Source organism: Lithobates pipiens, unplaced genomic scaffold (genome assembly GCF_037356315.1).
Source record: "Lithobates pipiens isolate NorthernLeopardFrog02 unplaced genomic scaffold, aLitPip1_a1.2 Scaffold_18, whole genome shotgun sequence".
NCBI lineage: Eukaryota > Metazoa > Chordata > Amphibia > Anura > Ranidae > Lithobates > Lithobates pipiens.
The window spans coordinates 531,023,723-531,167,901 of record NW_027507758.1 but is presented as its reverse complement, the minus strand read 5'-3'; positions in this window follow the sequence as shown (position 1 = coordinate 531,167,901).

The window sequence follows — 144,179 nt, the reverse complement described above, 5'->3', positions numbered from 1 at the left end:
TTATTGCCACACCTGTTCACAATCAAGGCATCACTTAAATAGGAGCTGCTTGACACAGTAAGGTCCACCAGAAGATCCTTAAAAGCTACACATCATGCCGAGACCCAAAGAAATTCAGGAACAATTGAGAAAGAAAGTAATTGAGATCTATCAGTCTGGAAAGGGTTATAAAGCCATTTACAAAGCTTTGGGAATCCAGCGAACCACAGTGAGAGCCATTATCCACAAATGGCGAAGACATGGAACAGTGGTGAACCTTCCCAGGAGTGGCCGGCCGCCCAAAATTACCCCAAGAGCGCAGCGACGACTCATCCAAGAGGTCACAAAAGACCCCACAACAACGTCCAAGGAACTGCAGGCCTCACTTGCCTCAGTTAAGGTCAGCGTTCATGCCTCCACCATCAGGAAAAGACTGGGCAAAAATGGCATGCATGGCAGAGTTCCAAGGAGAAAACCACTGCTGAGCAAAAAGAACATCAAAGCTCGTCTCAATTTCTCCACAACACATCTTGATGATCCCCAAGACTTTTGGGACAACATTCTGTGGACCGATGAGACAAAAGTGGAACTCTTTGGAAGGTGTGTGTCCAAGTATATCTGGCGTAGAAGGAACACTGCATTTCATAAAAAGAACATTATACCAACCGTAAAATATGGTGGTGTTAGTGTGATGGTCTGGGGCTGTTTTGCTGCTTCAGGACCTGGAAGACTTGCCGTGATAAAAGGAACTATGAATTCTGCTGTCTACCAAGAGATCCTGAAGGAGAATGTCCGACCATCTGTTCGTGTACTCAAGCTGAAACGAACTTGGGTTCTGCAGCAGGACAATGATCCTAAACACACCAGCAAGTCCACCACCGAATGGCTGAAGAAAAACAAAATGAAGACTTTGGAGTGGCCTAGCCAAAGTCCTGACCTGAATCCTATTGAGATGTTGTGGTATGACCTTAAAAAAGCCGTTCATGCTCGAAAACCCTCTAATGTAACTGAATTAGGACAATTCTGCAAAGATGAGTGGGCCAAAATTCCTCCAGGACGCTGTAAAAGCCTCATTGCACGTTATCACAAACGCTTGGTTGCAGTTGTTGCTGCTAAGGGTGGCCCAACCAGTTATTAGGTTTAGGGGGCAATCACTTTTTCACACAGGGCCATGATGGTTTGGATTTTTTTTCACCTTTAATAATAAACACCTTCATTTACAAATTGCATTTTGTGTTTACTTGTGTTGTCCTTGACTATTGTTTAAATTGGTTTGATGTTCTGAAACACTTAAGTGTGACAAACATGCAAAGGAACAGGAAATGAGGAAGGGGGCAAACACTTTTTCACACCACTGTACTTCATAATGCCCCGGTGTGGATACCCAAAAAATGGTTTAATAAAATAGAAGGGTTATTTAGGGAATTAATATGGAGGGGGGGTCATGCTAGGATAAGATTGCGAACATTTCAACTCCCAACAGGGGAAGGGGGGGTCTCACTGCCCAATCCTGAGTATTATTACATCACCTCACAACTGCAACCCCTAATGGAAAAATTCTATTAACAGGAGCATTGTATGATACAATAGTAGAGACATTGGAGGCTGACTCCGTTTGTTATAGGAATCCAACAATTATAATGGTCACCAAAATATGGAAAACAGTTAAAAAGCTGATGAAATATAATGGTTGTAACATATATACCCCTATTTGGAACAATGGTAGTTTGCAGGAAATCCTCCCGATAGGAAAAAAAGAAGAATGGAAAAAACAGGGAATAAAAAGATTGAAGCAACTGTATGTGGGAAATACCCTTAAAAAGTTTGATGGGTTGAAAAGAGAATTTAACATATCACAGAACTCATATTGGGAAGGGGTAATTAAAACCCTGCAAGAAACGTTTGGTATTAGGCTGAAAAAAGAAGCGGTGGTACGCCTATTGGGTTACAGGCAGGAGCAAGGGGAAAATAGGAGCACAAAGGTAGCAATCTAGAGGAGTATGTTTCAAGCTAGGAAAATTATAGCAATAAGATGGCAATCTAGGGTGCCGCCTACAGTTAAAAATTGGATTGATGCTATGAATGAAACACTCCCTAAGGAGAGAGCAGCCTATGTAAGGAGACGCAACCTCAAGGAGTATATTAGAATGTGGGACCCCTGGTTGAAAGGAAAATATAGTAACCCACTAAGTAATTAACACTCTGTAGGGAGAGCCAATGGGGGGGGGGGGGGTGATGGACTATAAGCCATAAAAGGTAGGAGGAGTGGGGGGAGGAGTGCCAACCCTGTGGTTCTCCTGCTAAGATATATAGATGGGCCCCTTTACCCTGAGTTTGATAGTCCTCGGCCAAGTGCAGCCCTTACTGGCTGCTCTCTTCTGGTGAGTCCTTTTGGGAATTAAATAAAAAGGGTGTTTTGTACTTTATAATAGATATATTTATTAAGATTGTATGCTGTTATAATTATTAAGAGGAATGTTTTATATATGGGGGGGGGGGGAATGGATGTGAAAAAAATTAATAAAGATTAACTTAAAAAAAAAAAATGCAAGCCACTAGATTTTAGCAAACTTCAGTGTGTTCCATTTACTTCCACCTTCCTGTGAGCTAAGTAAGGCAGATTTCCTCTGCTGTCTGAACATCCTATCCCCCTGCAGCGCTACTGTCTTCACTCCTCTACTGCCAGATGCTGCTGTAGGCACACAGGGGGATGTTGGACAACTTTACTTAGGGGTGTACTCATTTTTGTTGCCATCAGTTTAGACATTAATGGCTGTGCGTTTCGTTATTTTGAGGGGACAGCAATTTTACACTGTTATACAAGCTTTATATGTACTACTTTACATTGTAGCAAAGTGTCATTTCTTTAGTGTTGTCACATGAAAATATATAATAAAATATTTACAAAAATGTGAGAGGTGTACTCACTTTTGTGAGATACTGTAAGTGCTGACCTCTCCTCAGATTTTGCACCTGCTGGCAAGTGGAGGTAAATTCCCCCTGTTCTCCTATGTCCTGGGTGATGGGACAAAAATGCAATCCATTCCCCTGTTCACACACACCGTCGTCTCAGTGTCTGGGACTGAATTTGAACACAGAACCTATGCTGCTGTGTCAGGGAATGTCTCTTCTTGTTGAACCACCTGGAATGCTGGACAGTTCCCTGAACAATTCTTTGGATGAACCTGCCTTGAACCTTGTTTGTCTTGAACCTTGAACTCTTTGCTCCTCTTATGAACTTCCTGATTTAGGCCATTAGGCCATACCTCTGGACTTCCTGTTTGTTAGATTATTGTGCTCTCCTCAGCCAATATCTCACTCTTGTCTTCCTGGCTGCTGTCCATATTTTTCTACCACTTGTTTGCTTGTTCGTTGACTATGCTTCTGCCTGATCCCAACCTGCAACTATGCATTACTGACCTTTGGCTTGTTTACTGACTATGCTTTTGTTTGATCCTAACCTGCCTATATACTACTGGACCCCAGCTGGCTCATCTCTTGGTGGAGCGATCCTGAGGACCACAACCTGGTACTAACATCCAGCAAAATCCATCTCCACCATTACGAGCTTGTCAGAAACCATGAATCAGACTGAGACAGAAGTGCAGCTAAATCACACTTTTTTTAATAATAATAAAATAAGGTACACAGAGTAAATGTAGTCAAAATGTAGCCAGAGTTCAGGAACCGGAATGGATAGTTTGACAAGCCAAAACGTCAGGGAGCTAAAGAACAGCATAGTAGAACAGCAAGCAGGATCAGGAGCCAGAAGGAATGTCAGCCAAGCAAGTCTTTAAGAGCAACACAGGAGAGCGTCTCTAGAGATGTGACCAAGGTGAAGGCAGAGATCATCTAGACTGGATGGCTGAAGTAGGCAAGACCGACGGGCAGGATCATCAACAGGTGAGTCACTGCGGAGAGAGATAGGAGCTGGCGATTAGCCGACAGCTGAGCGGCCAGCTCAGAGAAGGAGGGGTTGAGCCCAGCAGTGACAGAGCTCTGGCGAACAGATGCATAGTCTCCACACCTCAGATGAGTTTGCGTCATCCGCCAAGGTGTACATACCTGTGTACCTATCCTGCTTGTCAGGGGAAGTTCCACTACTACAATAGCAAGTGGTCTTCGAGCGTGACCTCTGATCATGACAATCACTCTGTATGCCTGGGTTTGCCCCACATAATGCAGCAGGTTCTGCTTAGACGTCACATCATGGCAATAAATAACATGCTGATAGGAATGGGGTTTCTCCTTAAAAGTGAACCTGTGTTACATTTTATAGTTTTAAATGTAAACATCCTGAATGAAAGCAAACACTAAAAGATGTCTGTTATTATTGAATCAAGATTTCCTACATTTGTGTAAAAATATATGTTTATTTTCACAAAATAAATGTTGTTTTTAGTCCAAGATCTTAAACTTTCAAAGCTTAGTATACCAAATGTTTTATCATTTTAGGGAGAAAATATAGTTTTTCAATCTTGCTGTTGTAATCTCAGGAACTGACTATCTATTCAAATTTTCTAGGTCTACAAATTCAGGGGCTGGAGTTTCTCTGGTTGAGTTTTTGGTGTAAATCCTGGAAATTGCTGGAAGATTCAATATATTTCTTTTCTTGCTCATCTCAAGTTATAAGGAAATGACATTTACATTTTGTGTCTGTTTTAGAAAATTGTAGCTGACTGCAAATTGAAAATAGAAAGGTTATTTGTAATAACAATACATTTCAAAATGGCTCAAGTAACAATTTTATGCTGTACAAAGATTTTTTTTAACCACTTCAATGCCAAGCACTTTTTACCCTCTTTCTGCCAGGCCAGTGAAAATAACTCAAATCATTTTTATGATTTAGACTGTAGAAAAGTTATAGAGTCCACAAACTATGATATATATCTGAAAATTGATCAAGCCTGATGTACTTATTTCTTGAGGCCCAAAAATGTCAGGACAGTACAGATATCCCCCAAATGACCTCTTTTTGGAAAATAGACAGTCTGAGGCAAGCAATATAATGTTACCATTGTACTAGTCTGGGGAAGTGATCAGTTTTTTTTTTTTTTACACATTATGATTGCTTATATCAGTGAATTTCATTGTTATAAGCCAGCATTTTACTGAATTAAATTGATTCATTTAGTTTGTTTTGTTGTGATTAGCCATAGCTAATCACATGGTACAGATGGGATGTGATTGACCCTGTCTGTACCATGAGATCACTGTAGCCAATCACAACTAACAACACAATTGTAACAATGAATGGCATGAAAGGAAGCCATTCATTGTTTGCAACTGTCATGTGATCTGCTGTTATTGGTCACAGCGATCACATGGTACCAGCACCGGGCTGGTATGTACCCTGATTAGTCATTGGCTGGGTCAGGTGGACACATCGAGTGACAGGTCATGGGTGACATCCACCCAAAATGACGAAAGTCCTACTTGGCTGTCAAATGGCTCTTGGCTGGGCGGGTACTAATAAAAGTGGAGTAACCATTACAAATAGAGGATAAATTAGTTAACATGTTGTTTTCTTTGTGCGCTACACGTCATGCAAAGTTGCAATTTTTTTTTCAAAAATACTTGTTTTACATTTTTTCCTCTTTCTTTTTTTAGCATTGCATTACAGCTAATCTCTTGGGTCCTCTTTTAGCCACTTCCTCTCTACATGCACTTGCTTCAACCAAATGAGGAATAATCCTCTTATATTTTGGGATATTTAATATAATGAGGCATTAATTGTCTTACATTCTACGGAGGTTGTACTGTGCTAGACAAGGAGTTGATTTACTAACAGCAAATAGGCTGTTCATTTTCCAAGGGAAAGTTTTACTTGCAGGGGAATTTCACCCAGAGCTTAGTGAATGTGTTTAAGTTTCACTTCACGAAGAATACCCAATCATGTGCATGAAAAGTAAAAAAAAAAAGCATTTTTGCTTGCATATGATTGGGTGATGGAAGTCAACAGAGCTTCACCTCATTTACTGATCTCTTGGGTTAATTCCCTTTGCAAAGTGCAAAATCACTTGTAAAAAGCAGAGCCTATTTGTCTTTAGTAAACCGACCATAAAATCCCATTCTAACAGCAGCATTTAACCTATTTTATCCATCTCCCTTTCTATCCAATACTTTTTTTTGTGGGAAAGCTGTATTGTAGGTCAGAAGAGGTGCTTGGGATTATAGAAGACTTTCCTGTACAAGCATGTAAAAGTCCTCCTGACAGGTACTCACAACAAATATACTATATATATATATATTTTTTTTTTCTACTGAATGTGGTCCTGCATGCACACTTGTTGGGACTTTAAATAGGAGAAATGCTGGAAGGAATGGTGAGTGAAAATGTTGTGGAGTGTATATATAAGGTCATGGGGTTATCATATTTAGCTTAAGACTATGGGGTTTATTTACGAAAGGCAAATCCACTTGGCACTGAAAGTGCACTTGGAAGTGCAGTCGCTCTAAATCTAAGGGGTAGATCTGAAATGAGTGGAAGCTCTGCTGATTTTATCACCCAATAATGTGCAAGCTAAAATGCTGTTTTTTATTTGTCTTGCATATCCCCCTCGGGTCTACACTTTACTTCCAAGTGCACTTTCAGTGTCCATTCAAGTGCACTTGCAGTGCAAAGTGTATTTTCCTTTAGTAAATAACCCCCTATGTATAGAAATTATACAGTGCATGTAGACATAGAGACATTTTGGACATAGGATGTTAACTGAAAAAGCTGGGCTCCTACTGGGGCAGCTACCGCAATCAAAAAAATGCAAAGTGGCACAGGGTCCAGAGACATGGGGGCAGTAGGGAGAACCATATTTTAAAACTCTATGTCTAGCATGGGATGACGCACATCACAACACATGTGTTTTATCTTTCCCACTTTACAAGATACAGTAGTAGTGGTTGAGTGACTGAATTGAAAAGCAGATGAACTCTACAGGGAGCATTTACAAATTTGTATATGCAACAGATTTTGGAAATATGGCACTCTGAAAATTGTAAAGCCGTAAAAAGTTACATTAAAATTACTTTACAATAAAATTATAATATGCATTTACTAAGTATGCACTAGACATTCTGTTTAAGCTATTTAAGTTTGATTTAAGATAGCTCAGTTTTTATTGTACAAATATTATCTAATCAGCTATAATTTTCTTTCTGCTATTTTCCTTTTTTTAAATTTATATTTCTAAATCAGAAAAAAACATTTTATTACAAATTTTATAAGGGTTATTTGTTCCATAGATAAATTCAACTATAATTATACATAGAAAAGTACATTAAATCGGCAGTAAATTACAAAAGTTCGGTAAGGTCTATTTAAGTTATTATGTACTTTGAACATTGTTCCATTCTCTGTAATCTAAAGCATTAACCAAGTATTCACTCTGACTCATTGAATGCCACTGCCACTGTTAAAAGAGATAAAGGGAAATTAATTAAATAATGTCCCTGAAATGCCCATTCAGATAATAGCTATTTAAAGGAGAACTCCAATAGACAATTTTCAGTAACTTTACAAAATGTACTTTATGTGTCCTTGCCACTTTTTAAGCCATTTTCAAGGTATAAAAGACATACATTTATACAGTTGTGTATAATGTATTTTTGCCAAAGACACAAATTGATGCAACCTATTTTTATTTATATCAATAAATGTATTTTTGTGAATGCAAACAGTGTAAGTAGCTGAATGTGACTTGATATCAGCCTCTTGCAATCCCTGTACAACAGATCGGAATTCTCGTCGGAAAAAGCTCTGATGGTTTTCCTGACGGAATTCCGATGGAATTCGGCTCAAGCTGTCTTGACTACACACAGTCACTTCAAATTCCGATAATTTATAACATGGTGACATACAACACTTTTCTTGACTAGAAAAAGGAAGTTCAGTAGCCAATAGCTTCTGTCTCGTAGTTGAATCTGAGCATGCGTGATTTTTGGCGTGTCGGAATTGCATACACACGATTGGAATTACCGATAGAAGGTTTTTCCGTTGGGAAAATTGAGAACATGCTATCAATTTTTGGCTGGCGGAAATTCGGACAGCTAAATTCCAATGGAGCATACACACGGTCGCATTTTCCTATGAAAAGCTCTCATCGGTCTTTTTCTGGCCGGAATTCCGATCGTGTGTACGAGGCATTAGACTTAGGGAGGGAGAACAGGCACAAGGAGCCAAATGGCTGTGCTGTGGTGAAAAAATAAAGGAATATCCTGATAGGAGTAAAGAGCAGAGTGATAAGAAAGGTGAGCTAATCCATCTGCTGCTTGTTCTTTCACCAAATAGTCACAGACTGGAGGAGGGGCAAGACTTATAAGTGATCCTGAACAGCAGTAGAACAAAATCAGGTCTCCTGCCCTACCACATGGGGTTGAGCTGTGTGACAGAATTGTGTACCTCGCCAGAATTGAATTATACAAAATATTTTGCAGGTGAAACAGCTCCTACATATGTTTTTAGCTGTTTGCCTAGAGTTCAACTTTTACACGATCAACAGTTTAGGTACAATAGATGTGAGAGCATTGCCGGTTGGCTTATAATTTTAAATGGTGTAAAATAACTTCTTTTTTCTACAGCTGTCGTAGGAAGCCTGAAATCTCCCAGAAGGTTTTGCTGCTTTTGTAGAGCAAAAATTATGATTGCACTTAATATTGTCACCTAATCACACCTAATACTGCCAAGTAATATATTTAAAGACTACTGGTAGAAATGAATAGTTCTCACATTGGAGAGTTATTTTTCTTTAACTGATGGTTTACTTTGAAAGATTTCAATTTTCCCAACAATTTATTATGTTTCTAAAAAGCTAAAACACTCACTGCTGTGTTTTGCATATGGTTTTAAATTTGATAAACCATGTGATTACAATATATTTGTTAAAATGTTAATGATTAGACAAAAATTGTAAACTGCAAATATCTCTCTAATTGATAACAACGGCATTCTAGTAACAGGATCCAATATAGCGTATAACCCAGGTTTACTGGCTCTTTTTTTTATCCCTTACTGGTTGTACGATCTTTAGAGTTGATCTCTGCTTACAGTTAGGTCCCATTAGAGGTGGGCGGAAATTGACTAAACAAAAATATAGACAATATCTTCTTGTTGTTGTTTATTGTATGTTTAAATCTCAGACCTCACAATGTTACAATGTGTTATTGAAATACCATACGCTATAATTGTTGCAATGTATCAACATTTAAAACAATGTAAAAAAATGTAAAGTTTAAAAAAAATGTTAATGATAAAATGAAAAAGCTGAAGGATTCTTAAACACATCCAAATTCCCCATTGGTACACTTCCTCTGGTACAGAACCATTGTGTTGGAATCTGTTAAAGTGCATGTGAACTCTAATGATGAACTTCTCTCATTTGTTTCCTTTTTGGTCTGTGAAATATACAATTGAGAGAATAATCTGTATTTACTCATTAATAATTCCAATTTTTTTTTGATATTTTCTGATTGATTGTTGGTCCATGGGATCCACTGATATACACGATATTTCCAAAAGTATTGGGACAACTGCCTTACAAGCAAGTGAAATTTAATGACATCCCAGTCTTATGCTGCGTACACACGGTCGGAGAATCCGTCGGAATGCGTCTTATCGGACCGTGTCGTCAGATAATCCGACTGTGTGTGGTATGCATCGGACTGATTCCGTCCGAATCTCCGTCGGACCCAATTTTCCAACATGTTGGAAATATTTTCCGACCAACTGGGCCGGTCGGACGTAATCCGATCATATGTAGAGAATTTTGATCGGACCAAGTGCCACGCATGCTCAGATTAAATTCCTACATCAAAGCTATTGGCTACTAGCCTGAATCTAGTCCCATCCAACGGATTTGGTTGGCAGAATCTCCAACCGTGTGTACAGGGGCTTAGTCCGTATGGTTCAATATTGAGCTGGCCCACCCTTTGGAAGCTACAACAGCTTTAACTCGTCTGGGGAGGCTGGTTTAGGAGTGTGTCTATGGGAATATTTGACCATTCTTCCAGAAGAGCAGTGGTGAGGTCAGGCCCTGATATAGATGGGAAGGCCTGGCTCACAGTCTCCACTCTAATTCACCCCCAAGGTGTTCTATCAGGTTGAGATCAGGACTCAGTCATGTCTTTATGGACCTTGTTTGTGCACTGGTGTTGGAACAGGAAGGAGCCATCTCAAAACTGTTCCCACAAAGTTGGGAGCATGGAATTGTCTTGGCCTTGGTATATATATATATATATATATAATGTCTTGGTATATTGACCCCTTAAGAGTTCCTTTCACTGGAACTAAGGGGCCAATCCCAACCCCTGAAAAACAACCCCACACCATAATCCCCCTCCATCAAATGATTTTGACCAGTGCACAAAGCAAGGTCCATAAAGACATGGATGAGCGAGTTTGGGGTGAAGGAACTTAACTTGCCTGCACAGAGTCCTAACCTCAACCTGATAAAACACTTTTGGGATGAATTAGAGCAGTGACCGCAAGTCAGGCCTTCTCGTGCACTTCTGGGAGAGTTGTCAAACATTCTCATAGATACACTCCTAAACCTTGTGGGCAGCCTTCCCAGAATAGTTGAAGCTGTTATATCTGCAAAAGGTGGGCCAACTTAATATTGAACCCTACGGACTAAGACGTGGATACCATAAAAGTTCATGTGTGTGTGTAAAGGCAGGGGTCCCAATACTAAAGCAATATAGTGTAAACAGGACTTAGAAGCTGAGTGTGTTTTATCTACTATTCATCCTGCTAGATGGTCTTTAAATTTTGGCTACTGTGGATTATACAGATCAAAAATACATAAAGATCAATAATAATACTATCAGTCCTTCTCCTCATGCCAGGGTGTTAGGTGTAGTGCAGGACTCTGACCTGTCCTTTCAGCTCCAAATCGAATCACTATACAAATCTTGTAGCCTTCACTTCTGAAACATCTTTCAAATATTTCACTTTTTAACCAATGAAACCACCAAACTACTCATTCACTCACTTGTTATCTCTCACCTCAACTTTTGCAGCTCCCTCTTTACAGGCTTACATCTATATAGGCTATGTCCCCTTCAGTCAATCATGAACACTACTTATTAGCTTACCAACCACACAGTGCCTGCTACTACTCTCTGCCAATCCCTTTACTGGCTTCCAATTGCCCAATAAATACAATTCTAAATACTAACAACATACAAAGCCATTTACATCTGTGCCCCAGCTATATCACCAACCTTGTCTCCATATATCATTTAAACTGCCCTCTCTGCTTCTCCCAAATCCTCCTTCTCCATTGTCTCCTCTTCCCATACTCATCTCTAGGACTTCTCCAGAGCCCCTCCCACCCTTTGAAAACCTTTACCCCAATCAGATCGACTATCTCCTACTCTGTCCACTTTTAGATGATTCATGAAAACACATCTCTTCAGTTATGCAAATTCGGCCTTTACCCAACAACTGAATCTTTAAATTCTCCTATCAGTTCATCCCTCACAGCTATTACCTTTTGTTTCACTTGCCCCGCCCTAGTAGAGTGTACTTTATCCCTTTTATATTGTAAATTGCTGCACAAACTGGAGGCAAAGTTTAGCTTCCTCATGACAGACCTGCATCCCATGATGAATGCTAGAGATGAGCCAAACACCCCCGCAGCAGAACATGCAAAAAGTTTGTTCAAACAAGCAAACGCCATTAAAGTCTATGGTACGTGAACATGAAAAGTCAAAAGTGCTAATTAAAAAGGCTTATATGCAAGTTATTGCCATAAAAATTGTTTGGGGACTCGGGTCTGCCCCAGGGGACATGTATCAATCCAAAAAAAGTTTTAAAAAAACTAAAGTTTTTTTCCGGGAGCACTGATTTGAATAATGCTTAAAGTTAAACAATAAAAATGAAATATTCCTTTAAATATCATGCCTGAGGGGTGTCTATAGTATGCCTGTAAAGTGGCACAGTTTTCCCATGTTTAGAACAATACCACAGTAAAACTACATTTATAAAAGAAAAAAAGTAATTTAAAACTGCTTGCAGCTGTAATGTATTGTTGGGTCTCGGCAATATAGATTAAAATCATTGAGAAAAATGGCATGGGTCCCCCCACTCCCCCAGCCCATTACCAGGCTATTTGGGTCTGGTATGGATATTAAGGGGAACCCTGCATCCAAATTTTTTTTTAAATGGCCCTAGACACTATATACTCTGAACAGAAGTATATATACTATACGGTCTGCCCTATATACTATATGGCCTGCCCTGCAGAAAATAAGACCTTAGGTGTTGGTGGTACCAGAACCCTGTAAGCCCCCACAGTTACCCTTGGTGAGTGCAGGAACAGGCCCTGCTGTGAAATACTATAGCAAAAATTGTACTTACAGGGGCAGAAAAATTGGGCCTTTGGTGGTGGTGCCACAACATTATAAGCCCTCACAGTTACTCAATGGGCACAGGAACGGCCCCTGCTGTGAAATATTAGGTCAAACATTTTAATTACATGCCCCTGTTAAACAGGTGTTGAAAAATTGGGCTTTTGGTGGTGGTGGTGCCACAACACTGTAAGCTCTCACAGTTACTCTTGGTGGGTGCAGGAATGGGCCCAGCTGGGAAATATTAGATCAACAATTGTAATTACATACCCCTGTTAAACAGGGGCAGAAAAATTGGACCTTAGGCAGTATTGGTGGTGCCCTAAACCAAAAATATATTTGGAACCTAGCATCATCAAGATTGAGGAGGAATAGGATAGTCACTCAGCATAGGTAGTATTCAAGGGATCTCATACCTATACACAAAGCAATCAGTTACATCAGCATCAGGTGCTCAATAGCTGCTGCTGATCCAAGACTGATTGATTTTTATGAATGTGAGCCTATCAAGGAGTCTGTGGACAGGCACACTCTATGAGCCATTACAAACCCTCCAGCAGCACTGAATGTGCGTTCAGAAAGAACACTGGATGCTGGACAGGCCAGTAGCTCAGTTGCATATTGAGCAAGTTCTGGCCAGTGATCCATCCTCAAGACCCAGTAACCCAATGGCTGGTCTGTTGGAAAGGTCTCCAAGTCTGCTCTTGCCCCTAGATATTCCTACACCATGTAATGCAGATATTGGCAATGGATTGTTGAACCAATCAGACCTTGGTGCTGAGGACTGAAAAATTTCCAAAGGCATTGGCCACCTTCTCCACCGCTCTTCCTCTGACTAAATGAAGCCTCAGCAACACGTTGTCCAGCACCAGAAAATTGTCACCTCCCAGGGTCTGGAACTTTTCATCAAGGCCTCCTGAAGATGCTTCATCCTCTGTGAAGGCAGGATGAGTTCTGAAACCATTTCCTTGTAACGTTGATCAAGAAAGGTTGCCAGCCAGTAATGATCCCTCTCCTTGATACCATGAATCCTACGGTCCTTTAGCAGGCTTAGCAGAATCCGGGAGGCCATGCAGCATAAGTTTGCAGAGGCATTCCATTCTGAGTCTTCTGGGTCACTAAAGATCACATGATCCGTAACAACCTCCTCCCAGCCATGTACAACTCCTTGGGTTTCTGGGGACTGAAAACCATCCCTTGAAGACTGCTGACGAGTGTTATCCTCCATGTCCATGCTGACACAATCCTCCTCCTCCTCTAAATCCTGTGTGTTTGTCAGGCCCGCAGGAATACTATCTGGATAAAGGGGGCTTTGAGAGATAAGGAAGTCATCCTCTTCCTCCCGCTGTTCTGCCTCAAGTGCCCTGTACATTATTCCCCAAAGCATGTGCTCCAACAGGAAGACAAGAGGGACAGTATCACTAATGCATGCATTATCACTGCCCACCATCCTTGCGGCTAACTCAAATGATGACAGGACAGTGCATGCATCCATGATCAGTAGCCACTGGCGTGGCGAAAAGAAGCTAAGCTCCCCTGACTCTGTCCTGGTGCCATACTCACACAGGGACTCATTTCCAACGTTGAGTTCCACCTGGTGGGCATGTTACAAATGAGGCGGTTGGTGGGCAGGTTGCATTCCCTTTGAATGTCAGCCAGCCGAGCACTGGCATTGTATGACTGGCAGAAATGACCACAGACTTTTCTGGCTGGCTCAGGAGATCCTGCAAGCCCAGGTACCTGCTCAAGAATGACTGCACCACCAAATTCAGGATGTGTGCCAAACATGGGTCATGGGTCAGGTGTCCCTGTCAGAGGGCGACGAGAAAGTTGGTGCCATTGTCGCGTATAACCATTCCTGGCTGAAGCTGGTGTGGCGTCATCCACCTCTAAGCCTGCCCCTGCAGAGCTGACAGAATCTCTGCCCAGTGTGGCTCCTGTCCCCCAAGCAGACCAACTCAAGCACCGCATGACATCTTTTTGCCTGAGTGCTTGCGTAGGCCCTTGAATGCTTATGAAGCACCACTGGTTCAGAAGACGAATCTGCAGAAGAGGCCATAAAGGAAGAAGAGGAGGAGGAGTGGAGGAAAGAACTGTGGCAGAATCACCACTAACATTTTGGAAGTGTGGTGGTGGAACAAGCTCCAACAATACTTAACCCTGTCCTGCATCCTTCCCAGCTACCAGCAGAGTTACTCAGTGCGCTGCTAAGGAAAGGTAACATCCCTGCCCATGCCTGCTAGACCATGAGTCAGTGGTTATATGCACCTTCCTGCTGACCGCCGTGTTCAACGAGACCAAGACTTTGCCTTCCACATGCCAGTAGAGAGCAAGAATGGCATTCCATGAAAAGAAATGGCGTTTTGGAATCTGCCACTGAGGTACAGCACATTCCACAAATTCACAAAAGGGGGCAGAGTCTACCAGCTAAAAAGGCAGCAGTGGCAGTTCTAGCAATTTGGCCAAGCTAGCATTCAGACGCTGAGTATGTGGATGGCTGGGACCACATTTCTTTTTGCGGTTTAGTAACTGGGGTAGGGAAATTTGCCTGTTAAAATCAGATGGAGTTGTACTGATAGCAGATTGGCTGCAAGTACTTGGGACACCTATTGCTATACCTTCATTCCTCTCAGTGCAGTTTTTTGAGAGGAATGGAGGTATACGGGATTTGGAGATCCCAGATGAGGAGCAAGGAGAAGTCCGCCTTTTTCTTTGATGTGGATCTTTCAAGTGCCAACGGACTGCATGGGAAGTCATCATATGTCTGGTCAAGCATGTGGTGCCCAAGTGGCTGCTGTTCTGGCCATGCTTGATCCGCTTCAGACATAGGTTGCAAACAGCAATGGTGCGATCTGCTGCACATGTGTCAAAAAAGACCCACACCAAGGAACTTTTGAAAACCAGTGGGGATTCATCAGTGTCCTGCACCTACGGAGCTCTGTGGTGTGATGCAGTAGGGTGGCTGCCCTTAAGCTGCCCCCTAGAGGACATCCTGCCTCATTGGAGTTGTACCGCCTCCTCCTTCTCCTTTCTTCTATCAGGCACTCAAGTAGAGTCAGTGACCTCATTATCCCATCCATCCTCATCACTCGAGCAAACTTGGCAGCATACTGCAGTTGAGGGAACACGACTGCCAGTTTCTTGTCCTTCTTGGGCACCCCCCCCTCTCTAGGCTCACGTTACTCGCGCCCTCAACCTGGGAACCAGCATCAGAGCCTTCCAAATGCTGCGCATCCTCCAGCAGCATGTACCGGACACTGTGGTCGAATAGTTAAGGGGACTCCTCTGTGCATGATGGTGGGGCTATGGAAGGAGTGACTAGACAAGGAGCCGGTGGAATAGGCCGCTTTGGCAGCTGCATTGGAAGGCAAACTACTCTGAGCCTGGGCGACGGAGGATGAGGAGGATGAGGTTGGCTTTGTGTATAACTCCAACAACTCTTCTGCATGTTCTGACTCAATAACACAACAGAAAACAATACTATGGCTGCACGGTATTGTGTACTGTGTACACCACCAGAAAAGTAGTAGCAACTGTACTAAGGCTGCACTGTATTGTGTACTGTGTACAGCACCAGAAAAGTAGCAACTGCACTGCAGCTGCACTGTATTGTGTACTGTGTACACCACCAGAAAGGTAGTAGCAACTGTACTACGGTTGCACTGTATTGTGTAAATTTTTAATGGATATTTACTTTTCTTTTTTTAGGGGTTGACGGGTGCACGCTCATTTTGCATGTAGGATTAGCCACCTCAGTTTCCATGTCAGGCTTATATAGCAGTTCCCATTCTATCACACTTCATATCCCTTCTCAACTGCATGTCATGTAAGTGACTGGGATGGGTTACTTTTTCTACTGTGTTGCTTTTATGCCATATACCTGACTTGCTATTATGTTCTTTTTAGACATAAAATAGGCACCCGCTCCTGATGAGTGATTTCAATCATGAAACGCGTCGAGCTATATAGGATGCCAACACACACATCATTACATGCTACCAATGTTGGACAGGACACAAACTTACTGATTGGTATTATAACTGCCCAACCAGGAGTCAACGAATTGCATTGTTTCAATGTTTATGTATGTATCACTCAAGACAGGTGTTCATATATGAAATTAATTTTTACTAATATATTTACATTTCATGTAATGTGAATGTTTACAATTTGAATACATGTACTCTGTATTTGATTGATTAAATCTACTTGTATCTCAGTATTGATCATCTGCCTCATTTAAAGTCCCAAACTGTTTGTCTAAATGTATTGTGTACTGTATACACCACCAGAAAGGTAGTAGCAACTATACTACGGCTGCACTGTATTGTGTACTGTGTACACCACCAGAAAAGTAGTAGCAACAGTACACCACAGAATGCACTGTAGATATAGACTACATTGGATGCAGAATATATATATATATAATACATATATATATCGCTTGAAGTATATATATAAAATATACTGGCACTAACTGAATAACCTGCCTGCTTCATCTAAATCAAGCTATCTCTACTTCCATGCCAACAACACTACACAGGGCTGCCATGTAGGCAGCCTTTTATAGTGTAGAGTGTCCCCCTGATCCATGATTGACCAAAGGCACCCTGCCTTTGGCCAATTATGGCTCTCTTAGCAGAGGGCGCTGGGATTGGCCAATGCATGCAGGTCAGGTGCATGCTTTGGACAATCATCACACAGCATCTCGCAGTGCATTATGGGACGTTCTGTGGGAGCTCAAATTTCCCGCTAGCGCCCCCCTCATTTTTTTTCCAGCGAACACCCAATGTTCGAGTCGAACTTATGTTCGACCCGAACATCAAGCTCATCCCTAATGAATGGTAATCCGATGCTGTATCAAGCACTGAACTACAGAATAAATGACGTATAAGCAGGGAGATTTTTGCACTTCAGGACCTCAGGTAAAGCTTCCTTTCCAGAAAGGAGAACATTGAACAGTACAGTAGTGATTTCTCAAAATCACTGCAAATCCTGTGAGTGCTTATACAGCAGATAAACTGCATAGGCAAAGGGGAGCCCAGGCTAACTCGCATACCAGAAAATGCACTGCTATTTTTCAAGAAAAACTGTAAAAAATTATATTGTTCAGGGCACTACTTAAGCACAATAACGATTTCTAAATGATCCCTGTAAAATGGGAAATCTAACCTGCCACAAATAATCAAGGTCTGTTACATTTGCGATTCAGCGCAAGATATCATGTGCATTATGTGACATGATCAGCATCTGAAAATGTTAACTTTAGCAAGCAAGATGACATGTCTTAAGCCCTAAATTTTTTGGAGCACTGTTCCTGAACTGATCACCAATGCTATAATGAGCTAAACTACTTGTCACAACATTCTGTGAAGGCCAGAGAATTGCTACAGGCAAAGACTTTAGTTTGGACAAAGATCTATTTAAAAGTGAAATTCTTGCTTGTAACCCGCGAACATTGCAGAATTATGTACAGTATTATAAATATAATTATTCTAGGTTCATTTTTTGTCATTCTTAATATAATTTTGTCTTCATAATTGTCACATAATATGGTGCTATGTGAGCTAAAGACTAAAGAAAATGTAAAGCGTTTCTTCCTTTCTCCTGGCCTGCTCTGATTTTCAATTTTTTTTAGATGGTTCAAACTTGGGGCTTTTCCATTGCACCGTTTATATGGAGCTTATGTAATTGATTTTCCTGGACTTTGGAGATAGCTTCCGATCATAATTTCCTCCCCCCAGTATGTGATTTGCATATAATACCTGCCTCAAACAGCATGGTTCTTCCAATTTCACATATTCACATATTCACATTATTCTTTTTTTTTTGCAAATATTTTTATTGGGTTTTTCAAAAGTATAAACATGCATCATCCATTGTAGAGGGAGAGAAACATTATAGACAATAATATAACATGTGTTAATCAAATTAGACCATAAAATAAAAAGAAAAAAAAAGGTGGACGAATTTTGCATACACTCTAGTACAGAGTCAACAACTATACTCTTTACATATCATTGTATCAAGTGCTATCAAATCAAGATAATCTTCAAAAGCTTTCCATCAATTGAGTTAGAGGGATAACAAGAAGAGAAAGGAAGATAAAGAGAAAGGAAGGAATGATGAGTTAGGTAGTAACCACTGAACTTAAACATTCTGTGATATACATGAGGAGAAAGAAATTAAAGAAAGAAGCTAGTCTACAGACGGGGTAGAAAAGAGATAGGAAAGGAAAGAGGGGGGAAAGGGAGGTTGAGGAGAAGAGGATTCTGGAGAATGAGATGGACCTGGACGACAAAATCTGTTATGGACATTAAGGCATGTTAATGGAATTGGACTTTCCACGCTTTCCAGACGTTAGCTCGTTTCATACCATTATTTGACCTTTGAAGCAATTGGGTTTCAAATACACAATTGGTTTTTACGTTTGCAATTACTTCCGAGAGATTTGGCACTTCCATTTTTTAGTTATTAGTGATCTGGCAGCTAGGAGAATGTGCGTAACAATTGTACGATATTGGGGAGGGAAGAGTTCTATTCCCAGGTTTAGCAGGCCCAGTCCAGGCTCAGAAGATGATATAATACCCGTAATAGAGGAGATCAATCTGAATACACTATTCCAGAAACTAGTCAAGTGTCTGCAAGACCAAAATATGTGTTTGAGGGTACCCACTCCTCCACAACCCCTCCAGCACAGATTAGAGCGCTCACCGGAGAATTTAGACAGCCGGTATGGCGTGAGATACCATCTCAAGGCTATTTTTTGATACAACTCCCAATGATTAACGCATTTAGAGGCCTTGTAAATTGAGTTAACAGCTAGTTGCCAATGTTTCATTGAGTATAACTTCCCCAGGTCTCCTTCCCACTTCAAATATGGGGAGGATCTAATGAACACATTCTTGTGCTGGAGGAGGCCATAGAAGAAAGAGACACCCCTTACATTTGCATTCTTATTCATATAGAATTTCCAAACATCTTCATTCAGATATATCTGATGCACAGGCAGTGAGCGCAGGAGATGGGATATTTGACCAAATTTATAGATCTCACTCCGCTCAAGGTCATATTCAGCTTGAAGTACCTTGAAGTCTTTAATCTGTCCCTCAGAGAGTAAGTCAGGTATTAGGGTGATGCCCTTAAGTTGCCAACTTTGGAGAGTGAGGTTAGGGATCGCTTTAGTGAGCAGCTCAATACCCAGAGGGACCGCAATCACCCCCGATTCCAGTGTGTCGATCTGCGGGAGGCTCCTCCGTGCCCAAAGAGAGGCTTGTAGTGTGAGAGGTAGTTGTCGTAGAGGGAAGGGCCTCCAGCGGTCGAGCCACAAAAGAGCAGGAAGGTCTTTGGTCGTAGACATGGACTGTTCAATGTCTCGCCAAGGGGAAGATGACTGCACATCGAACCAAGTCTTGAGCTGAGTAAGTATACCCGCCCTAAAGTAATCCTGTAGCTCGATGTGTCCCATACCTCCCGCTTCCCTGTTTTTGATTAAGAGAGTTTTAGAGCACCTTGGTTTTTGTGTTTGCCATATGTAACCATGGAGAAGGGTGTTGAGTGACTTGAGATGAATGGCTTTAAGTGGTATGGGGAGGGTGCGAAACACATACAGAATCTGCGGGAGCAGGAGCATTTTACAAGAGGCCAGGTGTCCCCACCAGGTCAATTCATATTTAGCGATACGTTTAGTCTCAGAGGTTAATTTTTGGAGTAGCAAGGAGTAATTTATATCTGCTAATCTATTAGGGTCAGCTGTTATCTGAAGTCCCAAGTAAGTTATGCTATCTGATTTCCACGAGTATGGGGAGAGCTGTTGCAGGTTAAGTTGAAGCTCCTGTGGGATAACTAAAGGGAGTATAAGGGATTTGGAATCATTAACTTTGTAGTATGAAATATTACTAAATTGATCGAATAGAGATTGGGTATGACGTAAAGATGTTGCGGGGGAAGTAATGAACAGGATGATATCGTCTGCGAAGAGGTTTATTTTATGATGTTTGTCTCGGAAGGAAAACCCCTGAATGTCTGGGTGGGCCCTAATCCTCTCAGCCAAAGGTTCGATTAGCAAATTAAAAATAGAGGGAGATAGGGGGCACCCCAGTCTTGTACCATTAGTTATATTGAAGGACTCGGAGAGAATATTAGATGTATATACTTTCGCTGAAGGAGTTGAGTATAGGGATAGTATAGCAGAGAGGATAGGGCCCCCGAATCCAAACCTAGCGAGAGTGGACCGCATGTAGCCCCAGTGTATTCTGTTGAACGCCTTCTCCGTGTCCAAAGAGAGCAGCAGAGAAGGCGTTCGACAGATCCTCGCATGACACACAATATCTATCACCCTTCTAGTGGCATCAGATGCCTGCCGTCCCAGGGTGAACCCCGACTGGTCCGGGTTTATAAGTGTGGGGAGTATAGGAAGTAGTCTTTGGGCTAAAATTTTTGCATATATTTTCACATCAGTATTTAAAAGTGAGATTGGGTGAAAATTAGGTGGGGTATCTGGGGATTTGCCCGGCTTAGGAATAGTGACAACATAGGCACTAAGCATCTCAGGGGGAAATGAGGATGAGGCAGTTGCCTGGGCATAAATGGCTTGTAAAGTTGGGGACAAAACTTCAGCAAACTTACGGTAATATTCACTTGGAAGACCATCAGGACCTGGAGATTTGCCTAGTGGTAGGGATCCAACGACTCTCTGAATCTCTGTCTGTGATATTGGGGCATTGAGACTGAGAAGTTGGTCTTCGGATAGTTTTGGAAGTGAAACACTATCTAAGAAGGTTTGAATATCATCTGTGGTGGGCTGTGAGATTGTGGGGTCTAAGTTAATGTTGTATAGGGAGGAATAATATTGGGCGAAAGAGTCCGCTATATCTTTAGGGTTATATATCTTACTTTTGTTTGCAGGATTGAGTAAATAAGGGATGGTGGTTCGAGCTCTATGTTCCTTCAAGCGGCGTGCTAGATGCTTACCTGCCCTATTACCCGCTGAATAGTGCGTCAGCTTAAAATAAGCAAGAGTCTTATTGTGATTTTCTAACAATAAAAGTCTTAGTTCGGATCGAAGTGCGTATATTTTGTGCGCCACTATAGGGCAGGGGGTTATTTTATTTTGCGAATCTAATAAGTTGATATCCCTTAGGAGACAATCAAGTTTTAAAGATCTTGCTTTTCTGAGTCTAACACTAGCCTGTAGTAACAAACCCCTCATAAAGGCCTTGTGTGCACACCAGAGAACCATAGGATCACCCACCGAATTAGTGTTAAATAGAAAAAACTCTTTAAGGCTATTAGTGATTTCCCCCATAAGGGTTGGGGACCCAAACACCTCGGTGTTCGTCCTCCAGACACCAGATACAGGACGGTTGTTCCCCTCCGCTACCACAGCAGAGACCAGGGCATGATCAGACAAAGAGATGCTGTGTATAGCGGAGGAGGACACCACCTGAAGCAAGAATTTATCCACAAGTATCATATCAATCCTTGAATAAGTATTGTGCCTGGAGGAGTGAAACGAATAGTCTCTCTCATTAGAATTTTGACATCTCCAGATGTCGTACAGTCCCTCCTCATGAAGCAAACGTTGCAATGAGGGAAGAGGTCTACGAGACCTAGTAGTAGTATCCATTTTAAAGTCAGCAGTAATGTTACAGTCCCCACATAGGATTAAAGCTCCTTGACGAACTTCATTGACTCTCTTGAGCAGATGTTGAAAGAATCTTATCTGGTGGGAGTTGGGAGCATACAAGCTCACAATGGTATACATTTTTGTATTGAGCGAGCCTACCACAATAAGGTACCTGCCCTCTGGGTCCATTACTGTATGGATGTGGGAAAAAGCAACCGAGTCCCTGATACCAATCAGGACGCCTTTGCGTTTATGGGCAGCAGAGGCACAAAAAAGGTGTGGGAAATGCTTGTTGCGAAATGGCGGCGGGTCGGAAGCAAGGAAATGTGATTCTTGAAGGCAAAGCACATCTGCACGGAGCTTCTGAGCCTCCTTCCATGCAGATGCCCTTTTTGCTGGATGATTCAAACCATGTACATTAAATGAGACAAAGTTCAGCATTGTGAAACAGTAGAAAGTGAGGTGTATGTCGGTCAGCATACCTTCGCTGCCCTGAGAGCATCTCCATAGAAGCACGAACGTCAAAGTTCAGCTTGTTGTATTTTTCTGGACAGCAAGACCTTGACATCGCAGGTTCCATCTCGAGGAAAAGTACGTTGAGTTCCGGGGATACGGGAGGCACAAAGAAGGAGAGGACAAGGAACACAGGGGTAAGTCCAGTAAGAGAGGAAGCAGAAAAAAAAGGAAAAAGAAAAAAAGCAACAAAGAAAAAACAGTTTTGAAACTGTGGCTTGGGCCACATGGATAAAAAGGACGATTCACCTGAGAATTTGTGGGCAAATTTCCTGCCTAACATAGAACTAGCAAATTGACAAAAAGCTCACGAAGTTCAGCAAACAGTCACCGAGAGCATAAGAAAATATATAACAAAAAAAAACTCAAGTAAGAACGCATACCAGGACTCACATATTGCGATTCGCAACTTTCTTTTTGCGTGATACTACTTGCCAAGTATCATGTACTGGTGGTTTGGTCAGTGGAGTTGGAGTACCCTCTGTTTGAGCAGGGAGAATATCCCATAGCCTGAGTAGGTCCAAACCATCCTCGAGGTTGTCAATGACCGTTGTTTGGCCCTCTCTAGATATGGAGAGTTTACATAGATATCCCCATCTGTATAGGATAGCATGGTTACGGAGGGCTTTGGTAATAGGCAGTAATGCTTTCCTTTTCTGCATTGTGTGCTGCAACTGGTCAGCAAATACCTGCAGACTGGCATAGCGCTCAGGCGGTTGTTTGTTGGTCCGAAAGGCTGAAGCAAACTTCTCCTTTACTTGAAAAAAATGGACCCTCATGAGAACATCTCTGGGGACGTTGTCCGGGATATGGGGAGCCTTTGGCAGGCGATGAATTCTGTCTATGGCCAAGTCAGAGACCGATAGGTCCGGAAGGAAGGCACCCAGCAACTCCTGGGCATATTGCAGTAGTTGCCCTGGTAAGATCGGTTCAGGGACGCCTCTCAATTTGAGATTATTTCGTCTAGATCTGTCCTCTAAATCTGCGACCTTCATTTTAAGCCATGCCACTTCATCGGATTGGTTATTATGCGCGTCCACCACTGAGTTTATGGTGGCCGCAAATTCCCCCATTTTGTGTTCGACATGGTCGATACGGGTCCCTATTGCAGTGATGTCTGATTTAAACCCCCTCATGCAATCCATGATATCTGCGTGTATGGTGCTACGCAGTGAGACTAACATGTCTTTGAGCGTGGTGTCAGACAAAGGCTGGTTGGATGTAGGAAATGAGTCTATGGTGTCCGAGATCTCCCTAGTGTCCTCCAGCTGGTCACTGTCTCCACTAACCTGTTCCACGCTGACATTGTCCGCCATCCCCGGCTTGGATTTCGCTGGGCTGAGGGACAGAGGAGTAGATGCCTCCGGAGATCTATTCGGCGATCGCTTATGCGCTCCTGGGCTGGACGTCTCCGATCCGGAGTCGCTGGAGGCCGAGGGTGAGATTCTGCCCGCGCCATCTTGGTTTAGGCCTCGGGGATTCCGTGGAAAGAATTGAGGCAGTTTTTTAAGTTGAGGCAGACCGTTACGTTTGCGGGTCATCTCGCTGCGATGGATGGGGGTTACAGTGCCCGGCAATGCCAGTCTCAGCTTGTCTAGAGGTCCCGGTATGCGATGTAGGCTCTCGGTGGTACGGAGCTTCTGCTTCACGCGTCAATACACAAGCGCGGTAGCCACGCCCCCCCCCATATTCACATTATTCTTTTTGCAACCCCATTTGTCCTGGGTTGTATGGTACAGTAGCAGTGCTGTGTTTTGGCCTAGGCCGACAATGTCCAGGCCTAGCGAGGCACTTTACGGGGGGGGGGGTGTAGCTAAAAAATCCACCCCCGCATGAAAAAGCACTCTCTCACCTTCTGCTTGCAGGGCCACCATCATGGCAGTACAGCTGAAGAGAGCAGTGGCATTGGGGGTGCGGGGGGTGACACCAGGAAGCAGTTTACTGGGTGCCATAAAGTCACCCCCCACCCCTTGCTAAAGTGGTGACAGCATTGCTGCAAAAATTTTCATAGAAATTGCAGCGGCTCTGTAACAGAGAGAGGTGAGCTGTGGGCTATCTGTGTCTCTCCCGCTCTCACCCCCCTCCCCTTGTTCCTGTAAGCCGAAGGGAGAGCGGCTCTAATTTTTTTTGCCGCAACGCCACTCTCCTTCCTGACTGCTGTGTCTCCTTATTGGCCACAGCAGAGGGCCAATCAGAAAACACAGGGGGGACATCATGGGAAATGTAGTCCTTCAAGATATGTGGCCCCAGTGATTCAGTGATTCCACAGACGGCATGCTACAGTCCCCAAGCATGCATGCACTATGCTGAGGGAGTAGAGCCTTGAACCTGCCAAAAAGCAGAGGAATTGAGTGCTACAGAAGAAGAGAAAAATCCATGCTGTATCCGCACCACCAGAGAGCCATGCTGTACCCACACAACCAGAGAGCCGCGCTGTACCCACACCACCAGAGAGAGAGCCATGCTGTACCCGCACCACCAAAGAGAGAGCTACGCTGTACCTGGATCACCAGAGAGCCACGCTGTACCTACACCACCAGAGAGAGAGCTACGCTGTACTCGCCCCACCAGAGAGCCATGCTGTACCCACACCACCAGAGAGAGAGATCCACTATGTACCCACACCACCAGAGAGCCTCACTGTAAATGCACCACCAGAGAGCCATGCTGTACCCTCACCACCAGAGAGGGAGCCACGCTGTACCCTCACCACCAGAGAGGGAGCCACGCTGTTTAAGCATCACCAGAGTGGGAGCCATGCTGTACCCGCATCACCAGAGAGGGAGCCACGCTGTATCCACATCACCAGAGAGGGAGCCACGCTGTACCCACACCACCAAGGAAAACCCAGAATGAGCGAACGTCTAGCCAGAGGGATCACTGCTGCAGTTTTGCTGGCTCTGGTAAGAGGGCCTGTTGCCCATTATCCATTACTGTTCCCAGGCACTGAGCTATTTGGAATTGCCTAACCTGCTATCCTCTAGGCCTTATTGAGTGCCACAACAAGCTCCAAAGCAGGGCATTCGAGCAGAAAATAGGGGGGTGACACAATTTTTACCACACCAGGTGACACAAACCTAGTGATGCCACTGTCCCAGAGCCTAGTGCCACAACAAGTTCTGGCACTGAGCTCTGGTAACTGGCTAGACAGGGGTGCTTACCATGGGAACCCAGGAAATCTGCCATCCAGGGCCCACAAGCGACGATCGGCTTTCCGTAGCAGCCAACACCTCTCTCCCCACTGGCAGCCACACACACTCCTCAGCTCCTCCTCCTCCTCAGTTCCAATGTTTTACTGTACAGGAGCCACAGAGGAGGGCCATGACTTCAGTGCAAGAGCTGCGCTGCTGCTACAAGGTCTGTGTATGGGGATTCTTACTTCACACTTTTGGTCTTTTGTAGCTTAGTTTGTTTTTGCATTCTAGCTTTCCAGATGCTACGATATGCTTTTAAATTACCTTGTTTCTTGCACACAAAACATTCATTTTTCTTTCATGTTATTGTTTTTATTCATATTTTTGGTCTTTAAAGTAGACTCTGCGGCAGAAGCACCGTCACTATTAATATTTTCTGTTTTACATTTATATATTCCTCAAGCTTGCCCTTAACATATTCCATGTTAGTTCATCATCTGGAAATGCATGAAGTGCTGTGGCAATTGTTTCATAGCTTTCTGTTAAACCACTGAGTAATAGTACTGCGACATGAACATCTTTTATTTAATCTCCTACACCTCTCAGGCATTCAACCATTTCCAAGATGTACCTTATGTAAACCTGCATATCCTGGCCTTTTATTAGCTTGGATTTGAATAGTTTTCTAATCAAATACAGTTGATTGCTGAGATTAGCTCTTTAATGCACATTATGAAATCCTTCCCACATTTCTTTAGCAGTTTCACACTTGGATATATGTATGATTTGATTATCTTCTATGCTAAGAGAGATTGTGCTCTGCACTTTTTGGTCTTTCTCTATCCAGTCATCTGAAGGGTGTTCTGGCCTGACTTAATTTACTGTATACATTTCCACATACCTTTTCTTATTAGCATAATTTCCATCTTGAATTTCCAAGACTGATAGTTCTGGTTCATATTTGCATATGAAAGCTTTGTTTCAGCAAATTCTATTCTGTTGCAGTCTTCTCTCTGTTAATGTATATATAATCTGTAGCAGGTTATGACAGGGCTATGACTATGGTCTCAGCTTTTCTCTGGTTGGGTGTCTGAGCTCTGCCTGGGCCCATAACCTGTTAAAAAAAATGTATTAGCTCTACAGAACAGACCACGTTGGCTTTGCTGCTTAACTGCAGAGAGGAAACATGAACTTTTATTCAGTGAAAAGACAGAGCTTTGCCATAGAACACCTACAAGCATATAAATACTGCCATTTACTGGCTGAATTGCATGTACTTTTAGCCCTGTTTAAGTGCAAGATTCATTGTTTTTACAAGTATAGAAACAGCGAGTCCACTGCTGCCCCTTGTATTTTCCTATTAACTCATTGTTATTATGGGCAGTCAATGGGTAGTCAATAGGAAGGTACTGGAGAAACAAGGAAGCAGGTTGAGAGTCATTACCACCAGTATACTGTATACTGTATATACTGAGGGAGACGAGCTTCAGCCTGATGAAAACATTGAAATAAAACTTCACTGTGTATTCACCTTTCAATGCCGATGGGTGGCACTCTGTTGTTTGGAATATACCGTATGTATTACAAGCTTTGCTGAGCACTAGGGCTCATTTTCTCTCTGATATGTAATATATATACATATATTATATACATATATTATACAGTATATATATTGTGATATTGGGGTGTTTAGCTCAAGTGGTTAGATGCATTTTCAGTCCACATCAGGCAGGCATTTATAGTTAAGGGCCTGGTAGCCCACGTTTATTAAAGGAAAAACAAAACAATAGTCCATCCAGGAATCCCACGCAGGGGTTTAACTTCATTCAGCACACAAATGAAAACATACCAAGCCACCTGGCTCTCAATTGTCAGCAGTTCCTCTGCTTGCTCCCAACAGATTTATCAATTCTTTCCAGTCCCCTGGACTCACCGACTTCCTTAGTCTTCCTGACTCTCAAGGCTGTCAGCCTTTTCCAATCCCTTACACGGACTACAGTCTCCCACAGGGCAGACCACTCTCCAAACACAGGCTTGTCTTCAAGCAGCAGCAAGCTGCTCACACTCTACTCCCAACAGCCCTTCGTTATATGGGCTGTGTGCAGCTGGGCACACACCCTGCTCGCTATCCTCAAGACTCGGACACAGGGTTGGAGATCCCGTCCCACCCATGACTCTCAGGGATCTCCAAACTACAGAATCCCATCCAAAACTAGCAAAACCTGGAGAAAACTGACAGAGCAGTTTTCTCCATTTAAACGCTACACTCTGTAGTCTTGCAGTCCGCAGATATGCTAACTCTGTATCTGTGTCTCTTTTTCCTCCAATTTCATAGGGACAGAGCCCCACTCTGTCACAATATATATATATATATATATATATATATATATATATATATATATATATATATATATATATACACACACAGTACCTTACGGCTTTTTTTCTGTTTCATTTTTTAAACTAGGAAATATGATTCTGTATTATGTATATAAGAAAACAGTACATTACCATTCGTGTTTTTATACAATACTTGTTACGTATTGTGTTAGTTTATTGTTTTGTTTTAAATAAGAATTAGTCCCTGTATTGAAGAAAAGTCCCCAGGACCCCCATACTTCAACTGCTTCCCTAATTACCATTGCTGTGTGTGTATGTCTGCTTTTGAAATACAGTTTGAAATGGCTATCATGCTCTTAAATATACACAAGAAGGCAACTTGCACACCTTATTATTAGCTTTTTTTTTTCTTCTGCCAAATAGCTATTCCAAAAAAAAAGAAAAAAACACAATATAGAGAAGCAACTATTCTTATGTTTTTAGTTTTTTTTTTAATTCATGGTTTTGCCTGTAAATTCTCCTTTAAACATCAAAGAAGCCAGCCTAATAGAACTAAATTTCTCTTTACACAGGAACCTCGCTGGTTCAAAAGTCTGGTAGACATTTTGCTGAAAATAGCAATACTAGTTCAAAGCCTCAAATTAAATTGCTGAACAAAATAATAAAAACTCACCCCCTGTCTATTAATGCCTTATATAGACTCACAAGCCTGAAGCCTTTGTAGCCTAATTAATGCTATTTAATTGTGTATTTTTTATTATAGCCCTCCATTTCTCCTTTTACAAGATGCTGACCCTGTACTCCGTTTATAGAATAAATCCGTCTTGCAGGATTATACATTATTCAATTACTCTGCTACATGGTATTAATACAGCCTGCTTAATGTTTAAGCTCCAAGCTGAGTCCATAATTACACATTATACATTTCTTTATTTTTAATAAGCTCTTTATTTGATGGACCATGTATGTTAATGCTCTATTCCAAATAAAAAAAAAAAGAAGCTTCCCGACCTAATTGAAGTACCCATGCTATAAAAAATACATTAACTAAATTGTAATGATGTTTTCTGTGCTGGTGGAAACATACTCAATAAGTATAAAAGATGCTAATAATTCAAGTACAAACATACAAATAACCAACAGATACAGCTGAATAGAAAGTAAGTACTGAATGATGTCAGAAAATGCACTTACTGATGCCACTGAAAAGTAGAATAATATTTTATATGAGATTCAAGGCCATGCATGGGGAAAATAGAAGTGCATACATTATATTGGTAGCTGTATCAGGATTTTTATCAGGAAAGAATAACATAGTACTACTAAAGTATATGGACAAAATAATTAATAAAACATATTCTGGTATAGAAAATACTTGCAATATTACAATCTTTAGACGCAAACTGCTGTTGTGAGACATTTCCATTTCTGTGGTGTTACATAAACTGCCTACACAATATTTACTGAATTAAAGACAAACAGTGAGGATGAATCTCCTCAATGGGACTTAGACAGTAATAAAAACATGATGGGGTTCTAATCCTTCTCTGCTCTACCCAAAACTTAAAAAAACAATAAACAATGAATGTTTCCACTTTGCTCCTATGTGTACTCAAGTGAATATGACATTATAGGCCATGGTTCTTAACCTCAGTCCTCAAGTACTCCCAACAGGCCATGTTTTGGGAATTTCTCTTAGATAAAATAGCTGTCCAAAATACCAAGCCATTGACTCAGATTTAAAGCACCTTTGCAAGATAAAGGAAAACCTGTAAACATGGCCTTTTAGGGGTACTTGAGGACTGAGGTTGAGAACCACTGTTATAGGACAATTAAACAATGTTTTAACAACAGTTTTAAAAACAACACGGTTGAGGAGTGGAGCAGCCTGGGTTGGAGCCATGGGCCATTTGTCAAATTCTCTATAAATTCAGAAAATGGTGAACTTTAACCACTTCAGCCACGGAAGATTTGGCTGCTCAATGACCAGGTCATTTTTTGCGATACCGCACTGCAACGCTTTAACTGACAATTGCACGGTCGTGCGATGTTGTACCCAAACAAAATTGTCCTTTCTTTTCCCACAAATAGAGCTTTCATTTGGTGGTATTTGATCATCTCTGCATTTTTTATTTTTTCACTATAAACAAAAAAAAGAGTGACAATTTTGAAAAAAACACAATATTTTGTACTTTTTGCTATAATAAATATCCCCAATTCTTTTTTAAAAAAGAAAACATTTTCCTCAGTTTAGGCCAATATGTATTCTTCTACATATTTTAGGTAGTAAAAAGCACAATACGCGTTTAACCCTTTCATGACTAAGCCTATTTTTGGAATTTGGTTTACAAGTTAAAATCCATATTTTTTGCTAGAAAATTACTTGGAACCCCCAAACATTATATATATATATATTTTTAGCAGAGACTCTAGACAATAAAATGGCGATTGGTGCAATATTTTATGTCACACGATATTTGCGCAGTGGTGTTTTAAACGCAACTTTTTGGGAAAAGGGACACTTTCATGATAAAAAAAAAAACAAAACAGTAAAATTAGCCCAATTTTTTTGTGTAATGTGAAAGATAATGTTACGCCGAGTAAATAGATACCAAACATGTCACACTTTATAATTGCGCGCACTTGTAGATTGACGACAAAGTACGGTACCTAAAAATCTCAATAGGCGTCGCTTTAAAATTTTTTTACGGTTACCAGGTTAGCGTTACAGAGGAGGTCTTTGAACACCGTTTACATACGCGGGCACGACTTCCGTATGCGTTTTCTTTGCTTTGCGAGCTCGCGGGGACGGCGGGCGCTTTAAAAAAAATTTTTTTAATTTTTTTATTTATTTTATTTATTTTAAAATGACTAAATTGTTTAAAAAAAATTAAATAAAAAATTGATCACTTTTATTGCTGTCACAAGGAATGTAAACATCCCTTGTGACAGTAATAGGTGGTGACAGGTCCTCTTTATGGAGGGATCGGGGGTCTAAAAGACCCCCCACCCCTCCTTTACACTTCAATGTATTCAGATCGCCGAAAACGGCGATTCTGAATACTGTATATTTTTTTAAAACCGGCGCCATTGGCAGCAGAGTAAACGGGAAGTGACGTCATGACGTCGCTTCCGTGTTTACGATGAGGAGACTGGAACGAAGCCGATTACGGCTTTGTTCCAGTTCCTCCGCAGCAGCCGGAGGCGTCGGATTGCGAATCGGTGCTCCCGATCGAGCGGGAGCACCGGTAACAGCGGCGAGAGGCGCGGGAGGGGGGGACGTCCCCTCCTGCTCCTCCGGCATAACAGCCGAGCGGCTTTTAGCCGCATCGGTTGTTATGCCTGGATAGCCAATCGCCTGCTGCAAAAAACGGTACCGGGATGATGCCTGCAGGTGCGGGCATCATCCCGGTATAACCCCCGGAAGCCGAGTACGCAGATCTGCGTGCGCTCGGCGGGAAAGGGATATTGATTAGTTTTGCGCAAAAGTTATAGCAGCTTCAAAATAGGGGAAGGATTAATGGGATTTTTATTATTATTATAATTTTTTTTACTAGTATTGGCAGTGATCAGTGATTTTTATCAGGACTGAAACATTATGGCAGACAGATCGGACACTTTTGACACATTTTTGGGACCATTGGCATTTATACAGCGATCAGTGCTATTAAAATGCACTGATTACTGTGTAAATGTCACTGGCAGGGAAGGGGTTAACCACTAGGGGGCGATCAAGGGATTAACTGTGTTCCCTAGAGAGTGATTCTGACTGTGGGGGAGAGGGGACTAACTGGGTGAGGAGGCCGATTATTGTTCATACTTAGTATGAACAACAGATCACTCTGTGATATGTCTCTTTACATTTACAGATCTCCATTCTGTCTCTGTGAGGCGCAATTGCAGGTGCCCGGCGGTAATCACAATTGCCGGGCATGCGCATCGACTCCAGCGTCATGCCGCGCGTGCATGTGTGTGCACCTCCAGCGGCGCAAGTGCCCCCTACTGATCAAAAGGTGAACTGATATGCAGTTACGTTGGTTCACCCAGGGGAGCCAACCTGCCACAGTACAATTGCGGCAGCTGGTCGGGAAGGGGTTAAACATAACCCCACAAGATCTGTAGGGGGAAAATCATGAGAATAAATTCTGCCCATTTTCAAGTCTAATAGAGAAAGGGGTGTTAAACAAAGAACATGTGGGCTTGGCACTACCATGAGGGGGCATGTTCCAAAGTAAAGAATTAAGAAAATACCACTCAATGGGGAGAGGGTCCTCCCTTTTATGCAAAATCAAGATCGACACAGGAAAAACAGCTTTCATTATAATTACATGCTTTAAAGATGCCTCAGGACCATACAAAGCCACAGGACATGTGGCTTTGTATGGTTCAGGGGGGTGCAGGGGAGCTGCATGCTCGGATAATGGTCTGGTATGGATTTTGGAGGGGATCCCACTGCCGTTTTTTGTTTAAGGTTTGGCATGGGGTTCCCCTTAAAACCCATAACAGACTCAAAGGGCCTGGTATGGCTTAGGGGGAACCCCCATTATTATTATTTTTTCTACTTCCAGCAATGGTTTTCTTTTCTTTTGCAGCTGGGAAAATCTATTTAGTTTCAATAAGTTTTTTTTATTATTTTTGAAGAAATACAAAGGTACATGACATATTGGTTTCATATTAGCTGTTACCAGCTGATATCACATTTCAAATAAGGCACATAGTAAGAAGATAATAATTATTTCTCAAACAAAACCTATGATTGGTAGGATGTAATTATAGGAATATTAAGAGCATCAAATTCCAAGTATACATTGTGTGAGCCATATCATAATGTTAGATGTAGACCATAATGCTTCAGTACCACCCATGCCAGGGGTGCCAATTCTCATTGACCTTCTGGTGGTTACCTGTACTACATGCGAATAGTATTTCATATGTACTGTGCATGTTTATTATTTGCAAGGTTTCTGTCAGGTTTGGGGCTATTTTATCCTTCCAGTGCCGGACTATATTAAGTCGGGCTGCTAGTAAGATATGGGATGTTAATAACCTCATAGTGGGTGGAATACAGTCTATGTCTAATGATAGTAGTGCCATACCAGGAGAGGGTAAAATATGGATCCCTAAGACTTGCTCGATAAGATTAACTATAAGAGTCCAGTATTTAGTAATATTTGAACAAGACCACATGATGTGCATCAATGTCTTAGGTCCCCTACAGTTTCTCCAGCATTCAGGGGACACCCTAGGGCAAATTTCTATATGCAATATGGAATAAGGTACCAGCGCAACATCATTTTTTGATACAGCTCCCATTAATTGGCACTCTTGGTAGATGCATACGTTGCACCCAAATCTTTTTTTCCATTGATCATCAGGGTATTCTCTCCCAAAATCCCTCTCCCAGGCTTGTATATTGGGAGACTTGGTGAATTCCCATTTGTTCTGTAGGTATTTATATATTAATAAAGTATCTTTAGTCTTCATATTGTTGGTTGGGTAGTATGAGGCAATATGCCACGGTTAATAGGTTGTCAGTTTGTTAGTATGTTTTAACAGATGGGAGATTTGGATATACTTATAGTACTCCTCCGGGGAAATAGAGTATTCTACTTGGAGTGTCCTAAATGTTTTGAGCGCAGGGCTCACAAATAAATCTTCTAATATGAGATCCTTGTTGGAACATCAATTAGTATAAGAGATAACAAATTAAGAGTGAGATAGCTGATATTGGGAATCTTAATGGGGTGAAATTTGGAAAAATCTATTTCAATTTAATTTATATATATATATATATATATATATATATATATATATATATATATATATATATATATATATATATATATATATATATAATGTCAGTTTTGCTGCAGCAGGTTCCATACATGGTACAGATGCACAACTTTACAGGCAGATTAAGGGGACTCCAACCACTATATTTAAAGGAATTTTTTATTTTATTGTTTCACTTTAAGCATCATTAACCACTTCAGCCCCGGAATAATTAACCCCCTTCCTGACCAGTGCGCTTTTTGTGATTCGGCACTGCATCACTTTAACTGACAACTGCGCGGTCATGGGACATGGCTCCCAAACAAAATTTACGTCCTTTTTTCCCACAAGTAGAGTGTTCTTTTGGTCGTTTTTGATCACCCTGCGTTTTTTATTTTTTGCGCTATAAACAAAAAAAGAGCAACAATTTTGAAAAAAAAAACATTATTTTTTACTTTTTGCTATAATAAATATCCCCCAAAAATATGTAAAACAACTTTTTTTTTCCTCAGTTTAGGCTGATACATATTCTTCTACATATTTTTTGTAAAAAAAATTGCAATAAGCGTTTATTGACTGGTTTGCACAAAAGTTATAGCATCTACAAAATAGGGGATAGTTTTATGGCATTTTTATTAATAATTTTTTTTTTACTAGTAATGGTGGTGATCAGTGATTTTTATCATGCCTGCGACATTATGGCATAATGACACATTGGACAATTTTGACACATTTTTGGGACCATTGGCATTAATACAGCGATCAATGCTATAAAATTGCATCGATTACTGTAAAAATGTTACTGGCAGTGAAGGGGTTAACCACTAGGGGGCAGGGAGGGGTTAAGTGTGTCCTAGGTGAGTGTTTCTAACTGTCTGGGGGATTGTCTGTGTGTGATGTGACACTGATCACTGCTCCCGATGACAGGAAGCAGACGATCCGTGTCCTGTCATTAGGCAGAATGGGGAGATGCTGTTTACATTGGCATCTCCCCATTCTTGAGCTCCGTGACACAATCACGTGTATCCCCGTGGCAATCGAATCCGCGGGGTTCCGCGAGTCCCGTGGGCACGGTCATGGAGCTTACGGCAGGTACGGGTACGTTATTTTGCCCAGCTGTGCCATTCTGCCGACGTATATTGGTCGGCAAGTGGTTAAAATCACTGCTCCTGTAAAAACTATTTTTTAAAAACTTTTTTACATTGTTACATGTCCCCCATGGCATTACTCTTACCCTTTTTATGGCCAATAACTTGCATATAAGCCTTCAAAATTGTGACTTTAGATTTTATAAGTTCAGGACCCATAGACTTTATTAGAGTTTGTGGCACGGGTCTGAACTTTTTACATGTTCGGGATTTCTGGTGCGAGCCGAACCAGGTGGGTGTTTGGCCCATCACTACTGAGGAACAAACAAAGTCTAGGGAGATCACCAACACTTAAACTATTTTTCCTAATGGAAAACCTTCCAGAAATAGTTTGTAACTTGTCTGGTTGAGACCCAGGGAACTTGTGGCTTTTATTCGGTGAATCCATTTTTTTCTAACTGGAAAAGCATTTTGTTGTAATCTCTTCCTCTGACAGGTATGTGTACTCAATCAAGTGCTGCAGGTTTTACCTTAGGTACTTTATAATTTTGGATATTCTCTAATGTTATAAACATGCTTATATTCCTGTGTCACAGATCAGCTGTGGAGCCCCTCATGCTATTTAAGTCCCTCTCAGACCAACTCTGGTTGCTTGAGCAACATTTGTTTCTGAGCTCCCTTCATGTAACCTTCCTTAACCTGACCTCTCGTGAACTGATCTCTTGTGTACCGACTCGGCTTGTTCTGATTATGTTGCCTGCAGCCCGCCCTGACCTTGTCTCGCTTCCCCAGCTCTCCTTTGCTTCATCCACCCATCCTTGTCTGACAGTGTCTTCTGCTGCTTCCCTAGCGAGCAGGGTGAAATTGGGCGTAGTGACCTGGGGTCAGCACACAGCTAAGCCCAAGCCCTCATGAGGGGGTCCCTGGCAGAATACCGGCTGGCCCTTAGACTCCACGCCCTGGGGGATCCTGTGTCACCTGCTCACCTGTGGGCTCCCTGTAAGTAGTACTGTGACATCTTGCTTAATTTTACTAACTTAAATGCTGCCACAGACAAAGGATAGCAAATAAACCAATCCCTCTTGTATTACAGTTGGCAAAATGTTGTAATTCAAGTATTACTCTAATGGGCTGCAGTAGAACCCTTTTCTTTTCTACATATAGGCAGTGAGAGCAATTATCACAAGGGTCATGACAGGGATCACCTCTCTGTTTCTGAGAAACATACATATCTGTTCATTGTGATTTTCTTTTTACAAAAACTGATGTTTCTATTAGATGGATGAAAATAATTCTTACATATTTTGTACTGCGTTATATGCATTTTCCTATTGTAATAATGGAGTTGACTTTACTTTGTCCTTCCCTCACTCCTTCTCTTTTTCCTTTAAACATGCAACCTTGAATTTTCATTTAAGGTGTCTGTGATTTTAGTACAATGGCCATGATTAAGGCCTGATCATCTGAAACACGTTATTTTTTTCATGGCTGTATATCACTTTGCCCAAGAAAGGATAACCGCTTGCTGATAACTACCAAAGTGCCTGCTTTCTATTGAAGTTTAACTACTATGTGAGGGTTTCAGAGACCTCTCAGGCTCAGCGCCGGATCCTGAAGCCTTTTGGATGTCTTGTCAGTAGTTGTAGCGGTGTCCCATCTGTTCCTAATGTTTGTTGAGAACTCTCCTACATGCTGCATGTTGATTAGAATAACACAAACTTATGCAAGTCATATCCCAATTTTTTGAGGTTTATTTTTTGAAAAGCAATTTTTAGCAACACTGTTCCTTTGCACGATTAAACATGTCTTTGTACAGCCTCTTTCTAATAACCTATTTCTCAACTTATTAGATTTCCTTTAAAAGTTTGCTTACTAGAGCAATTTTGCCTTACACATAGGTATTGACTGGTGTGGAATTTATACATGCCTGAGGATGGAAACTGGAGGCCTGTAGGATAGTATTGCATGTGGTGTCTATGAAGAACAAGCCGCTCGACAATCATCCATCATGTTGTCTCTGTATGTGTACATCAGGGAAGGTGAATGTTTCCTTGCTGTATGACATTGTGAGCTTCAAATTTTGGTAATTTGTGTTCATAAAATTAACTATAACATGGCCAGGTATTGGACAGTTCCTCAGTACCCTCCCAGATGATAAAGATACCATCTATGTACCTATGCCATGTGCTAATGTGGCATGTGTACATACAGGGGCCTTCATCTGACAGAAAATGATGCTCTCACTCCCCTAGGTACAGATTGGCATAGGCCTTATGCCCTGCACCTGGAGGTAGTGGGAGCCATCAAAAGGGAAACAATTGTGATAAAATAGAGTCCAGTCCTCTTAGGACAAACTAATGGCAATGTTTTGCTTCCTTGTCATGAAACCCTTCAAATGGCTGTCGTACCATGGTCATGGGGTGTGGAGCTATAGAGAACCTCCACATCACAATAGTTACTAAAAATGTGTTTTCTGAAATCACAGAATTTTCAATAATCTGCAAAAAATTAATAGTATCTTTTCAAAAGACAGTAAGCTAATTGTATACAGTTGTAAATGGGGATTCATGACCTGATTCAAATTCTTGGTGAGGCTACTGTTGCCTGAAACAATTGGCCTTGAAAATAAATGGAGGTGATTCTTGAGTGTCTTTGGTAGAGTGTAGAATGTATGGTGCTTGGTCCTAACATACTCTCAAAGATCTTTGGCTATAATTTGTATTTATAATGCTTCAGCCACTAAATTGTAAAATTCAAACTTGCATTTTCCCACCAACGTGGTCAGAATTGGACGATGCCAATTTTTTTGCCACATAATTTTGTATTGAGCATTGTGTATCAACACCATCTTACCCCATTATTTGAGGGTTTAATTGTAATGGAGCTATTCTCTCATAAAGAACCTAATGCTTTCCTTTTGGATGGGAACAAATTCACATTCCGTTTCCTTTATATGGAAATGCTCTCAATATCCTTTATGGTCAATTTCAGAAAATAAACTACGCTGGTATTGATACTCGGTACCGGAAATTATTGAGATTTGTTCTTGAAAGGGGTGGTCAGGCTCTCCCTTGGGGCCCTCCTCTTTCTTCAGGAGTTGTTCAAAATCAATTTAGTCAATTAAATGAATTGGATCATTATCATCAGGAATTATAAAAATGCTAACTAATTTCTAATTTCTACGTCTTATTACTAGTTTTTAATTATAATTCTGAAAATTCTTTCTGCCTTGCATACATATTTCAGGTCAGTGTTGAAAGTAAAAGGTCATCATAAAATATAAGCAATAATGGAAGCAACCATTCTCAAATGGCAGGCTTACTTAAAAAGTCCATACATTGATAAATTACCAAGTAATAAATAAATTAGCTAGGGATTTAGAGTCTATAGATAAATCACATATTTAATATGTGATCCAACTTTGGACGTTAAATCACTGGAAAAGCTAGGTACATTGGCTGGAAAAGATGACCATCCCTTTTGAGAAGTACACATTTACTAGAATCTCAATTTAATCTAAGTCAATTACTCAATTAAGCAAGAGCTTAAGCATCAGGCATGCTTTTCAGCAAGAGAGGTCAGCAATAGAAAACCCCACATTTCTCTTATCACTTCCAATATAACTGAAACCTTCATAATTGAAAATCAGGTGCATTGTCTTCCTCCTCTAACCTCTTCTGCAATATATTTTTATTCTCCAAAACTACAGGTACAAATTAATTATATCATAAACCATATGTCTTATTCGGAAAAATCCTTTTCCTCCAGGTATTATGTAGTGACTAGATATTAAATTAAAAAAAAATATGTAATGCATTATATCTGCAACTATATGTAATGCCTCTCCAGATTTAAATCCTTTAAAAAGCTGTGCATATTAGTTAAAAGTGCTTAACAAAGGCAAGGTTATTTTAGGGTAAACCTCCAAGTCTGCAGTCATATTCAAGTGACATTTTTTTTTGTTACACCTATTTGCAGTGTATTTAAATTCTAACAATAAACATTTGTCTCTTTTGGTCTGCAAAATATACAATTGAAAAGCATTTTTTATATCTATTCCATAAGTGCAACAAAAATACCTGTTGATCATGTAGGCCATTCAAAGCCGTATTGTGTCTTGTGTGAGATTTCTGTGCTATCTCAGGGAGTAATTAGCCCTACTGGTTCCTTAGGTTGTGAAGATGAGGAGAAAGGGATGAATTGAGCCTCCCTAGTTGTTATCTTGGACAACACAATAACACGCATTTATATTGTAGAGATGTGGGAGTGAAAAAAACAATGGGCAGGGCTGACACCACTCAGTCCATAACATGTGGGAGCTAAGTGTATTACTGGCAGACCAATGGCTATTTATCTGTTCTTTTAAAGGGATAAAAACATATTAATGATAATAATACACTTTATTTTATATAACCCCTTTAAAGGTGGCTTCTCAAAGCACTTTACAAGGAAAACACAAGAAATACACAGGATAATATAACATAAGGGAAAAGAGGACAATTAAGCAGAAGCTTCTCTAAAGAAAAATGCTTTTAGATTTGATTTGAATGAGTTTTGAGAAGACGACTCTCTGATGTTCTTAGGTAGTGAATTCCAGAGTTTTGGAGCATAGCAGGAGAAGGCTCTGTCCCCCATTGAGTGTAGATGAGTAGCGGGTACACACAGTAAACCAAAATTTTAGAAGCGGAGGTTACGAGGGAGGAATTAGCCCACGTACACACGGTCGGAGATTTTGCCAACCAAATCTGTCGGATTTTGCCCGTCGGATTTAGTCCGACGGATTGTGTCCGAAACTGTTGCATACACACGGTCGGGCCAAGTTGGCGAAAAATCCGATCTTTCAGAACGCGATGACGTAATTTCGTTACGATGGGACTACATTCAGGCTAGTAGCCAATAGCTTTGATGTAGGAATTTGATCTGAGCATGCGTGGCACTTGGTCTGATGAAAATGCTCTACACATAATCTGATTAGGTCCGTCCGGCCCAGTTGGTCGGGAAATATTTCCAACATGTTGGAAAATTGGGTCGGATGGAGATTCGGACAGAATCAGTCCGATGCATACCACACACAGTCGAATTATCTGACGACGCGGTCCGATAAAACTCATTCCAACAGATTCTCCGACCGTGTGTACAAGGGCTTAGTTGCACAAAGTTCAGAGAGATAATAGGGTGCCTTATAGGTGAACAAGAGGATCTTAAGGACAATGCGAAACCTGATGGGTAGCCAGTGCAAGAACTCCAGAATAGGGGTAATATAATCACTTGTACCAGACCTAGTCAGGATTCTGGCTGCAGAATTTTGAACATATTGAAGTAAATTTATATTCAATTTAGGTACACCAGTGAGTAGAGCATTGCAATAGTAAAGCCGGGAGAACACAAATGTATGCATCAGCTTTTCAGCTACAGTGTCTGATAGCATAGGACCCAGTCAAGCAATGTTTCTCAAGTGGAAAAAATATGTTCTGACAACATTTTGCACATGTGGCTCAAAGGTTAAACTAGCACCATATATCTATCACCCCTAGATTTTAAAATTTAGACTGAAGCTCAAGTACAGTGCCATCCATAGATAAGCTATTAGGGCTGGTCGTATCCAATTGAAGAGGGGGGGTGCCAATAAGTATGGCTTCAATCTTGTCACAGTCTAATTGAGGGAAATGATGGGTCATCCAAGTTTATGTATCACAAGTACAGTTTGATAGGAGAAAAGCAGCCACAGTATAATCCAGTTTAGTGTGGATGTGTATCTGAGTGTCATCAGCAGAGAAGTGATTCATTGGGCCTGTGTGATCTAAGCAGTTGGTCAAATGGAAAAATGTGCATGCTAAAAAGTAAGGGACCCAAGATTGAGTCCTGAGGAACACCGTACTTGACTGGACCAACTTCATACTGAAATCCACTAAAAGAAACAAAGGGACAGCGATCAGTGAGATGTAACTTAATCCATTTCAGAGCCAATTCTGAGACTTCAAATATGGTTTCAAGACGAGAAAGATTGTGGTCTACAGTATCAAAGGCAGAACTAAGATCCAGTTGAATAAGATTAGTTAGTGACCCGGAATCACAAGCTAACAGATAGTCATTAGTGACTTCCTGGTGGTTTCTATGCTGCTCAATTGCCGAAAACCAGATTGGAAGGGTTCAAATAGATTATTTAAAGTCAGGTGATTAAATAACTGGGACATCACAGCCCGCTCAAGGATCTTGGCAAGGAAGGATAAGTTAGATATTGGGCGAAAGTTGTTTAAATTGTAAATTTGCAAAAAAAATGGAAATATGCATGTATTGCAGAGATGTACTGCATCTTTTTATTTAGTTTGCGCTGACACATATTTTATATCCAACAGCGTTATAGGTCTCAGCACAGCTCAAGTTGGACAGTTGCTGTTCTCTCAACTGCTTGATCTTACACTAGTTGACTTACTAAAGCAGTACAAGTTTTAATATGAATTATTTACTTTGCAAAGCAAAATGTTCACTTGTTATAGTTAATGGTATGAAACAAAGTGAAAATTCCCTTTGCAAAGAAAAAAAAAAAAAAAAGTAACAAAAAAAAAATGGGTATTTGCTTCACATGATTGAAGTTAGTACAAGTTTGCCTCATTCACTAAACCAATTTCAACACAACTACTCCTGTCCCCTTTCTGTTGTGATGACATGGTAACTTTAGGGGAAGGCCAGATTTTCTAAATTTCAATTAAAACAAGTAATAGTGTGTGTCTAAAAAAAGAACAAAATGTAATATATTTTATCTTATTAGTCCTTAGATGTAGGGACTGCATTCATTTTTTTTCCAGGATTTGTTTTCATACATTTTCACATGGAGAGCAACACACTTCCTGTTCTAGGGTGACAACTAGGGATGCACTATTTTTTCTTATGAGTACCGATACTTTTTTTAGTAATTGTTTGCACCGATACCAATTACTGATTCCTACCGCAAATGTCTAGTTTACACTTCAGCTGTCAGCAATGGTACAAAGCATTGAAAATTTATTTACAAATTAAATAATATTTTTTAGCTTTTTTCAATTTGAAACGTGTAAATATATGTTAACGGTGTAAAAAATATTAAGGAATGAAGCAAACAAACAATTTTTATTTTTTTATTTTTAATAGTTTATAAAATAGATGTGAAAAATAAAAAATAAGCAGAAAAATAATTACATGGAGAAGGGGAATAAGGAGTTAATTAAGGCTTATTAGAGTAAATTAAGGGTTAATAAGGGGTTAAAACAGGATAATTTCATTAAAAAAAATAATCTTATTTCTTTTTTTTACTTGACAGGTTGCTCTAAACTGATTTCATCTGCAGATGGAAGTTCATCCCTTCCATCCGTAGATGAAGAAACAGAAAGATACAAAAAGAAACCCAGTTTCATTTTAGCTTAGTGTTTCAGTGGCCAAGCAATGTTGTTGATAAACACTGCCTGGCTGTCTTTTTTTTGAACCTCACTGACAACTGAGTCATTGAAAGTTACCGCTTTTGGATCTGTACATGGTTTTGTGCATGAGGTCTGCCTATGGGAACAAGGCAGATTGCCGTTCTGTGAGGGAAGAAAATGGAGATCTTATGTTTCTGCTAAGAACACAGGAACACAGATTTGTTTAGAAATGATCACCCCTGATGTTAACCCCTTCCCTGCCAGTGTCATTTGTACAGTGCATTTTTTTTTAGCAATGATCATTGGATTGGTGTCAGTGGTCCCCAAAGGGTCACTTAGTGTCAGAATTGTCTGCCACAATGTCACAGTCCCACTAAAAATCACTGATCGCTGCCATTACTTGTAAAAACAATAAAAAAAATAAAAAGTCCATAAATATATCCCATCGTTTGTAAACACTATAACTTTTGTGCAAACCAATCAATATACGCTTATTGGGATTTTTGTTTACCAAAAATATGTAGCAGAATACATATTGGCCTAAATTAATGAAGAAATTAGATTTTTAAAAAAAATGTATTGGATGTGTTTTATAGCAGAAAGGAAAAAATATTGTTTTTTTTTTCAAAATCGTTGGTCTTTTATTGTTTATGGTGCAAAAAATAAAAACCGCAGAGGTGATCAAATACCATCAAAAGAAAGCTCTATTTGTGGGAAAAAAATGTCATCAATTTTATTTGGGTACAACATTGCACAATTGTCAGTTAACCACTTGCCGCCTGCCCTATAGCAGAAACACGCCGGCAAAGTGGTTTCAAAATCCTGATCGGACGTCATATGACGTGATCAGGATTTGGAGCCGCTGCGCGCCCCCGGGGGCAAGCATCGCGACGATCGTTGTTGCAGGGTGTCAGTCTGATACCCCGCAACTACGATCTCGGTAAAGAGTCTCCGACGGAGACTCTTTACCACGTGATCAGCCGTGTCCAATCATGGCTGATCACAGTGTAAATAGAAAGAGACAGTGATCGGCTTTTCCTCACTTGCATCTGTCAGACGCGAGTACAAGAGAGCTGATTGGCTGCTCCTCTGACAGGGGGGTCTGTGCTGATTATCAGCGCAGCCCCCCTGAGGATGCCCACACTACACCACCAGGGACTCCACCAGACCACCAGGGATGCCCAGCACCAGGTATGCCACCCTAGACCACCAGGGATGCCAGTCAGTGCCCACAATGGATGCCAATCAGTGCCCACAATGTATGCCACAATGGGCATCACTGATTGACATGAATTGTTTGGCACTGATTGGCATCCATCATTACAGTATAATACAATACAATGCCGCCTATCAGTGCCCATCCATGCCGCCTATCAGTGCCCATCCATGCCACCTATCAGTGCCCATCCATGCCACCTATCCGTGCCCATCCATGCCCATCTGTGCTGCCTATCCATGCCCATCCATGCCAATCCATGCCAGCTATCAGTGCCAATTTGTGCCACCTATCAATGCCCATCCGTGTCGCCCATCAGTGCCGCCTATCAGTGCCGCGTATCAGTGTCCATCAATGCCACCTCATCAGTGCCACTTCATTGGTGCCACCTCATTGGTGCCCATCAGTGAAGGAGAAAATGTACTTATTTACAAAGTTTTGAAACTGAAACAAAAAAAACATTTTTTTTTTCTAAATTTTTGTCTTTTTTTATTTGTTTAGCAAAAAATAAAAAACATAGAGGTGATCAAATACCACCAAAGGGAAAGCTCTATTTGTGGGAAAAAAATTATAAAAATTTCATTTGGCAACAGTGTAGAATGACTGCGCAATTGTCATTCAAAGTGCAACAGTGCTGAAAGCTCAAAATTGGTCTGGGCAGGAAGGTGTTTAAGTGCCCGGTATTGAAGTGGTTAAAGCAACTCAGTGCCGTATTGCAAAAAATGGCCAGGGGGTAAAAACTTCCAGGGACTGAAGTAGTTAAGGGCATGATGGCACCGCTCCTTAACAACCGATATTTACTGTTCTTTTATTTTTACATTTCAGCTGTCAGTGACAGGATCCCATTGACAGCTGAAAGAACTAAGCCTGAAAGTATCGGTTTCAGGTATTGGAGCATTTTCATGAGTACCGATACTTGTGCAAATGCTTAATATTGACACCGATACCAGTATGAGTATGGGTACAACCCTAGTGACAACGTACACTCACTGTATCTATAGAGAAGCAGTGTTGTCACCCCAGAAAGGAAGTGTTTTAGGACTATATTACATTTTATTTTGGTAACATGAAAGAAAGGTGCTCTGTAGTCTGGGGTTCACAGAGGTAATTTATCTAAGATCAACTAGATCGCAGAGTACAAAGTAAACCATTGAATTTCTGGCAGAACCTTTTCTTTTTTTTTTTTTTTTTCTTTTTTTTACATATTGAACAGATATAACAAAAAATTTTGATTGGTCTATTAAACAGATAAGCCAACAAGTTCATTGTTAGGGTTTATTGGTAATTCCAGTGAATCTCATGGGATTCGAATCTGAAGGTTTACATTATAGTAGCGGATTAGGTGAAGCAGATTTTATGATTAATTGCTGGTTTCCAATGCAGTACATTTTAAGCACCTGAAACATATCAAACATGGAAATGTCTGAATTACATTGTATCAACACAGAATCTAATTATGTTCATTATCATTGCCGGGACCAATCTGCTCTTGAAGAGACATAAACACATTAAACACATCTAATTGATGCTTCTGGCAACAAGAAACGTCTTCATCTCTAATTATTTTTCTAACAAAGGCTCCTAATATTCAAAGCTTTGGACATCAGAGCACCTTTTGGTAATGATACCATTAAGCCCAAGATTATGATTAAAATGTCCCGGACTGACACTTAATGATGTGAATAATGATGTCTGTCCAAGAAATTGCTCTATCTCACAAGTGAAAGGAAAGGGAAATTGCACTTTTTTGGAAATTACCCCCCCCCCCCCCCAGATAAAAAATAATAATAGAATATTAGCTAACAAATATGAATGCCTTGACTATGAAAAGGTGTTCATATGAATATCTATTATACCATTTTTCCTTTAAAGTACTATACTATTCCTGGTAACATTGTCAGTGTTTATCAAAGTCAGTTGAACTAAGATCTGTATTAAGGGAGGCAACTGTTAAAGACATTAGGTTCATTTATACAAATTAGAGGTGCTATTATAGGCGTTGGGTTGCCTCATTTCTCTTTAACACTTTATCTATCTACAAAAAAAATCAACACTTTTTGTAACACTAAACCTTGGTTTAAAGAATGTAAATTCTATTCAAGTATGTATTCTTATTCAACAAAAGTACTCTCTTTTGCTCTCAGCCTCTTCCAAAGCTCCAAATTCCTTTTTTTCTTGCTGCTGTGATTTGTCTTCCTGTAAGAGGGGGGCTACACCCATTCTCCATGGTCCCACTGTATGTATGAACATGTCCACCCTCTCTTGTTTGCTCCTGAAATAGACTATGGATTATGGGATTTGTAGTGTGCATAGAACTGTGTACATGACCAAAACTAATGTACACTGCTTGTCCCAAGCAAACAGAAGTGAAGGGGAAAAGGAGAGGTTCCCACAGAGGACACTATAAGGAGGCCAGAAAACACAGTATGAAAATATTGAATGAAAAACAGATTATAGAACTAATAACTCTTTTATATACATGGCATGGTTGATAAGTTGACTGTCCACTGTCAGGTAGAAGTGATGCAAAAACTATGCAACAACTGGATCACTTCCACAGCACCCCCATAAGGGCCAGACCCCCCCCCCCCAACTCTCCCTGCTATGTTTCCGAATGGCATGGTAGGTGGCGCTAGGTAGAACAGAGGGAGATGAGCGAATGGAGAACCTGCTAATGGCCCAGAAATCTCATTAAACAGAACTAGAGGTGGGCCTAACACCCCCCTCTTTGGTTTGAAGCAAAACTCCTAAACAGGGGAAAAGGTCTAACCCAAACGGTGAACCCCATTGAAGTCTATGGGAGCCGAACAGGAAAAATCTAAAGTGCCCATTTGAAGGCTTAGAGGCAAGTAATATACCATAAAAGGGACAGGCTAAGGGGGGCCCCCAGGCACTATATTTAAAGGATTTTTTCATTTGTATTGCTGCACTTTAAGCATCATTAAAATCACTGCTCCTGAAAAAATTATAATAATAAAAAAAAATGTTGCATTGATATGTCCCCCATGGCAGTACCATGGGGGACATGGGGTCATTTTTTCAGGAGCAGTGATTTTATTGATGCTTAAAGTGCAGCAATAAAAATGAAATATTTCTTTAAATATAGTGCCTGGGGTCCCCTTTGACTGACCCTTTTTTGCCCAGTTACTTGCATATAAGCCTTCAAAATGGACACTTTTGATTTTTACTGTTCAACTTAGCACTGCCATGGGGAATGTATCAATGCAAATTATTATATTTTTTTTAATTAGTATTTTTTCAGGAGCACTGATTTTAATGAGGCTTAAAGTGCAGCAAAAAAAATATAAATTCCTTTAAATATAGTGCCTGGGTGGGGGGGTTTTACTTAGTCTGCTTGTAAAGTGGTACATCTGTAGCATGCACAGAACATGCTGCAGCAAAAATTACATTTATGTAAAGTCAAATCACATTTAAATGGACTTATTGCAATTGCCAGGACCCGGCTATTGAAAAAAAAAAAAAAGGAAAAAAAATGCAGGGGGTCCACACCACCTTTTTTTTTTTTTTTTTTTAATTTTTTTTACCCTCAATTTTTTTTTAATTATTCAGCTGTCAGCGGGAATCCCATTGACAGCTGATGACTCATCGGTTGTTAAGGACACTGCAGCCGGCTTCCAGGCCCCGCTCATTAATATCCAGCTTTTACTACACCCTGATTGGGCAAAGATGTGCCCAATCAGGGCACATAATTCCCTGTGCATTGCAGGGTGTTCAGTGGGGGAACACCCACCAAACACCCTGCAAAATTGGGTGTTCCCTGAATGGGGTGAACAGCCAATGTGCTCAGACTGAACTGTACGCCCAATACTAAACAGAACCTGTCACTATAAAGTGCATCACAATAGGGGATTTTTTGTTCACTGTGTGTTAGAAAACAAAAGCTTAGCAAAAAAAAAAAATTAAAAAAATTAAAGTTATAAACTTAACCCAAGTTCTTTAAATACCACCCCCCCCCCCCCCCAAAAAAAAAGGAATTGTGCCCTCCCCACCTCCACACACTTAAACATATAAACATAAAAGCACACGGTTGATTCGTGCAGTGTCTAATCACAGCACAGCAGGCGTGGCGGACTTGTGAACTCCACCTTACCTGTAAGAACTGGATCAAATATTAGATACATGATCCAGCACAAGGAAGCCTTTCTGCCACTGTATGCGAGGCAGTTAGAAAGCGGTTTAAGTATCAGTTCTTTTACTTACATTCTGCTGTCAGCAGGGAATCCCAGCAGCTCAGTCTTCCTTGTATCAGTGAGCTGCTGCAGGGGAGAAGAGGCAGTGTCAACAATACATGGGCCATGGGAGCCTATGGGTGATGTCATGGCTCCAGGAATTCACAGCCATAGTTGAATGCTCCCTTACGCATTAGAGCTGGGACTGCTGAATCACATGACCAGAGTAGATTGAAAAAAAAAAGGTAACTATACAGATCTTTTTTCATGGATAGATAGGGCGAAGGGTAAACATTTAAGAATAGTTATATCCCAGATAGTAAAGATAACTTGCAAAAAAATTGTGACAGTGTTAAATTGTAAGTCTGTTAACTTTCTGTACATTTTTACTAACAAGTTCTAGTTGACACTAGATTTCCAAATTGTAGCAAATTTGCATGGCAAGTCTCTAGCAAGAACAAAGTTGCAGTGGTGAGTCTACAGCAAGAGCTCTGCAAGTCTACAGCATGAATATTCAGCCACAGTGACCCCTGTGGTGGGATGACTATTGCACAACCTACAGTAACTGAACCAGAAATGTTTGCAAAGAAAGTTGATCTGGAGTCATGACTGGCAATTCTAACAATAGCTTAGCAAGTAATTTTCAAACTTGCAGCACAATTGCTTGCTATCTGAGATTTAGCCTTTGCTAAAACTTTAAAGACTCCTTCTGACTAACATTGAAGCCGGATACCTAATTAAAACCTAAATATAATATCATTAAAACCTATAATTTGGGGTCTAACCATTCAGTAAGAGGCTGCATAAGGCAGTGTGGTGTAATTCACAGAGGTTATTATTGCCAAACACGAGTGATGGAAAGATGGCTTCATTTGGAAGGGTGGTGGAAACCCCCCACATATATTCATTTATTTAAAGCTAATTTGGCTGCACTTCTCCTGTGGTGCAGCTCGTTCTGCACTCCTGTGAACCGTTTTCAGCAGACAGCAGGCTAAAGCTTACTGTTGGCTGATGTCACAGAGCCAGTCCAGGCTGGGGAAGAAATGTGACAACCCTGGGCCAGCACCTGGCTCAGGCTCCCAGTGAGCTGCTGAGAGCCTGAGCCAGCTACTTACACCCCATCCACAACTCCATTAAAGAGGAGTGCCACCTTAAACAAAAAAAATATTAAAAGTCAGCAGCTACAAATACTGCAGCTGCTGACTTTTAATAAATGGACACTTACCTGTCCCAGGGTCCAGCAATGTCGGTAGCAGATGACGAGCAATCGCTCGTCTCTCGGCTGCCCCCTGCCACCATTCTCTGTCAGGGAATTGGGAAGTGAAGTTTTGCGGCTTCACTGCCTGGTGCCCTACTGTGCATGCACGAGTCACGCTGGGCATCTTTACTGGTCCCCGTTGTGTCCTGGGAACTGTGTGTTTCCCAGAACACAACGGGGGGGGGACAGGGGGCATCTGCGGCCAGCTGCGGCTAAATATTCCTGGAAGTGGATGCAGATACCTGGATTATACAGGTATCTGCACCCCCTCCCCCCTGAAAGGTGCCAATTGTGGCACCGGAGGGGGGGGGGGTTCCGATGAGCTGAACTTCCACTTTAGGGTGGAGGTCTGCTTTAAGTATGAGGGGGGCACAGAGCAGACAGCGGTGACTGACAGTCACCATCTTTCTTTTCATGGAGCTATAATTACTGAGTGATCAGCGGTTTTTGATCGCTCGGTTCTCTTAGAGCCCGGTGGGGGACAAGATGCAGCATCGGACTGATGCTGCATTCAACTAGGTATGTGTGATTCATTAAAAAAAAAAAAAAAAATGGCAGACTTTTAAATTTATTTGAACATTAAATCTGAGGTGGTGGACTTTCACCACCTCACTAATTAAGTGTTTATATATTTGTGAATGTATTTTTCATATATGCATATTGTTCTTTATTCCATTTTGGTTTATATATTGCACTTTTGAAATAGTGGTGTTACCCACCAGGCCACACACATTGCTATAATTATCATATTGGACTCTAGGGTATAAAAATAGAGACTTAGGTCCTACAATGTAAAAAAAACAGGATTCAAGAAAGGGCAATAGCGCCTCCTGAAGGCCTCTCTGTCAACTGATCCTATACTTTCCTCTGAAATGAGACCCACCTTGGATCGCACTTCATAGAGTAGTAAGCTTACCGCCTGTCTGAAAGAAGCCTAAGGCCAGTGCTAAGGGAGAGCCCTCAACTTGACATTTGCTCAAGTATGCATATTTATGCAAAATCATGTCTGAAAATGATAATTTAGCCGTACAATCAGGCTCCGATGTCCATCCTCCATCTCATCTCAATGGCTGGTTATATGTCACTGCAAACATCATATTGTAAGCTTCATCCCCTAGTGAAATTCATTCAGCAGCTTGGGCAGCCCTGTCCTAATTAGCTTTTATCCTAATTATCTCGTAATCTCCTTTCGATTATGTTGGCCAAATGCGTAGAAAGACAGCAGGGCGCCAAACTCTGCGAGTTTTATGGACACTTTGCCTGGCTTTGTCTATGATTCATCTCATTTAATCGCTAAAGACAGATGATTTTTTAAGCTGAAAAATGTGTACAGATAAAATTCCAAGTCAGTTGTTTAAACTGATGAGAAAAGCACACTCTTCTTGACAGCACCTTTTAATCCCACAGTACAAACAGATTTCAGTGTGTTGGCTGGAATAAATGAGTACCAACGTCATGCTTATTGCATTCCTTCAGCTGTGTTCCCTTAAAAAATGAATATTTCTCCTTAGTGCATCCACGCATTATAGCGGCTGTGCATCTTTAATGTCTATAGAATCGCTTTACAACTGAAGATAAGAGAAAACTCACAATCCATTCAGACATGTGTATGTGGGAAATCTCCCAAACCAGACAAAGAGAGCCATAAAACACAGACAGAGGTTCTAATCCTATCAAACTCTCTTAGAAGGAAGTTGTGAAGCAACACCAATAAATACAGATATGTATTTGTTTTAAATGCAGGTAGTAAATTATGATATAAATGTGAAGTGTAGCGCCAAAAGTAACTAAACTATAATAATCGATGGTGGCTGGTGCTCCATTATTTTTTTTTGAGGGGGTGTGCAAACAACCTCCCCCACCAGGTCCACTTACCCCATCCAGTTCGCGGATGGCTTCCATGGCCTCTCCTCCTGGCCAATCAGGACAGGAAGCGGGTCTTAAGACTGGCCTGGAGGAGAAGCAGGAAGACAATAGCGAATGTTGATTCACTAATGTCACAAGTGGGTGGGCTCGGGGCACAGTGCTCTGTGCCCCGAGCCCAACCTTTTTTAATCCAATTAGAGCCTCAGGCTCTAATCACGTGCTTCAAAAAAAAAAAAGCACGTAGAATTCTATGTGTCTGGTGCCCCGCATGGAGATTGGGGGGGCAGCGCTTCTGCACACCTTATGGACCGACCACAACTAAAAATAATGATCAGAGCAATCATAAATGCAGGCGATCCATGCACATAAACATGAAATTGATCACATTGAGTACAAAAGTGACAGACCAAATAAAGTGTCTAAATATTTAAAGTAAAGTGACAATCATAAGTGCAGATAGTCCATGATTATGTACAGTACATATTGCACCAAAAAATTGTTTAAACACATGAAAGGATAAAAGGTATAGATGTGTTGCCACCATTCCAGCAAAACTGAAGGTGTACAACAACAGTGTCCAAACAAATCAACCACCACCATCGAGTGAATTGCAAACTCACCGGAACTAATGCCTGCCCTTACAGCAGCGTAGGTGCCTTAATACCTATGTGGAAATCCTTCTGAAAATATTGCAGTGAATAACTCCGGCAGATAACTCTCTAAATGGAGTCCAGCTGAGAATGAAAAAAAACTTATCAGGAGCCCAAATGGATTTTCATAGTGTAGTTGGTTTATTTGTTCCAATATTAAAAACTGCATAAAACATAAAAAAAAAATCTCTCACATGGACAGCTGCTGGGGAGCCAGAATTGTACAGCGGCAAGACGCCAGTTCCAAGTGTCCCGCCCCTACGCATTTCATCCAATAGGATGTTATCAAGGGCACAATTGACCCCTCAATAATGTCCAATTGGATGAAACGCGTGAAAACGTTTCAAATTCGAAAAGTTTTCAATTTGTTTTCCAATTTCCAAAGAGAATAGACTAGAAATGAAGAGAATGGAAGGAAAAAATATATACTAGAATAGAAAAGAAAATTACAGAAAATAGAAGAATATAATATAACAGAGTAAAACAGAACAAAAAAGAATATAAAAAAAACTGAATAGAATCGAATATAAAAAAAAAACAATAGAATAGAAAAATATAACCATTTCCCAAAATTCTAATAGAATGAATTTGAATAGTATAGAAAAGAATAGATTAGAAAATAACAGAATAGTATAGAAAAAAGAAAAGAAAAGAATAGGATAGAAACAATGTAACCATCTTCCTATTCGAATTTATTCTTTTCTATTCTATTCAAATTTAAATAGATTTTGTTTGAAATTTGGGAAATGGTCATATTCTTTCTAATCTATGCTATTTGTTTTTGGATTCTATTTTTTTTCTATTTGTTCTTTTCTATTCTATTATTTTCTATTCTAATCTATTCTTTTCTATTCAAAATTCCACTTTCATAAGATACTTATATTCATTTTATTCTATTCTATGGGTTCTATTCTATTCTACTCTATTATTTTGTATTCTAATTTGAATTGATTCTATTTGAATTTCGGGAAATGGATATATTCTTTATATTCTATTATATTCTATTGTTTTTTTAAACTCTTTTCCTTTCCATAACATTATAGTCAAGTCTGTTCTATTCTTTTTCTATTCCATTCTTTTCTTATGTGTTCGAATCCTAATTTATTCTATTTGAAATTGATGGCTATATTCTTTCTATTTTATTATATTCTCTTTATTCTATTCTTTTCTATTATATATATATATATATATATATATATATATATATATATATATATATATATATATATATATATATATATATATAAATATCAAATTCTAATTCAAAATTTTTTCAAATTCGAAAGGTTTTCAAATTCAAAACATTTTTTGATTTGAAATGTTTTCGAATTCAAAAAGTTTTCAATTTGTTTTCCAATTTCCAAAGAGAATGAAATGGAATAGAAAATAAAGGAATATAATAATAATAAAAAAAAATTATATATATATATATATATATATATATATATATATATATATATATATATCAGGGATATGCAATTAGCGGACTTCCAGCTGTTGCAGAACTACAAGTCCCATGAGGCATAGCAAGACTCTGACAGCCACATGCATGACACCCAGAGGCAGATGCATGATGGGACTTGTAGTTTTGCAACAGCTGGAGGTCCGCTAATTGCATATCCCTGATATATATATATATATATATATATATATTATATTATATCATATATTTTTTTATTATTATATTCCTTTATTTTCTATTCTATTTCATTCTCTTTGGAAATTGGAAAACTAATTGAAAACTTTTTGAATTCGAAAACATTTCAAATCGAAAAATGTTTTGAATTTGAAAACCTTTCGAATTTGAAAACATTTTGAATTAGAATTTGAAAACTTTTTGAATTAGAATTTGAAAACTATTTGGATTCAAAAACTGTTCAAAATTCTGAAAATTTGAATTCATTTGAATATGAATAAACAAAACAAATTCAAAAAACAAATTGAACAGCTTAAAAACGGAAAATAAACATCACAGGACAAAAACTTTTTTTTCCATTATTTTGAATTAGTTTAAATGTGGTACTATTGTAATTTGAAAATTCAGATACATCTGAATTTCAAAAAAGAAAAAAATTGTCTGAATTTCAATTTGGAACAAAACGAACTGCACATGTCCATACAGCAGTGCCTACAGACAGAGCAAAGTGAATACGTGTTACAGAATTCAAAGTAATGTGTGGGGCTCTTCACAAAATAAGTTTATAAACTTCAAGATTGTTCAGATTAATAGGAGTAAGCTTGAAATAGATGAAATGATTATATGATTTTTTTTTCATTTTGATCATTGATATAGTTTAACTGTCAAGTGGTTCAAAATGGATTAGATTACTCTAAAACAATTGAAAAAAAAAATTCAAACAATGTTATCTGGAGACTGTTTTTACTTCTGAAACAGATAATGACAACAATGTAAAATAATACGTATTGGAATGGCAGTTTTTTTATTGCACAGAAATACTGTAATTTGAAATGGTCAGCGGTGTACAAAATTACAGCCTTTCTGCAATCAGTCCCAAAGACGGTGAAATCCATTTCATCACTGTAGCTTTGCCAAGGTCAAAGGGCGAAATCTGACAATTAGAGAAAAGCGGATTTCAGCTTTCATTTTTTCAGAAAGTGAAAGTTAATGGTTAGAAAATATGATGTTTACATCGGAACACTTATCACATATATTAAATCATGATCTTAGTCTTTGTCTTCTTCTCTGTCGCTCTCTCATTATTCAGCTTTCTCTTTCTTCTCTAAGGCCGCGTACACACGCGGGGACTGTTCGCCCAACTTTGTCCGTCAAACAGTTTCGGCAAACAGTCCGCTCAAAATTAGCATAGACGGACATGGCCACACACGACGAACGAACAGTTTGCTGAAACCGTGCGCGATGACGTGAACGGCACGTACGACGGGACGAAAAATACGACGTCCTATACACTGCATTATAACTTTCGGCGTGTAAATCCTTTCTGAGCATGCGCGGAACTTCGTTTGACGAACAAGCCTACACACGGGCGGACTGTTCGCTCAAACAAGGTTTCAGCGGACAGTTTTATAGAATTTTCGAAAAACCTTGTTCGTCAAACTGTCCGCTGAAACTGTCCGCTGAAAGCCCACACACGAGCGGACTGTCCGCCCAAACACTGTTCAGCGGACAAATTTGGGCGAACAGTCCGCGCGTGTGTACGCGGCCTTAGTGTTTAGCATGCAGCTTTTAGCAGGAAAACAAAGTGTACCCAGCAAGCTTTCTAAAGTATCAATAAACAATACATTGTCCTTTACCCTAAAATACTTTACCTTACCTTATTTCACCTTAACCCCATAACGACCAGTGCACGTCGATATACGTCGGCACAATGGCATTGCTGGGCTAATGGGCGTACAGGTACGTCCTTTTTAACCATTTGCCAACTGCTGGGCAAAGTAACGTACCCATACGTTACTTTGAATCTCCCGCTGTGCTCACGCCTGCGAGCTCCGTGATCGTGCCCGTGGGACCCGCGGACTCAATTGCCCACGATCATGTCACAGAGCTGAAGAACGGGGAGATGCCAATGTAAAAAGCATCTCCCCGTTCTGCCTAATTACAGGACACTAATCGTCTGCTCCCTGTCATCGGGAGCAGCGATCAGTGTCACGTCACACACAGCCCATCCCCCAGACAGTTATAAACACTCCCCTAGGACACACTTAACCCGCCCCCTAGTGGTTAACCCCTTCACTGCCAGTGACATTTTTACTGTAATCAATGCAATTTTATAGCATTGATCGCTGTAAAATTGACAATGGTCCCAAAAATGTGTCAAAATTGTCCGATGTGTCCGCCATAATGTCGCAGGCATGATAAAAATCGCTGATCGCCACCATTACTAGGAAAAAAAAATTAATAAAAATGCCATAAAACTATCCCCTATTTTTTAAACGCTATAACTTTTGCGTAAACCAATCTATACTCGCTTATTGCGATTTTGTTTACCAAAAATATGTAGAAGAATACGTATCAGCCTAAACTGAGGAAAAAAATTGTATATATATATATATTTTTGGGGGATATTTGGGGGATATTTATTATAGCAAAAAGTTAAAAATAATGCGTTTTTTTCAAAATTGTTGTATTTCTTTATTTATAGCACAAAAAATAAAAACCGCAGGGTTTTTCGAATACCACCAAAAGAAAACTCTATTTCTGGGGAAAAAAAGGACATCAATTTTGTTTGGGAGCCACGTTGCATGACCGCGCAATTGTCAGTTAAAGCAATGCAGTGTCGAATTGCAAAAAGTGCTCTGGTCAGGAAGGGGGTAAATTCTTCCGGGGGGTGAAGTGGTTAAAGTACAGAAAGTTGTGCAAATATATGCAATATGCAAAGTGCAAAAGTGATTTCTCCTCTTCTGTGCAATAAATGCAATGTGCAAAATGCAGAAAAGAATTTCTCCTCTTCTGTGCAACACACTTCAGTGAAGATGGCCTCTTACCTTACGGTTATGAGGCAAATGCAGGTGTATGTAATAATGAAGATCAATGTTCACAAAGCTTGCTTCTTGGTGGCATATGCTCAAAGCAGTGACACAGATCTAGTATAAGCAGTGGCCTTTCTCTCCTAATGGATGTATATGTAATCTGGAGGAAGAAGAAAGGGGGGGGGATTCCAGATAGTGTAGTATTTTGAAGACAACATTTTTTATTTGTTAAAAGTAATAAGGCATACTCACATTTTATTTGTAAGTTAAAAACAAAACACCACGAGCGGTGAGCTCGTATGTTGACATCACTTCTAGTGCCTGTCCGTCCCAACGCGTATCATCACGGTCACGTGACTTCATCAGGGTATAAAAACTGGCACTGGAAATGTCTTTAAATAGTCTGGAGCATTAAGTCAAATGAGCAGCCATTTTCTTGTAGCTCAATGATAGAGAAGTATATTAGCGGCCATTTTTGGATCGATCGGCCATTTTCTAGTAGCCAGCTGCTAGAGGAACATTTACATGGAGGTATTTTATTAGAGACATTAGCTGAAATACTTAAAAGGCAACTAAAAACAATAACGGCACTATGAACTTTGGATATCAGGGTGAGGGGGACACCAGAACTGATGTCAACGGATACTGCAGAAATAGTTTATGCATCCTACATTATATATTAAAGATGGTATCTTGATCAAATTAAAATAGACAACGATAAATAAATAAAGGTGTATATTGCTAAAGCGTATGGTAATAGATAGAGGGAAGGGGGTATCGGGCAATTTTTTAAAGCAGAAGTGGCACACTGAGACGCAAATCTTATATATGAACAGATGTAGGTATCAAAATATTAAAAATCACTAACTGTGAGAGTCCTCACTTTATGACTTCCTCTCCAGTGTTTGATGTATGGTTCTTTTACCCAGAATTTTAAATGAGAGGGGTCTTTGTTGTGGCATAGGTGAAAATGCTTCGATACACTGTGCTAATCAAATCCTTTAAGGATATTTTGGACGTGTTCTTTCTTTGTACTCTTAGAAGTCTTTTGGTACATCCTATGTATTACAACCCACAGCTACATTCCAGGGCATAAACAGCCCCTTCTGTGTTACAAAATATAAAGTATTTGACCTCATAGGTGTTCCCTGTACTTGTGGATGTAAAGTTGTGCTTCTTTTCATTTGGACGTTTAGTTTTTATGCATGCAAAACAACGTTTGCAGGGATAGAAACCTTTTCCCGTAAAAAATGTTAGTCCTTTTGTTGGTGGGTTTAGTACGCTTTTTACAACTTTATCTCAAATGGTTGGTGCTCTTTTGTATATAAATCTGGGATTGGTAGGTAGCACATCCTGTAACTGTCTATCGGCCAATAATATATACCAGTGTTGCTTTATGATTTTTTCTATTTTTCTATATTGTATATTGTAATTGAGGATAATTGGTACTGTATCTGTCGGTAACTCCTGTTTCTTTCTGTCTTTGATAAATTCATTGCGATTCATCTCAGCTACTTCTATTATTTTTCTTTTTATACATTTACATCATGGCCTTTCTTGATAAATCTATGTCCCATATTTTCAGCCTGGGCCAGAAAGTCACTTTTGTTGGTACAATTACATCTCAGGTACATTAATTGGCCTTTAGGAATGTTATAGAGCCAATTTCAATGGTGACAGCTTTCTAATGTGAGATAACTTTCTGTCTACCTTTCTAAAGTGCGTTTTTGAAATTAATTTATGTTCTTCTTGTATAATTTCCAAGTCAAGAAATGATATATTCTTCTCGTGAATATCCCAGGAAAATTTTATGTTTCTATTGTTTTCATTAAAATTTTCCAGGAAACAAACCAACTGGTTCCGATTTCCTTTCCATAGGATAAAAATGTCATTAATATATTTTTTTTGTATATCGCTAGGTCTCCAGGTATATTCTTAAAGACATTTTTCTCTTACCACTGGGCCAAAAATAGGCCTGCTACGCTGGGGGCAAATTTTGCTCCCATGGCAACTCCTGTTTTTTGATGATAATAGTTCAGATTATACCAAAAATAACTATTCTTCAAACAGAAGTCCAAACATTTGATGGGGTATTTTCTTTGAACGTAAGGTAATGCAATTTGTGCCCTTAGTCACTTTATATTTACACTCAGTTGGAGAGTGTATACATCACTGTACTTTTGTATTCACCTATAAAGCCTCATACACACGATTGGACTTTGTACAAACTTTCCCGTGGACTTTTCTACAAAGGGCGTCGGTCATGAACTTGTATTGCATACACACAGCGGGACTTTTTCAGCCAACTTTCACCAAATCACATGGTTTTTCTGCTCTTTACCGCCACCTTTGGTCAACTTTTGTATTGTTGTCTGATCTTTTGCATTGGTTCTGAGCATCGTGTTTGTACTTTGTACAAAGTCCTATGGTTTTCTGTACACACGATCAGACTTTGCTCCATCAGACTTTTGTTGCCGGAAAGCTTGTCCGTTCGCTTGTCCGATGGAGCATACACACAGTTGGATGTTGCCTTAAAACAGCTAATTTTCATGTTTGTTGTCAAAAGTCTGATAGTGTGTATGGGCCTTTAGACTGTAGTCATGTATCTATTTATCTATTACTACCTTTATCATTTACTGTATACTTCATTGTTTTGGATATTTTTTAACATATATTGCTTAAGGCCCATACACACGATCAGACTTTTTGACAACAATAATGCAAATTAGCTGTTTTGGAGCAACATCTGACCGTGTGTATGCTCCATCGGACAAACTTTTTCAGTTTTCATCTGACTTTTGTTGGCTGTGCGAACAGACAGAAAACCATAGGACTTTTGTACAAAGTGCAAACACGCATGCTCAGAACCAATGCAAAAGATCAGACAACAATACAGAAGTTGACCAAAGGCGGCGGTAAAAAGCAGAAAAACCATGTGATTTGGTGAAAGTTGGTTGAAAAAGTCCTGCCGTGTGTATGCAATACAAGTTCTCGGCCAACGCCCTTTGTACAAAAATCCACAAGAAAGTTTGTACAAAGTCCGATCGTGTGTATGAGGCTTTAGGTAGTTCTAGTTTGATTTTAGCTTTATCTTTTCACAGCGCAGCACCATCTATTTCATTTATTTCATGTGTGCGGGTATGGACTTTTCGGTGCTTGCAGCAGTTAAACTATCATTTTCATAAAAGCGTCCCCAGCCCTCCGTGCTTGCACACAGAAGCAGTCGCACACGTCAAATGTTCTTCTTCCTACCTGCTTTGTTTCCATGAAATCTGTCCTTTTCTTTGCACTTACGTCATTGGCGCATGCACAGTTCTTCAAATTTTTCCGGCATGCTCTTCCTGCCGTAAGTCCTGTGCTGACATTCCGGGGCTTGTCATTTCCCTTGCCCAGCGTCAGCTCTGAGATCCCACAAGACTCAGTTTCTATTGACAAAGTCTGAGTCTCACTACATCACAGGGTTAGTAAAGCTGGCAAGCACAGAACAGGACTAAGCAGCGAAAATGAGGTACGGCTTAATAAGTATTGTGCATGCGCAAGATTATGGACAGGGAGAAGGAGAAAGGGCGTAAGTTCGGACACGGAAGACAACACTTAATATGGCGGCAGCTGCACCCGTAAAAGAGCATAAGCTTAAACTAGGAAAATAAAAGTAAGAAACATCCAATGTGGCTTCAGTTTGCGGTACACTGTTTTAAAATGATTTCAGACTATTCTGTCTTTGAAATTTAGGTTCATATGCTCTGCGTTTACTACAGCTTTAAGTGCTTTGAAGTGTCACACAATTTTATGTTTTATGCATTCAATTTGTTTTATGATTTATTTATATAATGCACCAGAAAACTTTTTTGTTAACTACAATATAGATTGGGGGTATCTTTTAGGTGAATAGCACTATATATAAAATCGGAACACTTGAAAGTAAAAGTAGCATCATTTACAGCAGCCAGGGGGAGATATTTGTAAAGAAGAAGTGCGGGTATGTATATAGATATGTATATATATATATATATATATATATATATATAGATATATTATTGTCAAAAGTATTGAGACACCTGCCTTTACACGCACATGAACTTTATTGGCATCCCAGTCTTAGTTCATAGGGTTCAATATTGAGTTGGCCCACACTTTGCAGCTATAACAGCTTCAACTCTTCTGGGAAGGCTGTCCACAAGGTTTAGGTCTATGGGAATGTTTGACCAGAATTCTTCCAGAAGCGCACTTGTGAGCTCAGGCACTGATGTTGGAGGAGAAGGCCTAGCTCGCAGTCCCCGCTCTAATTCATCCCAAAGGTGTTCTATCGGGTTGAGAACAGGAAGGGGCCATGCAAAGCCGTTCCCACAAAGTTAGGAGCATGAAATTGTCCAAAATTTCTTGGTATGTTGACGTCCTTTAAGAGTTCCCTTCACTGGAACTAAGGGGCCAAGCCCAACCCCTGACAAACAACCCCCCACACAATAATCCCCCTCCACCAAATGATTTGGACCAGTGCACAAACTGGAGGAACTTGACTGCCCTGCAAGGGGTCCTGACCTCAACCTGATAGAACACCTTTGGGATGAATTAGAGCAGAGATGGCGAGTCAGGCCTTCTCGTCCAACATAAGTGCCTGACCTCACAAATGCGCTTCTGGAAGAATGATCAAACATTCCCATAGACACACTCCTAAACATTGTGGACAGCCTTGCCAGAAGAGCTGAAGCTTTTATAGCTGCAAAGAGCAGCTGTCCACCTAAAAAAACCTGGAAGGCCGGGCAAGGAGAGCATTAATCAGAGAAGCAGCCAAGAGGCCCATGGTAACTCTGGAGGAACTGCAGAGATCCACAGCTCAGGTGGGAGAATCTGTCCACAGGACAACTATTAGTCGTGCACTCAACAAATCTGAGCTTTATGGGAGAGTGGCAAGAAGAAAGCCATTGTTGAAAGAAAGCCATAAGAAGTCTTGTTTTCAGTTTGTGAGAAGCCATGTGGAGGACACAGCAAACATGTGGAAGAAGGTGCTCTGATCAAATGAGACCAAAATTTAACTTTTTGGTCTAAAAGCAAAACACTATGTGTGGTTGAAAGCTAACATTGCACATCACTCTGAACACACCATCCCCACCGTGAAACATGGTAGTAGCAGCATCATGTTGTGGGGATGCTTTTCTTCAGAAGAGACAGGAAAGCTGGTCAGAGTTGATGGGAAGATGGATGGAGCCATATACAAGGCAATCTTAGAAGAAAACCTGTTATGCCGCATACACACGATCGGAATTTCGGCTCGCAAAAGACCAATGAGAGTTTTTCGTCAGAAAATGTGACCGTGTGTATGCTCCATCTGCCTTTTGCTGGTGGAATTCCAGCCAGCAAAAGATTGAGAGCATGCTCTCAATTTTTCAGTCGGGAAAAGTTCCTATCTGAAAATGCGATAGTCTGTGGCAATTCTGACGTGAAATAATTTGACGCATGCTCAGAAGCATTGATCTTCATTTTCTCGGCTCGTCGTAGTGTTGTATGTCACCGCATTCTTGATGGTCATAATTTCACCAAACTTTTGAGTGACTTTGTGTATGCAAGGCAAATTTGAACGGAATCCCGTCGGAAAAGCCATCATATCTTTTTCCAACGAGAAATCAGATCGTGTGTACGTGGCATTAGACTCTGCAAAAGACTTAAGACTGGCCAGGAGGACAATGGCCCTCAAAATACAGCCAGAGCTGCAATGGAATGGTTTTGATCAAAGCATATTCATGTGTTAGAATGGCCCAGTCAAAGTCCAGACCTAAATCCAATTGAGAACCTGTAGCAAGACTTGAAAATTGCTGTTCACAGACACTCTCCATCCAATCTGACAGAGCTTGAGCTATTTGAGCACAGAAGAATGGGCAAAAAGGTCACTCTCTAGGTGTGCAAAACTGGTAGAGACATACTCAAAAAGACTTGCAGCTGTAATTGCACCGAAAGGTGGTTCTACAAAGTATTGACTCAGGGGGGCTGAATAGAAATGCACGCCACACATATTTATTTTTCACATATTTATTTGTAAAAAATGTTGAAAATCATTTATCATTTTCCTTCCACGTCATTATTATGTGCCACTTTGTGTTGGTATAGCACATAAAATCCCAACAAAATACATTTACGTTTTTAGCTGTAACATGACAAAATATGGAAAATGTCAAGGGGTGTGAATACTTTTTCAATGTATCTATCTATCTATCTATCTATCTATCTATCTATCTATCTATCTATCTATCTATCTATCTATCTATCTATCTATCTATATATCTATCTATCTATCTATAGCCTGGGTAGTAGCCCGATGTTCTGGGAACCCATAATTGGGAATCTGTTATTCTGAATGCTATGAATTCCCAACTCCACCTCCACCAGTCTAATAATATGCAATCAAATCATTCCACTTAAAGAGGGATTCCACCAAAAAAAAAAAATATTAAAAGCCAGCAGCTATAAATACTACAGCTGCTGACTTTTAATAAATGGACACTCACCTGTCCCGGGTTCCAGCGATGCCGGCAGCCGAGGCCGATCGATCGCTCGGCCCTCGGCTGCTGTCGCCACCATTTTAGGTGAGGGAATCAGGAAGCGAATCGGATTCACTTCCCGGTTCCCTACTGCGCATGTGCGAGCTGCGCCGCGCAATAGGAAATCTCCGCGCTGTCACTGGGACCCGTGTGTGTCCCAGCAGACAGCGCGGCAGGGCAGGAAATGGCGTAGACTCCCACGGGAGTCTATGCCCAGAAGTGGGTGAAAATACCTGTCTTTGACAGGTATCTCCACCCCCCTCCCCCCTGAAAGGTGTCAATTGTGACACCGGAGGGGGGGAGGGATCCGATCAGCGGAGGTTCCACTTTAGGGTGGAATCCCGCTTTAAGTAGCAAAAAATTAATGGCAAAATGTTTGCTCAGAGGTAGAAATACTGGAATGATATGTTTGAAAGCGACAACAGGAAATGTATGGAAAGCTCAGGTTAATAAAAACTGAGTTACTTAACCACTTCCCGACCGGCGCACACCGATGTACGTCGGCAGAATGGCATGGACAGGCAAATGGGCGTACAGGTATGTCCCTTTAAATTTGCCTGCATGCAATCGCATGCGCGCCGGCAGGGGTGATCAAATACCACCAAAAGAAATCTCTATTTGTGGGAAAAAAAGGACGTCAATTTTGTTTGGGAGCCACGTCGCACAACAGCGCAATTGTCAGTTAAAGCGACGTGGTGTGGTCTTTGGCCAGCAAAATGGTCTGGTCTGAAAGTGGTTAAATTGCATTAGCACATCCATAAATAATGTTTCTTTATTGTGTTTAGTTATATTATGAATTAGTTTGTTACCTTACTATTGCTGTTCTGTTACCGTCTCTTTTTATTATATTGTTGCGCTTTTGTTGGACACCATAAGCAAACTAACGAGCAATGGTAAACTGAAAATGTATATAATGTTTACTGAGGGTTTATTAAAAATGTACTCAATTGCTTACTCAAGCAATTGTATGTGGCAAGGCCAGTTGTGAAAGTGACAGTAATTACAGCGGCATTAACTATGTGATCTACTGTAAAGGACTCACAGAGAGGGAAGAGAGCAAAGAAAAGGACTGTAATGCTGCACAGAGTACAATGTGAAATATGCTGACTTATACCTAACACAAACACATCATTTCATTACATTAAACCTCATCTGGCTATGTGTGGAATTTGGAGATGCTACAACAAGAATGAAAAATAGTAAATTAAAGAGAAAACTACAGAGCTGTAATGAAAAAGGTCGGTATAGAGAATTCTACCGAACAAAGAAAAACTTTACAGTTTAAAAGCAATATATTTATATATATAATGCTTTTCACTGATTTGAAAATGGATGCAACAGTGACAAATGACAATGAAATACCAATATTAATTAATTTCTGTCAAACAAATCAAAGTTTTGACATATGAACAGCCATTATTCACTATCCCTTGTTTGCTATGAATTGTTTAGTAAACCATAAAATAAAATTGTTTGGGAAGCTACCTAAAGTGGTTGTAAACCCTTCATATAACCAGGGAAGTGACTGGACTGGGTGATACACAGAGTTGAAACAAATCCTCCTACACAAGCTGTACCTGTTTATCTGCTGTCTTCTCTTCAACATCCAGAATTTATAAATCTTGTCTGAGCTATCAGAAAAAAGGAGGTGGAAAGCTGAAGTTTCACTCTGCAGAGCTCAGTAAAGAAAGCTCTGAGAGCTGATTGGAAGGAAGACCTTTTCTTCAGCACACAGAAAAAGAGCTCAGGCTGTCAATCATAGGCTGTATGCTTGAAATCCCTCCCCTGTTACCTTTTTTCTCTTGAAGTCAGGAAAATTTGTCAGAAGTCATTCATGCTGATAGCAGAGGAACAAGGCTTCAGACAGAAATGACACTTGGAGCTCTGGCCTGAGACAAGTACACACTATAGCAGGGGTTCGGTAACCCTCGGGTGCCAGAGGTGGCATGCAGCCACACTTGGGATGGCACGTGAGAGCTAGGGTTGCCACCTTTTCTTCAAGTTAAACCCGAACACTTTTGTGGCGCACAGCAATTTTTTGTATAAACTATACATATATTTTGCTACTAAATAATATTTCTAATCATATGAAGTTAATAACAAGAGTCCCCCTTTACATCAGAGTCCACAGAGTTCCCCTTTTACATCTGAACTCGCAGAGTTCCCTTTCACTGTAAGGGGGGATTCTGCAGACTCTGATGTAAGGGAGACCTCTGGGGCTTCTAACATTAGGGATGCACTGGGAACCCTGATTTAAGGGTGAACACTGAGAACTCTGATGTACGAAGAGGACTCTGATGTAAGGGGAAACACTACAGCCACTGGTGTAAAGGGGAACTCTGATGTAAGGGTGCTCTGAGAACCCTAATTTGCCTTACTGTACTTACTCAGAGGCAAGAGAGAGACTGGGGGAGACTTCAGTTACAGACAGGGATGGATGGATGGTGAGCCCACTCACACCTTAGCAGTCAGCACCAGATGGACCTGAGGCTGCTGGACTTCAAATTTCCGGCTCCCACTTTCCTTTTCTGAGGCACAGCACCGGGGATTGGAGTGTGTGCAGACACAGAGGGGTAGGGGTGGGGTGGAAGAGGTGCAGATCAAGCTCTCTCTCCTCTCCCATCTGTATGTGTTTGGGGGGGGGGGTGGTTTGTTAGTGCTGGCTTTAGGTGCCGTGAAAGTGTGTAACAGACACTCTCAGCTGAGACAACCACTGAAGAGCCATAGTCCAGTCTAAATAATGTGTCCGGGTTTCAGACAGTCTGAAACCCGGACACATGAACCCAAACCCGAACTGTCCGGGTGAATCCTGGACAGGTGGCAACCCTAGTGAGAGCAATCCCGGCAGAGTCATCTCCCATACATGAAAGCTGGCCAGTGATAGCATACAGGGAAAGCAGAGAGGCTGGTTCACAGCCACCTCTCTTCCCTTCCACTTCCCTTCCCGCACACAGGGGTTCTGCACTCCTCGATCTGTGCAGTGAAGCAGTTGGGCACTCCAGAGTCCAGGTCTAGGCCACTCTCCTATTGTTATGTTAATTACACACTCCTCCTCCCTCATGGCAGCAGTAGTCTTTCATCCTGATTGTAAGTACTGCTTTGCACATGGCTTTGCATGTGCTGCTTTGTAACTGGCTTTGCAGTACTCACAAAGCCAGTTAGAAAGCAGTACGTACAAAGCCAGTTACAAATTAGTACATACAAAGCCATTTCTAGAGCAGTAGGTATAACTGGCTTTATGAGTACTATTTTATCACTGGCTTTGTAGGTACCGCTTTGTATCTGGCTTTGTAAGCAGGCCCACCATCGGGGGGGGGTGGCCCATACAGATGTAGTGGGACCGGGCCCCAACCAGAGCCCCCACCATGGCAGTGCAGACAGCATAGTGCCTTGCTATTCATCCCACTATGAGCTGGTGGCTGCAGGGAAGGCAAGCAGCGCAGCAAGGGCAAATAGGACCGAGTGCTCCGGAGGGAGAAGATCTCCACTGCCTCCCTGACACCCAAAAGGGTGAGCAGCAGCTTTTCCCAGAGACTGGACTCCCCCAACCTTCTCTCCGCTCCCAGCATCAACAATGATGGTGGCTCAGAGGACGAGGATTGGCCGGAGCCACAGGCAGCCAGGGTTCTGCTGGAAACAGCAGAGCACCCCATCAACACCCAGAAGGAGAAGGAGTCATGCACACTTCTGGTCAGCATTAATGTCATACTGCTGGCATGGCATCACACACAGTCACCTACACACAGACAGGCACTGGGACAGGTGGGCGCAGGAGTGACTGACAGGGCTAGGGGGTCTCTCTCTCACCCCCTCTTTTACCCCCCTTGTCTCTCTCCCACACCTCTTTCTTTCACCTCTCTCTCTTCCACCCCTTTCTCTTCCCCTTCTCTCTCTTCCTCCTCTCTCTCTCATCCCCCTTTCTCTCACCCCCTCTTTCACCCCCTTCTCTCTCTCGCTTTCATTCCCTCCTCTCTCTTCCCCTTCTCACTCTTCCTCTTCTCTCTCTCACCCTCCTTCTCTCTCACCCCCTCTCTATCCCTTTTTCTCCCCCTCTCTCTCTCTCTTCCCCCTCTCTCTCTCTCTTGGGGTAATCTGAGATGTGAAGGATCAGGAATTGGGGTGATCTGAGGTGTGAAGGTGCAGTTATATGTAAACTTTTGATGAGCGACTTAAAGTGGTGTTGCCACCAAAAAATAAAAAATTGTTTAAAATTCTTTAAAAAAACAAACAAAAAAAATTGGAATTTATTTTTTACTCACCTCTAAATACCTGTTGCTAGGGGGTCCCTCGTAGTCTGCCTTCTTCCTTGCCTTGGTTGGTGACATCACTTCCCCTTGCGCCGCACAGTCATCTGGGACCTGTCACGTGTCCCAGGTGACTGTGCGGCGTATCACGGAGCCCTGCGGAGCGGGGAACGAGGGCTGGGGCTTCATTCCCCCGCATCGCTGGACCCTGGGACAGGTAAGTGACCAATTATTAAAAGTCAGCAGCTGCAGTATTTGTAGCTGCTGACTTTAAATTTTTTTTTTAGGGGCACCCCACTTTAAGGAAGACTGAGAGTTAATTCATGTCATTTGTTTATACAGAGTAAAAGTTCCAGGATGCAAATGTAGTATTGATGGTACGCATTGTTGGATGGATTGAAGGCTTATTTGATCCCTGTAATTCGGATCTACATTGTGTAGTAAGCGACCACATTTTTAACCACTTAAGGACTAGCCTCGTTTTGAGATTTTGGTGTTTACAAGTTTAACAGTTTTTTTTTCTAGAAAATTACTTGGAACTCCCAAGCATTATATATATTTTTTTCTAACACCCTAGAGAATAAAATGGCGGTCATTGCAATACTTTTTTTCACACCGTATTTGCAAGCGTACTTTTTGGGAAAAAATGCACTTTTTTGAATAAATAAATAAGACAACATTAAAGTTAGCCAAAATATTTTTACATTGTGAAAGATAATGTTATGCCAAGTAAATTGATACCCAACATGTCACGCTTCAAAATTGCGCCCGCTTGTGGAATGGCGTCAAACTTTTACCCTTAAAAATCTCTATAGGCAACGTTTAAAAAATTCTATAGGTTGCGTACTTTGAGTTACAGAGGAGGTCTAGGGCTAGAATTATTCCTCTTGCTCTAACAATTGTGGGATATCTCACGTGTGTCGGTTGACCACCGTTTTCATATGCAGGCGCTATGCATGTATGCGTTCACTTCTGCCCGCGAGAAGTCGGGACTGGGCGCTTTAAAAAAAAAATCTTATTTATTTTACTTAATTTTATTAATTATTTCACTGTTTTAAAAAAAAAAAATGGGTCACTTTTATTCCTATTACAAGGAATGTAAACATCCCTTGTAATAGAAAAAAAGCATGACAGGTCCTGTTAAATATGAGATCTGGGGTCAAAAAGTCCTCAGATCTCATGTTTGGACTAAAATGCAATAAAAAAAATGCCAAAAGCCACAGAGTGTGGCTGAAGGCAGCCGAAAGCCGCCAAGTATGGCCGAAGGTGACCGAAAGCCGCCGAGTATGGCCGAAGGCGGCCCAAAGCCGCCGAGTACGGCCGAAGGCGGCTGAGAACTACCGGGCGCCGCCGAGATACACAGGACATCTCAGCGGCGCCATTTTTAAAAATAAAAGCTGACGTTATCACTGAGGGGACAACGATGCACAAGGCTGCATGACGGACAGGCTGCATGACAAGGCTGCAATGACGGACAGGCTGCATGACAAGGCTGCAATGACGGACAGGCTGCATGACAAGGCTGCAATGACGGACTGGCTGCATGACAAGGCTGCAATGACGGACAGGCTGCATGACAAGGCTGCAATGACGGACTGGCTGCATGACAAGGGTGCAATGATGGACAGGTTGCATGACAAGGCTGCAAATGACACTGATAAGGCTGCATTGATGGGCATTTAAATGTAAGTTTTTTTTTCCTTAAAATTCCCTCCTAAACTTGGGGTGCGTGTTATACGCCAGCGCGTGTTATACGCCACCGCGTGTTATACACCGATAAATATGGTAGATCATTTCCTTTGCAGTGAATTCATGCTCCCAAACTTTATGTTTTTCAGATTCTTATAGGTACGCCATGCCATGCAATCCCAGTTCCCTCAGTTCCGCCCACAACCTTCTTCCAATGCTATCATGGCAGTCATTAACAGCCCAGACTCTCAAAAGCTAATCTCCACCTTTCTATAATATGCTTATTACCCCATTTTCAGCAAATTAGCGTATAACGTTAAATCACACTGGGAGAGGGAGGTGGGTCACTTAGAGGATGAGGAATGGAGTGAGGCCCTGGATTCTTGTAAAGCCGTATTCCCCAAACTATCTGATAGACTCTCCCAAATATTTATCCTGCACTGTGCCTACCTCACCCCTCTTAGCCCTTGTATACACGGTCGGACATTCCGATGGACAATGTCCGATAGGACCGTGTTGTCGAATAATCCGACAGTGTGTGGGCTCCATCGGACTGTTTCCGTCTGAATATCCGACGGACCAAGTTTTCCAGCTGGGCTACAAAATTTTCCGACAACATGATCTGATCGGACTTTGTCCGATCATGTGTAGAGAATTCTGATCACACAAAGTGCCACGCATGCTCAGATCAAATTCCTAGACCAAAGCTATTGGCTACTAGCCTGAACGTAGTCCCGTCCTAACGAAATAACGTCATCACGTTAAGTACGATCGGATTTTCTGACAACTTTGTCCGACTGTGTGTATGCAACAGTTTCAGATCAAATCCATCGGACAAAATCCGTCAGACAAAATCCAATGGATTTGGTTGTCAGAATGTCCGACCGTGTGTACAAGGGCTAAGAGTAGCTAAATATAAGAGGGGATACTCTACCACCTGCTCCCTGTGCCACCAAGAAACAGGCACATTCTTCCATCTCATACAGTATGGGCATTCTCTCTTATACAGGGATTCTGGAAACAGGTCGTGGACTTCCTACATGATACTATGGGCTCTCCACTTACTCTAGACCCGAAGCAATGTATACTGGGGATATTCCCGTATTCGAAATTCAATAGATTCACAAAGATATTCCTATATGAAATGCTATTTTCAGTCAGGAAAACTATTGCTAAGCAGTGGATGATTCCCCCCCCCCCCCACAGTTTCATTGACTGGAAGGTAGACGTGAACAATACCTTGCCCTATAAGAAATTAATATATATATATAAACAGATGGTGCACAGCAAAGTACAATAACATTTGGGACCAGTGGCTCTCAGACACCTCCACATGACCAATGGTCCTCCGGGGATGTCACCTACTACTAACGATAGATCTGTCAAGTAGACTCTAGGCAGGTATTGCCATCTGTACTCTGTTTGCTTGCAGGAAATTTGTTTTGTATCTAGGCTGTATACTATTTTTCCACATTTGATAACTGTATTGCTTAAAAGAAACATGCAATATTATGTTGTATACGTAAAAACAATTTTGAGTAAAAAATAAAACAATTAAGTAAATTAAAACAATATCATATATTATAATTATTATTAAATATAAAAAGGAAATAATATAATATACTATTACTGTATACATTCAATTTATTATTTTGCTTCTGCTGGCCCAAAAGTACATATGAATATAACAAAACAAAAAAAAAAAATAGAATGCAACATAACAATAACAGCAGTAATCATTAAATTGTCTCCCTAGTGTAAATAATGTATACAATATACTGTATATAATTTGTACTACAATATTATAGGTCTGATTTATACTTAACCCGTTTAGTAACACCACAGTATGCACTGGTAAACATTTCCTAGTATATACTGTAACCAAAAAAAAGACAAATAAAACTGTAATTTTATTCAGAGGGAAAAAGGTCAGACAGTGTCTGTAAATTACTAATATTTGTACGTTCATGAGTTTATCACAAACGTAACCCTTCAGAGAACATATTTGTCGCTTTTCTCATTAAATTAATGGAAAAGTAAAGTAGAAGATTAAAAATCACATCCAACATATAAAAAGAAACAGTCTTTTTATCCGTGCTGCACACAGAAAAGTTATTTAATGTCGTAATACAATTTCTGCATTCCAGAATACGATCAATAGTATCCAGTGTGGTTTAAAATCAATAAACCACAGTCAGAATGACACTATAAAGGCTGAGTGATATAAGGAAAAAAAAAACATAAGAAAAGAAGAAAACACACAGCAACCTTAGGGAATAACTTAGTTCTTAATCTTGGCTTAAAATAGAAGCAGCTACTTACAGTATAGTATTTATTTTTTTGATACCCAGAAAGAAGAGGTTGAATCATCATTGAATTTCCCTTTTTTACCAAACAAACATCAGTGATTTTATCTTATCACTCACAGGAATATATTTTTTTCTTCAAAAACATTTTCTTTATTGTGGAACAATATGTTGAATAAAATAAGCATTTTACAAAATCTGAAGACCCACTTTATCCTATCCTACCCACTTCATACCCCACTTCAGTCCCTTAAAAAAAAAAACATCTTGTAAAACAAGTTTTTTACTTACCCCATTCAGCAGCCACTTAAACCCCTGGCATTGTTTTTTCAAGTAGTGGAGACCAGTGGCAAAAAGCGACATCCAAGTCCTCTAACTGCTCTTGTTGCTATCTGTAAAACCACAATGCCTCCATTTGAAGTCTTCTGGGCCCTGTGAAGACCTCTATAATGAAATCTTCTTACAGTAGTCTCGGTTCACACTGTCGTGACCTGAAAGTCACACGGCTTATAGTGTAACTTTGCCAGACAACTTTGGCTCGACTTTGGCGCAACTTTGGTGTGACTTGGCACAACGTGGCACGACTTTGAAGCACCTACAGCGAATGCCTGTGTAATCTTCCTGTAATGTCGAATCAAAATCACATCAATTAAGGACCTGACTTGGAAGCAACTTCCATTAAAGTCTATGGGCACAAGTCAGATAGAAGTTGCCTTGAAGTAGTACAGGAAGCTTTGCTAAAATTGGAGTGATTTCAGCAGTGCTAATTAAGACAGCTCTCACTGACTGAAATAGGATTTCACATGTCAGACGATTTGGGGACTCACAAGTTGGATCCCAAGTCACATCAGTGTGAACCGAACCTAAATGGAAAGTTTCCACATTACCAAGGGATGACACCTCTCTCCTTATTCCTGAAGAACTGGGGTCCAGTTAGACATGTTTCTGGTAAGAAATGGGGTCCTTTAGCTTATTGTTTTTTTTTTGTATTTCTCCTAGTGATTAGTTGGGTGTAGAGGGTAAAAGGTGTTTGTGCGTGGGGAGTGGGGAATAAGGTTAATCCACAGATGACCTTAACTTCCTCTAAACTATTCTAAAAAAAAAAAAAATGACTTTTATTTTGTGCTTTGAGAAAGCTTTACACATTTGAGATGCGCACAGCGGAAGAATTTGTTTTTTTTTAATTTCATACATTAAAGTGTAAGTAAACCCTCCTATCGTTTTCAGCCATGGAAGCTGCCATCTTTGCCTCTGTTTAATCTACAACTGCCATTATGCTGCACATGTGATCAGTTATGACACCAGCCATTGGATAGTTTGAAAGTTTGGTTGAGAGCGCAACCAATGGGAGTGTTACATTTCCGACACGTGCCGGAAATTAAACTGTTTTATGGATGGTTTTACTTCGGCTTTAAGTAAATCATTTCATTTTGTTATAACTATTATGTTTGAATAATTCGTTTTTGGAGAAATTCATTATTTTGGAAGAGCATATATTCATAGTTCTGAATCAATTAGTATTTTCAGAAGTTCTGCTATTCTTTTGTTATTTCAGAAGTTTGGCTATAATTTGCTATTTTGGGAGATTACGTACAGTATACACTAAGTTATCCCTATTAGTGCAACCCAAAAAGAGAAATGGAATGAGCTGATTGGACAATATTGACTGTCCTCTGCATCCAAAAGTAACATGGAACATAATTTTTTTGGAATTCATTTGTTATGTTATGATTCAGAGATTCTGTAAGGGAACTGTGCGCCCAGCGTGCTGGTGCGCATGCGTGCACGCATGGGACTAAAAGAACCAGCAGAGATAGCCAAGCATGTGCTGGTGCGTGTGCGCACACGCACAGAGGACTACAGATGCCTGTGCGCGCCTATGCGCGGTGTGCGCGCATGGGAGCACGCTTTAGTGCTAGTTGTCGCCAGTTAGCTTATTTAAAGGGGGCTCCAGCAGCAGATCAGTGCTGACTGGTCTTTCAGCTTAGTTCTTGTTACTCTGAAACCCGCACTGTCTGTCTGATTACCCGTTGCTGACCTTGGCTCCCGTTGACCCTGCTCTGAACTCTGCTACACCTGATTTTTGGTTCCTGATCCCAGCTTCTCATCTGACCAGTCTCTCCCTGTTGTTCCGACACCCTGCTTCTCGCCTACAATAATTCTGTACACTCCTCTATCAAGCAAACCCCCTTTTTCGCTAATTATGGGTTTCACCCATCCGTCTTGCCCAATGTTTCCCAAGAATCCCCGGTACCAGCAGTCCAGGATCATCTGGAATTCTGGAAAGCTAACAATCTGTTCCTGCAAGAAGCTATCTCCAAGTCCCAGGTAGATGACAAAAGATTCTTTGATAAAAGAAGAAGAGGTAACCTGGATCTGGAACCGGGAGATAAGATTTGGCTGTCTACCACAAATCTGAAGCTAGCCTCCCCTTCAAGGAAGCTTAGACCAAAATACATTGGTCCATTCCCCATAAATAGAAGGATTAACTACTGGAAAATGTGAAAGTTCATCCAGTGTTCCACGTGTCCATCCTGAAACAATTTGTGGCTTATCTCTTCACCGACCGAGAATCTGAAACGCCTGCTCCTCTGTTGGTTGAGGGAAATTAGGAGTTTGAGGTGGAAGCTGTCCTGGATTGCCGGAAGAGAAGGGGTCAGACTCAGTTCCTTATAAAATGGAAGGGCTATGGCGAGGACATTTCTTGGGAACTCTGCTCTGATGTGCACGCTTCACAATTGGTCCAAGCCTATCTTCGCCTCCATCCTGAGAAGAAATCCCTAGTGGGCATCCAGAGGCTGCCCTTGGGGGGGGGCAATGTAAGGGAACTGTGCGCTCGGCGCATTCGTGCACGCATGGGACTAAAAGAACCAGCAGAGATCGCCAAGCACGTGCCGGTGCGCGTGCGCACAGGGGACCACAGATGTGCGGCACGCGGCGTGCTCGCGTGGGAGCACACTTTAGCGCTAGTTGGCGCCAGTTAGCCTATTTAAGGGGGGCTCCAACAGCAGATCAGTGCTGACTGGTCTTTCAGCTTAGTTCCTGTTACTCTGAAACTCGCACTGTCTGTCTGATTACCCGTTGCTGACCTTGGCTCCCGTTGACCCTGCTCTGAACTCTGCTATACCTGATCTTTGGTTCCTGAGCCCGGATTCCCATCTGACCAGTCTCTGCCTGATGTTATGGTACCCTGCTGCCCGCCTGTTAACGAACCCGGCTTCCCATCTGACCAGTCTCTGCCTGCTGTTCCGACACCCTGCTTCTCGCCTCTTGATGAACCCGGCTATTCCTGTGACCTTGCTAAGGTGCCCTGCTCAGCTCAGCGTTACTGCCCAATTGTTTGCCACCACAGTCCTGCTACCAGCTGCGACTTCCTGCTCTGCAACCATAGTCCTGCGACCAGCTGCAACTTCCTGCTCTGCAACCACAGTCTTGCGACCAGCTACGACTTCCTGCTCTGCAACCGCAGTCCTGCGACCAGCTGCGACTTCCTGCTCTGCAACCGCAGTCCTGCGACCAGCTGCGACTTCCTGCTTCAGGATCCCGGGCTTCCATCTGCAGGCACTCATGTGCCTCCTGTCCCTTGGCTCCTTCTGTTTCACTCTCAGCAGGACCTGGGCTGGAGATACAAGAGAGGCCAACCTCGTCATTTCAGTCTCCCCTTAGGTACGTGACAGATTCTGATGGATCCATCTCCATGCAATCCAAACACAATAAGTAGGAATCATCGTATTTCACTTTTATACCTTACTGTATTTGTTACAATATGTTTCATTTTGTATATATAGTGCAATTTATAATGACATAAAATATTAATGCAAAAAGAATCAGCTGTTTGTCAAGTCAAACACTACATTTCTCTTTGGAATAAAATAAATGATGATACATATTAATTTGTTATTTTATTAAGTTGAATTAATTCTCAACTGACTTTGCTCGTTGGGCCTCGCACATACAAAATAAACTAATCTCTCAAGTTCAACCCCAATACAAAAATAATTTTATTAAAATATTCACTCTATATTCACTACAATAAAAACGAATGGATCAAAATCAATTTGGATCATTCGTTATGTCGTTATGTTATTTCGAATGCTTCAAACATTAACAAACTAGTACACATAGTATTGTAATGTGGTAGTTAAAGAGGAAGTAAACCCTTCCAAACAACTTGGACCTACAGGTAAGCCTAGATTAAGGCTTACCTGTAGGTCCAAGCAATATCTCCTAAACCTATATGGTTTAGGAGATATTTGCCCGAAAATGGGCACCGCTGTCTACGGCGCATGCGCCGTAGACAGCGACGCGCAGGCGCACTAAATGCGGCAAATCCATGAATGGATTTGCCAAATTTGTCGACTCCCGTGCGCATGCGCGGGAGTGACGTCATCGCGGCTTCGCCGAGTGGCAGCGGCGGAGCTGCGAGACGCGACTCCCGTGTGCATGCGCGGGAGTGACGTCATCGCGGCTTCGCCGCTGTGATTCGTCGGAGCTGCAAGACGCCACCAGCAACATGGATGCGGCGGACTACAGGGATCAGCGGCGACTTCGCTGGCTCCTGTGTCAGGTAAGTGACACATAATGAGCTACTATGCGATGCATAGTAGTCCATTATGCTTTACCTTTGCAGGGAAAAAAAGAGGAAGTAAACCCATCAGGGTTTACTTCCTCTTTAATCTACAATATACAGAATATATAGAATATCAGCTTATCCTAAAATAAATAAAAAAATAATAAAATACAAAAATAACATACAAAACTCTCTCATTCAGTATAAACTATTTTTAATCCATATGCTCCTAGTATTAGTAAATAGATAGGAAGAAAAGTTTTTACCATTTTTTCCCTTTCTCTTTTTACATCTCTTAAAGTATAACTAAACTTTTTTTTTAGTTGCGAGGGATTAGAACACCTGTCAGGTTGTATTGTTGTGTGTGTCCCTGTTAAGGAGAGTCACCTTCTCTATTTTTCCTGTTTTGCTATTATCATTGAAGGTGAAAAAAAAAAGAAAATCCCATATTTCGGGTTGCTCCCCAAAAAGTAATAGAGGGGAAATCTTCCAATGGGGACACAAGTTCTGTTGACCTGAAGTTCTGTAAGATTTGCTTTTGCCCTCTTTGTCCAATATGGGGCATCTACCTTTTGTGACAGCAGGCAGGTAAAATCACCTGGTTGCATCCAGGATGGAACATATGTACTGTATGCCCTAGATTCAGGCTTTATGCTGACTTATACCACTAGGGGGAGTGCTAGGAGTCCTGCAGGGGAACAATTAATGAGCCCAGTAAGTAAGTAAGTGGGCTCATTAAGGAACCCGGTAAAATGACGGTAAAGCGCCGCTAAAAATAGCGCCGCCTCACCGACGACACCCGCACCGCCCCAGTGTGAAAGGGGCCGTAGACCTCTATAAAAACCTCAGCATGCTTAGGGAGATGCTCCACCCTGGAACCAGTTCTGTGTTTGTGTAGACTGGGGAATATGGTAACTGGCCATGTGCGGTGAGTGAACGAATGCCTGTGTGGCAAACTTCCAAAACAGGAAGATGGGGACTGGGGCAGCACAAGGCTGCACCTAGTTGTTAGATAGGTAATCTACGTGTGTAGTAAGCGGCCAAGCTGACCAGGATTTCTTTTCATGTTTCTTTTTGTTTTGCTGTTATATTAACACTGCATATAGTATAAATAAACCACACCTTTGTTTTTTTTTTACCTACAACGCTGTCTGCTGTGCCTCATTTTGTGTGGTGAACCCATCTAGGGGGTAACAGACATCCGCTGCCAAGCTAACCCCCTCACTTTCACACTTTCAATGATATAGGGAAATGGGACAAACAGAGTGAATATACCTAATGGGGAGACATACTGCAATAAAAACTTACAGGGGTTCTTATCCATCTCCACTCTATCCAAAATTTAAAAAAAAAGTTTAGCATTCAAGTATGGTTTCCCAACTGACCCTAATCTATCCCTATGCAGTTTGTCATCTCTCCATGCAATGCTTTTAATGCAGTACACTATAACTGCTCTGTGCACCTTCATTTTAAAATGAGGGGGCTGGCTTATCCAAAAGCTCCCTTATTGATCTTTCTGTGCCTGCTAGCCATGGTTCAAAGAGCATGGAGTGCATAGGTATGTACTGTATAGGTATATAAAGGATATAGAAATAATTAAACTGAAAGCTAAACTACTTAGAGGCCACAGCAAACTTGTAACAGCAAGAATCTACCCAAAGCAGCTAACTGATCCCTTTGTTTTGTAAACCAAACACAATAAAAATACAAATGGCAGTCACTTTAAAGAAAACTAGTGAAGTGGGTTTATATGGAGGGCATATTTCCCAATTTTCTGAAGTGAGAAATAGCGACATCTTCAAGCACAGAGTATGTAGGCAAAGACCACACCTATAAAATGCCACCAATTACTGAGAATATGAACAATAAATACGTGAAGAATTAATTTGGTATGGTAAATCACTTCTGATAGTTAAACAATACATTATATATAGACATGTCCAATGTTCTCTGTTTTGGATGCCTTGATTCTGAAGAAGTCCACATGGATCCTAAAGTAAGGGTTAAAGTAAAATTGTTGGTTTATTTACAGATAGGGATATACATGTAGCACCCTTTTCTTAAACAAGGGCTACTGGTAAATTTAGCTGTGATAGGTGGTAACTAACCTGGCCAATTTATAGTCTTTGTGATAATTTGAGTTTTCTCCTAAGCCTGGTTTACCTGTGGTTCCTTCCTTCTGTCAATAGGTGGCACAGTTGCCTTTGACATTAGTACCATGAGCTGGAGTGAGACTGAGTTATGAATATGGATATCTCTTTCTGCCAATCATTAGGAGTTTTAGGTCACTGAGCATGCCGGGAAAGAGTATATATTTGGAGGATGTCAGGTGATTGGGGTCCTCCCACTCAGACCTCGGTCTGGTGCCGATGTGTGAGGAACAGCTGGGTGAGGCCTGGAGTCTAAGGCCTGACCATGTGCTCGAGGCTCTGCCAGAGAGAGCCTGCCTGCTGCCTGGGGGCATGGGAGAGGTCCTGCCAGAGAGGAAGAGCTTTTTGTTGGCTGGAGGCATGAGGAAAGGGATGTAGGTTTGTGAGGAAGTACCAGTGGTTACTCTCCACGAGGGACTGTGAAGAGGCTGGGAAACCCTGCACAGTCTTGTGAGTGATTTGGTTGATATAGGAGACAGCTGTTGCTTCATAGATACAGAACATTGGGTACAGGCCTAAGGACCTTGGTCAGTACCTGGCTGTTTTGTTTTTGGAATCTGCTGATCTGTCTGCCTAGGGTGTCCTGTGCCATAACCCTCCCCCCCCCCCCCGCATTTTTCTGTTGTGAGAAATAAACCCACTTTTGTTCATCCTAAAAGTGACTGGCACCCATCTTTTCTGCAACTGTCTAAGAACCAACACCTTGTCTAAGAACCAACATCTTTTAAGCACCATGACTAAGAACCAACACCTTGAGGTGAAATCTCAGCCCTCCCTAATGCCGGGGGGGGGGGCTACATACATAAACTAGAAATAATTACAAGGTATAGGAAAGAGGGGATAAAGTGAGGGTATGTATATATTTATTCTCACACATTTCACACACAAAGGCCACAAAGACTTATTCTTAACTGCAGAATTAGGTAGGACTTTTCCATTAGGTCATACAAAAGTTCATCAATGTCCTTGGTCTCAGCCTGTCAGTTGGGTTTTGTGCAGATGATTACACAGGATGAAAATGCAATTGAAACCATCTGCCCCAAGCAGGAGTGCAACAATACTGGACAGGTAGGATCTGTAGATAACACCCAGCCAATGTGCTAAGTGCTCAGCCATTCATATATCTGAAGATCAATCAGTGCCACTGCTCGGCAAGGCCCTGATAGCTGTTTTATGATCTTCCTTAAAGTGGTTGTAAACCTCAGACATAAAAAGTTGAACAAAGCATATCCATGTATAGTGTGTGCCTGTCTCAATTAAAAGCATTATGTGTCATTTCTGTCTGTGGCTTTATTTCTCTGCTATCAGCATGTATCACTTCTGACAAGTTTTCCTGATAACAAGAGAAAAATAGTGATGGGGAGGGACCTCCAGCAGATTGAAAGCCTAAGTTCTGTTCCTGTGTGTTGTGTTAAGGGGGGTGTGTCGCTTCCATCCAATCAGCTCTCAGAGCTCTTTTTACTGATCTCTGCGGAATGTAACTTCAGCTCCCCGCCCTCTTTTTTTCTGAACTCTCGCATGGGGCCATTGCAGTGCCCAGCTACCCGTGCATTTTGCTATACCAAAAACTTTCAAATTGGCAAATTACAAGATTTGGTTCCCACGGATTTTGTTGGGGTTCAGGGTTTGCACATCTTGCCATGTATTCAGTGAGTCTCAGCATAGTGAACTTTGCTGATCACTAATCATTACAAAGTTAAATTATATATACATGGCCAATAATGGTGTCCATTACATTTCCAAAAGAGGTCTTTGTATCAGATTAGTGGTCTCAAATCTGTGGCCCAGGAGCCAGATGCAGCTCTTTGCTTGTTTTACCCAGATCTTGGACCAATATCTCATCCACTGATACCAACAATGGGGCACAATTCCTCCCAATGACAGTAACGATGGAGCACAATTCCTCCCAATGACACCAATGATGGGGCCTAATTTCTCCCAAATACACAAACAACCTTCTTGATCCCCTTCAATCTGGATTTCGCCCTCAACACTCAACAGAAACTGCTCTTTTAAAACTCACAAATGACCTACTAACTGCAAAAACCAACGGACACTATTCTGTACTCCTACTTCTGGACCTTTCAGCTGCCTTTGACACGGTTGACCACCCTCTCCTCCTCGAAAAACTTTACTCCCTTGGTCTCTGTGATTGTGCTCCTCAGTGGCTCTCATCCTACTTATCCCAACTCACCTTCAGTGTCACTTACAATTCCACTTCCTCCACTCCTCTTCCCTTCTCTGTCGGAGTCCCCCAAGGTTCTGTTCTTGGACCTCTTTTATTTTCAATCTACACCTCTTCCCTGGGTCAGCTGATAGCTGCTCACGGCTTTCAATATCATTTCTACGTTGACGACACACAAATCTATCTCTCCACCCCTCAACTCACTCAATCAGTCTCCTCACGCCTCCCCAACTTACTAACAGACATATCTGTATGGATGTCACAACACTTCCTTAAACTCAACTTGTCCAAAACCGAACTTATAATATTTCCTCCCCCACGTGCCTCTTCCTCTGACTTCTCTGTCAAGAGTAATGGCACAACCATCCACCCATCCCCACATGTCAGGGTGCTAGGTGTTATCCTGGACTCTGAACTCTCCTTTCAGCCCCACATCCAATCACTTTCCAAATCTTGCCGCCTCAAACTCCGCAACATCTCTAAACTACGTCCCTTTTTAACCAATGAAACCACAAAGCTCCTGATTCACTCCCTGGTTATCTCTCGCCTTGACTACTGTAACTCCCTCCTCATTGGTTCACCTTTAAATAGACTATCCCCCTTCAGTCCATCATGAATGCTGCTGCCAGACTCATCCACCTTACAAACCGCACAGTGTCTGCTACCCCTCTCTGCCAATCCCTCCATTGGCTGCTACTTGCCCAACGAATTAAATTCAAAATACTAACACTTACTTATAAAGCCCTCCCCAACTCTGCCCCCAGCTACATCACTAGCCTAGTCTCAAAATACCAACCTAATCGCTCACTTTGTTCCTGCCAAGACCTCCTGCTCTCTAGCTCCCTCATCATCTCCTCCCATATCCGCCTACAGGACTTCCCCCGAGCCTCGCCCATCCTCTGGAACTCACTACCCCAATCTGTCAGACTGTCTCCCAATTGATCCACTTTCCTGCCTCCATCTAACAACTTCACTATTGTCTCCATTAACTCATCCCCCACAGATATTATAACTTGACCCTCCCTCCTTTTGTAAGCTCTAACGAGCAGGGCCCTCTGATTCCCTTTGTCTTAAATTGTATTGTATTGTATTGTAATGTCTACCCCAACGTTGTAAAGCGCTGCGTAAACTGTCGGCACTATATACATCCTGTATAATAATAATAATAATAATAATAATGGGGCCCAATGACATTAATAATGGGGCACAATTCCTCCCAATGACACTAACGATGGGGCACAATTCCTCCCAATGACGCTGATGGTGGGACACAGTTTCTCCCAATGACACCAAGAATAGGGCCCAATTACATTAATGATGGGGCATAGTTCCTCCTACTGACACCAGTGATGGGGCGCAATTACTCCCACTGAAACAAAAGATGGGGTATTATTTTTACCACTGACGTAGAGACTTTTTTTACTCCCAATGGCCACAGTCCGGCCCTCATGAAGTCTGAATGAGAGTAAACTGTCCCTTTGTTTAGAAAGTTTGGAGACCCCTGTATCAGATCAAAAAGAGGGACAACTGAGGAGGAAGGAAGCACATCCTATAACAGGGAGTGCCTGAACATGGACCTTCATGGCAGCGTCACCGGATACTATTTTATCGAGAGCTGCAGATTTACAAATATTGAAAATGAGTTCTGATATTACATTAAAGTTTTAACTTGACCCACATGTGGAAGTTCCGCTTGTTTGTATACTTGCCTCCTCTTTAATAATTGGGGGGTGATACCCCTCCTCCTTCCCCCACAGCCTTCTGGGACACATCAGGACCATTTATAAGGTGCAAGGCCATTCACAAAGTGTGGTGTCACACGTGCATGCGCAGTATGAACTCGAAAGGCTTCACTGCCGTTCTTCCTTAGTTAAGATGTCAACACCTGGACCCAAATATTAAAAGTCAGTAGCTACAGTATTTGTAGCTGCTGACTTTTTATTTTTTTTTGAGGAGAACATGGAGCTCCTCTTCATCATATACACTGTATAAGATTTGAATAGTTGGGTTCACTTGGGGCCCTTTCACGCTGATCAGTTTTTGTATGTGCTTTCGGTGTTTAAAAAACAGAACAAAAATGCATAAAAAATGTATCCATTTATCCATGTATCCATTTAAACACACCACAGGTTCGTTATTGGTGCATTTTTTTGAGTCACATGTCCATGTTTTACAGGACCCTTTGAGCCCCCCATTGAGCCTGTTTTTGCTTTAAACAATTACATTGCTTGTGTAGATGGGCTAGTGTGCAACATACTGTTCAAAAAATTGAGGGATGTTGAGCACTTACCATATAATAACATCAATAGCAAAAATAATAACTCTATCAGACTATCCGATCTCCTTTGTTCCTCCATTATAATGGTTCACAACTCTCTATGCACACATATTTATGTAACCTGGGAAGAATAAAAGAAATGACATAACAGGATCCTACATTTGTTGCTGTACAATGTGTCAAGTGACTAGGGATAATGAGCTAAAATGAACAATAAGGAAGGGCAAGCCATGTGTCATGCTTTTCCTCATTCTTCATAGAAAAAAGGTGACCCATTGGTGCATTGTGAACCCTGAGCTCTATAGATGCTAACCTTGTAAAGAATCAGATTCATTGCGGTAATTCTAATAACGCAGCTGTCAGAAATAATTATAACCTTCAAATCCCTCAAGTATTCCCATCTTCTGTTTGTGATAATAAAAATGTAAAAAAAAAAAGAGCATTATAGATGAGAGAAATAGAAGCTGAAGTCAAGTCCTACAACATTGGCTTGGCGTCTTTGTATTGGCCCTTCTGAACCGCAATAAGCTCAGATGCAATAACGGAGCATAGAGTGGATGGCCTTTTCCACAAGTACTTCAAGGTCCACACAATATATGGAGCTTTAACTTTCATCACAGTCAAGATTTACAGGGATCATCATTTCTAATAATAACTCTAATACCATTTCCTGTTAACAGGAACATCGGTCATGTGAAGTCATGAACAGAACATGCTGTCAAGTTTGAAGACTCGAAGGATGATTTACCAAAGGAATTGAATCTTCACTCAGCACATTAAAGCTGTCTTCATTTCAACAAACCAATCATCTGCCAGGGGAATTCCTATTTTTATTTATTCCATTGCCCTATGGTCATGGTCGGGTATTTGTAGTAAATCCAGGTTCACTGGCCTACATGGCTTTCTAACTTTTTCCTAAATTAACCCTCCAAAGTAAAATTTTTCCAGGCTGCAAACCAAGATTATAATAATGTATGTATATGCTTTTGGTATTAGTTTTAAAAGGACCCCATGCTGCAATTATACCAATATAACTTCATATCTCACTATATGCATAAAGCTATAGTCTCCATCCAGAAACTTAAAAGCTTACAAATGTTGTAGCTGCTTAAATTTAATATAAGGACACCTATCTGTCCAGGGATCCAGTGTCATCCTCACCCAAGCTGATTCTTCAATGGGCTTCGGATCAAAATGTCAGCATCTTAACTAAGGGAGACCAGCTGTGTAGCCTTGCATAGCTGGCTTCCTACTGCACATGGCGCACCCCGTGCTGTGCCTTGTGAATGGACCTGCAGTCTTCTGGGACCTGTGACATGTAGGCAAAAGGGGAGATTAACTTCCACTCAGATTGTTACAGTGATATAGTTGGAAGTGGAAGTGGGTACCCATCAAAACCAGGTACCCGCTCCCCCCTCAAAAAAAAAAAAGTGCCAAATGTAAAGTGTAGGGAGGAGGAGGCAAACAAACAAAACTTCCCCTTTTGGGTGAAGTCCTGCTTTAAAGTCCAATGACAGTCTGATTGAAACCAAAAGAGTTCAATATAGGGTACATAAAAACATGTTTTTTTAAATACCTTGGTTAGTGGATTGTGCTCCAGTGTCAGTCCAAAATCCTTAAAGCGGAGGTCCACCCTAAAGTGGACCTTCCGCTCATTGGAACCCTCCCCCCCTCCGGCGCCACAATTGGCACCTTTCAGGGGGGAGGGGGGTGCAGGTACCTGTACAGTACAGGTATCTGCACCCACTTCCGGCGTAGATTCTGCAGAAGGTACGCCCCTTTCCGCAGAATATACGCCCCTTTCCGAAGGTCCCCCGCTGCCTGCTGGGAAACACACAGATCCCAGAGACAGCGGGGACCATCCTTATGGCGCAGCGCGACTCGCGCATGCGCAGTACGGGACCAGGAAATGAAGGCGAAATGCTCCACTTCCTGATTCCCATACCCAAGATGGCGGTGGCAGCACCCGAGAGACGATCGAGAGATTGGCTTCGGGTGCCGACATTGCGGGCGTGCTGGGCAGGTAAGTGTCATTATTTTAAAAGTCAGCAGCTGCAGTATTTGTAGCTGCTGGCTTTAAAAAAATAAATAACGGCGGACTCCCGCTTTAAGGTTGAATTTTGAGATAAGCAAATATCATCTAAGTACATGTGGTATGTTTTATTCTTGTGTGAATCTTGGTGTGCTTTGTATATTTATTCCAGATATGTGCACCAGTATGAAACTTTCCCTCTATACAAGAGCATCCTGTAATAAAACTAATCACTGCTGCTCTCTCTCCTTGTGCGAGATAAATGGTCTTGTCTTTACCTCCTCCTGTAGTTTTCTGCAGGGATCTAAGAGGGTCCATTCTATAGTGGGAACTACTGGGTCCCAATGGTAGTGGGGTCATCTGGGTCCCTCCAATAGCTCTGCTCCCTGCACTGGCTATGTTGTAGCCCAGTGATGATGTTAATGCTGCTTTTACATGGTAATATCTGGGTTTGCAAGGACATTTGGTGCACTGAAAGTGATTTTCTTACTCTTGTGACTATTAAAATACATATTTGAATGAAAGTTTTTAAAGCTGCTTGTTTTTGTCTTCTTTTGCCCTGCTTCTTGTAATCAGTTCAAAAATAAAGACTCTGGACTCCTAAGAATGTTTCATTTGCCGTTCTCTTTGAATTATTTTACTTGGCTTTCTCAATGCCTGTGAATGTAGTCTCTTGGGGGATACCCGTCTTTGTGGTGAGTTGCTGAACATAGGCCAATTGGGCTCAAGTAATGCTTTTGTCCATATTTTGAAAAAATGAAAAAATCTCTGTCCAGCGCACCTCTACTACTTCATCTTTGACTATTCTGATTGGTCAGCTATTCTTGATAATTTTACCTGGTATAACTGCAGTGATGGGGGGGATATCTAATACTCTTAGGGCCTTCAAGTGGTTAAGAAACCAGCTGATCAGCCCACCGGTATTTGGGCTGGCGTACCTATTAATTTACCAGAAGGAGTAGAAGTTAGGACTTTGAATGAAGGACCTGGAAGGGACAATAAAAACAAGCCATTAATCAGTATGGGATGTCAGGAACCAATATTGCTCCATACAGAAAACCATTGAACAGGCAGAATTAGTACAAATAGTAAATCATATTATAAATACATGTATATATGTATCCTATAAAGCTTGATGTGTTTCGTGATATTGCCACCTCATCAGGAGAAAGTATATATATGAAACACCTGCATGGTCTAGTATTAACCCCAATGATGGGAGAAAAAAAAGAAAGCAAAAGAAGTCAGGAAGGGGGAGATTAGCTACCCCCCTACTTGCATAGAGGCTCAGGGAATCAACACACAGTGCTGAAAGGTGGAGGCTATATTGGGTATCCCCCCCCCTTTTTTTTTCTCTGCTATTCATTTACCAGTGACATTTTTTGAACACTGTAGAGCAGAGGTTTCCAAACGTATTTGGCCTACCACTGCCTTTTCAGAAATAAAATGACTTAGTGCCCCCTTAGTGCCAGAGCAAGATGGGGGAAGAGAAGAGCGTAAGAAGAAGAAGATGAAGAAGAAGATGGAGGAAGAAGAAGAACACCGAAGGAAGGCCAGAAGAAAGAAGATGGAAGAAGAAGCGTAAAGAAGAAGAAATTAATAGAGGACTTGTCAAAAACCGTCTCTTGTGTTTTTTTAACCCTTTTGACACTTTTTTTGTGTCAAAAGGTAGCAGTATATTTGTACCCCATTACCAATTCACACAGGGGGGGCCAGGATGTGGGGGTCCCCTTGTTAAAGGGAGCTTACAGATTCAGATAAGCCCCCCACCTGCAGACCCCCACAACCACTGGGCAAGGGTTGTGTTGATGAGGCCCTTCTCTCCATCAACATGGGGGCAAGGTGCTTTGCGGGAGCCTATAAGCAAACAAACAGAAAGAAGCAATGACCAAAAAGCAATTCCATTATGTGTCTATATTTCTACCTACATCCTACAGGAAAGATGAAAGGAGATTTACATTCCCGATCCTCCGTTCTTCTCCGCACAAGACTGGTCCCTGCAGCTCCTGCACCCCTGTGCCCTAGCAGTCTTGAGTTCTGATGTCATCAACCCAAATGCAGCACCTATAACCCTGCTTTGGACATGAGGACGCCAGGAACAGTCCACTGCTGGATTGTGGGGAACTGCTCTTTGCTGAGGGAGCGTAGGTTTATAAGTATCCTTTTCAGTGTCGCCCATCCATACAGGGCACAGGGGCGCCTCCTCCCTAATCCATGTACCCAGCCCCTAATCTACATACAGGGCACTGAATGCATGAATTCCAATGTTTTATTGTTTTTTTTGAAACACATGATTAGAGCTTGAGGCTATAAATGGCACCCTGAGCCCACCCAGTTGTGTGACAATAGCAAATTAATATTTGTTATTGTCTTCCTAATCCTCCTCCTGGCCAATCAGGAAGTGGGTCTTGAGACCCGATTGGCCAGGAGTCTTAGGGCGTCTGGCCAATCGAGTCTCAGGACCCACTTCTTGTTGGAGGAGAGACAACGGCCCCAGAGCAAGGAGCAGCAGCACTACCCCAGGTCCTCCTCATCTGCCTCCTAATGTAAGGAGGCATTCGACCGCCACCTTCCCATCTATCTCCTGCGCAAGGGGGGGTAACCATTGCCTTCCCATCCATCTCCCACGGGGGGGGAAAAACGCTGCTATCCCATCTGTCTCCTGTGAGTGGGGGGGTGGCGTTGGTTTGCTGTTCCCCCCCCCCTCTAAAAAATGTTTGAGCATTGAGCAACAGCCGCCACTCGTCCTTATAATCACCAAAACCTGTCCTCTCCTCAAACCTGGACAAAATGAGCACTTAACCCAGAGTTGGCTTTTAAGACCTGTTGGTGGACTTGACCACTGATCAGTTATAACTTGCATTTTGTGTGTTTATTTGCAAAATAAAGTAATAAAGCAATTGTTAAGTCTTTACATCCAAGTTACAGAACAGATGAAACATGCATGAATGGTTCCTCTCTTTATTCTTCCTCCACCCCCTTCAATATCCCCCTACTATCGCTCCCCCCCTCAATCGTTCTAGTCCCCCCCCCCCCAGGGTTGCTATTGCCCACTTTGGGAAGCACTGCTGTAGAGGGTATATGGGAACCCACTATTACAAATCATTTCCTTTTTCCTATTTCAAATCATGGAACAACCTCACAGTGTTGCGCTTCATATACAGAGATTTTACTCCCTTTAACCTTAAATACTGGATTACAGTAAATACCAGGATTAACTTTCAATCATATTACAAGCTACATTCTTTTTTTTTCTTTTATCTAAAGTATACCCTGTCACAATTCAATTTCTAGTGAACCTTTCCAATTAGCTTTATGCTTTTCAGTATGGTACAATTTTAGAATTACATGTTATCGTACACGCTGCAAAGCGTATAATAAAGTCAAATGCCAATTGAAGGTGGGACAAACATATTGCTTACAGAATACTACAGAAGTTCCGGGTGTGATTTTATTTTTTAAAGTTTTTTTAAGTAAATTCTTGTGGTACAACTTCACTTAACTAAGATTGCTTTGAACACCCCAATTGTGTGCAAAGGATTTTTAGAAAAATAGGAATTTCCTTTGCACGTGATTGGACGTTTGAAGTGAATACACTGTGCGGAGTGAAAAATGTACTCTTTTAGCAAATCAATCTCTTTGGAATAAAAGACACAATTGGACTGATTAAATATAAGCAAATTAAGCCACAGCTCTTGAATGGAAACATCTTAGCTTCCTTAGCCTCCACTTTTCTTATTCATGTTGAAACCTGTGTTTTGATGGCAATTTGTCTTAGAGAACTATTTTTAAATGCATAAAAGAATAAGTGTGTTTTCCAATAATAAAAAAAATACTATTCTACAGTCCTGGCCAGCCTGAGACTGGTTAGTGGGGGTGGGCTATATGTTCGAGTTGAACATGAGTTTGACTCGAACATTGGCTTTTCGCCAGTTCACCAAACAGCGAATAATTTTGGGTGTTTGCAGAAAATTCGAAAGCTGCAGAACACCCTTTAAAAGTCTATGGGGAGAAATCAAAAGTGCTAATTTTAAAGGCTTATATGCATGGCATTGTCATAAAAGTGTTTGGGGACCTGGGTCCTACCCCAGGGGACATGTATCAATGCAAAAAAAGTTTTAAAAACTGCATTTTTCTGGGAGCAGTGATTTTAATAATGCTTAAAGTGAAACAAAAAAAGTATAATATTCCTTTAAATTTCATACCTGGGGGTGTCTATAGTATGCCTGTAAAGGGGCGCATGTTTCCCGTGTTTAGAACAGTCTGACAGCAAAATTACATTTCTAAAGGGAAAAAAAAGTAATTTAAAACTACTCGTGGCTATAATGAATTGTCAGTCTGACAATACAAATAAAAGTTCATTAATAAAAATGGCATGGAATTTCCCCACAGGGGAACCCAGAACCAATTTTTTTTTTTTTAAATGGCGTGGGGTCCCCCCAAAAATCAAAAATCCATACCAGACTCTTATCCGGGCACGCAACATGGCAGGCTGCAGAAAAAGAGGGGGGGGGCAGAGAGTGCCCCCCCTTCCCTCCTGAACCATACCAGGCCACCACATGCCCTCAACATTGGGAGGGTGCTTTGGGGTAGCAGCCCCCCCAAAGCACCTTGTCCCTGTGTTGATGGGGAGAAGGGCCTCATCCCCACATCCTTTGCTCGGTAGTTGCGGGGGTCTGCGGGCAGGGGTCTTATCGGAATCTGGAAGCCCCCTTTAACAAGGGGACCCCACATCCTAGCCCCCCTTTGTGAATTGGTAATGGGGTACAAATGTACCACTACCCTTTCACGAAAAAAGTGTCAAAAGGGTTAAAAAACACAAGAGACGGTTTTTGACAAGTCCTTTATTAATTTCTTCTTCTTTCCACTTCTTCTTCCATCTTATTTCTTCTGGTCTTCCTTCAGTGTTCTTCTTCTTCCTCCATCTTCTTCTTCTCCATCATCTTCTTCATCTTCTTCTTCCTCCGCTCTTCTCATCCCAAATCTTGCTCTGGCTTCTTCTCCACTCCGCCCGCACGATCCGCCTTAGTGGGAGTCTTCCACCGTGTGACGCTTCTATTCTTCTGACACTTCTTATATAATGGAGAGTGGGGCCACCCCTTCTGATGCACAGGGACTTCCCTATGGCTTTCCCTGTGTTGTCAGAGGGGTGCGGGGTCACCCGTTTACATAAACGGGCTGACCCCGCCCCCTCTGACATCATGGGAAAGCCAAAGGGAAGTCCCCATGCCTCAGAGGAGGGCGGGAGCACCGGTTGGCCCCTGCCCTCTGTTATATAAGAAGTATCAAAAGAACAGAAGCGTCACACTGAAGCGGATCGTGCGGATGGAACAGACAAGAAGCTGGAGCAAGATGCGGGACGAGAAGAGCAGAGGAAGAAGAAGATGAAGAAGACTCCCACTGAGATGGATCGCGCAGACGGAGCAGAGAAGAAGCCGGAGCAAGATGCGGGACGAGAAGAGTGGAAGAAGAAGAAGATGAAGCAAGAAGAAGAACACTGAAGGAAGGCCAGAAGAAAGAAGATGAAAGAAGAAGTGGAAAGAAGAAGAAATTAATAAAGGACTTGTCAAAAACCGTCTCTTCTGTTTTTTAACCCTTTTGACACTTTTTTTGTAATAAGGTAGCAGTTCATTTGTACCCCATTACCAATTCACACAGGGGGGGCAGGATGTGGGGGTCCCCTTGTTAAAGGGGGCTTCCAGATTCCGATAAGCCCCCCACCTGCAGAGCCCCACAACCACCGGGCAAGGGTTGTGCTTATGAGGCCCTTCTCCCCATCAACATGGGGACAAGGTGCTTTGGGGGGGGCTGCTACCCCAAAGCACCCTCCCAATATTGAGGGCATGTGGCCTGGTACAGCTCTGGAGGGGGGGCGCTCTCTCGTCCCCCCTCTTTTCCTGTGGCCTGTCAGGGTGCGTGCTAAAATAAGGGTCTGGTATGAATTTTGAGGGGGACCCCACACATTATTTTTGTTTAATTTTGGTTCCGGGTTCCCCTGTGGCGAAATTCCGCACTGTTTTTATCAATGAACTTTTATGTGTATTGTGAGACCGACAATTAATTATAGCTGCGAGTAGTTTTAAATTACTTTTTTTCCTTTACGAATGTAATTTTGCTGTCAGACTGTTCTAAACACGGGAAACATGCACCCCTTTAGATGCATACTATAGACACCCCCTAGGTATGAAATTTAAAGGAATATTACACTTTTATTATTTCACTTTAAGCATTATTAAAATCACTGCTACCGAAAAAACAGCCATTTTTAAAACTTTTTTTTGCATTGATACAGGACCCTGGTCCCCAAACACTTTTTATGACAATACCATGCATATAAGCCTTTAAAATTTGCACTTTTGATTATTCATGTTCGTGTCCCATAGGCTTTAACAGGGTTCACTGTTCGAACAAATTTTTTGCCTGTTTGACTGTTCTAGATGCGAACCAAAGAGGGGGGTATTCAGCTCATGCCTACTGGTTAGCAACATGAGACACCCTGGTCACAATAATCTCTATGGAACATAACAACTATTCTGGGAAGGGCTAGCAGGAACAGAATACTGCTGAGAAAAATGTAAGCAAAGCTATCATGTTGATGTATGTCTGCATCTACGGTCTGCATTAGCAGTATAAAGTTGGTCCTATATAGGGATGAGCTTCGTGTTCGAGTCGAACATACGTTCGACTCAAACATCGGCTGTTCGCCCGTTCGGCGAATTCCGAACGTTATGGGCCGTTCGCGCCAAATTCGTGTGGCGCTCACGGCCCACAATGCACTGCGTCATCGCAGTGCATTGCTGGCTCATGATTGGCCAAGCATGCACTGTGACCCCGCATGCTTGGCCAATCACAGCGCCAGCAGCGAGGAGAGCCATGATTGGCCACAGGCAGGATGCCCGTTGCCAATCATAGCTCAGGCTGTGTAGTACACGCCCCACACTATATAAGGCCGCCAGCGCGGTGGCCTTGTGTAGTGTGTTGGCGTCTGAAGCAGTTAGTGGGTGTTCTGTGTACCTTCAACACAGTATACACCGATCGTTATCGGCCCATTTTCGATCTTGCTCTTCTGTAGTGGTTGTTGTCTGCGTGCCCTGACCGCAGTATACACCGCTATATTCACCTCACCTATATAGCTATTGATCTATCTTTTATAATAGAGCTTGCAGTCAGTAGTTTTAGGAGCTTGTGTGTGCTGTCTGCATGCTCTGTACCCAGTACACACCGCTATATCCACCTACATAGCTCTTCTCTATTTGAGCCCACTTGCCATCTGCAGGAGTTATTGGAAGTTGTGTGGCTCCAGCACAGCACAGTATACATCTGTATATACCCCTTTATCTCTGGTGTTCTATAATAAAGGCATCTGCAGGAGTTAGTGGGTGTTTTGTGCCTCCAGCACAATATACACCTGTATATACCCTTTATTGCTGTTCTCTAATGGAGCCATCTGCAGGGCTTAGTGGGTGTTGTGTGACTCCATTACAGTATACCCCTTTATCTCTGGTGTTCTATAATAAAGGCATCTGCAGGAGTTAGTGGGTGTTGTGTGCCTCCAGCACAATATACACTACCCAACTGCTGTTTTACCCAACTCCCTTCAGGCCATTACCATGTCTGGAAGGCCAGCAAGGAGAGGCAGACAGGCGCGAGACGATAAAAGAGGGCAAGCAGGCTCTGTGTCTTGTCCTTCTTTTCGGCAGCTGGACATGTTGAACCGCAACATGCCAATGACTTGGTAGAGTGGATGACCAAGCCCTCTTCATCCTCCTCATCCTCTCTCACCCAGTCTCAGGGTACTAGCAAAGCAGCTGCCAACGCATCGTCTTCCCTCCTCTCAATGTCATCATCAGTGACTCCTTCCCTAGACCCACCACGTCCTCCTGAGGAGTCTCCTGAACTCTTTGAGCACAGTGTTGGGTACATGCTCCAGGAGGATGCCCAGTGTTTTGTAGCCTCTGATGATGACACTCAGCTAGAGGAAGGCAGTAACGTGAATGCAGAGAGAGGGGATGCTCAAGAAGGACAGCAATCTGGCAGTCATGTTCCACAAGCTGCAGCATATTGCCAGGTTTGCTACAGCGATGAAGAGGGAGGGGATGATGAGGGCACTGACTCCACGTGGGTGCCTGGTAGGAGAGAGGTGGAGGAGGAGGAGGCACATGTCCAACGAGGCAGGATGCCCTCCGGGGGCCAGCTTAGGGGCAGCACACCGACTGAATCACACCGCAGAGCTCCGCCTGTGCATGGCACTACCTCTGCTCGTTATTCTAAAAGTTCTTTGGTGTGGGCCTTTTTTGAGACGAGTGCATCAGATCACACCACTGCTATTTGCAACATATGTCTCAAGCGTATCTCGCGTGGCCAAAACATCAGCCGCTTGGGCACCACATGCTTGACCAGACATATGTTGACCTGCCATGCAGCTCGTTGGCAAGCGTACCTCAAAGACCCACACCAAAGAACAAAGCGGACCTCTCCTTGCTCCTCATCAGCTGGCATCTCCAACCCCACTAGACCTTCAGTCCTCTCTGAAACCTGCTCTGAGAGGAATGAAGGTGTAGAATTAGGTGTGTCACAGCCAAGTGCTTCCGGGAACTCTGCTAGCAGTACACTCACGTCCGATTATAGCAGGCAAATGTCCCTGCCCCAGCTGCTGGACCGGCGAAAGAAGTTCACTCCCAGCCATCCACATGCCCAGCGGTTGAATGCTAGCTTGGCTAAATTGCTAGCACTTCAACTGCTGCCTTTTCAGTTGGTAGACTCAGCCCCCTTCCGTGAGTTTGTACAATGTGCGGTTCCTCAGTGGCAGGTCCCCAAACGCCACTTTTTCTCACGGAAGGCGATTCCAGCTCTCTACCGGCATGTGAAAGGCAATGTTCTTGCCTCGCTGGACAGGGCGGTCAGCGGTAAGGTCTCCTCCATCCCCTCCTCTTCTTCTTCCTCCATGGCCTCTTCCAGTGCTCTGTCCTCAGAACCAGCGGTGCTCCGTAGGCGTTCCAGGGGCTACGCAAGTACGCAGGCAAAACGATGCCATGCGGTGCTTGCGCTGGTTTGTTTGGGGGACAGGAGCCACACTGGGGCGGATGTTTTGTCAGCTCTGCAGGGGCAGGCCGAGAGGTGGTTGACGCCACGCCAGCTTAAGCCAGGAATGGTGGTTTGCGACAATGGCACCAACCTCCTCTCCACTCTCCGACAGGGACAACTGACCCATGTGCCCTGTGTAGCTCACGTCCTTAACCTGGTGGTGCAGCGGTTCTTGGGCAGGTACCCCGGCTTACAGGATGTCCTGAAGCAGGCCAGGAAAGTCTGTGTGCATTTCCGCCGATCATTTAATGCCTGTGCTCGGCTGGCTGAGCTCCAAAAGGAGTTGAACCCTGCCCAAGAACCGCCTTATATGTGTCATGCCCACCAGGTGGAACTCAACGTTGGCCATGCTGCAGCGGCTGCACACGCAGCAGAGGGCCATCAATGAGTACCTGTGCGACTACGGCACCAGGACAGGGTCAGGGGAGCTCAGTTTTTTCTCACCACGCCAGTGGGGCATGATCAGGGATGCATGCACTGTCCTGTCACCGTTTGAGGAGGCCACAAGGATGGTGAGCAGTGACAGTGCATGCATCAGTGACACTGTACCTCTTGTCCACCTCTTGGAGCATACGCTGCATGGAATAATGGACAGGGCACTTGAGGCAGAACAGAGGCAGGAAGAGGAGGACTTCCTTGCCTCTCAAGGTCCCCTTTATCCAGACAGTGTTCCTGCTGTGCCACCCATCACACAGGAAGAGGATGAGGAGGAGGAAGAGGAGGAGGAGGATGATTGTGTCAGCATGGAGGTGGAGGCTGGCACTCAGCATCAGCAGCAGCAGTCTTGTAGGGATGATTTACAGTTCCAAGAAATCCGTGGACTTGTACGTGGCTGGGAGGAGGTAGCTGCGGATCATGTTGTCCTTAGCGACCCAGAGGACTCCGGACCGAATGCCTCAGCTAACCTACGCTGCATGGCCTCCCTGATCCTGCAAAGCCTGCGGAAGGATCCTCGTATTCTTCGGATCAAGGAGAGGGACCATTACTGGCTGGCCACTCTCCTTGATCTACGGTACAAGGGTAAGGTTGCCGACCTTATTTTGCCATCGCAGAGGGAGCAGAGGATGAGACATCTCCGGGAGGCCTTGCAGAAAGGTCTGTGCAACGCGTTCCCAGAGACTGGGAGGTTACAAACTCCTGGTCCTGGACAACGTATTGCTGAGGCATTGGTCAGAAGGAGCGCTGGAGAAGGTGGCTGTCTGACTGATGCTTTCAGACAATTTTTTAGTCCGCAGCCCCAAGGTATGATCGGTTCCAGCAACCATCGCCAGCATCTGATTTACATGGTGCAGGAATACCTAGGGGCAAGGTCAGACTTGGACACCTTTCCCACCGAAAATCCTCTGGCTTACTGGGTCTTGAGGATGGATCACTGGCCAGAGCTTGCACAGAATGCAATTGAGCTACTGGCCTGTCCTGCATCCAGCGTTCTTTCGGAACGCACCTTCAGTGCTGCTGGTGGCTTTCTTACCGATCACAGGGTGCGCCTGTCCACCGAATCAGTTGATCGACTGACCTTCATCAAGATGAATCAGTCTTGGATCACCCACAGCTACCAAGCACCTGAAGCTGATGTAACCGAATAATTTTTTTTGAAATATCACATCCCTTCAAGACTGCCTATGCTGATGCTGAGTGACTATCCTGTTATGTTAATTGTCTATCCTCTTCCTCCTCCGCTGATATGTTGGAAGAACATTTCTGGTTCTGGGTGATGCCATCAGCCCAATTTTTCTGCCCCTGTTTAACAGGGGCGTTTAATTACAATTTTTGATGCAATGCTTTGCAGCAGGGCTAATTCCTGCAATAAAAATAGAGTATATGGGAGAGGTTGCAGTGTCGTGGCACCAGCACCAGTGCCTAAAGCCCAATTTTTCTGCCCCTGTTTAACAGGGACATGTAATTACAATTCTTGATATAATATTTCACAGGAGGGCCCGTTCCTGTGCCCACCCAGAGTAACTGTGAGGACTTATAGTGTTGTGGCACCAGCACCACAACCACCAAAGGTACATTTTTCTACCACTGTTCAACAATGGCATGTAATTACAATTCTTGATATAATCTTTCACAGCAGGGCGCTCCAGTGCCCACCAAGAGTCACTTTCAGGGCTTACAATGTTGTGGCAAAACCAACACCTTGTTCTGCCATTTCTGCAGAGCATATAGGGCAGGCCCCTACTTTCAAACATCCAACTTACAAACATCTCCTACTTGCAAATGGAAGGAGACAACAGCAAGTGAGATGAAATAAGATGTACGACAAAACAAATTATACAGGGGTGATAACCCTTCCCTATGTTTTCCAAAAAGCTTAAAAATAGTTTTTTTTGACTGGAGCTACACTTTAAAGCGGTAGTAAACCCGCAATTTTTTTTTTAAACCTGCAAAGCAAAATGCATAATGAGCTAGTATGCACCGCATACTAGCTCATTATGAAATACTTACCTTAGAACGAGGCCCCGACATCTGGCCCGATCCACGCCAAGGGAGCTGACATGCTCCCTCTGCGTTTCTTCCGGGTATTGCGGCTCCGGCGCTGTGAGTGGCCAGAGCCGCGATATCGTCACTCCCGTGCGTGCGCGCGGGAGATTTCATTCCCGGCCGGCCACTGCCGGATTTTCAGGCCGAGAATCCCCTTGTGCGCATGCGCCGCTGCAGTCAGCGGCGCATACCGAGGGGAATATCTCCTAAACCGTACAGGTTTAGGAGCTATTTTTTTTACCTACAGGTAAGCCTTATTATAGGCTTTCCTGTAGGTAAAAGTTAAAAATTTGGGTATACAACCACTTTAAAAATGTACCAGTTGAAAATTAGAAACAGATTCAACTTAACACAACAAACCTACACAGTCCCTGTCTTGTTTGCACCGCCTGTATACTGCTGTTCTGAGTATATAGGGCCTGGGGGCCACACACATTTCCTTTTTTTAATATGGGTACTGGGTTCCCCTTAATATGCGTACAAGACCCAAAGGGGCTGGTAATGGGCAGGGAGGGCTACCCATGCCATTTTTCTCAATGATTTTCAACCATATTACAGGAACCAGATATAACATTAAAACCGCAAGCAGTTTTAAATGATGTTATTTCCGTTTAATGTCATTTTGTGCAGAGACTGTTCTAAACATGGGAAACACGTGGCACTTCACAGGCATACTACAGACACCCCCCAGGCACCATATTTAAAGGAATATTTCACTTTTTTTTTTCACTTTACTCGTCATTAAAATCAGTGCTCCCGCCAAAACGGCCATTTTTAAAAACATTTTAGACATTGACCCATGTCCCCTGGGGCAGGAGCCAGGTCCCCAAACCCTTTTTAGGACAGTATCTTGCATATTAGCCGTTAAAATTAGCACTTTTAATTTCCAACGTTCGAGTCCCATAGACTTCAATGGGGTTCTAAAGTTCGTACGAATTTGGGGTCCGTTCGAAAGTTCTGGTGCGAACCGAACCGGGGGGTGTTCGGCTCATCCCTAGTCCTATATTAGTTGATTTTGGAATGAGCGTTCATACGATCATACGTACGAGTGTCATTCGAAAGTAATTCAAAAAATGATTTCATTCAATTGGTGCAGAGAATGGACATTCCAAATGAAAACCACATGCGCAGTTAGAAATTGTTTTATTTGAAAAAACTTTTTTCCATTCTGCTTCCTCAAATTTTTTCATCACTACGGTGGATTGCCGTGCAGCCAGGCACATGATCTTGCCACACTTTTCCTCAGTTACTAGTCTAGGGTGTTGCTTTTGCTGTTTTTATTTTTGGAGAATTTGGATTGGGTTGAGGGAATTCAGAGGGATATTCCAAAAACAGAAACGTTGTACAGATTGATGACAGTGAACTCCTTTCTGTAAAGCTTAAGCAGAAGTCCCTGTGTATAGCAAACTGTGGACTTGGCTTGTAATATAATCAGTTGAAAGCCGGCTTCTTTAGAGCACCAAGAGCAGAGTCCCTTTACAATGATCTATACAGACTAAGCTCCCCTGTAATAGAAGCAGTTAAAGCACACAAGCTTCTTTCTTTAGAGCAATAAAAGCATAGTCCCTTCACAAGGAATTAGATAAACTAAGCTCTTTGGGACATAAGCCAATGTCCCTTTAGCAAACACACAGCTGACCTTCTAGCACAGAAGGGGTGTCAGCAGCCAAAAATTCTCTAAGATACAGCAATCTGTATTTACAAAATCTCCAGGGAAAGCTGGTTGCCTCCTTCCAACTTCCAAGTGACACATTTCTCAAGTGATACCAGACTAGATCTTCAGCAGACAGCTTCTCAGTCAGCTCTCTGTAGCTTCAATATCCAGGCAAGCACATGGCAGCACTGACCTACAGGCTGGACTGATCCTCTACAAGAAAAGACCAGAAGCTCAGTGTGCTCAGAGAATTTGTGCAGACTCCCAACATGCCTTCAGGGCCGTGCTGCCTGGGATTGGCTAGGGCTGTATAAATATTTATGCTGCCATCTGCATAGCTCCACATCTATAATCCAGAAAGTCATATTGATTTCAGGGAAGCAGAGGGAGCTATCAGATTGGCAGCAGCTGAGAACACAGAACAGACCTAAAGCCCCATATATAGTGCCTTGCGAAAGTATTCGGCCCCCTTGAACTTTTCAACCTTTTGCCACATTTCAGGCTTCAAACATAAAGATATAAAATGTTTATTTTTTGTGAAGAATCACCAACAAGTGGGACACAATTGTGAAGTGGAACGAAATCTATTGGATTTTTGAAACTTTTTTAACTAATAAAAAAATGAAAAGTGGGGCGTGCAAAATTATTCGGCCCCCTTGCGTTAATACTTTGTAGAGCCACCTTTTTCTGCGATTACAGCTGCAAGTCGCTTGGGGTATGTCTCTATCAGTTTTGCACATCGAGAGACTGAAATTCTTGCCCATTCTTCCTTGCAAAACAGCTCGAGCTCAGTGAGGTTGGATGGGGAGCGTTTGTGAACAGCAGTTTTCAGCTCTTTCCACAGATTCTCGATTGGATTCAGGTCTGAACTTTGACTTGGCCATTCTAACACCTGGATACGTTTATTTGTGAACCATTCCTTTGTAGATTTTGCTGTATGTTTGGGATCATTGTCTTGTTGGAAGATACATCTCCGTCCCAGTTTCAGGTCTTTTGCAAACTCCAACAGGTTTTCATCCAGAATGGTCCTGTATTTGGTTGCATCCATCTTCCCCCTCAATTTTAACCATCTTCCCTGTCCCTGCTGAAGAAAAGCAGGCCCAAACCATGATGCTGCCACCACCATGTTTGACAGTGGGGATGGTGTGTTGAGGGTGATGAGCTGTGTTGCTTTTACGCCAAACATATCGTTTTGCATTGTGGGCAAAAAGTTCGATTTTGGTTTCATCTGACCAGAGCACCTTCTTCCACATGTTTGGCGTGTCTCCCAGGTGGCTTGTGGCAAACTTTAGATGAGACTTTTTATGGATATCTTTGAGAAACTCTTCCATAAAGGCCACATTTGTGCAGTGTACGACTGATTGTTGTCCTATGGACAGGCTCTCCCACCTCAGCTGTAGTTCTCTGCAGTTCATCCATAGTGATCATGGGCCTCTTGGCTGCATCTCTGATCAGTCTTCTCCTTGTCTGAGCTGAAAGTTTAGAGGGACGGCCAGGTCTTGGTAGATTTGCAGTGGTCTGATACTCCTTCCATTTCAAAATGATCGCTTGCACAGTACTCCTTGGGATGTTTAAAGCTTGGGAAATCTTTTTGTATCCAAATCCGGCTTTAAACTTCTCCACAACAGTATTACGGACCTGCCTGGTGTGTTCCTTGGTCTTCATGATGCTCTCTGCACTTTCAACAGAACCCTGAGACTATCACAGAGCAGGTGCATTTATACAGACTTGATTACACACAGGTGGATTCTATTTATCACCATCAGTCATTTAGGACAACATTGGATCATTCAGAGATCCTCGCTGAACTTCTGGAGTGAGTTTGCTGCACTGAAAGTAAAGGGGCTGAATAATTTTGCCTGCACCACTTTTCAGTTTTTTATTTGCTAAAAAAGTTTAAATTATCCAATAGATTTCGTTCCACTTCACAATTGTGTCCCACTTGTTGGTGATTCTTCACAAAAAATTAAAATTTTATATCTTTATGTTTGAAGCCTGAAATGTGGCAAAAGGTTGAAAAGTTCAAGGGGGCCGAATACTTTCACAAGGCACTGTACAAGGGCAGAATGTAGGGAGACATTTGCCGGTACAAAAAATAGCGGTCGACAATCTGCCCATGTGTATGTTGATCTGGGCTTCTGTCGGACGTGCATGCTGGAAAACCAGCAGTCGACCGACTCACGATCAGCGCTCTCAGTCAATGCCAGAGAGCACCGGTCGGAGTGTTTTGGCGATGGTGTTATATGTGTGTGTGTTTGGGGGGCATTAAAGAGACATTGGGTGTGTTCTGGTGATATCGTATGTTGAATACAGAGGTTCCCTGCCCCCCCCCCCCCACTCAGGATTGGATCAATCAGTCACCCCGGCTCCATCTGAAGCTCTTTTTCCATTGTAGATTACATGTCCAATGTAAGTGTTTTTCTAGCATTTTAGATCCTTGTGCCTGCAGCATTTTGTACTGTATTTTTATATTCATTGCTTTATATGTTAATTTACTATTATTGTCTTATAGAAATTTGTTCACCCAAAACAAATAACTCCCCAGAGGAAGGATTCATTCCGAAACATGTTGAGTTACATGTAGATATTTTCGATATTTATGTTATGTATACCATGTTCTATGAATACACTTGATTTTTACAAATATATATTAATAAAATTGGCTTTAGCCTTTTATTTTTACTATTTGCCTCTGGACTGTCTCAAAGTCCCTGATGGGTTCTCCTTTTTTGCTGCAAATTGCCTGCAGTTTTTGTATTTCTTCCATTAAAGAGATACTGACCACCAATGATTGTGGGATTTTTTCTTATGGTGTGTGGTTGGGTGGGAGTTAAGTGCCAATATGTCAGGGCTGGGCTCAGCCCTTCCTTCTCTGAGCTGTCCGCTCTGCTGTCAGTTAATTGCCAGCTCCTATCTCTCCACAGTGACTCACCTGTTGATATCCTGCTTGTCAGACCTGCTTACTTAAGCCATCCAGCCCAGATGTCCTGCTTGCCTGTTAAATACTTGGTTGGCTGATGTTCCTTCTGGCTGATCCCGGCTTCCTGACTTTCTGGCTTGTCTGACTACCCGTTGCGGTTACCGAACTTTGGCTATGTTCTGACTACATTTGTTCTATTTATTTTAATATTTTTAAGCAAGTGTGATTTAACTGTACTTCTGTCTCGGTCTGATTCATGGTTTCTGACACAATGATCACTAATGATGGATGGGTGGAAGGTTTGGGGGTTTCAATATACCACTGACCACCAATGGTTTGGGAGGGAATTTGATTAATACTACTTGGCTTCAGGAAATTACCTTTAAAGGCTAAAAACACCTCAACCCCCTCATTACCAACATGTATCTTACCTTGCAAAAAACTGTGGGAATAAGATAAGATCACTTTGTCTACTTTCCAAAAAGGGGTAATTTTGGGTGTATTTGTACCATCCTGGTATTTTTATTTGATATGTCAGAGAGTAGGGGAATCATTTTTATATTTTCACATTGTTTGTCATTGTTTTATCACATTGTTTAAAAAAAAAACACACACACACTGTCATCAAATACCACCAAACATGTGCAACACCCTCTAGTGTGCTGGGTGTAAAGATAGTTTTTAGTCAGTGTAGGCACATTTATGCAGGCTTGGCTGGCAGCCAGGCCTGCTTGTTTTTGTTTCCTGGGTTGGCAGAAATCCAAGAAGAGCTGAATGACTCACAGGTAGCATCACTGAGGCATCCCCTCTCTTTCTAGAATGTACTAGAACATTCTGAAAAGGAGGACGGAAGGTAAGGTGGAGCTGCCTGGAGTATGCTGCAGGCCCTGACCAATCCCCAATCTGGGTTGGCAGAGGGCAGGCTCCCTCAAATACTCCAAATACTCTGGGTCAGCCCAGCTGGGAAGGAGTTGTTCCGGAGGAAGCTGGAGATGGAGTGTTAGGCTGTTGGTGGAGCTCCCCAGTCTGGGGGGGGAGGGGGGGCGTCATTGGACCTGGGTGCGGAAAGGGCCCTCTCAAGACACAGGGAGCTGTCCTGGACAAGAGGAACAGGAGCAAGAAGAGGACAGCAGGAGAAAGCTGCCAGGCAAGTCTCCAGGAGGAACAACAAGTTGCAAGTTACAGAGCTGTTGAGTGACACACAGTCAGGCGGACTGGGAGGCACCTCCTCGAGGACTAATTGCAAACAGTCTGGGATGGGTGCAGAGCCAGTGGAGAGGATGGTGATGGCATGAGCAGTGGAAAGAGGCAGCTGCAGCCAGGAGGGCTGGAAAGGCCTGAAGATGTGGTGCTGGGATCAGTAGTCACATGGGACAACTAGCACTAGAACTACCAATTTTGTTACACCATAGGGGCCCATGGTTCCTGCCTGCAAAAGGCATTTTTGCTTTCGGCCTGGCTGAGCCAGTGTCTGGCCTGAAATTCAGTGCTAGTTGGTCCTGGGAGTTGTAGTTCTATAAGCAAGTTTTTGCTGAAAGTAGAAGAGAGGAAGTTGTATATACCGGAGGTGTATATAGTTCTCAGTGCCTATTGCTGTTACAATCAACTGGGCATTCCATATCCCCATCCAAGTTACAATCACCTAAATAAAACAAGCAAACAAAAAAAAGTACAAGGACTGATTGACTACTGAGTGTCTAAAGATGTGTGTGCCTGGCTGTGCAGGGTGAGAGGCAGATCAAATCTACCAGCAACCCCTACGGAGGTACTGCTACACATGTCTAAAAAAATTATTCAATTGGGTACAATGTTGCATGACTGAGTAATTGTTAGTCAAACTGTAACAGCACTGAAAACTGAAAAATGGCCTGGGCAGGAGGGGGTTTATACAGACTAGTACTCAAGTGGTTAGGATGACAGTTCTACTGCACTGTAATCTGAAGCAGCATTGTCAGCTCTGCCTGCTTGACTACGGAACTCTTCCTATCACCCACTCATCTCTGTCTTCACGTGCATGCAGTGATTTATTTCCCAGTAAACCAAATCTACACAAACCAACTTTGTATAGGGAAAGGGTTTTTGGGATATATAATTTTGGGGGCGTGCATCTGTGAATAGAAACTGAGCTGCCAGCAGGATTTTTACAATCCTGGTGATGATTTCACTGAAAAAAAAAAAGCTGTTTTACATGATCGGAACAAGGTAAATGAAAACAAATATTCTGGGGGCATGCCCTAAAAAGGGGAGAGGGAGGTTGGAGGTTTAATTAAAAAAAATGCCTAGACATACTGTACCCTTAAAGAGGAAGTAAACTCTGATGGGGGGACTCGGGGACAAGATAATTTTGGTTGGCTAAACAATGTATAGTGAGTCTACAGCAGGGATAGAAAAGGAGTGTGGAAAGGTGAGAGAGGGGGGATTGGGGATATGGATGGTATAGCTAGAAAAAGGAGAGGGAGACAGGTGGTGGGCGTCGTCCTCTCGCCCCACTTCGCCGATACAGTAACTTCCAGTATGCGATCTAGTCACACCTAGTCATTAAAGGAAATAGGATTTTATATTTTTCTGTGGTCTGGAAGTGTTTCCAGCAGGCCCAGATGGTTGAGAATTTCTGTAAGCGTTCTTGGGTAGTATATATTAATTCTTCCATCTCCTCAATCTTAGCAACCCTAGTCAGCCACTCCCGGGTGGAAGGGATATCTGTGGATTGCCAGTGCATTGGAATGCACAACCTGGCTGCATTGACCATGTGCATGGCCAGTGATTTGTAATACACCTGTTTAGGGAGGGTTGTATGATGAAGGAGATATTGAGCAGGATTATAGTTTAAAATATAGGTGGTGACATGCAAGATAGTAGAGTGTACTTCCCTCCAGAAACGTTGGATCAGGGTGCATTCCCACCAGATATAGATCATGGTACTTTCCTCTTTTTTGCATCTCCAACAGATATTTGGAACTGTGGGTGAGAATTTGTGTATCCTGGCAGGGGTTCTGTACCATTTAGTTGCAATTTTGAACCCATTTTCTTGGATCGCTACATTCACCAAGCCCTTATGTGCGTAAGTGTATATGTCCTCCCAGTTGTCTTCTGTGAGGCTCATATGTAAGTATTTGTCCCATGAGCTGTGTGAGCTTTGTGAGAGTATATTTTTCTTCTGGCAAGGCTCGTCTTGGAACAGAGTGTAAATGTACGATATTAGATGTCTTTGGGGCGAATTTCGCGAACATAAGGATTCAAATGGGGAGAGTTGTCTACACCACGTTGTGGCTGAATCTTTAGTGGAAATGTATTATCTGTCTGTAGGTCCAGAAAAGGAAGTCATTGGTCTGGGACAGTGATGCTAAATCTTCATACGAGCGTACTCGTCCCTTATGAAAGAAATGATGCGCTAGCACTTCTTCGTGTGGCCATTCCCTTTTTAAGAAGGAGGTGGAGTCACTTGGAGGAAAGTCTGGGTTACCACGTAGGGAAGTCAAAGGAGAATGTGAGGATAAATTAATAAGTCGTATGGATTATTTAACCACTTGCTTACTGGGCACTTAAACCCCCCTCCTGCCCAGACCAATTTTCAGCTTTCAGCGCTGATGCACTTTGAATGACAATTGCGCGGGCATACAACACTGTACCCAAATGACATTTTTATAATTTTTTTCCCACAAATAGAGCTTTCTTTTGGTGGTATTTAATTACAGCTGGGAGTTTTATTTTTTGCTAAACAAACAAAAAAAGATGCAAAAAAAAAATCATGTTTAATAGTTTGTTATAAAATTTTGCAAACAGGTCATTTTTCTCCTTCCCTGAAGTGCGCTGATGAGGCGGCACTGATAGGCTGCATTGGTGGGCACTGATAGGCTGCATTGGTGGGCACTTATAGGCTGCATTGGTGGGCACTGATAGGCTGCACTGGTGGGCACTGATAGGCATAGTTGAGGCGGCACTAATAGGCACAGATAAGGTGGCACCGATAGGCACAGATAAGGCAGTACTGATGGGCACAGATAAGGTGGCATTGATGGGCAAAGATGGGCACAGATAAGATGGCACGGATGGGTGGCACGGATGGGTGGCACTAAGGGACACTGATAGGTACCACTGATAGATGGCACTGATAGGTGGCACTGATAGGTGGCTCTGATAGGTGGCACTGCTGGGCACTGATGGGCGGCACTGATGGGCACTGATGGGCACTGGTAGATGACACTGATGGGAAAGTATATGTGGCACTGGGGTGCAGCACCGTTGTTGAGGCAGATTGTGGGCACTGCTGGGTGGCACTGTGGGAACTGCTGGATGGCACTGTGGGCACTGCTGGGTGGCACTATGTGCACTGCTGGGTGGCACTGACAGGGGGCACTTATTTTTTAATGAGGTGGCACTGGCAGGGGGCAGGTGGGCACTGGCAGGGCTGGCCGTGATCGGGACTGATGTCCCGATCGCGGCCGCCGGTGATCTGCTCTTTTTTTTTCTCCTCGCGCTGTCAGCGTGAGGAGGAATAATAGCCGATTACTGTCTCCGTTGTATCACATGATCAGCTGTCATTGGCTGACAGCTGATCACGTGGTAAGGGGTCGGGATCGACCCCTTGCTCGGATCAGTGATCAGGCGAGTCTCATAGACTCGCCGATCACAGAGCGCAGGCCGCTCGTGCACGGGACGACGTCAATAGACGTCGTCCCGGCAAAGGAGGTCCGCGCTGTAGCCGTCATTCGACTATAGCGCGGGTCTCTAGTGGTTAAAGGCCATTAAGGACATGAAAATGAGGGGATGTGTTTTGAGGTTCTGGGCCCAATGGCTGGTTGATTGCCAGTGGAGGGTGTGTATCGGGCTGTTTGTGAAATGGTTCTCGAACGCGACCCACACTTTCCCAGACTTGTGGACTTGCCAATCCATGATTCTGGTTAAAAGGCATGCCAAGTGGTATTTTCAGTGATCGGGTAAACCAATTCCCCTTTAGCTTTGGCACATGTAAGGTGGGAGTACTTGATGCGTGGGGCAGAGTTTTTCCAAATAAAAGTAGTGCAAGCCTTTTTGTACGCAGCAAAAAAAGGAGGGAGGTGAATTGGAATTGTCTGCATTAGATAAAGGAGGCGAGGGAGAAGGACCATTTTAATTAAGGCAAATCTACCGAACTATGAAACGTTGAGATTAGCCCATTCCTTCAGTTCTGTTTGAATCTTATGCCGCGTACACACGGGCGGACTGTATGGTCTACTTAGTCCGTCGAAACACATTTCAGCGGACAGTCCGCTCGTGTGTGGGCTTCAGTGGACCTTTTCAGCGTGCAGTCTGGCGTACTAAGTATTTCGGATTTTTCGAAATTCTGTCTGTCATACTTTGGTTTCAGCGGACAATCTGCTCGTCAGTAGGCTAGTTCCACGGACTAAGAATGGCGCATGCTCAGAAAGCATTTACACGGCAGAAGGTTGCATTGCTGTGTATTGGACTTCCTATTTCTAGTCCCGTCGTACGCGCTGTACACGTCATCGCGCAAGCTTTCGACGGACTGTTTGTGCATCCGTGTGTGGTCAAGTCCGTTCATTCGAAAGTATGACGGACTGTCCGTCGGATTGTATGACGGACTAAGTAGGCCATACAGTCCGCCCGTGTGTACGCGGCTTTAGAGAGACCAGGTAAAAATGTTTTATTGTACAGCTCTGCTATTTTCCTGGTAATTTGTATGCCCAAATATGTAATGGCTTCTTTTTTCCATTGGAAAGGAAAGGCTTCTAGAGAGTAGTTTACTTCCAGTGGGGATAGTGAAACATTTAAAGCGTGCGATTTGGAGTAGTTGACTTTCAGGTTTGATAGGTTACCAAAATGATATAGTCGGCAAAGGTCGCTACCTTAAACTCTCTGCCCCCTATGTGGCAACCTTTAATATCGGGATTGGCCGGAGTCCCGTTGCTGATAGAGAAGGCGTCTGACAGGAGGCCAGTAACTTTTACCTTAGCCAAAAGATTGGTGTACAAGGCGCTTGTATGCGCCGACATGCATGGTAGGAGTCCCACTGCTTGCTCATAGTCCCAGGCAACCCTGTCAAATGCCTTCTCAGCATCAAGGGACAAGAAGAATCCCTGAAGTTGCGATGAGGTGAGCCAGTGGTGTAGATTCAGTGCACGTATGGTGTTGTCCCTGGCTTCCCTACCTGGGACAAACCCCACTTGGTCAGATGAAATAAGGCTAGGGATTAGAGGCAGCAGTTTGTTGGCGTAAAGTTTAATATCCACATTGAGTAGGGAAATAGGCCTATAGTTAGATACGTTTGTCAGGTCTTTGCCATCTTTCGAAAATTACTGTTATGTGGGCTTCTAATAATCTGCCTGGGGAAGTCTGGGAGTTTGCTAAGGAGTTGAATACTTTCTATAGTGCTGGTGTCAGTTCCTCTGTAAAGCATAATACATTAATGGTAGACCATCAGGTCATGGGCTTTTACCCATTTTCATTTGTTTTATTACCAAGTTAATTTCATCTGCAGTGAGAGGGCTTTCCATGGCTTCTGCCTGTTGGGAGGTTATTGGCTTGGGGCAGTACTGGGAGAGAAAGTCTTTCATTTCAGTAGAGCGTTTGGCTACATTGCCTGTTCCTGCACTGTCACTCATCAAGTTGTAAAGTTTAGAGTAGAAGTTTTTGAATGGCAATATCCATAGATTTGGAGAAGAGATTAACGTGGCTGTCATGAATCTGGTGGATAGTGGACAAGGACTTGTCTGTATTGTACGAGCTACAAGTCTCCCACTTTTGTTACCGTGCGCATAGAACACCTTCTGTCTAAGGACATACCATAGTCTGCCGCTTTTTCCCAGCTCATCCAGTAGAGTAGAGCAAGCGTGCATGAGATCCTGAAGTGTATTTAGGGAAGTGGAATGTTTGTGTGTTCTATCGAGTCTGTTGATTGTTTCGATAAGGGACTTGATCTGTTTTGGATGTTTCTTTTTATTGGCAGCTGCTAAGGAGATCAATTTACCTCTAATGACGCATTTATAGGCCTCCCAAAGTGTAACGGGCGTGATGTCCGGGGAGCAGTTTTCTTTAAAGTATGACTGGATTTGTGTACGTATTTGTTGCTTCTTCTCTAGGTCTTTTAATAGGATGATGATCGGATTAGAAACATTGGTTCTATTGTCGCTTGGGAGAAAGAGGTTATATCTGTTTGGGATAAGAATAAGTAATCTATTCTGGAATACTTTTGGCGTGGAGGGGAGAAAAAGGTTTAGTCCTTGTTGGTCGGAAATAAGGTGCGCCGGGTATCATGTAGTGTCAGATTTTGCAGTTGCAGTTTAGTTTGGCGGAGTGCATGATATGGAAGGGTGGACGTGCTTGTGAAGGTGTCCAGGGGAGGATTCAGTGGGACATTAAAGTCTCCCCCTACAACTACTATGGCTTCCTGGAAGGTAGATAATAGATTGCAAACTTTCCTGAAGAAAGATAGTCGGTGCTCATTAGGACAATATACATTCACCAACGTTATTGGTTTGGAGGCATATGTACTTTTAATAAATATGTACCTACCCTCTGTGTCTATTCTGCAATCTGATAACTGGAAGTCAGCATGTTTAGAGATGAGGATTGAGACCCCTTTAGTTTTAGCTTCTGGGTTGGTAGAATGTAGTGTCTTATTGTAGACATGGTTCGCTAGCTTAGGTATAGCGTCTGCACGGGTGTTTCTGCTTTTATTCAGAGTTTGCTTTTCGATAATATCACTGTTACTTTGAAAAATGTGATTCATTACAGAATTTCAACATATTAAACGTCTAATGCCAGTTTCATTTTTTGCAGTCAGATCAGTCCATTAGAGCGAATTGCTGTAAGTGACATTGGCCTTATAACACGTGACAGTGATGGATTGAATTATCTTTATACTGTACCTGCCTCCAGTGTGCCGTACTGATTCTCATCCTATCCTTGTAAAATATAGATTTGTCTGCTATGTTGCTGTAGCCAGGCTCAATCTCAGCAAGTTTCTTGGAAAAAACATAGCTACTTTGCAATCATTTTTATTTATTGATTTTAGCTCTGCTAAAGTATATATTCAAAATAAAGTGTTTAATAGGGAACTAGAATGTATTATTTATTTCTTATAACTATATAACTTTATCTAGGTTATCCAGCACAAGTTATGACTATGAATGAGGTTTGGGTTCAGGTTTAACATGAGTTTGCCAAACTGGAAAATTAAAGGCCAGTTCACCTGCTCGCCAAAACCTCTGGCTGTTTCAGCTGATTCATTTAGTATAAGTATTAGGGCTCATTTACACCTGCTTCAACTTCAAAACACAAATAAAGTGCCTTCAACATGCTTTTTTGATGTGTTTTTGATGCTTCTGTGATGCTCCGGTGTTGCTTCGATGAGGCGTTGGTGGTACTTTTTTGAAGCTTTAATGAAACTTGGCAGATGCCCTGGGCGTGTGTTGATATCCCATACATGCAATTTTTCCAAAACTAAGCAAAGATAAACCTGAATTAAAGCCTCCCAAAAGCTGCAGGAGCTTCAAGCGGGCTTTGCCATAGACTTCTATGGAGGCTTTGAAGACATTTTGAAGCACCAATGAAGCGACATGGGGTATAATTTTTTTGAAGCGAAGCCAAAGCAAAGCAAACGCAAGGTGTTAACAGGACTGTAAGCTAACCATTTTTTTTTTTTGTGACAGGAGCTTTAACTGGTGTTCAGAGAGCTTTGACAGTGTAAACAAAGTAAGTGTAAACAAGCCCTTACTATGAAACTATGTTGCTCTGCTTAAGGCAAATAACCTTTTGCTCCACTGATCAATGTATGCTGGCTTCCTACATGCTCCACATTCGTAACCATCCAACAGAAAAAGAAGCTGCTCTCCATCATAAAAGCCTAATGTGAAGATTTATTTATAATATCTGGACAGCTCCTAGCTACCTACCAGTTCATGCACGCTCATTGTTCCTCTCTTTTCTATCTAAAATAAGGGTCTGGTATGGATTTTAGGGTGGACCTAAAGTTTATTTTTTATTTTTTTGCATGGAGACCCTCTTAAAATCCATTCAATACCAGACCCATATCCAGGCATACAGCCTGGCTGGCCAGGAAAGGAAGGGACAATGAGTTTAAATCTGAAAACTCTCTGAACTGAACTAGGACACATTTGCTCAAAATTGGAAGAGCACCGTGCCAGGGGGTCCCCGGTGAGGCACCTTGTCGCTATGTTGATAGGGATAATGACCTCATCCCTACAACCCTGGCTGGAGGTAAGGGGGACTTATAAGAATCTAGAAGATATGGAGGCCCTCAAATATCCATCACCCCCTACATACTACAAAGCCCCCCTCCTCCTGATATGCCGGGCTGCAAATGAGAGCTCCCCCGCTGGCTCTAACAAACAGACCTATGATTAGGGATGAGCCGAACACCCCCCGGTTCGGTTCGCACCAGAACTTTCGAACGGACCCCAAATTCGAACGAACGTTAGAACCCCATTGAAGTCTATGGGACTCGAACGTTCGAAATTAAAAGTGCTAATTTTAACGGCTAATATGCAAGATACTGTCCTAAAAAGGGTTTGGGGACCTGGCTCCTGCCCCAGGGGACATGGGTCAATGCCTAAAATGTTTTTTAAAATGGCCGTTTTGGCGGGAGCACTGATTTTAATGACGATTAAAGTGAAAAAAAAAAGTGAAATATTCCTTTAAATATGGTGCCTGGGGGGTGTCTGTAGTATACCTGTGAAGTGCCACGTCTTTCCCGTGTTTAGAACAGTCCCTGCACAAAATGACATTAAACGGAAATAACACCATTTAAAACTGCTTGCGGTTTTAATGTTATATCTGGTTCCTGCAATATGGTTGAAAATCATTGAGAAAAATGGCATGGGTAGCCCTCCCTGCCCATTACCAGCCTATTTGGGTCTTGTACGCATATTAAGGGGAACCCTGTACCCATATTAAAAAAAGGAAATGTGTGTGGCCCCCAGGCCCTATATACTCAGAACAGCAGTATTCAGGCGGTGCAAACAAGACAGGGACTGTGTAGGTTTGTTGTGTTAAGTTGAATCTGTTTGTAATTTTCAACTGGTACATTTTTAAAGTGTAGCTCCAGTCAAAAATACTATTTTTAAGCTTTTTGGAAAACATAGGGAAGGGTTATCACCCCTGTATAATTTGTTTTGTCGTCCATCTTTTTTCATCTCACTTGCTGTTGTCTCCTTCCGTTTGCAAGTAGGAGATGTTTGTAAGTTGGATGTTTGAAAGTAGGGGCCTGCCCTATATGCTCTGCAGAAATGGCGGAACAAGGTGTTGGTTTTGCCACAACATTGTAAGCCCTCAAAGTGAGTCTTGGTGGGCGCTGGAGCGCCCTGCTGTGAACGATTATATCAAGAATTGTAATTACATGCCATTGTTGAACAGTGGTAGAAAAATTGACCTTTGGTGGTTGTGGTGCTGGTGCCACAACACTATAAGTCCTCACCGTTACTCTGGGTGGGCACAGGAAGGGGCCCTCCTGTGAAATATTATATCAAGAATTGTAATTACATGTCCCTGTTAAACAGGGGCAGAAAAATGTGGCCTTAGGCACTGCTGCTGGTGCCACCACACTGCAACCTCTTCCATATACTCTAGTTTTATTGCAGGAATTAGCCCTGCTGCAAAGCATTGCATCAAAAATTGTACTTAAACGCCCCTGTTAAACAGGGGCAGAAAAACTGGGCCTTAGGCACTGGTGCTGGTGCCACCACACTGCAACCTCTGCCATATACTCTAGTTTTAATGCAGGAATTAGCCCTGCTGCAAAGCATTGCATCAAAAATTGTAATTAAATGCCCCTGTCAAACAGGGGCAGAAAAATTGGGCCTTAGGCACTGGTGCTGGTGCCACCACACTGCAACCTCTCCCATATACTCTTGTTTGATTGCAGGAATTAGCCCTGCTGCAAAGCATTGCATCAAAATTTGTACTTAAACGCCCCTGTTAAACAGGGGCAGAAAAATTGGGCTGATGGCATCAACCAGAACCAGAAATGTTCTTCCAACATATCAGCGGAGGAGGAAGAGGATAGACAATCAACATAACAGGACAGTCACTCAGCATCAGCATAGGCAGTCTTGAAGGTGCTGGAAAATTGTCTGAAAGCATCAGTCAGACGGCCACCTTCTCCACCGCTCCTTCTGACCGATGCCTCAGCAACACGTTGTCCAGGACCAGGAGTTTGTAACCTCCCAGTCTCTGGGAACGCATTGCACAGACCTTTCTGCAAGGCCTCCCGGAGATGTCTCATCCTCTGCTCCCTCTGCGATGGCAAGATAAGGTCGGAAACCTTACCCTTGTACCGTGGATCAAGGAGAGTGGCCAGCCAGTAATGGTCCCTCTCCTTGATCCGAAGAATACGAGGATCCTTCCGCAGGCTTTGCAGGATCAGGGAGGCCATGCAGCGTAGGTTAGCTGAGGCATTCGGTCCGGAGTCCTCTGGGTCACTAAGGACAACATGATCCGCAGCTACCTCCTCCCAGCCACGTACAAGTCCACGGGTTTCTTGGGACTGTAAATCATCCCTACAAGACTGCTGCTGCTGCTGCTGCTGCTGCTGCTGATGCTGAGTGCCAGCCTCCACCTCCATGCTGATACAATCATCCTCCTCCTCCTCCTCTTCCTTCTCCTCATCCTCTTCCTGTGTGATGGGTGGCACAGCAGGAACACTGTCTGGATAAAGGGGGCCTTGAGAGGCAAGGAAGTCCTCCTCTTCCTGCCTCTGTTCTGCCTCAAGTGCCCTGTCCATTATTCCATGCAGCGTATGCTTCAAGAGGTGGACAAGAGGTACAGTGTCACTGATGCATGCACTGTCACTGCTCACCATCCTTGTGGCCTCCTCAAACGGTGACAGGACAGTGCATGCATCCCTGATCATGCCCCACTGGCGTGGTGAGAAAAAACCGAGCTCCCCTGACCCTGTCCTGGTGCCGTAGTCGCACAGGTACTCATTGATGGCCCTCTGCTGCGTGTGCAGCCGCTGCAGCATGGCCAATGTTGAGTTCCATCTGGTGGGCATGTCACATATAAGGCGGTTCTTGGGCAGGTTCAACTCCTTTTGGAGCTCAGCCAGCCGAGCACAGGCATTAAATGATCGGCGGAAATGCACACAGACTTTCCTGGCCTGCTTCAGGACATCCTGTAAGCCGGGGTACCTGCCCAAGAACCGCTGCACCACCAGGTTAAGGACGTGAGCTACACAGGGCACATGGGTCAGCTGTCCCTGTCGGAGGGCGGAGAGGAGGTTGGCGCCATTGTCGCAAACCACCATTCCTGGCTTAAGCTGGCGTGGCGTCAACCACCTCTCGGCCTGCCCTGCAGAGCTGACAAAACATCCGCCCCAGTGTGGCTCCTGTCCCCCAAACAAACCAGCGCAAGCACGGCATGGCATCGTTTTGCCTGCGTACTTGTGTAGCCCCTGGAACGCCTACGGAGCACCGCTGGTTCTGAGGACAGAGCACTGGAAGAGGCTATGGAGGAAGAAGAAGAGGAGGGGGTGGAGGAGAGAGGTGTGTCACAACCAATAGTAGCATTTTGGAGGCGTGGTGGCGGAACAACCTCCAACACTACTGCACCTTGTCCTGCATCCTTCCCAGCTGCCAGAAGAGTGACCCAATGGGCCGTAAAAGACAGGTAACGTCCCTGTCCATGCCTGCTGGACCATGAGTCAGCGGTAATATGCACCTTACCGCTGACCGCCCTGTCCAGCGAGGCAAGGACATTGCCTTCCACATGCCGGTAGAGAGCCGGAATCGCCTTCCGTGAGAAAAAGTGGCGTTTGGGGACCTGCCACTGAGGAACCGCACATTGTACAAACTCACGGAAGGGGGCCGAGTCTACCAACTGAAAAGGCAGCAGTTGAAGTGCTAGCAATTTAGCCAAGCTAGCATTCAACCGCTGGGCATGTGGATGGCTGGGAGTGAACTTCTTCCGCCGGTCCAGCAGCTGGGGCAGGGACATTTGCCTGCTATAATCGGACGTGGGTGTACCGCTATTAGAGTTCCCGGAAGCACTTGGCTGTGAAACATCTAATTCTACACCTTCATTCCTCTCAGAGCAGGTTTCAGAGAGGACTGAAGGTCTAGTGGGGTTGGAGATGCCAGCTGATGAGGAGCAAGGAGAGGTCCGCTTTGTTCTTTGGTGTGGGTCTTTGAGGTACGCTTGCCAACGAGCTGCATGGCAGGTCAACATATGTCTGGTCAAGCATGTGGTGCCCAAGCGGCTGATGTTTTGGCCACGTGACATACGCTTGAGACATATGTTGCAAATAGCAGCGGTGCGATCTGATGCACTCGTCTCAAAAAAGGCCCACACCAAAGAACTTTTAGAATAACGCGCAGAGGCAGCGCTCTGCACAGGCGGAGCTCTGCGGTGTGATTCAGTCGGTGTGCTGCCCCTAAGCTGGCCCCCGGAGGGCATCCTGCCTCATTGGACATGTGCCTCCTCCTCCTCCTCCTCCACCCTCCTTCCAGGCACCCACGTGGAGTCAGTGCCCTCATCATCCTCTCCCTCTTCATCGCTGTAGCAAACCTGGCAGTATGCTGCAGCTTGTGGAACATGACTGCCAGATTGCTGTCCTTCTTGAGCATCCCCTCTCTCTGCGCTCACGCTACTGCCTTCCTCTAGCTGAGTGTCATCATCAGAGCCCACAAAACACTGGGCATCCTCCTGGAGCATGTACCCAACACTGTGCTCAAAGAGTTCAGGAGACTCCTCAGGAGGACGTGGTGGGTCTAGGGAAGGAGTCACTGATGATGACATCGAGAGGAGGGAAGACGATGCGTTGGCAGCTGCTTTGCTAGTACCCTGAGACTGGGTGAGAGAGGATGAGGAGGATGAAGAGGGCTTGGTCATCCACTCTACCAAGTCATTGGCATGTTGCGGTTCAACATGTCCAGCTGCCGAAAAGAAGGACAAGCATGTCCCATGGCCACGTGCTGATGACAATGCACCGCGTCCACGACCAGCACTGTTGTCTCTAGACACAGAGCCTGCTTGCCCTCTTTTATCGGCTCGCGCCTGTCTGCCTCTCCTTGCTGGCCTTCCAGACATGGTAATGGCCTGAAGGGAGTTGAGTAAAACAGCAGTTGGGTAGTGTATATTGTGCTGGAGGCACACAACACCCACTAACTCCTGCAGATGCCTTTATTATAGAACACCATAGATAAAGGGGTATATACAGATGTATACTGTGCTGGGCTGGAGGCACACACAACTTCCAATAACTCCTGCAGATGGCAAGTGGGCTCAAATAGAGAACAGCTATGTAGGTGGATATAGCGTTATGTACTGGGTACAGAGCACGCAGACAGCACGCACTATCTCCTAACACTACTGGGTACAGAGCACGCAGACAGCACGCAATATCTCCTAACACTACTGACTGCAAGCTCTATTATAAAAGATAGATCACTACTACTAGCTATATAGGTGAGGTGAATATAGCGGTGTATACTGCGGTCAGGGCACGCAGACAATAACCAGAGAACACCAGAGATAAAGGGGTATATACAGATGTATACTGTGCTGTGCTGGAGGCACACACAACTTCCAATAACTCCTGCAGATGGCAAGTGGTCTCAAATAGAGAACAGCTATGTAGGTGGATATAGCGGTATGTACTGGGTACAGAGCACACAGACAGCACGCACTATCTCCTAACACTACTGACTGCAAGCTCTATTATTAAAGATAGATCACTAGCTATATAGGTGAGGTGAATATAGCGTTGTATACTGCGGTCAGGGCACACAGACAATAACTCCTACACAACAGCAAGATAGAAAATCGGCCGAAAACGATCGGTGTGTACTGTGTTGAAGGTACACAGAACACCCACTGCTTCGGACGCCAACACACTACACGAGGCCGCCGCGATGGCGGCCTTATATAGTGTGGGGCGTGCACTACACAGCCTGAGCTATGATTGGTCACAGGCATCCTGCCTGTGGCCAATCATGGCTCTCCTCGCTGCTGGCGCTGCGATTGGCCAAGCATGCGGGGTCACAGTGCATGCTTGGCCAATCATGAGCCATCAATGCACTGCGCCATCGCAGTGCATTGTGGGCCGTGAGCGCCACACGAATTTGACACGAACGGACCAAAATGTTCGGATTTCGCCGAACGGACGAACAGCCAATGTTCGAGTCGAACCTCATTCCTACCTATGATGCTAGCTGATGCCAAATATGACCATGACATTGTGTGGTGAATCACGTCACACAGGATGCTCACCAGCTTGTTTACAAATAGATGTTGGTGAGAAAGAAAATGGCATTTATTGGCAATAGAATTTTTCTCTGAAAAAAAAAATGAAAATGGGAATGATTAGTGTGAGTCTAATTGGTCAGCACTGGCACATGACTGCTTTGACCAATTGGAATAAATCTGATCTGTCTTGAAAGTCCTACTAAACGAAGGAGAATAAGAGCAGGTGAGCTGATTCCCTGCTGAATTGGAGCCGAATGGGACAGTTTTTTTTTACATCAGTGCCCATTCAGTTTCTGCCCAGCAGACACAGGTGGACCCATGTTTGCAATAAGGGCAGCCAGGTATAAATGGACTCCGCTGTCTGTTTACGCAGTCCTTTTTTTTTTCCTGAACCTGAACGCACTCAGAGGTAGGTGGTGTAAATACACACAGTTCTGTTTACATCCACCTGTCCATAGGGCTACATGGACCTTCTGATCAGGTCTGCCTAAAAAACTGATAGTGCCACTGTTAAAAGGCTCTTACACATTAATGCCATTTTTGTTGGAGTACAGCCTACAGATGTTTAGGGCATTTCTAAAGCATGTTATTTTAAATAAGTTTTTTATTTTTTTAATGTATAAATAGTCTCATAAAAAGCCTGCTCGCAGAATTTTTTTTTTGTTATATATTGTTTTTGCATTGGTACATGAACCCCAAGGTAATGCCCAGCTACTCATGGCTCATGCCCATTTTTCAAAAGCTTGCAAATTGTCTTTTAAAAAGCCCAGAAAAAAAAAAACATTTGGTTTCCAAAGATCTCACTTGGGATTTGGCACTTAGCTTCAGGTTTGCAGATTTCAGGCAGAGTTTTCAGATTTTCGGGTGAACTGAACACAGACCAGTTTGCTCATCACTAGTTATGACCACATAAAGTTATTCCCATTAGTCTCCAAAGGAGGTCCCAGTGAAGTTCATTACTAAGACCCATTTTGAATGGAAGCTGTTCTAAATAGAACCCTCATAATCAAAAATAATTTTACAGCCCGACAAGTGAAATAATAAAAAAGAAGCAATTGTAATACTCATCTTTAGTGATGGCCGAACGGTTCGCCCGGCGGTCGTTTTGGGAATCTCCGCTGTTCGCGATTCACCCGATCGGCAGACTATTGCCGCCGTTCGCCCGGCGGACTTCCGTGTTTACTGTGTAAAAGAACTTTGACCTATGATGACACATCCATCATGGGGTACAGGACAGCCAATTGAGACATTACAGCACATGGACACTTGGACATTCCCCCTAACTTATAAATGCACCCGATCCGGTGGCCATTTTACATTCTTTCTTCTGTCACTATAGGGAGAGGTTGCTGTGTGGAGCAGGGAGAGATTGCAGTGACCCAAATCGCTAGCTATTTGGTACACAAAAGTTCTTTTCAGGACTGCTATAGGTGTTAGGTGTAGTTCAGGATATAGGTTTGAGGCAGTGCAGTGCTAGTGATTGTTGCAGCAGCCTGAGTGTCTTTTGTCAGTTTAGAGAAAGGGACAGGACAGTGTGTGCTGCAGGGAGAGTCAGTTTAATCATTAGCTGTTACTATCAGGTCCACAAAAGTGCTATTCCAGTAACCAGTTATTGTTCCAGCAGCCTCTGTTTTGTCAGTTTATATAGGGACAGGCAGGAAGCTGTGTGTGAGGCAGTGAGAGTCAGTTTAATCAGTAGCTGTTACTATATTAGGTCCACAAAGGTTCTTTTCAGGACTGGTATTAGTGGTATGGTAATAGGCTTGTACACGTATAATATTCTTTCTTCCAAATATAGAAAGAATATTATCCTTGACTGCTGCCCTTCTGCTGCAGTCTGCTAATCAGTCACAACCTACTTGTTCCACAAAGGTCCTAGGGTGCTACAGTACATAGGGTTGAGTGAGGTACAGTCTGCTATTCTGTAAGGACTGGTATAGGTCCACAATACATAGGGTTGAGGTGCACTACTGCTGACCGCTGCGCTATACTGCAGCAGTCCTTTATCAGTATAGGGACTGACGTACAGTCTGCTAATCAGTCACACACAACCTACTTGTTCCACAAAGGTCCTTATAAGGACTGGTAAGATATAGGGTACTACAGTACATAGGGTTAAGTGAGGTATAGTCTGCTATTCTGTAAGGACTGGTATGGGTCCACAATACATAGGGTTGAGCTACACTACTGCTGACCGCTGCCCTATACTGCAGCAGTCCTTTATCAGTATAGGGACTGACGTACAGTCTGCTAATCAGTCACACACAACCTACTTGTTCCACAAAGGTCCTTATAAGGACTGGTAAGGTATAGGGTACTACAGTACATAGGGTTGAGTGAGGTACAGTCTGCTATTCTATAAGGACTGGTATAGGTCCACAATACATAGGGTTGAGGTGCACTACTGTTGACCGCTGCCCTATACTGCAGCAGTCCTTCATCAGTATAGGGACTGATGTACAGTCTGCTAATCAGTCACACACAACCTACTTGTTCCACAAAGGTCCTTATAAGGACTGGTAAGGTATAGGGTAATACAGTACATAGGGTTGAGTGAGGTACAGTCTGCTATTTTGTAAGGACTGGTATAGGTCCACAATACATAGGGTTGAGGTGCACTACTGCTGACCGCTGCCCTATACTGCAGCAGTCCTTTATCAGTATAGGGACTGAGGTACAGTCTGCTAATCATTCACAACCTACTAGTTCCACAAAGGTCCTTATAAGGACTAGTAAGGTGTATGGTACTACAGTACATAGGGTTGAGTGAAGTACAGTATGCTATTCCTTAAGGACTGGTATAGGTCCACAATATATAGGGTTGAGGTGCACTACTGCTGACTGCTGCCCTATTCTGCAGCAGTCCTTTATTAGTATAGGGACTGAGGTACAGTCTGCTAATCACAACCTACTAGTTGCACAAAGGTCCTTCTAAGGACTGGTAAGGTATAGCGTACTAGAGTATAAAGGGTTGAGTGAGGTACAGTCTGCTAATCCTTAAGGAATGGTATAGGTCCACAATATATAGGGTTGAGGTACACTACTGCTGACTGCTGCCCTATTCTGCAGCAGTCCTTTATGAGTATAGGGACTGAGGTACAGTCTGCTAATCACAACCTACTAGTTACACAAAGGTCCTTATAAGGACTGGTAAGGTATAGTGTACTACAATATATAGGGTTGAGTGAGGTACAGTCTGCTAATCACAACCTAAAAAGAACACCGTACTATATGCCCGTACCCTCCTGTTTGAAGAGGTTGAGCGGTGTCATATTTTTGGGGCCCAGCAGCAAGTTGCTGGTATCAGTGCTGCTGTTAGTGCTCTCTATCTCGGTGCTGGTGTCAGTGCACTCTATCACGGTGCAGGTGTCAGTGCTGTATATCACGGTGCTGGTGCTGGTGATCATCTCCCGCACCCTCTTCTTTGCCTACCCTGACCTTCCCTCGCCTCCATTGTCTCAAGAGTACTGAATTGTCAGAATTTCACATATAAAAAAAGAATGCTTGTAGTTGTCGATCCCAGATTCACCTCATACATGTGTTATGTCAATTGGCCATGTGGTGGGACTATGTGTGCACAGCTAGTAATTATTTTGTGGCTGCAAATATGACCTGTAGGTTTGTAAAGTTCACCATCCCTGTGCTATGCTGACTTCCTCCTGGGGCTGCTTATTATGAGGGGCTCCCACCATCCCTGTGCTGTGCTGACTTCCTCCTGGGGCTGTACCTCTGCTGTGCATATTATGAGGGGCTCCCACCATCCCTGTGCTATGCGTATTATGAGGGGCTCCCTCCATCCCTGTGCTGTGCTGACTTCCTCCTGGGGCTGTTTATTATGAGGGGCTTCCACCATCCCTGTGCTGTGCTGACTTCCTCCTGGGGCTGCTTATTATGAGGGGCTCCCACCATCCCTGTGCTATGCTGACATCCTCCTGGGGCTGCTTATTATGAGGGGCTCCCACCATCCCTGTGCTATGCTGACATCCTCCTGGCGCTGCTTATTATGAGGAGCTCCCACCATCCCTGTGCTGTGCTGACTTCTTCCTGGGGCTGTACCTCTGCTGTGCATATTATGAGGGGCTCCCACCATCCCTGTGCTATGCTCATTATGAGGGGCTCCCACCATCCCTGTGCTATGCTCATTATGAGGGGCTCCCACCATCCCTGTGCTATGCTGACTTCTTCCTGGGGCTGCTTATGGTGCAGGTGTCAGTGCTGTATATCACGGTGCTGATGTCAGTACTCTCTATCACAGTGCTACTGTCAGTGCTGTATATCACGGTGCTGGTGTTAGTGCTTTATGTCACGCTGCTGATGTCAGTGCTCCCTATCATGGTGCTGTTGTCAGATGACTCTATCACGGTGCAGGTGTCAATGCTGTATGTCACGCTGCTGATGTCAGTGCTCTCTATCACGGTGCTGCTGTCAGTACTGTATATCACGGTGCTGGTGTTAGTGCTTTATGTCACGCTGCTGATGTCAGTGCTCTCTATCACGGTGTTGGTGTCAGATGACTCTATCACGGTGCAGGTGTCATTGCTGTATGTCACTCTTCTGATGTCAGTGCTCTCTATCACGGTGCTGCTGCCAGTGTTGTATATCACGGTGCTGGTGTTAGTGCTTTATGTCACGCTGCTGATGTCAGTGCTCTCTATCACGGTGCTGGTGTCAGATGACTCTATCACGGTGAAGGTGTCATTGCTGTATGTCACGCTGCTGGTGATCATCTCCTGCACCCTCTTCTTTGCCTACCCTGGTCCCTGACCTTCCCTCTCCTCCATTGCCTTCATGCGCTCCACAGTCCTGAATTGTCACAACAATTTCCCATATAAAAAAAGAATGCTTGTAGTTGTCGATCCCAGATTCACCTCATACATGTGTTATGTCATTGGCCATGTGGTGGGACTATGTTTGCACAGCTATTAATTATTTTGTGGCTGCAAATTTGACCTGTAGGTTTGCAAAGTTCGCCTCCCATTAAAGTCAATGGGGCCCGGTTCGCGAACTATCGTCCCGTCGGAAGTTCGTCCATCACTACTCATCTTCTCCCCAGTGCTGTTCCCTAAAGACTCACCATACCAGACTTCCAGTGACAGTCCTCTCTTGGGGTGAATGAAGGCCCTCTTCTAGGTTAAATCATTCAACTCACTTCTTTTGAGCAATGGCGGACATAGATACAACCCCTGGGGGCGTGTCAAAATGTCACCCTGGGTTTACAGTTTAATTCTGCAGAGAGCAGCATTAACATCATAATACCAGGGTCTCTCTTTGCAGTGTGTATTATGCTGCGTACACACAATCGCACTATCCGGCAAACTTAGTCCGGTGGACCAGAGTCCGCCAGACAATTCGACTGTGTGTGGGCTTTTGGGAAGAAAAAGTCCAGCGGACTTTGAAAGAAGTCTTGACTCAAAATTGCCCGCTGGACTTGACTTTCCGGCGGACAATCCGCCCGTCTGTGTGCTAGTCTGCCGGACTTTTCAAATGAATGGACTTGCCCACACACGGAGTAAAGTCCGTTCATTTTGAACGTGACTCCAGGTAGAGATTGACACCTTGCTCACCCCGTCGCCTGGTATGGATTTTAAGGGGAAACCCTATGCTGAAAAAACAGCGTGGGGATCCCCCCAAAGTCCATACCAGACCCTAATCCGAGCACGCAGCCTGGCCTGTCAGGAAAGGGGGTGGGAACAAGCGAGCACCCTCCCTCCTGAACCATACCAGGCCGCGTGCCTTCAACAGGGGGGGTGCTTTGGGGAAGGGGGGCCAAAGCACCTTGTTCCTATGTTGATGAGGACAAGGGCCTCTTCCTGACAACCCTGGCCGTTGGTTGTTGGGCTGGGGGGCTTATCAGAATCTGGGAGCCCCCTTTAATAAGGGGCCCCCAGATCCTGGCCCCCCACCCTATGTGAATGAGTATGGGGTACATCGTATGCCTACCCCTTCATCTGAGGAAAAAAATGTCAATGAAAAAGTAGTAAGTAGTAGTTTATTAGACAGCTCCGGGGATCTTCTTCCGACTTCGGGGTTCCTCTCGCCGGGCTCCTCCGCTATCTTCTGCTCTTTTACCGCTCTTTTACTAGCTTAGGAGCCTGGCTTTCTCCTTCGTCGCCGACTTCGGGGGTCTTCTTCCGACTTCAGGGGTCTTCTTTGTACTTCTCCCACTCTTCAGTTTTTCTGCCAGGCTCCTCCGCTATCTTCTTCCAGCTCTTTTACTAGCGTTGGCCCGGGCTTCTCGTTTGTCACTGTTGCCCGCCGCCGCTGCCTTCTTCTTCTTCTCTTCTTCCGATGTTGACACAACACTCTCTCACACTGTAATGCCAGGGATGCGTTGCGCGGCGACTTATATAGGCATAATGGGCGGGGTCATCGGGTGATGTTACATGTGACCCCGCCCATTATGATGTCATGGTCCCAGCATCCCGGGACTGTGACATCATAAGGGGCAGGGTCACCATGTAACACCCCCCAGTCACCCTGCCCCTTATGCCTATATAAGACGCCTCTCTGGCATTACAGACAGAGAGAGAGCGTCGTGTTGACATCGGAAGAAGAGAATAAGGAGAAGAAGAAGAAGGCAGCTGCAGCGACAGCAACAGCAATGAACGAGAAGCCCGGGCCAACACTAGTAGAAGATCTGGAAGAAGATAGCGGAGGAGCCCGGCAGAAAAAATGAAGAGCGGGAGAAGTCAGAAGAAGACCCCCGGACGGTGACGACAAAGGAGAAAGCCAGGCTCCTCCGCTAGTAAAAGAGCGGTAAAAGAGCAGAAGATAGCCGAGGAGCCTGGCGAGAAGACCCCCAAAGTCAGAAAAAGATCCCCGAGCTGTCTAATAAACTACTTTAAAAACCTGTGTTGTGTTTTTTTATTGACACGTTTTACCCCATACCGATTCACATAGGGTGAGGGGCTGGGATCTGGAGGCCCCCTTATTAAAGGGGGTTCCCGGATTCCGATAAGCCCCCCCGCTCGCAGACCCTGACAACCAACAGCCAGGGTTGTTGGGAAGAGGCCCTTGTCCTAATCAACATGGGGACAAGGTGCTTTGGGGTGGGGGGGCCACAGGGCCCCCCTTCCCCAAAGCACCCCCCCATGTTGAGGGCACGCGGCCTGGTACGGTTCAGAAGGGGGGGTGCTCACTCGTCCCCACTCCCTTTCCTGACTGGCCAGGCTGCGTGCTCGGATAAGGGTCTGGTATGGACTTTGGGGGGACCCCCACACTGTTTTTTCGGCGTAGGGGTTCCCCTTAAAGTCCATACCAGTCGACTGGGCCAGCAAGGTGTCAATCTTGCTGATGGAGGCGGTGACATTGACTTTCTTTGCTAGCCTCGTCTACCTGGAGTCACGTTCAAAATTAACGGACTTTATTCCATGTGTGGGCAAGTCAGTTCATCTGAAAAGTCTGGCTCGTGTGTGGGCGGGTGTGGGCAAGTCCGCTCATTCGGAAAGTCCAGCGGACCTCCGTTGCAAAGTCCACCGGATAGTCTGATCGTGTGTACATGGCATTACTGCCCACTGCCACCACAGGAAGAAGTATTGGATGTAGGATGTCTGGTGTTAGGTGCACATTTTTTTTAAAGCTACAGCTCTGATTTAAACATACAGTTTTTTGCTTTCAGGAATAAAAACATATAAACCCCATACAGATAGCACCTATGCCTCTGTCACCTATAGGCATAAGCCTATGTTGCCTACAGGTAAAACCTGCCAACATACATTTTCTGTAAGTACACATTTTAAGTAATTATTGTAAAATAATAATCTGCCTACCACTAATATTAATAAAGCAACTGGGTAAACTTTATATATTTCAGTCATGTTCTAAGGCTGCTCCGATGGGGCTTATTATATATCTATCTAGGATTCCAGTAGTGAGATCTTCTTTTTGTTTTTCTGCCCCCTCCTCCTGCCTTAGACTCTTGAATTAATGTAATGAAAAATCCATCAGGACGAAGATGCAATTGTAATCATTGTAGCAAAAGGGTGATGGTGTGAATACCAGAGCAGACAGACAATGCGCAGAGAGAGCCACACTAGACTTTTTTGTGGTTACATGTCTATTAATGTAATGGTGGACTAGGTCAGGCAGCCAGGCTGACCTCTGCCCTTGCCAGCTTGGTTGGAAGAGTCATACCCCTTTTTCACATCGAATTCCATTCATAAAATATCAGGGACCGAAGGAGGCGTAGGCACAGTGAAGATGAATAGAACTACTTGTGCTGCTGGACCCAGCACAGTTTTAGGAGATCTCAGCAGCAGAAATCCCTTATTTCTTCTGTTCCTTGGGATTGCTCTAGAACCACTTCCATACCGGGCCTATTCTGGCACTCCTCTCCTAAATGTAAAAATCATAATTATTTTGATAGAAAATTACTCAGAACCCCCAAACATTATAAAACTATTTTTTAGCAGACACCCAAGGGACGGTATTTGCGTAACAAGTTTTCAAACATGTTGTTTTTGGAAAAAAAACTGTTTCATTATTTAAAAAATAACAAAACATTAAAGTTAGCCCAATTTTTTATATAATGTGAAAGATGATGTTCCGAGTAAACAGTCATGTAATGACGCCAAACTTCAGTACTTAAAAATCTCCATAGGCAATGCTTTACATTTTTTTACAGGTTACGTGTTTAGAGTTATAGAGGAGATCTAGTGCTAGAATTATTGCCCGTGCTGTAACGCATGCGGTGATACCTCACACGTGTGGTTTGATCGGCGCTTACATATGTTGGTGGGGCTAACGCGTGCATTCGCTTCTGAGTGCGAGCTACCGAGGACAGGGGCGTTTTAAATTATTTATTTTATTTTATTTTTTTATTTTATTTTATTTTTTCTTTTACAACATTTATTTATTTTTTTGATCACTTTGATTCCTATTACAAGGAATGTAAACATCCCTTGTAATAGGAATGATTTGTGACAGGTCCTCTTTATGGAGAGATGCGGGTTCAATAAGACCCCACATCTCTCTTCCAGGCTGGAAAGCATGATATTGGAAAAAAAATCCACGATCTCAAGCTTACCAGCCATGATCGCGACTTTGTTTACATCCACAACCCGGATGTGATGTCATAACATCACGCCTGGCCCTCAGACGGTCATAGAGATGACCGAGGACCATCTGGTCACCAGAAATCTCTATGCTTGTCATCCGGCGTCAGCCGATTCTTTCTCTGGGTCCCTGATGGCACGGGAGAGCCCGGAGAAGCACCGGATGGCGGCGGGAGAATGATCGCCTGTAAGAATGATCAAGCGGCGGAACTGCCACTATGACCATTCTTATGGTGCACAGTCGCTGGCTGAAAACAAGGATATTGTATCGATGTAGCTGCAGGTATCATTCAGATATTTCCACCGAAAGTCCAGGATGTCATATGACGTCCTTGGGCGGGAAGTGGCTAATCATTACAGGAGGCTTGATATGGTATTAAACCCAAATCAGTATTACATTGCAGTTCACCATTCATTTTATTAGGTGGCTTAGCTTAACAAATGTGGTGAAAATAAATTTTGCAAAGAATATCCAATCAAGTGTTTAGCGTTCTCTTCTGTTTAGTTTGCTAGATACATTTAGTTGTTGGGCTCCATTGTAGTGAAGGAATCAAAATGATCAAAATTGAAATGAACGGGCTTGCCCACACACGGAAGAAAGCCCGTTCATTTTGAGCGCGGCTCCAGGTAGCCGGGACTAGTGAAGGAAGTCAAGATTGACACGTCGCTGACCCTGTCAACTGGTATGGACTTAAAGGGGAAGCCCTATGCCAAAAAAATGGTGTGGGGGTCCCCCCCTAGGTCCATATTAGACCCTTATCTGAGCACGCTACCCGGCCGGTCAGGAAAGGGAGTGGGGACGAGCGAGTGCCCCCACCTCCTGAGACGTACCAGGCCGCGTGCCCTCAACATGGGGGGTGCTTTGGGGAAGGGGGTGCGCGCCCCCCCACCCCAAAGCACCTTGTCCCCACATTGATGAGGACAAGGGCCTCTTCCCAACAACCCAGGCCGTTGGTTGTTGGGGTCTGTGGGTGGGGGGCTTATCGTAATACGGGAGTCCCCTTTAATAAGGGGGCCCCCGGATACCGGCCCATCACCCTATGTGAATGAGTATGGGGTACAATGTACCCCTACCCATTCACCTGTGAAAAAAAGTAAATAAAACACAACACACAAGGGTTAAAAATAGTTTATTGCACAGCTCCGGGGGTCTTCTTCCGTCTTGGGGGGTCTTCTCGCCGGACTCCTCCGCTATCTTCTGCTAGCTCTTTTACTAACGGAGGAGCCCATCTTTCTTCTTCGTTGCCGCCTGGGGTTTTTCTTCTGACTTCGGGGATCTTGTCCCCCTCTTCGGTTCTTCTTGCCGGGTCTCCGCTCCTTCTTCCAGCTCTTTTACTGGCAGTGGCCCGGTCTTCTGTCGCCGCTGTCTTCGCCGCCTTCTGTTCTTCGGCGCCTTCTGTTCTTCGGTTCTTCTCTTCTTGAGATGTTGCTCGTTGCTGTCTCTGGCCGCAATGACAGGGACGCGGCGTGCGGTGACTTATATAGGGACATCGCCGGGTGATGTCCCCGCCTATTATGATGTCACAGTCCCAGCATCCTCACAGTCCCAGCAGTAATCCTGCGGCCCCCCTTCCCCAAAGCACCCCCCCATGTTGAGGGCACATGGCCTGGTACGGCTCAGGAGGGGTGCTTGCTCGTCCCCACCCCCTTTCCTGACCGGCCGGGTAGCGTGCTCGGATAAGGGTCTGATATGGACCTAGGGCGGGACCCCTACGCCGGGGCTTCCCCTTTAAGTCTATACCAGGTGACGGGGCCAGCAATGTGTCAATCTCGCCGCCGAAGGTGGCGACATTGACTTCCTTCGCTAGTCCCGGCTACCTGGAGCTGCGCTCAAAATGAACGGACTTTTCTCTGTGCGGGAAAAGTCAGTTCATTTCAAAAGTACGGCGGATAGCACACACGCGGCCGTATTGTCCGCTTGACTGCGAGTCCGGTAGACAAATTTTGATGCAAAACTACTTTCTAAGTCCACAGGACTTTTGGGTAAAAAAAGTCCTCCAGAGCCCACACACGGGGCGATTGTCCGTCGGACTTGAGTCCGCCGGACTTTTCCGCCTGATTGTTTGATCGTGTGTACGCGGCATAAGGATACATTTGCTTGCACCTTGCTGCACTTGCTGCAGACTCAACATGTTCTACTCCTTCAGTAAATCAGCCCCAATGTCTGCTTCCTTAGGTGCCCTTCTTTTATGTATTTTCTTAGTTCAGTATTATTATTTCTGTGTGCAGAAGGGAAGGCACTCAAGCAACACCCGAGCATTAACTGGAAGCTTGTAGCTATCACTGCATTAGAGCCATAATTTTCAGCTTTCTCAGTGGTCCATCAGGCATGAGATATGTACACTTGTGTCAAGCTGGATTAATGTAAACTGATCAGTCATAACATTATGGTGACCCACCTAATATTGAGCAAGTCCCCTCTTTTGCTACCAAAACATCCCATTTGGCCACCAAGGTAGTATACAGGATGCGGCACCAAACCATCAGTAGCAGATCCTTTAAGTTCTGTAAGTTGCAAGGTGGGGCCTCCAAGGATTGAACTTGCTTTTCCAGCACATCCAACATATGCTTAGTGGATTGAGATCTGGTGAATTTGAAGGCCAAGTCAACACCTTGAACAAGTTCTTGTGTTCCAACCATTCTTGAACCTCTTTTGCAGGCACATTTGATGGCAGGGCACATTATCCTGCTAAAAGAGGACACTGCCACCAGGGAATACCGTTTCCATGAAGGGGAGTACTTGGTCAGCAACAATGTTTAGGTAAGTGGTACATGTCAAGTATCATCCACATGAATGGCAAGACCTAAGTTTTCCCAGCAGAACATCACCTGACGCTTCACACTGTTTCCACTGTCACTGTCTTCTCAATACTGCAAGCCATCTCTTCCCCAGGTAAGCAAAGCACATGCACCCAGCCATCCACATGATGTAAACGAAAACATTATTCACCAGACCAGGCCACCTTCTTCCATTGCCCCATGGTCCAGTTCTGATACTCACACAGCCATTGTAGGTACTTTTGGCTGTGGAAACAAGTCAGCATGGGCATCCTGACAGGTGTGCTGCTACATAGCCCCATACAAACTGTGATGCCCATTTTTCTGCTTTCAACACATCAAACTTCATTTACTGCTGCCAAATATATACCACCGACTTTCAGATGCCATTGTAACAAAATAATCAGGTATTCACTTCCCCTGTCAGCGATCCTAATATTATGGCTGATCTGTGTAAATATGCAATACAGATCATTTCTGGAGATCAGCTTTAAAAAGAATCATCTAGGGTTAGGATCTCTTTAAATTCTTAAGATACTTTGATATGAAGCTTAGCTTGCAATCCATATTTCCATCACCAAAGTAATCATATTTCCAGTTTGCTCTTTTAATATGTTTTGATCAGAAATTTCTGCTTCGCCTGCTTATTTTGTTGTTGCTCATAGATCAATAGTTAGACTGATGAATGACAAATATTTAACAAAGTGAAAAAAAACAAAAGCATCAATTTCATATAGTGATGATGATTTAGAGAAACATTTACATTTTATATCTGAGCCTGCACAATTAAAGAAATGTGAATGCAGTCCCAAACGTAACATATCCAACAACTGTAAAATATGCAGATTCAGCTCCTCTGATCTGTCAGTTCCCTCTTATCAGTAACAATGTAAATGTATGTGGTTCCTCTGTATATTCATGCATTTATGGATTCTGTTTATCATTTTAAAAAGCCAGCAAAATATAAACATGAAGGACATGATTAATGCTTCAACTAAAACAAAGAGGGATGGGCAGAAAGTTGGAAACATATAAGTTGTTGTGTTAAAGAAACACACTAGATAAAGTAAGAAAAATATGTTTTGAAGCCTATCCAATATCTATTTGTGATTTTTTTTTTTGTATCTATTTCTGATGCCATACTGTGTTCCATCATGTATGTCCCTGTGCTATAGTGCCCATTTCCTGAAAACCTTAAAATTCATTCTTTAACGTTTTCCCCATTATCCATTGCTGTGTGACTGTGGACTGACCAAGTCCTAAGCAGGGCCAGATTTCTCCCTAGACCGCATACAGTAGACCATCACCTAGTGTGGCATATAGCTGTCCTAGTCATTATTTAATTTAATTTATTCTGGCTATTGCTACTGTAGTGAACTGCTTCCCTCTAGTATATGTATTTGTGCTTGGTTCATTATAGATGTGTACTTTTTGTCCCTGCTGGGTCAGAAACCTTCACTGGAGGACTGTGATATCCTATCATAGAAAGTAGACAAAGAATTGGACATGAATGACCTTCAATGCAGGAGCTGCTGTTTTCCATCCAGACCAGTGGTTCTAATAGTTTAACTGTGTGTATCTGAAGGTGACAGAAGGATCTGTAGATATGTAGAGTTTATTGCTGCCCCACTTGTAAGGGTTAAGCATTAATTATGTTTATCGGTTCTTTCTTGGTGGGCTTTTGTGGGTCCGACCTACTGGTTCTACAATATATATTATAAAAGGGATAGGGTCCAGATCCGGGAGTCCACATCGGTCACTGCTGGACATCTTTCTTCACAATACTTCTAAAATCTGGGTGATTGCTGGGAATTGCAGTTCAACCTGAAGATGTCAATCCTGGAAACTACCATCATGGACTCAGCCAGTTATGGAAAACAATAAAACCAAATATTGTAGCATTATATATCCCTTTCAACTGAAATGTGACAAAATCAAAATAAATATTAATATATATATGTAACTCAATCAATATATTGCATTATGTAAAAAGCAATATATGAATATATAAATATATTCAAAAAAATGTGTCCACCATCTAGTGCATATCACCACCATGTTAACATCTTGTGCCAAATAAGAGTATCAGCATCTTACCACACAATATGGACCATTATTGGTTAGATGCTCATAAGTGCTTTAGATGCAAAGGGATCTCCCAAGCTGCAGCTCATCCATCCATCAATAACGGTAATTACCGGCATCAAATATGGAAGCACTAAGCACATATAATGCTGTAGTATGTTTCAAACATATCCTTTTTATTAGAGTAAACATATACATTTACTGAAAAAAGTTCCACTCCTGCTTCACAACATGAGGTGGGTAGGTCTCTCATATGACTCTTGCTTAGTGCCCAAAGAGGGGGGAAACCAGGAGGATGTGACAACCACCTTGTCACCATGACCTGCCCCTGCTCACATTTTGGCACCCAATATCTCAAAAGACCATGGCATAAATTAGCTAGTTAGAAATTGTCCAGGCTTGCCCAGTGTCAGGAACCATGAATCAGACTCAGACAGATGTGCAGTAAAAATCACACGATTTAATAAAATGGTAAAATGGTAAACCAGGACGGTAACCAGGATGGGTAGTCAAAACAAGCCAGTGAAACAGGAGTCCAGAGATCAGCGTAGTCGGGTGGTGCAAAACGGATCAGGAACCAGAAGGGAAGTCAGCCAATCAAAAGTCTTTCACAGGAAAATACAGCAGAGAGAGAAAAAAGGGGAAAATTGGCACTGCTAAAAATAATGTAAAATGGGCATGTGTATCGACTGAAAGTATAAAAAGGTGAGTCCCTATGTAGTGTAATACTTTGTATCCAATATACAAGCGTGAAAGTGAAAAAACTGTCCACATCATTGAAGTGCAAGTGTCCACCATATGACTAAAAGCTAATAGCAAGTGCTATTGTTATGTGGGAAAAGATATATATAGCAAAGTGAGCCACTAATAAACAAATGAATCAAATACAAAAAATATATATGAAACAAATATATAATATTGGTGAACAGTCAGTCCATAAGTGAAAAACTGTGTAGCAAATGTAGAATGCAAGCACAGCAAATGAAAAACGTAAATCTATATATACAATTGTAATGAATGTTCAGTCTGAAAAAATATATATATGAAAAAAGAGAGTCTTTCAATATTAGATATCCATATTCCCAGTAAAGTAACTTGTGGTAGTTTTCAAGTGATACAACTTTATCGCAACTGTGCTCCTGCTTATGTATATGCGCTCACCATAAGCCCTCACCCCTGCAGGGATAAAGAGCATGTAGTTAATAGGGTCTGCGATCCTGGCATCCCTGGAACCAATATGCTCTCCTGTTCCGGAACAAGGTGCATGCAATGCAGCATCCACATAAAAATCAGAAACGGGCATCCATAGTGTAAATCTGATAAAAAGATTCTTTATTTGTCCCCTACAGTGCCTCAAGTGCAAGCGTTTCCCGGACAGGTAGGACAAAACTTCAAAAAGTGACCTGCTTGGCCACAATAAAGGCACAATCTCTCCTTCCTCCTAAAGGCCCTCTCATCTGCAGAGAGACATGTGAAGTCCAAATGCATGGGTTCTACCTTATTGGCACCAGGAGGTATGGGTGGCAAGGGTGGGACTATAAAGCTTGAATCCAAATGTACAGGAGACTTCCGCAAGTGCTCCGAAAAGGAAGGTCTCTCTCAAAGTCTGAAGTCAAAAAGAATGGCAAACGTGATCAGCTTCTCCAGCTCAGTGGGTATGTCTCGGGCTGCTATCTCCTCTTTGATGTTACCTGAGAGACCATGAGAAAAAGCAGCCACGAGGGCCTCATCGTTCCAAGCAACCTCTGCTGCCAGAGTGCAGAAGTCAATGGCATAATCAGCAACAGTTCTCATACCCTGTTTGATATCAAATACCCTTTTAAAGGAAGCCACAAACTCTGCGTAACTCAGGACAACAGGTTTTTGCATCTCCCATAGAGGGTTTACCCAGGCCAAGGCTCTCTCAGAAAGCAAAGATATCACAAAGCCTAATTTGCTTTTGTCCATGGGAAACACCTGGGGCAGCATCTCAAAGTATATCTCAACCTGGTTGAGAAATCCTCTGCATTGAACTGGATCGCCCCCGAATCACTGGGGAGGCAGGGCGGAACCCAACATACCTCTTATAGAGGTAATACTCGAGGCAGGTGCCTGCACAGAGACTGGAGCGCCAGCAGGGACGGCCTGCAATGCAGGTTGTACCGGAGCAGCCACAGAGGGAGATTCCAGGTGAGCAGTGCGATTTAGGATCTTAACACTATGGCAAACTGATCCATGCAGTGATCCTGCTCATCCAATCTGGAAAAAATATTACTAACAAGTGGATTTCCTGCAACTGCTGAACTCATGGCCTTTGCCTACTGTCAAGAACCATGAATCAGACTGAGACAGAAGTGCAGTAAAAATCACACTATTTAATAAAATGGTAAAACGGTATAAACAGAGCAAATGTAGTCAAAATATAGCCAGAGTTAGGTAACCAGGACAGATAGTCAGAACAAGCCAGAGAAACAGGAGTCCAGAGATCAACGTAGTCGGGTGGTGCAAACAGGATCAGAAACCAGATGGAAAGTCAGTCAAGCAAATTACTTTCACAGGAAAACACAGCAGAGAGAGTTTGGATATGTTGACCAGGTATATATATCCAGCAGCTCTAGCTGACAAGCAGCAAATGAAGACCAGGTGAGTCACTGTGGAATGAAGAGTCGTTGGCAATTAACCGACAGCTGAGCACAGAGCTCTGAGAAGGAAGGGCTGAGCCCAGCCCTGACACCCAGCAATACTCCACATGAACTGCACATGTCTTTTTCATGATTGGCTTCTGCATGAGGCTCCATTTCCTGATTGGCAGAATTCCTGATAAGGGGTGTATAAAGCAACTGGACCCGGAACAACGCACAGATGCCCCACGTGCATCTGTGCATCATGGGCCAGTCACCACCAGCTTACATGGAAAGAGTGCTAATGCTGATCGACACCAGGAAGTGGTACCAGCCTACCTATGGCTTAGCCCCCTCTATCACTTGGGCACCCAAGAGGAGTTCCGAACCCTGTGTCCAGAATGCAAGCAACGCCTAGCCATACTTTCTCCTTGAGCCCACTGTAGAATCTGTGGTATATCGTTATTTCAGCGGAACACAGCTGTTAAATTGGGCCAGACAGCCTTCCAGGGAGTGATTCTGCTGCTGAAGATACATGCACCTATGAGCCGCCACCGGAGAGCCTATATCCAAGCGGTGACCAGCTATCAGGGATGGCCTCTCCCACAGCTCCTGGAGTTGAGCTGCTGCCATGCAACTCTCCTACAGAACCTGCACCTATCCAGTAGAAACAACAAAGCCCTCACAAGCTTCTGTTGGAGGAGCTGCCACCTCCTCTGATCCAAGGAGCATCAGGGACAGAATGACCGGACAGTACCAGTGCTGCTCTTCTGGACTCCCCGCTGTTTGATATACAAATCCCTCCCTTGCTGAAATATTCCCCACCTGTAGAGACCCTCGCAATCCTACAAGCTATGCACTCCTGATACCAGCCCAAGGGGAATCTTGTCGAAAGTCTGATATTCCACCTGGATGAGAAGTTACAACAGTCTCTGGAGCCTTATCCTTGTTTCCCTTCTCCTGAGCCAGAGTTGGTAGAACAAACAGGAGGTAAGTACCTTCATCCTCCAGATGTGTACCTGACGCCAGGTTGGGTGCACTTCCAAGCCAGGATCACCAGACTAGCCCAGTTCCAGTGTTACATAGAGAAGTACGCCATGCCGGTGTGTGGTCATGTGTTACCATATGTCCCGGAGGAACTATTCCAATAACTGGAGGAAGAATGTCCCAAATTATACAGCCAAGCTGTATTGAGGAGCTTAGCATACCTGGTCACCTGAAAAATTTTAAACAGAAAAACTAGTACATCAAAGCAAAGCTTCATCGTCTGTATGAATTCTACAATACAGGTGAATATAATGATAATGAAGTAAATAATGCGTCAAATTTACCTTTTTTCCAATAAATGCATCTGGCGTGTATACATATATCCACAGATGCAGATTTTTGGATTTTGTGTTACGGATCAGAACACAGTGCATGTTTACGCTTCCATAAATATACAATGCTTGTAAATATATTTTTTCATAGCCATGTGAAAGACCTTAGGTTTCCTTGAGTTTCTGATTTTTATGCTGGGAGTAAAAAGAATTTGTAAATTGCATTGCACTGTTTTACATTATTATTGTACCCCTCCTTCTCCTGCACAGGTCTATGTACATTTGTGAAACAATGTACAGTACAGTATGTGTCCTGTTGATGTATGTGTTGGAAATGAGGGGGGCAACAGCATCCAAATATTTTTTTTAGGGGGAAAGGGGTTGTGAAAGGTAGCTGGCTTAGGGGAGGTAAAAGTATAATCCTGGTCCTAGGCTTTAGGAAGACTTATACCGCGTACATACGAGCGGAATGTCTGACAAAAAAAGTCAGATGAGAGCTTTTCATGGTATATTCCGATCGTGTATATGCCCCATCTGACTTTTTACATGGAAAATTCTGACGGACCTAGAAATGGAACATGTTCTAAATATTTCCGATGGAACCAATTCCTATCAGGAAAACCGCTTGTCTGTATGCTGTTCCAACGGATCAAAAACTACACATGCTCTGAAGCAAGTACGAGACGGAAACTGCACTGTTGAGGGGAGCATCTTATATACTTATTCACATATTTGTAGTCCAAGCACGGGATATTCCAAATTGTTTTTTTTTTTTTTTCTACGAGACGGAAGCTATTGGCTACTGGCTATTGAACTTCCTTTTTCTAGTCCAGTCGTGCAGTACGTCACTGCGTTCTTGATGATCGGACTTTGGTGGGATCGTGTGTACGTGTATCGCCAGCTCCTGAAGAGCACGCACTATGTTTTTGAAATGTACTGTTACGCCTGAACTTCAGTTTGGTTTGGGTATGATTATTCCAAATTTTGATCTCCACATCAGTCTGACTGGACTATAGGGTGTTCAGCCTGGCCATAGGGGGCACTGTCTCTTCTGGCTGGCATGGGTGCTATAAGGTTACATGGTTGGGTGCTTTAAGGTTACTTTCTCTCTGAGCCAGCCCAGTGGGGGTGTCACTCTTGCTGTGCTTTCTGGGAGAGGGTACTTAAGATGCAGATGTCACGTGGTTTGGGGTTCCGGTCCAGAAGTATGTTCTGACTCCATGGGCCTGATCCAGCCCCCAGGAAGGCTATGGCCTGGGGTGTGGATCCACCCAACTTTATGTCTCATGGTTGGCTAGCCTGAGGCAAGGAAACTAAGGAAAGAATTCGGAGGTGGTCCGGTGCCGCCTCCGGTTGTGGAGAGGCCCAGCAACTTCGTAGCTATCTAGGGGAGGACTCTTCAGAAGAAGGCCACGTATGGGTTGGCTTCTTAGCAAGAGCCTGGTAAGGCTGAGGGACCTAAGTGAATCCAATCTCGTGAGGTATCGCCAAACCGGCTGATACAAAAGTCCTAGTTTCCTACATGTTCTACAACAACGTCTGTGGCAGAGACTTATTTCTACGTGTTCTATAACAAAGTCTGTGGCAAGGCCTTGTTCCTGATTTAAGCACCCTGTTGGCTGCTAGGCCTTGTGAGAGAGGGACTATCCAACTAGAGTGAACATCCAGCTGTGAATGGCTATTCTCTGGATTTAGTCAAAGTAAGAAAGTTCTTTATTGTTGACTTTGACACTAAGAGTACCTGGACTTTTCTCCTAACCCTCTGATCCTATACTGAGAGACTGTCTGTTAACTACGTCTTTTGCAAATAAAAATCCCTTTGAGCGGATCTGTCGTCAGTCTCTAAAGTTTCTGAGCCATCTACCACGGGAAAACCCTAGACGCAAATCGAGGTGAAGAAAGTAACAGTAAACCCAATCAAACTAGCAGCTCCTTCAGGGGTTAGTGCTACATATGCAAAACAGTTTCAGCGGAATTCCGTTGGAACTCCGTCGGAAAAACCTTCAGACGGGAAAACCGGTCATGTGTACAGGGCATTAGAAGCAATCACTGACCTTTTGGGTTTCTTGAAGACAAAGAAAATGATCACAAGAAAATAAGAATCTTCTATACTAAGCACACCTTAGTAATATTATTATTATTATTAGTGATTTATATAGTGCCAACAGTTTACGCAGCGCTTTACAATGCAGAGGGGGAACAGCACAATTACAGTAATAGAGAAGGGACAGGAGGTATAGTATAGTATTAGTATAATGATAACCTTGTTCTTTATTCACACAAAGCAACAGGCATCACAAGGTAATGCTTCTGGACATTGCAGGATCCCTTTCTCAAGGCAGAGAGAATGATCAAGCAACTAATGAGAAGCAAAGCAAGGACTACAGGGAAAAGCATAGAGAGAGAGTGATGTTATTTCCTGCAAAAGAAAAAGAGGAACAAGAGGATTTGCTGCACTATTGAACCTGTCCAACGCAAGAAAGCTTCAAGGTTAAAAAGTTTAAAGGTTAACAATTCCTTGTCATCAAAAAAGAGGAAGGAGAAGAAATCTGTGTAGGAACTGTTGCAAACCCAAAGTTCCAAGGGTTACCAGGGGTCACTGAAGAGAGAAGAGTCTTACTCGTGTAACATTCGCTAAAGGTATTTTTACATTGTGCTAATAATTTTTTATGCAAAACTTTATACTAAAGAGTTTGGCTGTATCTACTGTTTACTTAAAATTTACTAACACTGGACCTATAAATAAAGAAAACGGTATTTTTTTTCTTAGGAAATCAACGGCAATCTCAGAAGCATCAGCTTGCCCTCCTTGTTGTCTTTTTTATAGGGATACTACCTGAGAACTCATAAAACAACCCATGTACCGAAAAAGATTTTTTGAGGAATCCTTTGAAAATGGTTATATGAAAAATACAAAAAGCATATTTGAGAGCTAAAGAATCAAATGTCCAATAAAATACAGAACAATTATATGGGTGAAAAAGGTGTTGAAGAGAATATGAAAATTGTCAAATTCACAGAAACAAGAATGGGAAAAAATACAATTCTGAACAGGCACTGGAACTTTTTAAAAGAAGATAAAAAAAACAAAACAAACTGTCTTTTACTATAAGATTAACATTTAATTACAAAAAGGCACACTAGAGATTGTCTTGTGAGAAGTAATTTTGAAGTTCAAGAAAAGGCCTGTTTTAGAATAAAAAGAGCATTCAATGTTCAAAGTTTCAATTTTCCCAAGAATTTACATGTAGGTACTGTTGTTCTTCTCATCCTTTGTAGAATGATTATTGCAAATCATTTTATAATGTAATATGGCACATATGATATTCTTGATTTTTCATTCTGCTACATTTTATGTAGCCAAGACATAATGAACTTTTATGTACATGCTATAATAGGCGATCACATACTGTGTACAGTGTGAGATCTTGAAGCACCTTAAAGTGATCCTATCAGGTCTTTAAAAAATTCCCAGTGCCAGTTCCCTGAAATAAAGTATGAAGGAGAGATGGATGCCTTTGTCCCTTGCTATGTGCTGAGATTGCATTCTCCAACCCTGTCTGTGGTGTTCAGTAGTATAGACACTTTGGAAAAGAAATGCAGATGTGCCTGGCCTCTCCGGTGTATAGTCCCATCAACACTTTGGCGTGGGAGACCTGCTTAAGAAACTGATCACCTCCTACTACATCGAAGGCCAGCAACACTGCCTCTGGCTGTAGGCTGCCATTTTGGATATATTTGAAGATATATCACTAAATATTGGGAATATTCTACTGCGAGAATTTTTTTATTTTTTGGGTGCTCACTTTTTCACACCAGGTGGGTGCTCTCTTCTTCTGAGTGGACATTCAGGAACGTCCATCAGAAGGAGGGGGAATACACGCGTGGGCCTGCGCAGTGGCATGATCCTGATGCGCTCGTGTCATACGATTGGCAGGAGGGATCTGTGTTTGGCCCTCCTGATCACATGACCGCTGTGTCTAATCACAGCCATCATGTGATGTAAACACAGAGCCGGTTGCTAGGCAATAAGCTCTCCTCACACAGAAGTTGTCGGCGGTGAGAAGAGGGGAGGGGATCGCTGCAGCCGGCTGGTGATCAGTGAGTATGAGCTGTTTTTTACAGCTTTTTACTCACTGATCACCAACCTAGTGTCAACACACAATGTAAAACACACATGTCCCCACACAATGTCCCCAAAACACATGTCCCTAAATAATAAAAACACCTGTCCCCCACATATGTCCCACTAAAATCACATGTCCCAATGATTATCTGCACACGTATGTCTGTGACCACCTGCACACATCTGTACATGATCATTTGCATACATGATCACCTGCACACATCTGTATATGATCATTTGTGTACATCTGTCCGTGATCACCTGCGCACATCTGTACATGATCATTTGCGCACATCAGTCCGTGATCACCTGCGCACATCTGTACATGATCATTTGCATACATGATTACCTGCGCACATCTGTATATGATCATTTGTGTACATCTGTCCGTGATCACCTGCGCACATCTGTACATGATCATTTGCGCACATCATTCCGTGATCACCTGCGCACATCTGTACATGATCATCGTACATCTGTCCGTGATCAAAAAAAATTATTATACACTTAACATAATTTTTTTACCAAAAACATGTAGCAGAGTACATTTTGGCTTAAATTTAATTGATTTTATTTGACTTCTTTTAAAATAGAAAGAAGAAAATATTGTTTTTTTCCCAAATTTCCACTTTTTTTTGCTTATATCGCAAAAAAATAAAAAACGGAGTCGTGAATATATACCACCAAAAGAAAGCTTGGTTTGTGCAAACAAAATGATAAAAATGAATTTGGGTACAGCGTAGCATGACCACGCAATTGTCATTGAAATTGGTCTGGGAAGGAAGGGGACGAAAGTGTCCAGTATTGATGTGGTTAAGTAAAGATGATCATTGTATGCACACCTTTCAGTGTCTTAACACACGAACTGCTACATTTGCAGGAGAGCATGTGCTGTTGAAAAACAATAGATTTACTAGATGGATCACTAGATAAAAATAAAGGAGAGAAAGCCTAAAAAAAGAAAACAAATGCTGTGACATCTAAAAATTGGTAGGCTGCAATATAATACGTGTTTGCTTTTGGTTTTAATACTGCTTTTAATATCAGTTGTAGGTTTGGTTGCTATTAATGAGCATTATAGCTGCTTTCAAAGGATCTGATAGATCGAGCTAGACTGGGCATTAGTTAAAGCAATAGTAAAGTTTACTTTGTGATTTTTAGCTATAATAAGGCTTACCCGCAGGTAAAATGAATAGCTCCTGCACGTGCACTGTTTAGGAGATATTCACCCTGGATGCAGTGGGTGACATCACCGGCACATGCGCTCTGAAGCTCCAGCATACTGTACTAGACCTGCAGAGCTTCATGCTGGAGCCGAGGACATGGGAGTGATGTCAGTGCAGCATGGGCCACTCATACATCCAGAGTCTGGGAATCCGGAATAAAGGCCAGGGGAAGATGGAAGCCCTGTCAGCGGTGACAGCACGCCACTGGAGGGCTTCTTTGTAAGATAAGTGATGCATACTAGCACATTATGCAATTGCCTTACAGGTGTTTTTTTTTTTAACTGTTATGGTTTTCTACTGCTTTAAATAAAAGGATTTTACAGAGCAAGTTCCTTTATGATTTTCAAAATCCGCTAAGTGACAAAAAACAGATTTCAATGCTGAAACAATACATTAGATGGAGACCTAAAAGGACAATTCTCCATCGTCTTTCCTCCTCTGTAGATTACATCAACTGCTCAACCATGACCGCCTTTCCTCCTCTTTTAGCTTTTCATAAATTAATCAAAACAGGAGTAAAGAACTAATCCTCTGGCATACATTACTGCCAGGAGCTCTTTTACATTACTTCCACAGCAGTGCTTAATTATAATACAGAGTTTCTGATGGCTTCAACACTTTCATCAAGGGCAGAATTAAGGTCATATGATTGTATCGTAATGGCTAAAATATTATTTTACGTTTTTTGGGGTTTTTTTTGTATTTTTTTTTTTCCATTGTCTTCAAAAGTGTGTGGAGTGGCTTTCAAGAGATAATAAAAATAAAATTAATTAATGATACAATTATAACATAAAAAAAGGTTTCTGAAAGTTTAAGTGGCAGCCAAGTTTCTAAAATTTCTTCCAACATATTCCATAAAATGGATGCATCTCCATGCATGTCCACAGCGATTAGCCAGGTTCAGGGAAGGCACAATTATTAAATTCTTAAGCTACAAAAAGACACGCATTTAAAGAAACCAGTGGTATATACCTTTACCTGATTAATTGAATCTTCTTTTGACAGCCTAGTAAAAACAGATTTGCAATAGAGAAAAGTCAATGTAATGCCTAAAGCTAGCTACAATTTTGTACACGTTAGATAGAATGGGGAAGAAATAAAAGTACTCTCATGCCGCGTACACACGATTGGAATTTTGGCCAGAAAAAGACCTTGCTTTTGATCAGAAAATGCGACCGTGCGTAGGCTCCATCGGAATTTAGTTGGTCAAATTCCCGCCAGCAAAAATTTGATAGCATGTTCTCAATTTTCCTGATATAAAAACTTTCTATCGGAAATACCGATCGTGTGTATGCAATTCCGACACGCAAAAACTCATGCATGCTCAGATTCACATATGAGATGGAAGCTATTGGCTACTCGGTACTGAACTTCCTTTTTCTAGTCCCGTAATACATGTTGTACGTCACTGCGTTCTTGGTGGTCGGAATTTGGTGTGACCGTGTGTAGGCAAGACAATTTGAGCAGAATTCCATCGGAATTCCGACGGGAAAACCATCAGAGCTTTCCCGATGAGAATTCTGATCGTGTGTACACGGCATCAGGATTTTATTCTGTCTGTGACCCAACAGGGGAAATTTTGCATGACTTCCTGCCCCTGTGACATCAATACAAGAAATGGGATGTGTGCTTGTCACAAAGACAGAAAGGCACAAACCACAAGAAAAGCACTATCAAACATTATAACCATTCTACTCTCTACTAAAAATTGATGTTGTTTTTTTTTTATGTCTGTTGTTCCCAAAGAAGAAATTTCATCTCATTACCTGTCCTGACAAAAAGTGAGGAGAAATTTCCCCAGTAGTTAAACAAATAACAATCAAACAAGGTTAAGACTTTAACCTGTTCAGCGCTATTAAAAATTAAATAAAACATTTTTTATATTCAGTTTGGACTTTGAAACTGAAGTGGGTTCTAAAGGAACATTTTTGCCTTAATAGACTCCTTGTATTAAAGTACACAGGACAGAGAGGCAACTCCTGTTGCTGTCAGTCAAATCCTGAGAGGGAGGAGTGGGAGGTGGGGCCATGCCGCACTGTGTGTGTCTATGGATGCACACAGCCAAGCTTGGGAGTGAGCCTACATGTGCATCCCACAGCCAGCTGCTTGTTATGGTGGTGCACGCAGAAGAGAAGGAGCCTAGAGCACCAGTGGGTAAGTATAGACCTCTTTTTTATTTCCTGAAAAAAGTATAACTTTACAATCACTTGAGCTTTAATTAAAAAAAAAAAAAAAAAAAACAGTATTGTAGGTATTTAACTATTTTTAATTCGATTTTTAAATGCAACCAGTATATGTTTGTCTTGATATTAAACATGTGGTAATGGTTAGACATGTGCATTCGTTTTCGTCCGAATGCATTTTCAATCTGAATTTACTGTAGCAAGTGGCAGCCAGGAGGAGGCTGTGGCAAGTAGCAGCTGGGAGGTCGACCATCGCCCTCCTCCTCCTCCACCTCCTGCCACAACTACAAGACCAGAGCCACAGCCTGGAAGGAAACCTGGAGGTAAGTGCCTAAGGAAGACCAGAGAGTGATGGCCTGGGTTCAGTCTGGTCTGACAGAAGATGCAGGCTCTTGTATGACCACAGCCTGGGAACATAGATGTCATTTGCTCTTCCTGATCTCTTGGACTTCTGGACCAGACTGTTCTCCCTTTAGATATGTACTCCTCAGGCCACCAATTTTGCATTTAAAAAATAATTGATGTCTGCCCTGGGGGCCAAAGGCTTTGCCAAATTGAACAGTTTTTCCAGCGTTGCCTTCCTGTTTATTTATTTATGACACCTAAATAGTTTTTTTTTGGTTCAAGAAATACTTGCCTATATGTTTTACTTCAAAAAGGACACTTTATTTGTGAGTAGGCAGGTACATTTCAAAAATAAAGTCTAATTAATAACAAGGGGCACCGACACCAAACAACCTCCTGGAGATTAAAAAAGAAAACAATAAAATGAAAAAGATAATAATGGTGTTGTGGTAAGTTGACACACAAAACACACCAAAAAAATTACGAAGATGATCAAAATGTAAAAAAGGAGATCTTGATTAAAAAACCAACCACAAAATTTACAGAAAAAAAAAATCAAAAATTATTGGGGAGATGTGACGAATTAACATATTGTATTCATGAAATCAGGAAAAAGAATAAAGAAATATGTTTGGGAGAAGTGTATGTGAATATGAGCAGCAAAACAACTTCATTCTTGTAGCATTATAAAGAAAAAGAGAATGCGCTGCATTAAACAATTTTTAACATTGCATGTGATGAATGTGCTATATCGATTACGAACGGTAGTTTTACCTGACCGAGCGCTTCCATCTCAGAATTTATTCTGAGCATGCGTGGCACTTTGCCCGTCGGACAAGGCTACACACGATTGGAATTGATGCTCATCGGACCATGTTGTCGGAAAATTTTATATCCAGCTCTCAAACTTTGTTGGTCGGACATTCCGACGGAAAAAGTCAGATGGAGCCCACACACAGTCCGATCGGACATTTTCCGTCGGAATTTCCAACCGTGTGTACAAGGGCTAACATTATATTAGACATATTCTAGACATAATTAAAGTTAGACATAACATGCAAAGCTATGCAGGACAACACCTTTACTAATAGGTCTCTAGTTTAAAAGCGAGTGCAAGGAAGTTATGCAGAGGATCTCAACAGCAGTTTTGTGATCTCATTTTCTGAGCAAGAGGGCGTGCATAGGAAAGCATTGCAGTTTTGGAAAAAAGTGCTTTTCTTTACCTTTGTCTTTACAGTATGTGACACTGTGCTCCCTCTGCCTCCCCACAGACGCATATGTCCAATACAAAAAAGTATCACACGCTGTTAAATAATAACTCCTGAACCCCAGCTAATGAATGGAAGCATCCAATGTATATTGAATGTTATTCTGCAACTGCTGAAATGATTGGAGTCAGCAATTCTGTTAAGTTTACCACATGTATTTTAAGGAAAAACTACTGTGTTTCATATTGTGCTGTTAGTGCAATATTTAATTGAACATATTTCTACAAGATTGCTGTTCTAAATTTCATAATTACACGATTGAAGGTTGACGTTTCACTGGTTATCTGTTATACACAGCAGTCAGTGTACCTGCTGCAAAAACGAAATCCTCAAGCTGTATTAAACCCAAAAACAAAAACGTAATTTATTTCAGCTTACCAATCTTTAGATGTGGTGGCTTCATTAGTTTTCTTTTTTTTAGGATTTTTTTCCTTATCAGTATTTTAATTGGTGATTCAGCCAGTAACTCACTTCCTGTAATAGGGTGTCTGCATTCTGGATGAAGTAGTAAAGCTGATACTTTTGGATAGCAGCAATGTCAGTCTGGTGGGAGGCAGTGTTATGCCTCGTATACACAAACAAAGCCGTGGCATTTTGTCCGAAGGGTGTTGGCTCAAACTTGTCTTGCGTATACACGGTCACACAAATGTTGGCCAACAATTACAAGCATAGGGGGTTATTTATGAAAGGTAAATCTACTTTGCACTGCAAGTGCACTTGGAAGTACAGTCACTCTAAATCTGAGGGGTAGATCTGAAATGAGTGAAAGCTCTGCTGATGTTATCATCCAATCATGTGCAAGCTAAAATGCTATTTTTTATTTTCCTTGCATGTCCCCCTCGGATCTACAGCGACTTTACTTCCAAGTGCACTGAAAGTGCACTGAAGGTGAAAAGTGGATTTTCCTTTGGTAAATAACCCCCATAGTGACGTACTAGACATACTACGTGTTTTTTCATCTCTTTAGCGCCACCCTTTGGGCTCCTTCTGCTAATTTCGTGTTAGTAGAAGTTTGGTGAGTGTTGATTCGCGCTTTTCTTTTCACGTTTTTCATTTAGCGCTTTTTTTTGGTTGAATAATGATTTTATTTGGTATATTTTCTATATTTTTGGATGCACAGAATGCACTTTTGGGTTAAATTCTATTGGCAGATAGCATGTCTAATTGTATTTGTTTTCTTTTTTTAATGCACAATAAAAAATTGTGGAGAATAATACTTGGCTTGTGTTTTACTTCAAATGGCAATTTGGGAGTAGGCAGTTACAGTTAAAAAAATACAATGTAAAATTGACAAGGGACACCAACATAGTTGTATCTTTGATCTTAAAAACTACGAGATAATGGTGTTGTGGTAACTTGCCCAAATAAAAAAGTAAAAAACATAATAATATTATTCTCGATCACTAGAAAAAAAAAGCCTTTAAAAATGTGTTTGCAATAACTCTATCAAAATCACCAGCACAGCAGCTTCATTATTATCCCATTAACCAGTTCCCGACCAGCGCACGCCGATGTACGTCAGCAGAATGGCACGGACAGGCATATTGGCGTACAGAAACATCCAATCTTTAATGCCACCCTGCCATTGCCGACCAGCGGTGCACTCGCGTGCTGGTCAGGGACCCCGAGTCCTGTTGTGGGTCCCGTGGACTCGATCGCCATGGGCATACCCGCAATCGTCTCACAGGGCGGCTGAACGGAGAGATGCCATTGTAAACCGCGTCTCCCCGTTCTGCCTAGCAACAAGTGACACTGATCTCTGCTCCATGTGATTGGAGCAGAGATCAATGTTCACTAAATGAAAGCCCAGCCCCCAACAGTTAGTAACACACCCCTAAGAACACTTCACCCCTACACTGCCACCCACTGGTTAACCCCTTCACTGCTAGTGTCATTTACACAGGAATCACTGCATTTGTATAGCAGTGATTGCTGTATAAATGACAATGGTCCCAAAAATGTGTCAAAAATGTCTGATGTATCCGCCATAATGTGGCAGTCACAATAAAAATTGCTGATCACCGCCATTACTAGTAAAAAAAAAAAA